Genomic DNA, 144,179 nt, shown 5'->3' on the forward strand with positions numbered 1-144,179 from the left:
TACCGCCCGATTAGCCTCCTCATGTCTCTAGGCAAACTGTATGAGCGTCTGCTCTACAAACGCCTCAGAGACTTCGTCTCATCCAAGGGCATTCTCATCGATGAACAATTCGGATTCCGTACAAATCACTCATGCGTTCAACAGGTGCACCGCCTCACGGAGCACATTCTTGTGGGGCTTAATCGACCAAAACCGTTATACACGGGAGCTCTCTTCTTCGACGTCGCAAAAGCGTTCGACAAAGTCTGGCACAATGGTTTGATTTTCAAACTATTCAACATGGGCGTGCCGGATAGTCTCGTTCTCATCATACGGGACTTCTTGTCGAACCGCTCTTTTCGATATCGAGTCGAGAGAACCCGCTCCTCCCCACGACCTCTCACAGCTGGAGTCCCGCAAGGCTCTGTCCTCTCACCCCTCCTATTTAGCTTATTTGTCAACGATATTCCCCGGTCGCCGCCGACCCATTTAGCTTTATTCGCCGACGACACGACTGTTTACTATTCTAGTAGAAATAAGTCCCTAATCGCGAAGAAGCTTCAGAGCGCAGCCCTAGCCCTAGGACAGTGGTTCCGAAAATGGCGCATAGACATCAACCCAGCGAAAAGTACTGCGGTGCTATTTCAGAGGGGAAGCTCCACACATATTTCCTCCCGGATTAGGAGGAGGAATCTCACACCCCCGATTACTCTCTTTAGACAAACGATACCCTGGGCCAGGAAGGTCAAGTACCTGGGCGTTACCCTGGATGCATCGATGACATTCCGCCCGCATATAAAATCTTTCCGTGACCGTGCCGCGTTTATTCTCGGTACACTCTACCCCATGATCTGTAAGCGGAGTAAAATGTCCCTTCGGAACAAGGTGACACTTTACAAAACTTGCATAAGGCCCGTCATGACTTACGCGAGTGTGGTGTTCGCTCACGCGGCCCGCACACACATAGACACCCTCCAATCCCTACAATCCCGCTTTTGCAGGTTAGCTGTCGGGGCTCCGTGGTTCGTGAGGAACGTTGACCTACACGACGACCTGGGCCTCGAATCAATTCGGAAATACATGAAGTCAGCGTCGGAACGATACTTCGATAAGGCTATGCGTCATGATAATCGCCTTATCGTTGCCGCCGCTGACTACTCCCCGAATCCTGATCATGCAGGAGCCAGTCACCGTCGACGCCCTAGACACGTCCTTACGGATCCATCAGATCCAATAACCTTTGCATTAGATGCCTTCAGCTCTAATACTAGAGGCAGGCTTAGGGAACCCGGTAACCGTACTCGTCGAACTCGACAAAGAGGTCGACGTGCAACCTAACCCATGCATCAGCCCGCTGAGTTTCTCGCCGGATCTTCTCAGCGGGTCGCGATTCCGATCCGGTAGTAGATTCATTCGCGAAACAATTGCTCTTGAGTTGTTAGGTCTCCTTCGGAGGCGCTCGGGCAGTTGTTAGCAAATCCCACCCCTCTTGGCTGAGCCTTTGCTCGCCCACCTGTCCTGGTGAAACTGGAAAGGCCTTCGGGCCACCAGTAAACTTTCAATCATAAAAAAAAAAAAAGCAATAACTATACAAAGTATTTAGTAAAATGGATCACCGACGTGCGACGCATACAACAAAAAAAGATATTCATCTCTTATGAATGCGATTACATCTTTTTCTAAAATTTTTTTCTTACATGGATGGACGAGCTCACAGCCCACCTGGTGTTAAGTGGTTACTGGAGCCCATAGACATCAACAATACAAATGCGCCACCCACCCTGAGATATAAGCTCTACCATCCTGAGATATAAGTTCTAAGGTCTCAAGTATAGTTACAACGGCTGCCCCACTCTTCAAACCGAAACGCATTACTGCTTCACGGTAGAAATAGGCAGGGTGGTGATACCTACCCGCGCGGACTCACAAGAGATCCTACCACCTGTAATTACGTAAATTATAATTTCGCGGGTTTGATTTTATCTGTTAATTATCTTATCTGTAAACTATCTTATCAATAATTACTATTTCATCAATAAGCTCATTGAGGGGTATAAAAGATAAATAAGATGCCGGAATTAGAAAGAGAGCCGAGTTGATCCTTAACGATTGTAAAGATTCTCAGTAATTCGTTCCGCTCAGGCGTTCACATTCAATACTCAGGTTCATTCCGATTCAGGCACCCGTCGCGTGCTGACGTGCTCATCGACCGTTCGATTGCCCGACCTCGGTTCGGGGCACATCTGGCGTCCAAGTGTTTTTTCTCGGAAGTGACTACCTGTGTTAATTGCGTCGCATCGCCATCTGTGAGCGGGCGGACCCCTAAATTCCAGGAATTCGTTCGGTAACTTAGTGGCCCGTTTGCAAGCGGACGGCTGTGTGCCGTAATTAATTGCGATTATTACAATTTTTGGGGCCTCGCCGTAAGGCGAGTGTGTTTTTAAAGTCCCGGGGCAGCCCCCCCTGGGCACTCGTCTAATATAATGGAGTCCACGGTCGACCTGTTTGCGGAATTTCTTCGCCTTAGGTACCCAACGCTATCGGCAGAATTTTTAGAATTCAAGGCCCATCACGCAGCGAACTCGCCGGCGGTCTCCGTCGCCCCCGTCGCTCCTGCGTCGTCCATCGCGGCCTCCGTCGTGCCCGCCGATCCCGTGTCGCCGATACTAGCGCCCAAAACTTCTGCGTCGACCGTTGCAGCTTCCGCCCCAACCGTGCGTTCGTCGGCGACCTACGTTGCATCCGTGCGTTCGTCCACAGCCTCCGTCGTGCCTGCGTCGTCCACTGCTCCCACTAAAACACCCACCCGCAGGTCGCCCGCGCCCTCTTCATCCGATTCAGAGTCGGACATGGAGGTCGACCCTTCCTCCGCCGCCGCGACTGATGGATTCACAGTAGTCCAAAAAGGTAAAAAGCGCGCTGCGGAGGCCCGAGCTCCCGCGGCCGCTAAAGTAAGCAAAGCCGCGAACGCGTCGCGTCCCCGCCCTCCAACCCCCGTCGCTCCCGCTGTCCGTGCCACACCGTCGCCGCATCCAGTGGCACAATCTAAAACTCAGATCCCTCCCCCGGTAATCCTTCAAGAGAAGGCAGCTTGGGACCGAGTTTCCCTGGCCCTTAAGGCCAAAAATATTAATTTTGTCAGCGCCCGTAATCTCGCCAACGGGATTCAAATAAAAGTAACGACACCCGACGAACATAGGGCTCTCTCAAGTTACCTCCGAAAGGAGCGTATAAGCTTCCACACTTATACGCTCCAGGAGGAGCGCGAACTCCGCGTTGTCATACGTGGAATCCCGAAGGAGCTAGATGCCGATCTCGTCAAGGCTGATCTGATAGAACAAGGCCTACCAGTAAATTCCGTGCACCGCATGCACACCGGCCGCGGTAGGGAGCCATACAATATGGTTCTAGTCGCCCTCCAGCCTACCCCCGAAGGTAAGCATATTTTTAACATACGGACCGTCTGTAAACTCTCCGGTATCGCCGTCGAACTCCCCCATAAAAAAGGCACTCCTAGTCAGTGCCATAACTGCCAACTGTACGGGCACTCTTCCCGTAACTGTCACGCGCGCCCCCGATGTGTTAAGTGTTTGGGCGATCACGCCACGGCCCTTTGTACTCGCGACCAGAAAACCGCCACCGAACCACCTAGCTGCGTCCTGTGCCGAACACAGGGTCACCCCGCGAACTACCGTGGATGCCCCCGAGCTCCAAAAATAAATCGCCGCGTCGCCCGCCAAAACCGCCTCCGAGCTTCCCGCCCAGACATCAAAGCCTCAGCACCCTCTGTGCCGAAGGCTAAGCCTGCCTTCGTGCCGGCGCCGGTGCCCAGCGGCTCGGCCTGGGCTAAACCGTTGCCGTACACGAACACGGCTGCAGCTCCTCCCTCCGCGATTCGTCCCGCCCCCGCGATACGTCCCTTCCCCGCGATTCGTTCCTCCCCCGCGACCAACAGTCCGACCGCGTCCGATAATCTCGCTCTAGCGATCGACTTTTTTCAGTCGATCAACTTTGAGCGTGTTAACGCCTTGGGTGACGCCATTCGCGCCGCCTCCACTGCACAACACTTCATCGCCGTTGTGCAGGAATACGCTGACGTATACGCGTCGTTAAATACGTACGTCCTCCCCTCACTCCGCCGGTAATCAATGGCGTACATTAGTAGAATAAAGCCCTTATCCGTAACGATAGGATTTTTTAACGCTTACGGTCTCGCAAATCAACGTGATCAGGTTTGTGATTTTTTGCGTGACCATCAAATTGACATTTTCTTAGTGCAGGAGACCCTACTTAAGCCCGCGCGCCGTGACCCTAAAATCGCGAACTATAATATGGTCAGGAACGACAGGCTCTCTGCTCGTGGTGGTGGTACCGTCATTTACTATAGAAGAGCCCTGCATTGCGTCCCGCTCGATCCTCCCGCGCTCGCTAATATCGAAGCATCAGTGTGCCGAATCTCACTGACGGGACACGCGCCGATCGTTATCGCGTCCGTTTATCTTCCACCGGATAAGATCGTTCTAAGCAGTGATATCGAGGCGCTGCTCGGCATGGGCAGCTCTGTCATCCTAGCGGGCGACCTAAATTGTAAACACATCAGGTGGAACTCTCATACCACAACCCCGAATGGCAGGCGGCTCGACGCGTTAGTCGATGATCTCGCCTTCGATATCGTGGCTCCGCTAACCCCGACTCACTACCCGCTAAATATCGCGCATCGCCCGGATATACTCGATATAGCGTTATTAAAAAACGTAACTCTGCGCTTACACTCGATCGAAGTAGTTTCAGAGTTAGATTCAGACCACCGTCCCGTCGTTATGAAGCTCGGTCGCGCTCCCGATTCCGTTCCCGTCATGAGGACTGTGGTGGATTGGCACACGCTGGGCATTAGCCTGGCTGAATCTGATCCACCATCGCTCCCGTTTAGCCCGGACTCTACCCCGTCTCCTCAGGATACCGCTGAAGCCATAGACATCCTAACGTCACACATCACCTCGACATTAGATAGGTCATCGAAGCAAGTTCTGGCGGAGGACTTCCTTCACCGCTTCAAATTGCCCGACGATATTAGGGAACTCCTTAGAGCTAAGAACGCCTCAATCCGCGCATACGATAGGTATCCTACCGTGGAAAATCGCACTCGAATGCGTGCCCTACAACGCGACGTAAAGTCTCGCATCACCGAAGTCCGAGATGCCAGATGGTCTGATTTCTTAGAAGGACTCGCGCCCTCTCAAAGATCTTACTACCGCTTAGCTCGTACTCTCAAATCGGATACGGTAGTAGCTATGCCCCCCCTCGTAGGCCCCTCAGGCCGACTCGCGGCGTTCGATGATGATGAAAAAGCAGAGCTGCTGGCCGATACGTTGCAAACCCAGTGCACGCCCAGCACTCAATCCGTGGACCCTGTTCATGTAGAATTAGTAGACAGTGAGGTAGAACGCAGAGCCTCCTTGCCACCTTTGGATGCGTTACCACCCGTCACCCCGATGGAAGTTAAAGATTTGATCAAAGACCTACGTCCTCGCAAAGCTCCCGGTTCCGACGGTATATCTAACCGCGTTATTAAACTTCTACCCATCCAACTCATCGTGATGTTAGCATCTATCTTCAATGCCGCTATGGCTAACTGTATCTTTCCCGCGGTGTGGAAAGAAGCGAACGTTATCGGCATACACAAACCCGGTAAACCAAAAAATAATCCGACGAGTTACCGCCCGATTAGCCTCCTCATGTCTCTGGGCAAACTGTATGAGCGTCTGCTCTACAAACGCCTCAGAGACTTCGTCTCATCAAAGGGCATTCTCATCGATGAACAATTCGGATTCCGTGCAAATCACTCATGCGTACAACAGGTACACCGCCTCACGGAGCACATTCTCGTGGGACTTAACCGACCAAAACCGATCTACACAGGAGCCCTCTTCTTCGACGTCGCAAAAGCGTTCGACAAAGTCTGGCACAATGGTTTGATTTTCAAACTTTTTGACATGGGCGTACCGGACAGTCTCGTGCTCATCATACGGGACTTCTTGTCTAACCGCTCTTTTCGATATCGAGTAGAGGGAACCCGCTCCTCCCCGCGACCACTCACGGCTGGAGTCCCGCAAGGCTCTGTTCTTTCTCCGCTCCTATTTAGTTTATTTGTCAATGATATTCCCCGGTCGCCGCCGACCCAGCTAGCCTTATTCGCTGACGACACAACCGTTTACTACTCAAGTAGAAACAAGTCCCTAATCGCGATTAAGCTCCAGAGTGCAGCGTTAGCCCTCGGACAGTGGTTCCGAAAATGGCGCATAGACATCAACCCAGCGAAAAGCACAGCAGTGTTATTTCAAAGGGGAAACTCTCCGCTTATTTCCTCCCGCATTAGGAGGAGAAATATCACACCCCCGATCACCCTCTTTGGCCAACCTATACCCTGGACCAGGAAGGTCAAGTACCTGGGAGTCACCCTGGATGCATCCATGACATTCCGCCCGCATATAAAAACAGTCCGCGACCGTGCCGCATTTATTCTCGGTAGACTCTATCCCATGATCTGTAAGCGGAGTAAAATGTCCCTTCGGAACAAGGTGACACTTTACAAAACTTGCATAAGGCCCGTCATGACTTACGCAAGTGTGGTGTTCGCTCACGCGGCCCGCACACACATAGACACCCTCCAATCCCTACAATCCCGCTTTTGCAGGTTAGCCGTCGGGGCTCCGTGGTTCGTGAGGAACGTCGACCTACACGACGACCTGGGCCTCGAATCGATCCGTAAACATATGAAGTCAGTGTCGGAACGTTACTTCGATAAGGCTATGCGTCATGATAATCGCCTTATCGTTGCCGCCGCTGATTACTCCCCGAATCCTGATCACGCAGGAGCAAGTCACCGTCGTCGCCCTAGACACGTCCTTACGGATCCATCAGATCCAATAACTCTTGCATTAGATACCTTCAGCTCTAACACTAGGAGCAGGCTAAGGAACCCCGGTAACCGTACTCGTCGAACTCGACAAAGAGGTCGACGTGCAACCTAACCCATGCATCAGCCCGCTGAGTTTCTCGCCGGATCTTCTCAGTGGGTCGCGATTCCGATCCGGTAGTAGATTCATTCGCGAAGCAATTGCTCTTGAGTTGTTAGGTCTCCTTCGGAGGCGCTCGGACAGTTGTTAGCAAATCCCACCCCTCCTGGCTGAGCCTTTGCTCGCCCACCTGTCCTGGTGAAGCTGGAAAGGCCTCCGGGCCACCAGTAATCTTTCAATCACAAAAAAAAAAAAAAAAAACAAAAAAAAAAAAAAAAAAAAACAAAAAAAAAAAAAAAAAAAACCATTTTAGTTCTACTTAAATCTGCTGTTGTTTCAAAATAAAAAGATTTTTTTTTATATTTCAAATGGACGTAATGCATCTTATTAATTATGTATTTATTTATAGCGTACATTTAATTATTATTTTTATTGCTTATATTGGTGGACGAGCTCACAGCCCACCTGGTGTTAAGTGGTTACTGGAGCACATGGACATCCACAACGTAAATGCGCCACCCACCTTGAGATATAAGTTCTAAGGTCTCAGTATAGTTACAACGGCTGCCCCACCCTTCAAACCGAAACGCATTTACTGCTTTACGGCAGAAATAGGCAGGACGGTGGTACCTACCCGCGCGGACTCACAAGAGGTCCTACCACCAGTAAATAAATAAACCAGTAAATAATTAAGCACGCTATTAATCGTTTTAACATTTCCACCGATTTTTCAGAGCGACTTTTATCTGGCTTATAATTAGTTCCATTATCTGTCTATATAACGGAATTATTCCCCGTAAATCTCAAATACTTTGAAAAGTCTGGTTTACTTGAAATTTTGGAGTTGGCTTAATATTCAGATTTAATGAGACCAGAATTCTAGGGATAAAAATGGATTATTTTAAATCGCTTTGCTATTTTCGTGCTCATTGTGTGCGTATTACGTGCTTTTCAATTTTTGAATTATATTGTCTTCTTAAATATTATAAGTAAATCTTACAAAGAGTGTTTTCAAATTTTCATTATTTATTTTTATTTTTTATTCCTTAGATGAGCGGACGAGCTCACAGCCCACCTGGTGTTAAGTGGTTACTGGAGCCCATAGACATCCACAACGTAAATGCGCCACCCACCTTGAGATATAAGTTCTAAGGTCTCAAGTTTAGTTATAACGGCTGCCCCACCCTTTAAACCGAAACGCATTACTGCTTCACGGCAGAACTAGGCAGGGGGGTGGTACCCACCCGCGCGGACTCACAAGAGGTCCTACCACCAGTAAAAAATTTATATCGGCAGTATTTTAAATCGGCACACAAAGGTATGTATAAGTAAGCGGATTTATTTCCTTCTTTTTTTTAAATTTTGAGGTTTTATTAGCGTAGCCGGGTCAGTTTCAATGCAAACCATCCACGTCTACAATGCCACCGCATACCTTGAGATATAGACAGAGAATCTCAGTGAAAATGGAATGACTGTTATCTTTCCCATAAATTTGGAACATTCGATTACGAGAAAAATATAGATTTTTTTTTGTCACAATTTAAAAATCAATAAACGTGTTTTTTTTATTGAACGGTCACAGATAAGGCATCAGCTTTTAAAATAAATAAAAAACGTCAAAATCGGTTCACTTAGAAAAAAGTTATGAGATAATATAATATAACAGACAATATATTTAAAAAAAACTTCAGTCGAATTAGGATCCTCCTCCTTTTTTTGGTTGATATAAAACGCCGTCAAATAATGAAAAGCTAAAATTAATTTCACTCTTTTTCAGTTTAGAAATTCAGATTACTTAATCCCGGATCGAGTGGTTTATCACGGCCCACATTAGCCGGAGCAGAGTCAACACTCTGCCATCATTAGCGGTGTGTGCGTTGATAAGCGCATTAGCTGAACCGATATTTTCAATAATCATTACAATTCTGTTATGCGTGTGACTCATGACCGAATCAGATATTATCAGTGAAACATTGGCAACCGCTTTTACGAAGACTATGTTTTTTTATCGGTTAAATATTTTGAGCGCTTTTAGAGTAAACTGAAATTAGGTGCAGATTATTAGGAACCATTTATTAGAAACTATGTGGATCTAGCCTAAGAGGCTACCAGAAGTAGTAGTAGTATGCCAACTACGCCCAAACGGGTAGATGAGCTCACGGGGTCAAATTGACAGAATTGCTAGCACTATCCCTAGAAAAAGCGGTGCTTCGCAGAATCTACCACTGGATCGGAATCGCGACCTAATGAGATGATCCTCGATTACTCTTCGTCGTAATCGAAGAGTTCCACGAGGACAGTGACCGGTGCTTGAGGGGCCTAAAAGCTCCCTGTCTATTTCAGTCGCGAAGATATTCTAGGTTTCCGTTTGAAGCTATACAATTCAATGTAGACTTCGATCACAGGACTTCAGGTAAGTGTCCGTAATAACGTTGTGACATCCATGGTCGCTAAAGACTTAAGTTATTTAGATCAACAAGAAAGCCCCTACTTTTGTATGATCGTGGGTTACATTATGTTTTTCAGTTGAAGACGAATGATATTTAAAAAGTTCTTTATTATTGATTATGTCTTAAAGTTCTTAAACCATTATAATTAAATAAGATTTATAATGTCTGTCTAGACTAGTGACGAGAAAACACTTACAGCTAATGACGCAATTGAATTTATTTAGCCGTTAATAATAAAAAAACACTTTTAATTAACACTAAAAACTTTTTTATTACTGCTACATTCGCAATTGTACAACATAAATAACGAGCGTATGTACTCAAAGCAATCATTCATTCCGATATTAGTTATGCTGATATTTTAATAGTAATAATTACTGGGAACAACTCGCGTACGGTCATCTGGCTTCCATTTAGGATTCTCTTTATTATGGGTACTAGAGATTGATAAATATACTTATATATGTTTAAATATATACTTCTTCTCTTTTATTCCCACCTTAAGCCACTAGGTGAGGTTGGTACAGCGGATTTTTCTATTCCATTTCTATCAGCCGTCATCTCCACACTCACTCCTCTCTATGATAATATCGTCATTCACACACTCGATCCACGTCTTCTTCGGACGACCTCTTCCCCCTCTACTTTGCACTTATTTAGACTTCGTAAGCCAAGGTGAGCAGCCGCATTTTGATATTTCATTTCTAGTGATGAAAAAAGAGCTGGTCAGTTCCGTATTAGATACAAGCAAAGCTGTGTCTATATTTCCTTTATTTTATCGATTCCGATCCAGTGGTAGATTCATTCGCGAAGCAACTGCTCTTGGGTTGTTAGGTCTCCTTCGGAGGCGCTCGGGTATTTGTTAGCAAATTCCACCCCTCCTGGCTGAGCCTTTATCACCTGTCCTGGTAAAACTGGAAAGGCCTCAGGGCCACCAGTAATCCTTCAATCATCAAAAAGTTTCTTTATTTCTTAGGTGGGTAGGCAAGCTCACGACCCACTCGATTTATAGCGGTCACTGAAGCCCATAAACAACAATATTGATTGTCATTGAGACATGAGTTTTCACTTCAAATTTTTATAGTAAAAAAATATTTTTATACTCTTATTACCCCCACCAAGATTACAAAGGGCGGTCACACGGAAACACCGAATGATATAGTTTATGTTAATCTAGAGAGTTCTAATTTGTTTTCAATCGTGCAACGTACTAAATCACAAGACAATACCGCTATTGTATTTAGATACTGCAAAGTGGGAGGCAATGAAAGCAGAAATGGCGCTTAGCCAGAAACCGGGAAGAGTTGCAATCGACAAAGGCTTATTTACTGTGCTGTGCTGTGAAAAAATTCTATCTACTATCAATATTTTTTACTGGTGGTAGGACCTCTTGTGAATCCGCACGGGTACCACCGCCCTGCCTATTTCTGCTGTGAAGCAGTAATGCGTTTCGGTTTGAAGGGTGGGGCAGCCGTTGTAACAAGACTGAGACTTTAGAACTATATCTCAAGGTGTGTGGCGCATTTACGTTGTAGATGTCTATGGGCTCCAGTAACCACTTAACACCAGGGGGGCTGTGAGCTCGTCCACACATCTAAGCAATAAAAAATAAAAGAATAAAAAATAGTATTAACGTATTATTGAAAAAAATAGCTTTTATTGGTATTAAGCATGATCCTTGCCTACCTTGAAATAAGCCTTGTGATGTTTATGTCTGATGAGGCTTTAAGTTCAGCGAGCCAAACCTTACTCAGGTTCGAATATGTGCCAAAATAATATTGATAAACCAATGTTTATTACACATATATTTTCCCTTCATACTATCAAGGTCAAGGAAAATTCCTTATCGTGGTTTTTGCGAAATATATCCCAATAGAAATTTTTGTTTTAGCTAAATGAGCTGCTGAGCATATATTTCGAACTGGAACATAATTATGAACATTTATTGTAGTATACGTAGATATAATTTTTGATGAAATAATAAAAAATATACTAGGAGGCACATGCGTCAGACGCGCTGACATAAAAAAGTGGTGCATTCCTAACCTCGGCGGCTCCAAATGATGCAGATTGCTTTTATCGCCAGAATACATTAAACTACTCTAACCAAAAATAAAAATGGATTTAAAAATAAGATCTGACGCACAAATTTTAATTGAGTTAATAATAGTGTTCGTTTAGTGGTCGAAAGTGCATTACAATTTCTGTCTTGTTTTTTCTTGCAAAGGTGAAAAAAAAGGGAAATCTGTTAACAAACTATACGTACTAGTAGTTCGCTCAGTGATCTTAATTTGATCATATTCATTGACATCTTAAATTTTGAATTAAATATTACAATATCGTTTTCTTCATTGAATTTGTAAAAAAATAATAAGATATTCCAAAAAAAATTTGTAAAAGAAAAGAAATAGTTCGACAGAGAAGAAAATTGTACTTGACATCTTTGCGATCTTAATAATATATATGTTTAAAATATGTATATAATAATAATTGTGATAAACGAAAATGTCGATTTCAATTACAATTATTTTCCGGTCAAAAAGAAAGTTACATAAACATATAATATTTAAAAATATTATTCATCCGTATAATTTTTTTCTAGAACTGAAAAATACGTTTCAGTTTGAACAAAAAAAAACCCAAATTGTATTAATCGTGAACAATGCCCGAATTTTCTATTTTATATGATATTGTGCGTCTGTTGCGCGAATTCCCTGTTCGTCGCCACTGCGAGAACTAAGCCCCAGTCTATTCTGTGAGACTCGACCGCATGCCCGCCTCCACACGCCAACCAGAATGTTCCCAACTTTACGCGCGAGTTTCATCTTATTCCAAAAACGAATTTCACATTACGAACAAATTGTTTAGTAGCTGACAATATTGATATGGTCGAGAAAGTGATTAATATTTCATAACTTTTCACATTCGAAGCTAAATTGAGTAATATGATTTTGTTGAAAAAATAGTTTTGAATTTTCGTAGTAGTTAATTTATTGCAAAGTGTGTGAAGAGTTTGTTGGTTTTAAATGATTTACGAGACGGTTGCCGGCGGATGCGTCGACGGAAATTTTTAATCATAACTGAACGAACGGCTCTAGGTGAGTATTCAATTATTGTAATGACTCATTAAAACCAGTTTTTATTTTTTAGTGTTTTTTTTTTACATTTATTTCGGGGGCCATTTTTACTGTATTATTTGAAGTCCTTAATCACTACTATACGTATAGTTCTGACGCCTTATTCGATTCAAGTGCCCATTCAATTGATAATGTATTCAAAAAAATATATATGTTGAGAAAAAATAATCAAAAACAATTTTCACCCTATCAAGCAGTAAAATTTTAAGCATTCCGCAATAACTAACACATCCTTCAGTGTCTACGCTTCTCGCACGATACATACTTGGCCTCGTTTGGTAATGCGATTCACAGCACACATTATGAGCTGAAAATTGAGAAATTTTCAAACTACGAAGGATCGTTTTAGGGCGTAACATATTATTATCTAATAAAAAAAATAAAGGTCTAATTTAAATAAGCGGAGCGTGTCTTACATTATACATAAAAGGAAATGGTAAGCGTTTTATTGTTGTAATATAGCATCTTTTTCGGCCTTTTGATACTTTCGCAATCGAGATGGATTGTGGGCCCACACTAGTCTTTTAATCACTATCCTGCCAGTATCTACCATGTTTCTTTCTATTTCATCAAAATATCTCAAGATGGACGGGCTTGTCTCGTTCTAGTAATTATTTTGGATGAAGTGATTATCAAAGTCTATCATAGACATAACGATTAGGTACCACCAACCCATCTTAAGACACAAAGACAAGGTTTTAATTGTATTGTAACGGGTTTCCACATACCTTTAACCTAAATGCATCATTGGCTCGCTCGGTATTTTATTGTAATATCTGCTAGTATCGCAGGCGTGTCGATACCAATAACAAAGCCTCTAGAAGCCACAGGGACTTAGATTCAAATCAAATATTAATACCTTGTTAGAAAGCTTTTGTTAGAAAAGACATTGATGTTCTAAGAGCCACAATCTGATATCTGCAATGACATGGCCGTTCGATACCTTTAGTACCAAGCATTGCGACAATTTTGTGGACTGCAAAAAATATGAAACAAAATTTCGTCTTATTTTCAAATCGATAGCAATGCCTAAGGGATTTCTTGGGAAAATTGTGTGTGTTACTAGTACCGATGTTAAAGATAAAACAATGTAAATATTCGTGACTTTGTATGGCGTAATATACAATATCATTTCAGTAATTACGTACATTTAAGTAATCATATCGATAATTACAAATTGATTTAAAAAAATCGAATAAAATTTACCAATTCACAGTTAAAACTTTTGTGATATTTTTATCACGAAATGAAAAAAAGTTCCAAAGACATGATTCGGATCGTCGCATTGGGTAACCGATTAGATATTCCGATTGTTGGAAGATCTTCCCCTGGCAATACGAAACACTTGCAGAATTTTTCTCTATACAAATGGCGATAGCCAAATTGACTATTAGATAGTAATCACTCCTGAGCAATTGAATATTGGAACCATTTACTCTTATTTAATTAAAGTAATCCTTATTTTAAATTTCATTGGTATCAAAGTGCTTAGACTTCAATTAATTACTGGAATTTAAATATAATTCTTGTCTAAACTAGCATAGGAATTGAACGCCAAACTACAATGAAGTTCAGTGAGTACCATGTTTAAATAAATTTATAGCAATAACAGCCTGGCCACGGGACATTCGCCGATGCGAATATTCGCGCGGTGCGAACGGCGAAGCGTCTAGCGACTAAAACAAGCGCATAGAAATGTACCTAACAAGCCACGCGCACCGGCGACCGGCGAAGCGACCGGCGAAATGTACCGAGCGAATCGCGCGATGCGGCGGGCGAGCAAAACAAATGCATGAATACGGACGGCGCGAGCCACGGAGTCGAGCGGTAGTCGCGGCGAATAGTGCAGTGATTAAATGAGTTTAGTTGTTTTCGCCGCGAAAAATTAACGCCGAAATTTTTATATTTTTTATTTATTTTTTATTTTATATTTTTAAAGTCGTCGTGGCCTAACGGACGTCCGGTGCAATCGTGTTGAGCGATGCACCGGTGTTCGAATATCAGGCGGGTACCAATTTTTGTAATGAAATACGTACTCAACAACACTCAACGTTCACGATTGATTTCCACGGTGAAGGAATAACATCGTGTGATAAAAATGAAATCTTCAAAATAATAATTTGCGTAATTACTGGTGGTAGGACCTCTTGTGAGTCTACACGGGTGGGTACTACCACCCTGCCTATTTCTGCCGTGAAGTAGTAATGCGTTTCGGTTTGAAGGGTGAGGCAGCCATTATAACTATACTTGAGACCTTAGAACTTATATCTCAAGGTGGGTGGCGCATTTACGTTGTGGATGTCTATGGGCTCCAGTAACCACTTAACACAAGGTGGGCTGTGAGCACGTCCACCCATCTAAGCAATAAAAAAATAAAATAGCTGAAATACTAGCTAGACCAGCTATTTGGAAGTCTAGCCACCCAAAGTATTTCTCGTACTTCTTGTGGAATTCTCCATCTATAGGTATACTCCGATTCTTATTCAAATCATGTACTTCACAATCTTTTCCAAATAATAGGTCCTGAACCAAAAAACTATTAATTTGTAAGCAATATCGAGATAATTTCGATATAGACATTTCGCTGTCGGACTTCCTTACTAGTCGCGGCGGCGAACGTGAGTACCCGTGGCCTGCAAACGGTGCTGCGCGAATGGTCGCCTCGCCCACCGCTTCGCTGTTCGCACCGCCGATCCCCGTGGCCAGGCCGTAAGATTACGATTATAAGTAATGATTTGATAATTTTTGCTCAAATACGAATTATCTTTTCGTGTCTTATACAGAATTGAATTATTTTTAAAATTTACATAATAATATCTCGGTTTTTCATGTTTGACGAATATTTCTACGCAAGCTCTAGGCACCACAAGCGGTAAGCGCTTAATACGAATTGAGCAACGATTTCAAGGGAATTAGTCTTAGACTTCGCAAATCCACAGGGTTCTATGTGCACTAATGCGACAACTACTTCCAACATCCGGTCCTGTAGACGTTAGCATAATCTCTCAGGTTGAGCCCCGTGAGTTCGCGTATCAGTCCGGATAAGCCGGATTAGTCGCTCGAGGCTACCGGCAATTTGATAGTGAAAAAAGCACTGCTTAGCGACGTTGCAATACATATTCAGTGCTTTTTTATTTTTTATTTGTTATTGCTTGGTGGGTGAACGAGCTCACGCCCCACCTAATCTTAAGTGGTTACCGGAGCCCATAGACACCTACAATGTAAATGCCACCACCCACCGTGAGACATGAGTTGCAAGATCTCACTTTTAATAGTACAACGGCTGCTCCGCTCTTCAAACCGAAACGCATTACTGCTTCACGGCAGAAATAGGCAGCAGGGTGGTAGTACCTACACGTGCGGACTCACAAGTCCTACCATCAGTAATTACGCGAATTATAATTTAGTACGTACTACATTACATTTGTATAGTGTTTTGTCACTATATACGTCAAACCCAGTTTCAATACAGCTTATTTGCATTTATAATAACAATTGATAAGGAATGGCTCCCGATTTTTTTAAATTAAACATTGAAGAAATATCTATTAAGTTTAAGTATGTAATTTATTGTCATTGTATTATTTATGTTTAAACAATTTTATCTATCATCAACCGAATGATCATGGTTCTATACTCTTCGCATATACGAGTGTTACTGTGTTACTTATAATATTTGCTATGTGTATGTGCTATAATTCTCATGTTGTATTTGTTATTTTAGTTATGTGTTCTACACACACTTATCACTTTTTATTATTATTCTCATTATCCTCTCGCAGGTCTGCTGGAAGAGATTTCTCAAAGAAATAAGCAGTGCCTTTGTACATAATTTTCCTATTACTCTGTACTGTGTCTTGTTTTCTGTGTGTACATAAATAAATAAATAAATAAATAAATAATGTTTATTGGAATTGACGTCACTATGAGTTTGATTAAGTACATGTTGTCGATTATATGTATGTTTTATAAGAAGAACATAAAAGTATTGTGATTCTTATACGTATTATCTCTTTTAGATAATGTTTGTAACAGATTTAAGTAGATTCCCTTTAATATTAAGCGATTTCGATCCTTTGGTAGGTTCAGCGAAGCATTGGTCTTGCTAGGGCAAGTGATAGCAATTTCCTGGGACTGGATGCCTGAGTTCACCTACCAAACCGATGAAACTGAAGTAGCCCCAAAGGCTACCAGTGAGGTAGGGAACAATAAAATAAAGGTAGTAAATTCATTCCCGAAGCCATTTGCTCTTGAGTTGTTAGATCTCCTTTGGAGACACGCTCGGGCAGTTGTTAGCAGATCCCACCCCTCCTGGCTGAGCCTTTGCTCGCCCACCAGTCCTTGTGAAACTGGAAAGGCCTCCAGGTTACCAGTAATTTTTCAACCATAAAAAAAGAAGTTAAAACCCTACCTCTTGTAGCGTCTGTTGTGATGTATGAGGTCGAGCATTGTAGCGTAGGACCAGTGAGGACGAGTGATTAAAAAAGGTTGGCCGGAGATTCGCCAGTTTCTTCTCCATTGTCTCCAATTCCTTACAGTACACATCCATAGTAATTCTGGTGACATTTAGTAAAAAACTTGATGAATTTTAATAGCCGCACTAGATAATCAAACAATGACCATGACTTGTAGGGGTGAGTTTTCGTTTGGGACATTGCCTAAGTGCTGAACCGGGAATAAACTAACATGATGACCGCGATTATCAAAAAGAATCCATTTTTCATTGCAAGAGAAAATGTGGTTTAAAATCCCTTCGTTTCTATATCTGTGAAAGAATGCAAGACAAACCTTAACGCGTTCGTCGCGTTGGCGATCGTAGCCGCTGCTAGCTCAGCGGTAAATAAAGAAATAAATAAAGTTCTGGTGGCGCTACACATAAACGGATAGTTTCCTTCATGGATAATGGACACTAGAACAAACGTTTTTGGTCACAGATATTTACTGCTAGTGCCATATTTCAAACGTACGTATATAATTAAATAACAATATTTTCTTCGCTTTTCACGAGTCTTAAGCACAATTTACTTACTACTATTACTTTTCTCATAAATACTCTCAAATCACGTAGTTTACTTTTAGTTTTTTTTTTTAGTTTACCCATGTTTTGACTACTATTAACAAAAGTAATAGTATACATAATTTTATCTTAATTTAAAAGACAGATAATGTAACAGATAAAAATTAAAAAATAAAAGTTGCAAAGATGAGTAATATTAAAAATATCACATGTTAAGCCTTTAAAACACTCTCCTGTAAAATTAAATAGTAAGTTTTGAGATTATAGAGTTTTAATGCGAGAAGACGAATTGCAATTTAAATTTAGGGTTCTATCTCGTTTTTTTTTAATTGTCTTTTCTATTACTTCTGACGTTTTGAAAACTTTAACTTGACGGTCAGCCGACGGATAAATCCGTATGACTTATATTGTTTTTTTTTTATAATATGAATTATTATAACACGTATTATTAATTTTATATTTAAGGAACCACAAAAGTTGGCAATCTTTTTTTTTCCTTTTCAGATCTTTAGAAAATAATTTATCAGTATAACCAAATTAAAAGAAAAACACAAGTCAATAAAAACTTTCACTTTATGTTATTTCTTGCTCTGCTTTCTTTTACCGAAAATTCCAAGAGATGTGATCGACGATTTTCTTTGAATTACTAAAACTCTCTTTTATTCAATTAGATATTTTTAAATATCCGCTATTATTATATATTGTTATTATACACTTTTTTTTTATTACCATTGTAGGCAGACGAGCATACGACCTACCTGATGGTAAGTGGTCACCGTCGCTCATGGACGTCAGCGATGCCAGGAGCAGAGCCAAGCCGCTGCCTACCGCTTAATACTCTTCACAAGCCTCGTTTGAAGAAGGGCATATCATAGCGCTCGGGAAACACCGTGAAGGGGAGCTCATCCCAAAGCCGGATGGTCCGTGGCAAAAAAGATCTCTGGAAACGCCCTGTGGATGACCGCAGTGGTTCCAGGTAGTATGGATGAACTCTACTCCGCTGGCGGGAGGTGCGATGGTAAAAACGAGACGATGGTATCATCTCGAACAATTTCGAATTTTTTCCGTGTACAAAAAAAAAATACAAGATTTAGATCACCTGTGCAACACCGGTGCAATAGTTAGCGCGATGAATAGGTTTGTTTACTCTATATCTGGGTGTTTGTTATCTATATATTATTATGTATACTAGAGCTCCCGCACTAGACGGATTGTAAGTTTGTACACTATTATGATTGTATTTTATACTTCTATAATCACAAATTTCGCCAAGACTACACTATAAAAAATATTAACAAATACAAACAATATTTAATCTATTCTCAATTTGAAAACAGACGTCAAAAACAAAAGTTTGAGAATAAACAGTATGCATGCGTGTGTGCGTCAAATACATGGCATATGGTGTGTGTAATGTTTTCTTTATTGATTTAATTTATGTTTTATGCTTTTTTTTTTTTTTTAAATTAGCATTGTGAACTTCTTCTCTGTATCTTATTTGCATTTTTTTTTTAAATATTAGCACTGTGCACTTCTTCTTTATATTCTCTATAAGTGTGGAAAATTTCATACTCCTCCGTCCGCGCAATTTTCGTAAAAAGGGATACAAAGTTTTTGCTTCACGTATTAATATATAGATAAATAAACATCTAGATTTATGTTTATCACTCTCTGGTACCCATAGCACGGAATTCTTATTTGGGGCCGGATGACCGTGCGTGATTTGTTCCCGGTTATTATTAAAAATTTAAAAATATAAATACATCAGTTGTAGTTAATTTTAAATGTAGTACTCGTATAACTGAGGCGTAATTGATATTAATTATAATTCTCGTTAACTAACGGGATGAGAACCTAAATTAAGGGTTACTGGAGACTGATGATGGGAATTCATATATTTTAGTATTGGCATATCTATTACTCGCCGCCATAATTACTAGGTTGGGATAAGAAATAACAACTTTAACTTTAGGCATCCTCAGTGGCAGATTGTGATGGTTAGGTTCCAACTACTTCTAGATTTCCAGCCATTTCTTCAGCCATTTTTTTCGGTAAAATTGTAACTAAGATTACTTTAATATGTGTAATACGATCATAGACAAACCCAAAAACGTGTCCCGTTCACACGCGGTAGAAATGAAACTACAGAAGTATTCTATCTCAATAACTCATTGGCTAAATGCTCCCTAACAATGTTTGTCTGTTTTTAACTTCACTTTTAGATGATTGAATCTTCTACATTGTCATGATGGCATTTTTCAGAGTAGACCCGAATATGTTTCGGTAGGCTTGACAAAATGTCATGATAGCTTTGAATATGTTTCCAGCATAAGTAATGTGTGGTTAATGTGAGCCCAGGGAGTGATGATGCACCACGCAAATTGAGATCGAGGTCTCTGATATATTCGAATCATATTTTGCGCGAAATGGATTTGCACCATTCTCTTGGGGTAGAAAATTCATGAAAATGACAAGACTGTGGTACCATCCATAGTATCATAGCATTTCGTGTTATTTAAAGTTATAATTATAAGACTGGCGATTATGAAAAGTCTTGAAAACATTTCAAAATCCTTTCGTTGGCTTTCTTCAAATTCATTTACTCGAACCCACAGATAGATAGCCGCCGCCTATCTTGACCCATGTGGCATAAATTTCAAGTTTATTGAATTGGAATAACGGCCACTCCAACCAGAAACGATAATTTCTTTCACTCAAAACTAATCAGCAAGGCGAGTGCCGATCTGTAAGTGCCTGAATACACCACTGATTTGATTTTAATTTCGATACATTATGTTGTTCATTGATGAATTAAGTTACATACCATTACCATGAAGGTTATATTATGTCAATTCGAAGTACCTTTTACAATAAAATGGCAATTTCATACTTTAACCTCTATTATTATACATGTTACGTTTTCACCGTGGACAAATACTACACGTGAGTGTTGGTATTAGATAACGTTATACAGCATAATCTGACTCCATTAAATGAGTTGCTTTTGCTTAATGGGTGGCGTCACAAAAATTAAAAATATTAGCCGCAAATAATTTTCGGTAATACACTGACTATGGACATATGATAAGCTACTTGATTTAGATAGTGCAAAAAGAAAATCACTGGTTTTGATGTTCGTTATTCAAGTCGATAATCTTCTGAACGCCTACACAAAATAAGGCCTCAATCGTGAGGGATATTTCTGGCAAGATATTTTACTACAACGTCAGATATAGTTGACACGTTTTTCTAATGTATATTGTTCCAATCATACTCTTAATATAATAGTTTAAGATGGTCAATGCATTCATACGCCTACGCCGTGGTTCGGTACTAGACTATCTATCTAGGTACCAATATGTTGTAATTGGCATTAATTTCTCTGTGCGACTTATGTAGCACTTAAGGCGAGTAAAATTTTCACTTATTTTTTTAAATTAGTGATGTGATAAAGTTAATAATAAATTGTTATAAACGAAGGAATTTAATTATATTATTTTGAATAATTGTTATTTAAATTTTAAACCGAGATTAATTTATTTTTGAATTAATCCAGTTTGCGATGTGCCTTTTAAGAAAGGCTTGGCGTGAAGATTTCCATTGTAGTTTAAGTCTCCGGTATATCTTCCCCACATTGGACCTCCAGATCTAGGAATAGCTTCAGACAATAGAAAGAAGACACAAAAATTATAACAGAATTTTAGATTGTAGAATGTGAGTTAGGAATAGACACGATTACTTACATGAGCACTGACAATCGGTTGGGCACAAAGTACTTTGAGTGGATACCTCATACTAGACTTTTTAGCATGGGCAGACAACCAACGAGGTAGACCGATGAGTCAAAGTGGCTGGTAAGGACTAGATGCGAAAGACCGAAAAGAATGGTGTGCATTTGAAGAATGACATTCACACTCACCATTGGATGGACACGGGTTGAAGAAGAAGAAGAACTTTCATGAGTATTGGTCAATGATTACACAGGTTTATTTTTTTATTGCTTAGATGGGTGGACGAGCTCACAGGCCACCTGGTGTTAAGTTGTTACCGGAGCCCATAGACATCTACAACGTAAATGCGCCACCCACCTTGATATATAAAGCTCTAAGGTCTCAAGTATAGTTACAACGGCTGTCCCACCCTTCAAACTGAAACGCATTACTGCTTCACGGCAGAAATAGGCAGGGCGGTAGTACCGTGCGAACTCACAAGAGGTCCTACCACCAGAAAAAATACCACCAATAAAAATAAAATCGGGTATTTGAGCAGTAATTGACTTGTAATTAATATGTATTTATGTTCAACGTCCCGCCTACTCAGAAGTCTGAGATTATATTTCAAATTTCATTACAATAACAACAGGAACTCGTGTTTGGTGTTTACTGTAATACGGTATTATAACAAATATTATATAATAACAATAATAAATACCCTTCAAATTTACATTCAAACTGAATTAGCATTGCGGTCACGTCCGAGTGATGCGTGCCTTGTAATTATCGGTCCACATTCAATATGGATTCCACTCTGTTGGAATTAAACTGAAAATCGTACTAAGAGGCTATTTCCGACTTCGCTCTACCGCAAAGGTAATAAAGCTTCTTCGGTTTTCAGTATGTGGCTTTGGATATTTTATTTCTAAATGAAAATTTCCAAGCCATAAATTAATAGTTTATGCGGCTTTAATTAAACGGTTCTGAAAAATATAGGATCATTTCGAAATACCTCCCCGACAAAAAGCCCAAGATTGCCTCACGCCGAAAACAAGTGATAAGGTGTGAACAAATAATAGCGAATATCTCCCTATAAGTCACTTTACCAATCTATGCGGATTTAGAATTTGCACCTACCCGCAGAAAAAATGGACTAAAATTTCCAGCAGTAGTGAGTGCGAAGCTGCCGTAGGTTATAGTAGAGAAGCTATCCTTACTAACCGCCACCTAATAGAAATAGACAGTGGAGAGGCAAAAATATTTCTTCTTACACCACCACGAAACAGGCGTTGAGTTAAAAAGCATATGCTGCATTATGCTGGTGATGACACTGGGAAGATCGAAGGCCGTCATATTGACTAGCGCCAGCTGAACCTTTCGACTCGGTAGGCTGTGAACGGTAACAACGGCTGTCGACTGCTAAGTAGTTACAACAGGCATTGTAATTGTTATTATCAATCCATAATTCTTCTGTCCATATGTTTGTCACTGAACTGCTATTTTTTTATTGCCCTCATACGGCCTACCTGATAGTGAGTGGTTACCGTCACCCATGGACTTCAGCAATGCCAGGGACAGAGCCAAGCCGCTGCCTACCGTTAAATACTCTCCACAAGCCTCGTTTGAAGAAGGATATGTCATAGCACTCGAGAAACACCGTGGAGGGAAGCTCATTCCAAAGCCGAATGGTACGTGGCAAAAAAGATCTCTGGAAACGCTGTCTGCGGATGAACGCAATGGCGCCAGATAGTATGGATAAACTCTACTCCGATGGCGGGCGGTGCGATGGTAAAAAGGAGATGATGGTATCATCTCAAGCAATTCCTCAGAGCGCTCTCCATGGAACCTACGGTAAATACAGAGAGAACCGAAGTCTTTCCGCAGACTCTGAGGTTCCAAACGATCCGGATGATACATTTTTCTATGAATTAAATTACATCTTTGGATCTTTAAGATTGAATAGAAATACCGATGCAGGTTCTTTTATTACCATTGCAAAACAACGTTTGCCTGATCCGCTGAATATTTCAAGTTCTTATCGAAATAACGTTGTTAACTTCATGATAATATTGTATAAGTAGTATTTTAGTTTAAATTAGTTAGGCAATAATAAGCAAACGAGATTAAGAAGAATTTTAACTAACAGAAAGGAAATGCCCGAGGTCAGGGACCGTTCTAATCCTCTTATCGCGCACAAGTGGTCATTTTAAAAGTAATTGAGTATTATACCGTAGAGTTAGCTTATTACGTGAAAAACTAGATTAGTCTTACAAAAAGTAAGTTTTGGACGATCTCATCCTATTTTGCGGATTTATTGATCATCATAGGATTGTTTTGTTCTTTCTAAGATCTTTCGTTTTCGTCTAAAGCTACTAATATCACAGATGAATTAAGACTGAATTTCTAATCTGAAATAAGAAGAGCAGTTTCAATCTATTCGGTCAAACTGCTGTATAACTTAATGTAACATAGAATATGTATATCTGCATCTCTGCCCGTGGGTGTCATAAAACAAGACTGAGAGTTTCACCATATAATGGGCAGTAGCGTTCTCTGAATATCATACCAGTATACTAAGATCACCAAGTCGCGTTTAATGGTAAGATATATTATAGATCCGCACCGGCTGGTAACATCACCGTACTCATTTCTGCCGTGAAATAGTCGCACGAATTGAATGATGGAAATTAATGGATGGATGAAACACAGCCCTAACAAATCAGACTTAGACCTCCGTCTGATCCTTAATGGACTTCTGTAATCATACCACGAGGTAAGTTCTCATCTTGCACAAGAAGAAAAACAAGAAAAATAATAATTTAAATGATGCGTAAGATAGAACACGAACAAAGCTACAAGAAAATGCCAAATAATTTTATTCGTTCATAAACCCAAGATTAGTATATTTTTATTAAATTGGCGAACAATAATATTTAGTATCGGCTGATAGGAATTTTAATGAGTTTAACGTAAGTCAATTTTGATTTAGGTTTACCCTCTCTAAATAATTCAATTTTGGTTTTACCATAAACTGGATTAGAAACATTTCATGGTTATAATTGCTTCAATTTGATTGTGGTTTACGGAACAATTATTATTTATTTCGGTATCCTAATAACAGATTTTGGTTTAATATTAAATTTATAAATAATATCCTTGAGTTCTATTTATTGAAAATCGTCATATGATTTATTTTATTTAATAAGTTGGATCTGTATTGTTATTTCAACAGCCGATTTTTTTATCTATATCAATAGTTGTAGAGCTCCAATTTGTCTGCTTACTTTGAAACTGAATAGATTGAAATTATTTTTGAAACATGTGAATTCTGTTTAATAATGCCTACGCCCTTTACCTATTTCCGAAAATCCCTTTCCAAAACAAATTGGTTCAGCTCGAAAAACCGCAAACAGCAGCGGGTATTATTATTATAAGTCGGATATTTCCAAAGTAATTAACGAGTTCTTGGATTTCATTCCCTTTTAAAATATGATGAGCGATATGAAACGCTTTGGTTTTAACGCTTTAACAAACAACAATAAGAAATTGAAGACTACTTATTATGGCCCAAAAGCTTTTATACCCAAGGGTAAATAAGATCGTCATCTTTATAATAATAATAAATAATAATAAAAATCATTTATTGCCTTTCTCATCACAGAAAGTAAAATGGAATACAAATAAAAGAAAAGAAAAAAAAAAGAGAAAAAGGCAAAAGGAGGTGGCTCAGCTATTGCTGTTCGAACAGCGCTGATTTTGGGTCACCCCCGTTTCCCCTTGGTTCTTTGCGGGAATGAAGTTTTTAGTTTGGATATTATAGGTGTTTGAAGCTTCGATCAACAATACAATGTATTGTTTGTTGATCGAAGGGTTGAAGACACATTATTATACCGAGTAAAAGCGGGTAGTATTATGAAATAATAGACTGACAATTCAACTTTACTTACAGTTATTGAGCTGGTTTATTAAAAAAAAAAGTTAGTAGTCGTGTCGTTAATTTATATTTTAATGTTTTTTTAATAATATATTATGCTTACGGTAACACACACTTGTAGTCTAGTGAAAGAAATTAATATGTCAGTCAGTAGTGTTCTAAAGTCCAAATAGTTGATTTTATAAGACAGAGCGTGTGAAGGTCATAATAATTACATTTATTTGAAAATAAAACCTACCAAAGTAGTAAATTTTAAGGAGCGAAATGAATTTAAAAATATTAACGTTCCCATTCACACCGAGACCAAAAATAGACAGCGGTTATGGTAATCGTAGTCTATTTTTGGTTTTGGAAACACGTTCAATGTTAGAATGTAATTCCTAGTACATTTTTACATACGATAAATGATAGAATAAAATATAGGTGGTAATAGATAGGAAATACTTTTTTTTATTGCTTAGATGGATGGACGAGCTCACAGCCCACCTGTTGTTAAGTGGTTACTGGAGCCCATAGACATCTACAACGTAAATGCGCCACTCATCTTGAGATATAAGTTCTAAGGTCTCAGTATAGTTATAACGGCTGCCCGACCCTTCAAACCGAAACGCATTATTGCCTACCACCACCAGTAATTACGCAAATTATAATTTTGCGGGTTTGATTTTTATTACACGATGTTATTCCTTCACCGTGGAAGTCAATCGTGAACATTTGTCAAGTACGTATTTCATTAGAAAAATTGGTACCCGCCTGCGAGATTCGAACACCGGTACATCGCTAGATACGAATGCACCGGACGTCTTATCCTTTAGGCCACGACGACTTCAAAATCAATATATAAAATGAAGTATCAATAAATTTTCACTTTAGCATTTACAGCGTTAAATAAATTAATTCGAACTAAACATTAATTATTAAAGACATGCTTAATTTTCTTTTTTAACTATTGTTTAAAACTTCCCAAGGGACATCTAAAATTAAAACAAGGCATAATATAATTAAAATTATCCATCAAATAATTTTGAAAGTTTTTATCACGAGATTAAATTAAAATAGGAATAGCCGAGTAATTTTTCTGCTTCCCTCTATAAATTTACTAGTGGTAGGACCTCTTGTGAGTCCGCACGGGTAGGTACCACCACCCCACCTATTTCTACCGTGAAGCAGTAATGCGTGTCGGTTTGGAGGGTGGGGCAGCCGTTGTAACTATACTGAGACCTTAGAACTTACATCTCAAGGTGTATGGCGCATTTACGTTGTAGATGTCTATGGGTTCCAGTAACCGCTTAACACCAGGTGGGCTGTGAGCTCGTCCACATATCTAGGCAATAAAAAAAAATGTAACAACGCATATATGACTCACTCCATTAAAATTTTCCTATGAACATACCGTCAACGTCGTCTTTTATGTTATAATTATAACTAGAGGTCCCGCAGTAGTCGAGATTCGACTATAATTAATTGGAATTGTAAGTTTGTACACTATTATGATTGTATTTTATACTTCTATAATCACAAATTTCACCAAGACTACACTATAAAAAATATTAACAAAGACAAACAATATTTAGTCTCAATTTGACAACAGACGTCAAGAACCAAAGTTTGACAATAAATAGTATGCATGCGTGTTGCGTCAAATACATGGTATGTAGTGTGTGTAATGTTTTCTTTATTGATTAAATTTATGTTTTATGCTTTATTTAAAAAAAAATTAGCATTGTGAACTTCTTCTGTATTCTCTATAAGTGTGGAAAATTTCATACTCCTCCGTCCGCGCAATTTTCGTAAAATGGGATGCAAAGTTTTTGCTTCACGTATTAATAATCTAATACTAAGTAAGTAATACGAGTCCGCGTTAATTAAAAAGACCAGGAATCTACTTCTCGTTACCTTAACATGTATTATAACGGAACCTCTAGGGATTGGAGAAAAACAATGAAAGTAAATTAGATGTTCCTTCGGAAGATAAATTGTTATGAAAAATGGAAGATAAACTGACATAAATTCTATAGAGACCAGAAATTTATGATTATTTATTTTTGAAGTGGGATATTTATAATTCCTCATTGTTAAATACATACAAACCAATTTTGTTTCGGTGTAAATTAGTAAAGATTTTTTTTTTCGCTTCTTAAATTTTTCAAACACTGCCAGGAAATCTGTACTAAGATTGGAAATGTGAATATTTGTGTGTTTTTGAATGCTGAAACTTCGCATTAATATAACTTGGATTTACACATAGGATACTTTTTCTGGGGACAAATAGTTCTCTCATAGATCGAGCAACGTCAGGTATTACTACTAAAATAAATACGATAGTATGTTTGCTTGTTCGTGATTTTACGAACCAATGTATCTATCTGCAAATCACCTACACAAGCAATGCTTTTCCGGGCAAACATTTTTCGTACTTTCTATCGTAGAAGCAGCTTCGAAAGGCAGCGGCTTGGCTCTGCCCCTGGCATTGCTGAAGTCCATGGGCGACGGTAACCACTCACCATCAGGTGGGCCGTATGCTCGTCTGCCTACAAGGACAATAAAAAAAAAAGTAGACAATTACAATTTTACCGCGCGTGAAAACGCAAGACACATTATTATAGTGTAGTATAAAACGCAATAATTTAAATTTATCCAAATTACGCTTTATCATTTTTATGGTGCGAGTAATTAATATCACTCGTTCGTCATCTGCGTTCGAAATTGGTATCAAGTTTCTAATGCGCGTTCAGACTAGAATTTTTATCATTGTCAAATTAATTTTATTGTCGTTGAAGGGCAAATAAGGATCAGGCAGCTATCGGAGCCAAACGCATCGAGACCGCCACTATTCAGCTGTTTACAAGGTTGTGGATGGTAATTTCAAATGCATTGGAGCAACCGTCTTACCCTAAAAACCGATCGAATGATTGCTTTGCTGCAAATGCATAGATAGTACTACATACCAGGTACTACAAAATACCCCGTAAAAAATGTAATTAATTATCAAAGCCAAAAATTTTGTCAACCCTAGTAAGCTGTTATGTCAGTCAATTATTTAACAGAAAGGCCTACGTAGGTAGGTAGGTACCTATTTTTTTTTTGTCGTTCCGCGAATTAGGTGGAAATGTAAGTACATTCTGCGTAGTTTACTTTTTAATTTTACTGAAATAGGGTTTGCACATCAGTGAAAATAATATTTAATTTTTTAATTTTTTTGAGGTATGTTATACAGTGTTACTACGGTTCTTAATTTTTATTTTTTATTGCCTAGATGTGTGGACGATCTCACAGCCCACCTGGTGTTAAGTGGTTACTGGAACCCATAGACATCTACAACGTAAATGCGCCACACACCTTGAGATATAAGTTCTAAGGTCTCAGTATAGTTACAACGGCTACCCCACCCTTCAAACCGAAACGCATTACTGCTTCACGGCAGAGATAGGCGGGGCGGTGGTACCTATCCGTGCGGACTCACAAGAGGTCCTACCACCTTTTAAATTGTGTTAATATTGTGAATGGACTCGTTATAAGGCCCCATTTAACCACCTTTCGGCTTTACGGGTAGTTTTGTAACACCCTGTATACAGAGTGTTACAAAACTACGGCTCGTAAGACCTCTTCTTATTAGTCTTGGGCATATATCAAAAAGCTCATCTCTACTTCAATAAACAAAATGAGACGCTCACAAACAAGCTTTTAACGTTTCAACGATTCTCGCCTGTGCCAAGGGAAAATAGTCCTTAAGTTGATTTACGTATTTAAGTGAAACGAGGTGACAAGAAAATAGGGTCGAATGCGTCGTACATTAAAAGGATCACGTACTTTATGGCTTTTATTGTAATGGGGCGACGTGACGCGAGTGCGAAACACAGATTCAATAATCGAGCCCGCCTTCAATAATGTTTGGCGTATAATTAATTTCATTATTCGCAGACATGCATGTGTGTGTGCATGTGTGTGTTTGTGCAATACATACCGTCTGTATTCAATAAAATAATGTTGTGACAGATATTGGTTTTGTTGTGATAGTGTTACTATCCATTTATTCATTTAATCGTCTTTTTATTTAATACCGTGACTAAACAAGCGTTAGTCCATTTTGTTGATTCGATTAGGTTCAATGTTAATTATGATTGGTGTGCATGTTATCTCTCTCTCTCTTTCTCTATCTCTCTATTTCTATCTCTTATAAACTACAAGTACTAAAACTAACAATTTGGAGAGTGAATATAGGAACTAAGGTACAAAAATAAGATGGCGATGAAAGAGAACGAAGCAATAGTTCAATACTTGTAGAAGCCACGCACACCCACAAAAACATTCTTATTAATAACATAGACAGATTATCATGATAAGCATTACCGCTTATCATTAATATGCAATATATAAATATCTTCCGTTTTCTAAAGCAATGTTACTTCAAATACCATTCTGTAACCAATTATGCTATAAATTATGCCAATTAGCCATAAATCAGCCAATATCTAAAGATACAGATCATAATAGTAGAGATAAATACCGTTAAATTTTAAAAACAACCATTACATTGGAATAGCAAATATATTTAAAGATCATTTTAAAGTAATTTCTCCATTAAAGACAGCATCATTGAGGAATGGTGCTGAGTTCTGTCAGTCAGGTTTGCCAGTTCATTTTACATGTAAAGAAATAAAAACTGTGATAAATGGTATGAAAAGAGGCAAGTCTCCTGGTAATGATGGACTCAGCATCGAGCATCTCCAGAATTCTGGTGGTCACCTGCCATTTTTTTTTTATTATTTTTATTTACTAAGAGGCAAACGAGCAAGACGGGTCACTTGATGGTAAGTGATTCACCGCCGCCCACGGTCACCAGCGTTTACGTCAGTGCGTTGCCTACCCTTCAGATAAGAATATGCTCTTTTCTTGAATAACCCAATGTCGCAGTTGTTGGGGAAGACCGCTGATGGCAACGAATTCCAGAGATTTACTGTGCGTGGCAGAAAACTGTTTTTAAAACGCATTGTAGTGGAACGCCAACCATCCAGATGGTGCGGATGATAGTTCCGGCGAGACGATCGGTTGCGAAAATCAGCGGCTTCTATTAAATTGAACAACTCCTCGGAACACTCCCTATTGTAAATTCTGTAAAGTATGCATAGGGAAGATAGATCCCTACGCAGTGCCAATGGATCTAGCCGATCGGCAAGTTCAGGATCGTCGACAATCCGAGATGCCCTACGTTGGATTCGGTCAAATGGAGATAGCTGATAACCCGGAGCCCCGGCCCAAAGGTGGCAACAATACTCCATGTGAGGCCGCACCTGCGCCTTATACAGCTTAAGGCGGTGACCCGGCTTGAAGTACTGTTTGGCCCTGTTGAGTACTCCGAGTTTTTTGGAGGCCAGTTGTACCTATTGTAAAAAACAGGACAGGAGACATAGCGGACAAGGGAAATTATAGACCAATTTTACTGGCAACCGTCATAGCCAAGGTGTTTGACAGCGTGCTTGACTCGCATCTCAGTGGATACACTAAACTACATGATACACAGTTTGGATTTTGTGCTGGGCTATCTACTGAGAGTGCCATTTTTGTACTGAAGTATGCTGTTAAATACTACACTGACAGGAAAACACCAGTGTATGCCTGTTTCCTGGACCTATCAAAATCCTTTGACCTTGTTTCCTATAATATCTTGTGAGAAAAGCTACTGGGAGAGGGTGTACCTCTTTCATTAGTAAATATATTATCTCTGTGGTATGAGAAGTAGAGGAGCTTTGTAAGGCGGTCCAATGTACTGTCGGACCTACCCTCTTCAAGGCTTACTGCCAAACCTTTGCCACAAGCGGTCTTCGGGCTACTCATACAATATATAATGCTTTCAGGGCGTTGTTGAGGCTCCCACCTTATTGTAGTGGCATGTTCGCCGATGCGCACACGGATGACTACTTCGCGATAATGCGCAAAAAGGTGGCATCCATTACGCGTAGAGTAGGAGGAAGCACCAACAACGTCTTGAGGGTACTAGCTGAAAGACTGGATGGCCCGACCCTGGGTAGGTTCATCAAGTTGCATGTTCTACATGCTACTTGATGGGGCTGCCAGGGACGGAGTTGATTGATTTATTTAAATACTAACATAGTTCGTAAGTTCTTTGTAATACTAACACAATATGAGACTAATGTCTTAAAATAAAAGTTTATTTTTTTATTTTTTTTATTTGTTACTTTTCAATTTGGATTCCTCTATTCAAATTATCAAGAATCTTTATCGACAATTGGGATGTTGATGGATCGAATTGGTGTACTGACGATATTTCAACAATTATTCATATAAGTAAAACAAATTTACATAATTTCTTAAAATAGCGTTATCTGTGCACGAAATTTCGTACTTCGTCTTTCGTCGTCACTTCTGTTACAGAAAATGCTCCCTGGAATCGCTTCGTTCAAAAATAGTCTCTTATTTATTATTTAACTCCCGCTCCCAAGAATTAAGTAGGTAACGCACGCCGCAGCACTCAATGTTTCGTGTAGTAGAATAAAAAAATAATTACTTTCTTATCAACAATTTCATATCATTATCATCAGACTAATTAAAATGTATATATTTTTTTTATTGCTTAGATGGGTGGATGAGCTCACAGCCCACCTGGTAAAGTGATTACTGGAGCCCATAGACATCTACGAAGTAATTGCGCCACCCACCTTGAGATATCAGTTCTAAGGTCTCAGTATAGTTACAACGGCTGCCCCAGTCTTCAAACCGAAACGCATTACTGCTTCACGGCAGAAATAGCCGGGGCGGTGGTACCTACCCGCGCGGACTCACAAGCAGTCCTACCACCAGTAAAAAAATTACCAATAATTGCTTACCGTACACAACAAATAATAGAATATAGATTACATCCACATACATTACCGGTGGTAGGGTATCTTGTGAGTCCGCACGGGTAGGTACCCCCATCCGTATTTACGTTATTAAGATGAATATGGGCCTTATTATTATATAAATAAGGTATTATTACCCTATTAGGTAAACCCTTAACAGAAGATGCGCTATGAGCTCCTTCACCTTTGTAAGTAATTAAAAAAAAGGTAGATGAAACATAAATACAGCATGGCCTGTGATCTTTATGTTTATCTATTTCCTTAGATTTCGGTCATCGAATCTAATCTGTAAGTTATTTTAGACGGCTTAAATGACATTTCTCTCTGCGTTTGATCACTAATTTCAATTTTAGTTTTTGCCTCATAGAACTAACTTCTAGATGTGATCGTCACAATTATTAAGTTTTGGTAGGTAATAGATAGGAATAGGAATTTGGTAGGTTACATAGTATTTATTTTCTAATTATATCCCTTTAAAGTAAGGTTAATATATTATATAACCATCAGATATGATATGGTTGTACCTCTGGTATTACGTGTGTCTACGAGCAATACCTATCAGCAAATGGAAAATGCAAAATAAGCGATAATTTAAATGCTTTAAAGTTGACACCCTCAATAAAAAAGAAAGATACAAGCTTAGTTTCGCTCATGACCTGAACTAATACACTTAAGAAATGAATCCAGCTCACGTGCTCTCCTTTTTTTTTTAAATGTGTTTTATATTCTAGATTTTAGCTTGTTTAACCACCTTAGGTACTGCTTTAATGAAACACGCATCCTCCATTTCTATCTTGAGATACAACCACTTTGAGTTTCAATTAGTGATGATATAAAAGGATCGTGTTATTATTTCTCATTCATATTACAATTATTTTCGGAATTGACATTTCTATGTTTACCATTATATATGGGCTTTCAAATAAAACTTTTAGAATTTTCGACAATAATTACAATTAACTTCTTACTTTATGGGTTACATAGTCATAACGAAAATTACTGCGTTTTTGATTTGTCTTATTATGAATGTGAAGTAGATAATAAGTGTCGCGTGTGAACGCGTGCTCTGAGTTGATAGCTTGTTTTAACAATGATATAATATCATAAGCAATTATTTCTTGCCATTTTGCGTAATTCATCATAAGCCAGCGGTTCTATCCGGAATTACGTTTCAGTAATAGGCAGATGTGCCTTGCCTATTCAATTCAAACGAGTATTAACGCCTTTGAGCCGTAAATAGACAAGCTTACGGCAAATATCCCAGATGCATTTCTTGCGGTTGCTCTGAATTTAGATGAGCACATTGAAATACATTTTGTCATGTAAGATTTGACTAAGTATTTTAGGGATCCCCACCGAACGTGGTCTCGCCTTGTCGCGGCGGTGGGGCTTAAGCGTGCACCCCGATACCGTGGAGCAGTGTTGTCTGCACAGGGGTGCCGTGAACAAAGAAGACTGCACACCGTGTTCCCGTTTCCCACCTTTGCTGGACAAAGTGTGTGTGAAGCGGGAGAGGGCTCCCTTCTGGAGCCCTCTTGGATGCTAGGCCATGTCCCCGGCAGCTCTTTGGCTGCTAAAGGGGAAGGCCCTCCAGAGGAGGGTACCGGTACGCCGGCGTGGCCACACCGTGGTCAGACGTGTGGGTCTGTCAGTAATGGTAGACCCCACGTGGATGAGAAGTGAACCGGAGGGCACTCCCTTCCGGTCGCTGGTTGCCATGTCCCCGGCTGCCTCTTGGCGGCTACAGGGGAAGGCCCCCCAAAGGGGGGTACCGGTTTACCGGCGTGGCTTCGAAGAAGCACACCGCAATCCCTACCGAGTAGGGGACGGGGGCTGCTGCCTAGCAGGGGCCGTGAGGATGCGAACCTCTATAAAAAATGCCCCAATCCCAAGTTTTTGACACCTGACGATGGGATGAATGGCTGGAGGGAGTCTAGTCCCAAGGGTTGTCCCATACCGTAATCCCCACTTGGTGGGGGGCGGGGGCCGCTGCCTAGTAGGGGCCGCGAGGATGCAAACCTCTATAAAAAATGCCCTAATCCTAAGCCTGTGACGTGCCCGGTGATGGGATGAGTGGCTGGAGGGTGTCCAGTCGTGAGGGCCGTCCCAGGGGACCGACCCCTGGTTAAATAATAAAGGAATAAATAAATGATGGCAGACTTAACGAAAAAATTACCCCAGGAGGGTACCACTCTAGGTGGAGAATCCCTCCGTGCTTCCACCTCGGTGGGAGCATGCTGCCCCACGTATTCTGGGGGGGGCAAAGCATGCCACGATGAAGGGGGCTGTGCGACGGGCAGCGGAAAACCCGTCGAACCGAGGTGTGCCAGCGCTGGCTCGACGCGCTCTGCGCTCGTCAGCGACTGTGAGGCGGCTGTCCCGAAAGGGAAAGTTAGGCGGAAGAGAAAGTCGAGGGGAGTTTCTTCCCGCGAAGGGGAGGGGCAAACGTCGTCCTCTGACACGGATGCCCCACCGGAGAAAGTGGTGGTAGTCTCCGATTCGGCCTCTGCCGCGGAAGAGATGCCGCCCCCTAAAGGGAGACCCGCTCGGGGGAAGGGCGCACCGTCACCGGCGCCGTCATCGGCGTCGATGTCTGTCGCCTCGCTGGACGGGCGGACGACAGAAGAGGAGGAGGGCGGTCTTCGGGACCCTGCCTTGGTCATAGGCAGGGCCATGAAGACCGTCAAGTCGTATGCGGCGACCAGTGCCAAAACCAAAGCAGCTGGCCGCAGGCTGCGGGAAGTCGTCTCGCGAGTCTCGAAGGTTCTGCCTTCGGTTGCTTCCGCCAATGACCAGGTGGTGCAGCTGATGGCGGAGAATTCGAGGCTCCGAGCACAGCTACAGGCGCAGCAGCGGCCCGATGGCAGGGTTGCTGCTACCAAGCGGGTAGCCGCGACGAGGTCGTCGCCCGCGTTGCCACGTGCCGCTGGGTCGCGGACTCCTCCGGCATCTGTGCCGGCGGTGTCGCCGCTGGTCTCCGGGGTCCCTCGGGGTCCCTGTCCCTCAGCGGCGGCTGGCGACCCGTGGCCCGTGCTGCCACCATCGCGCGCGGTACAGCGGCGTTCGCGTCTCCCGTCGCCGCGGTCTAGGGAGGCGACGGCCGTCGAGCGGCAGCAGGGATCCGCGGGGCCACGGATCTTGGGTCTGCCGGAACCGAATTGCTACAGCCTGGACGAGATTATCGATCGCACCGTCCAGGCTGTAATGGAAAGGCTGGGTGGCGGGCTGGCGGCTCTCGAAGCGAAACGTATTGTCGCTAGTGACGCTGAACGGCCTGCGTCTACGCATGCCGCGGTGTCGGGTGCTGCAGTGACCCGCTCCACCCCCGTACAGGCTCCAGCCACTAGGGCGGGCCCGGGGCGAGACAGAGCCAAGCGGGGGGGCGGCGCTAACGCGAAGTGCACATCGCAAGCGCCTCAACCCCGTCCGCTGCCCCCGCCCCCGTCTAACATGGACGAGGGGTGGAATGTGGTGGCCCGGCGGGGTGCCAAGAGGGCCGTACCGACAGCTCCCCAAGTGGGTGGAGCACCGGCCACTGCGGCGTCTCAGGCTGCTCCCCAACAGGGTCGAGCGCCTGTGGCCGCCAAGAAAAAGAAGACGAAGAAGAAGTCGTCGCGCGCGCCGCGGTCGGCGGCAGTGGTCTTAACGCTGCTGCCGGCCGCCGAGGCCAAGGGCGTGTCATACGCAGATGTAGTCTCCCGGGCGCGCGCGGCTATTGATCTGGACGAGATCGGGGCGGGGGAGGGCCTCCGCTGTAGGCTGACGGCCAATGGGGCCAAGCTGCTAGAGTGTCCCGGTGCCGATAGTTCCGGCATCGCGGAGCGTCTGGCGGCGAAGCTCCGTACGGTTCTGCCTGAGGAGGAGGTTCGAGTGCACAGGCCGGTCAAAATGGCTGAATTGAGAGTGACCGGCCTGGACGACTGCACCACTAAGGATGAGGTGGCGGCGGCTATTGCCGCCCGGGGCAACTGCGCCCTGGAGAATATAACTGTAGGCGAGCTGCGCCTCGGTTATACCGGGGCTGGCTCTGTTTGGGTGCGTTGCCCGGTAGAGGCGGCCACCTCCTTGGCTGCTCCTCCGCCCGGGAGACCGTCGGGGGAACCGGGCAGGTTGCGCGTGGGCTGGATAGCGGCCCGCGTGCGCCTTCTCGAACCACGCGCCTGGCGGTGCCTCCGATGCTTCAGCACTGGGCACTGCCTCGCTAAATGCGCGAGTGCGGTTGACCGCAGCGGATTGTGCTTTCGCTGTGGTCAGCTGGGACACAAGGCGGCCGTGTGCTCGGCTGCGCCGCATTGCTTATTATGTGCGGCGGCCGGGCGCAAGGCTGACCACCGGGCCGGGGGCAAGGCCTGCCCTCCGGCCAGCAAGAATGCTGAACGAAATCGGCGCCGCCAAGCTAAGCGGCGTCAAAAGAAGCGGTTGGCCGGGGGAGCACCGGCCGGCACTTTGTCCCCCGCTGAGTCGTTCGCGCCCGATAGCGGGGGCAATGGAGTAGGGGAGGGAGCGATGGATGTGGTTCAGTCTTAATGGATCACACCTATCGCTTCCTGCAGGGAAACTTGAACCACTCCGCTGGGGCTCAGGACATGTTGCTCCAGACCATGGCGGAGTGGTCAATTGACGTGGCTGTGGTCGCCGAGCCATACTTCGTTCCCCCAGCGGATGACTGTTGGTTTGGGGACGTTGATGGCTTGGCGGCCATACATATCAGAAGAACCGTGATGGTCCCCCCCCTGGCGATGGTGACCAGGGGCCCCGGGATCGTCGCGGCACAGTTAGAAAATATCGTCGTGATCGGGGTGTACTTTTCTCCGAATCGGCCTACCGTCGAGTTCGAGCGGTTCCTGGACGGGCTAGAGGTGATCGCTCGTCACCTCGCTCCCCGTTCAGTGATACTGGCGGGGGACTTCAATGCGAAGTCTGTCGCTTGGGGTTCCCCATTCACGGACGCTCGTGGTAGGCTGCTGGAGGAGTGGGCGGTCGCGGTCGGTCTCTGTATCGTTAATAGGGGCTCGATCGCGACTTGCGTGCGGTGGACGGGCGAGTCTATCGTGGACTTGACGTTCGCGAGCTCGCCCGTCGCACGGCGCATCCTCGGCTGGAGAGTGGTGGTGGGGGCGGAATCGTTGTCCGATTACCGGTATATCCGGTACGATCTTTCTGCCCCTGCGCCGACGCTGGCTGCAGGTGCCCGCGGGGTTGACCCCCCGCAGAGTGCATCCCGGTCATTCCCTAGGTGGGCACTGAAGCTCCTGAACAGGGAGCTCCTGGTGGAGGCCTCTATGGTGGCGGCGTGGGCGCCCAAGCGCCCACAACCTGTCGATGTGGAAACCGAGGCCGAATGGTTCCGGGGCACGATGCACCGCATATGTGATGCCTCGATGCCCCGGGTCGGCTCTCGGCACTCTGGACGGCGACAGTCGCCCTGGTGGTCGCCCGAAATTGCAAGACTGCGTGCGGTCTCCATTCGGGCGAGCCGCCGGTGCACTAGACACCGCCGTCGCCGCCGCCTGCGGCGCGACGAGCCTGTCGCGTTCGTGGAGGAGGAAGCTCGGCTGCACCGCGAATATCGCGCTGCGAAGGACGCCCTGCGGCTGGCCATCAGGCGGGCCAAGGAGCAGAACATGGAGAGACTCTTGGAGGCGCTCGAAGCGGATCCGTGGGGGAGCCCATACAAATTGGTACGCGGCAAGTTGCGCCCGTGGGCCCCCTCTATGACTGAGCGTCTCCAGCCCCAGCAGCTGCGGGACATCGTTTCGGCGTTGTTCCCGCAGGAGCGGGAGGGTTTTGTCCCTCCCGCTATGGGCGGGCCGTCTGACACCGTCGACGGCCAAGCTCCTGCTGAGGTGCCCCGTATTACCGAGGCAGAGCTCCGGGTGGCCGTTGTCAAGATGACTGCGAAAGACACGGCCCCCGGCCCGGACGGAGTCCACGGCCGGGTATTGGCCTTGGCCCTCGGTGCCCTGGGGGACCGGCTCCTTGAGCTATATAATGGCTGCTTGGAGTCGGGACGGTTTCCGTCGCTCTGGCGGACGGGTAGACTTGTGTTGTTGAGGAAGGAGGGGCGCCCGGTGGATACAGCCGCCGGGTATCGTCCTATCGTGCTGCTGGACGAGGCGGGAAAATTGCTGGAACGTATTCTGGCTGCCCGCATCGTTCGGCACCTGGTCGGGGTGGGGCCTGACCTGTCGGCGGAGCAGTACGGCTTCCGGGAGGGCCGTTCGACCGTGGATGCAATTCTTCGCGTGCGGTCCCTCTCGGACGAGGCCGTTTCTCGGGGTGGGGTGGCGCTGGCGGTGTCTCTTGACATCGCCAACGCATTTAACACTCTGCCCTGGACCGTGATAGGGGGGGCACTGGAGAGGCATGGAGTGCCCCTCTACCTCCGCCGGCTGGTTGGGTCCTATTTGGGGGCCAGGTCGGTCGTATGTACCGGGTACGGTGGGACCCTTCATCGTTTTCCGGTCGTGCGTGGTGTTCCGCAGGGGTCGGTTCTCGGCCCCCTCTTGTGGAATATCGGGTACGACTGGGTGCTGAGGGGCGCCCTCCTCCCGGGCCTCCGCGTTATTTGTTACGCGGACGACACGTTGGTCGTGGCCCGGGGGGATGATTTTAGGGAGTCTGCCCGTCTCGCCACAGCGGGAGTGGCCCTCGTCGTCGGAAGGATAAGGAGGCTGGGTCTCGACGTGGCGCTCAATAAATCCGAGGCTCTGTGGTTTCACGGGCCGCGGAGGGCGCCACCCGTTGACACCCACATCGTGGTTGGAGGCGTCCGGATAGGGGTCGGGGTGCAGTTGAAGTACCTCGGCCTCGTGTTGGACAGCCGGTGGGCCTTTCGTGCTCACTTTGCGGAGCTGGTCCCCCGATTGATGGGGACGGCCGGTTCTTTGAGCCGGCTGCTCCCGAATATTGGGGGACCGGATCAGGGTGTGCGCCGTCTCTACGCGGGGGTGGTGCGATCGATGGCCCTGTACGGTGCACCTGTGTGGGCTGAGCCGCGCAACCGGGCCACTATGGCTCGGTTCCTGCGCCGGCCGCAGCGCACCGTTGCCATCAGGGTCATCCGCGGATATCGCACCGTCTCCTTCGAGGCAGCGTGTGTTTTGGCGGGGACGCCGCCATGGGAGCTGGAGGCGGAGTCGCTCGCTGCCGACTATCGGTGGCGCAGCGAGCTTCGTGCTCGGGGCGTGGCGCGTGTCCCCGAGAGTGAGCTGCGGGCGCGGAAGGCCCATTCTCGGCGGTCCGTGCTCGAGTCGTGGTCGAGGCGATTGGCCAACCCCACGTGGGGGCTACGGACCGTCGAGGCGGTTTACCCGGTCTTTGATGACTGGGTGAATCGTGGCGAGGGACGTCTCACCTTTCGTCTGGTGCAGGTGCTGACCGGGCACGGATGCTTCGGGAAGTACCTGCGCCGGATAGGGGCTGAGCCGACGACGAGGTGTCACCATTGTGGACACGACCTGGACACGGCGGAGCATACGCTCGCTGTCTGCCCCGCTTGGGAGGTGCAGCGCCGTGTCCTGGTCGCAAAGATAGGACCTGACTTGTCGCTGCCTGGCGTCGTGGCGTCGATGCTTGGCAGCGATGAGTCATGGAAGGCTATGCTCGACTTCTGCGAGTGCACCATCTCGCAGAAGGAGGCGGCGGGGCGAGTGAGGGAAAGCTCTCCTCACTACGCAGAAACCCGCCGCCGCCGAGCAGGGGGTCGGGACCGGGGTCGTATCCGTGACCTGGCCCCCTAAGAGCTAGGGGTCCCACCCGTTTTGTGCGGGGAGGGACCCAGACGTGGGGTGGCGTGCTCTGCACGCTCACCCGCAATAGGAAGCCGGGTGATGGTAGACCGCGTTCCCCCGACCGCTCTGGGGGAAGGTGTAGCGCGGCGCCATCAAAGCGGGCTCTCGGCCCGCTGAACGAGGGAACCGGTGGTCGTGTCGCTGGCGGCCACCGGTCCGGCGTCCGTGGGACGGTGGGATGGATGTAATGTGCTCTGCGTCAACCCTGTCCCGCCGTTTCAATAGCCCCGACTGGGCTCCGGCCCGGTCCGAGGTAGGGCGCCGGTTGTGAGCGGCAGGAGTTTTTAGTGAGGTTCAACTCCCACATACCCCACCTGCCGCGCGGGTGGGGATCCGGCGATTTTCTCCTGTGGAAAAAAAAAAAAAAAAAAAGTATTTTAGGGATAGAATATCTTGTTATAAATATGGTCTCCGCTTACATGTTTTTCATTTTTTCTCGTGGTCATTGTAAAAGGCGACTTTAAGAGTAGCACTGTCTTTTAGACATTATACCAGCACACTGCCCCAACCAGCATTCATGGGTAGTGTAGTAAGTCCGCAGGAGGGGATACCACTATGACCGTTTCGGTTCGTTATGTAAGTGGGATATACAATCCAGATATCGACAACATGTCTTCAGGACAGGGCCAGATTAACGTCGTAATATCCATGGCCTCGAGGAACTGTTAACACTAGGTAGATCGTGAGTGCTTTTAAGCTCTAAATATTATATTAGTAAAAACTAAAGATTAACCAAAATAAATTATCTTTGTGCAAAATAATTATCGTCGATTTTATTATCAATCCTAAATATTATCCTTAAAATTATCAGAGAATCAGAGAGGTTTATCAGAGAGTTAAAAGTAGATTCTAATCTGCTTCCGATACAAAATGTTTTCGAAATTTTATTTTAGTTTCAATGAAACCATGAGTTTGATATTGATGTTTTTCTTATTATTATTTTTTTCCTACCTATGCCGATAGCCTTGAGAAGCTATATCAGCTTCGTCCTAATGTGTAGGTGAGCTCACGGGGCTCAAAACGGAGTGTTGCTAACACTGGCCCTAGCAAGAGCAGTGCTTCGCAGAATCTACCACCGGATCGAAAACCTGTGTCTATGGGAGTGATGTGTTGTTGACTTTTAATCAACAATTATATCAATTTTCAGCCTGACGTGGCAAACTGACGTAATTTTCTGATTTGTTCACTCGTAAAGTCTCTGAAAGGAGCAATTTTTCTTTTTGTTTATTGAATTTTAAGGCCCATAACATTTAATAAATTCAGTCTTAAATTATTTTTCCGAATCACAAATCTATTCGTCTGCAGTACAATTTTACTTATGTTAATAATGAAACTAATAAAATACGTTTATTAGTTTATCAAACGGTGAGCGCTACGAACTCAATTCACCTTAAGTACATAATAAATTGAATAACTAAAAACAGCATAATCTTCTAACGCGTAATCTTTGGATTGACGGACACAAATAATAGTCGATGCTGTCTAAATATTTATTATCTGACTAAATTATTCGCCAACCAGGTGGACGGACATTATCAAGGAGGCCACAAACACCAGCGTCCCGGGTGCCATTAAGCAGGCCGAACGCAGGCAACATTGGAGGAAGCTGGTGCAAAAACTGGACCAAGATGGTCACGACCCTCAGTAATGAGGAAACGACAAAGAAGAAGAAATTATTCGTATCTGATTATACAAAAATACCATCAAAAAGAAATCGTATTCTTTTCAAATAACACAAACGATCGAGTGTTTCATTGACGCAAGCTTTCAGATACAACACTTTTATACTGATGGAAACGTTAGTGACGTACATATTGCGACGTAATATTCAATGGCAAATAAATTTTATGATAGTCTATTTTGATTCAATGCAAAATTCGTGTGTCGATTTCGCCGGTGATACTTCAATTGAATCTTTAATATAAAGCGGTGGTAGGACCTCTTGTGAGTCCGCACGGGTGGGTACCACCACCCCACCTATTTCTGCCGTGAAGCAGTAATGCGTTTCGGTTTGAAGGGTGGGGCAGCCGTTGTAACTATACTCGATACCTTGGAACTTATATCTCAAGGTGGGTGGCGCATTTACGTTGTAGATGTCTATGGGCTCCAGTAACCACTTAACACCAGGTGGGCGGGCTGTGAGCTCGTCCACCGATCTAATGAAGAAAAAAAAAGGTGATATAATCGATCGATCGATCGATTTGAATTGTGACATGAAGTCCGAAAATCTTATATGATAATAGAGTCTGTGACTTTGATCCAACAGGTAGGTACACTCTGAGTTTTTCCAGCTACTGCTTTATTCTAGAAGCTGAAGAAATGCTTCTGGTAGATAATACTTAAATTAAAAATCACTAAAATTTACAATGTGGAAGGGGATATTTCTCGAAAATGAATGAATGAAAATGGAATATCGTCACACTTGAGTAAGACGGTAACGTAAGCAAAATGTAGCTCGGTTCTCGATTGTGAGTCCATTAATGACAATTAAAATCCTTTTACGATTGTATCTCGCGTTTATTATTCATTTCTGTCGTTTCGAATACTTATAGTTTCCATGGTTACGGAGCATTGTGACCAAGATCAAAACGCAAAAGCAGTTTCAATTACAATCCACGATTCACTCGCAAAAGCCGAAGAAAACACAAATATAATAATATGAAGTTTCGATATAATTGTTTTTAGTTTAGTAAATGACTATTGTTTTATAACTTGAGAAGATATTGAGTAAGTCAATTATTGGTTTTGCGAGAAAACATTTTTAGCTATTCATCACGAAATAACGAGCTGTATAAAAAGAAGGATTTAAAAAAAAGCCATAGAAGACCGAAAGAAAAATTACCCTCTCTTAATATGTTGAGCTGCTATAGCTTACCGTGGTAACGATTTGCTTTTAAAATAGGTTGGGGAAAAAGTTACTTCGCATTTTTTAAGAAAATTCACAACATTTTTTAATATAGTTTATTTACATTTAACTAAAGTATGCAGGTACCAATTTGATCGATAACTTTTTGCCATCTTGTAGATAGGCACATGATCCCATTCCTATAGAAATTTTGGGGCTTCTGATCAAAATACCGCGACAATTGGTTTCGGCAGTCCTCTCGTGATGTTAACCTGACACTGCCTAAAGAATTCTGAAGAGACCGAATGAGGTGGAAATCTGAAGGTGCAAGGTCAGGACTATACGGCGGATGCACTAACACTTCCCAGCTAAGCTCTCTTAATTTTTAGCTGTTATCATGATGAAAAACCACACCCTTCTGCCAGATAAAATAATATAGTAGTAAATAGTAGTAATAGTAATAGTAGCCAAAGTGATCTTATTATAAGTTCATACATACTATAATGCGAAAAGACTTTTTCCCCAACCTTTTATAAATCTATTCAAATTCCTAGTCCCGAAATCTCTGTTTGACAAAATACAGATTTGTGAAATTCAACTTCTTTTTTTTGGCAGAGCAAATATTGACAGCTTCATAGCACTTGGCTATTAAAGCATTTCGATAGTAAAGTTTAAAAAAAAGGGGTAGTAATTCAGCAACAAACTTCTTCTACGTAAATGTACTTTTTCTGTGACTGGGCAGCGGAAAATTCCTTCTCTTAGGCGAGTATATCTCTGTAGACAATAGTTATCCTACAATAATTAACAATACTCATTATAATGTTTTTTTGTTTTTATGTAATAAATGCAGTAGAGCATTTGGCAAACTAGTATTTTTTTTTATTGCTTAGATGGTTGGACGAGCTCACAGCTCATCTGTTATTAAGTGGTTACTAGAGCCCATAGAAATCTACAACATAAATGCGCCACCCACCTTGAGATATAAGTTCTAAGGTCTCCGTGCACCATTCTGTCATGAAGCGATCGCGCATTTTAGTTTGTACCAAAATTGTTTTTTTTTTTTTTTTTTTTTTTTCTCAGGAGGAAATCACCGGACTTCCTCCCTCCACTGGGGATGGAGGGCGGGGCATGTCGGAGTTGAACCGACTAAAACCTCCTGTCGCTCAACAACCAGCATCCAAACCTCGCATGAGACAGAACTCATGAAAAGGCAAAGGGGGGAAAGTGAAGCGTTTAGTGGGGAGCACATCTCTCCCATCACCCTCCCCCTCGGGACGCCGGACTGGCGGTCGTCGGCGCCACAACCACCAGTCCTCTCGGTCGGCAGGCTATCCGAAGCCCGCCTAGATGGCGCCGGTTAGAATGGTCTACCCTCGGAATACCCCGCTGGGTCAGAACCAGCGTGGGCTGAGGATAGCCGGCCTTCCATCACCCGGACGCTCTTGCATAAAACGCGTGCAGAGCAGCTTGCACGTCGTCTTCTTAGGTCCCCTTCGCCGGTCCCCAGGCCGACATGTGAGAGAGACCCGAAACACTTAGAGGGCCAGGGCTTGGGCGAAATCCGCCTCCCTGGCCCTCGCTCGACGGCGGCGGGCCTGCGCGTCCCGCACGCGCCCCGCCGCCTCCTTCTGCGAGATGGTGCACTCGCAGAAGTCGAGCATCGCCTTCCACGACTCGTCGTCACCGAGCATTGATGCCACAACACCCGGCAACGACAAGTCGTTTCCTATTTTTGCGACAAGGACACGGCGCCACCCCTCCCATGCGGGGCAGGCGACGAGCGTGTGCTCCGCCGTGTCCAAGTTGCAACCACAATGGTGGCACTCTGCCGTCAGCTCGGCTCTGATCCGGTGCAGGAACTCACCGAAGCAACCATGCCCTGTGAGCACCTGCGTGAGCCGGAAAGTGAGGCGTCCTCTGTCACGATTCACCCAATTCACAAGAACCGGGCGAATCGCCTCGACGGTCCTACGACCAGCCGAAGGATCGGCCAGCCGTCTGGACCATGACTCCAGCACCAAAATTGGTTAATCCAAAAAAATTGTTAAAAGAATTTCAATAGCAAATTTTATGGTGGATGTCTGCCCCGTTAATCTTTTGAAAACTCAATTCTATTGGCTAATGAACGTACTACGAACGAACTATTTTGTAAATATTCTAAATTTATTTGTATTAGTACGAAGTTGGTGTAACGCAAAATGTCTCCTATACAAAATTACAGTAAATCGAATTTCCTATCGTCAACGGAAATAGTTCCTACGTTATTATTAACTTTCATTAAATTCTCCTGAAGCTATTCTTTGAGCGAACAAAACGGGGTGACATCGCCAACCCGCATTCATTCTGCTACGGATTCGTTTACATTAACTGTAAATTAGAATTTCTCTTTGTTTGGCCTTTTTCTACGTGCAACCTAAGTTGAATTCAACTTTTCGTCTTTCGAAAGTGAATTGTGTTAGGATAAACTAACTCGTGCGACTTTGTGTTACGAATTGGATTATTTATTATTTAACTTTGTATTGTATTGGAATTCTGAATGCAAATTCTGTGGGCTGCAGTGCACAGTTTACCTTTGATTAAACGTATTTCGGGTGTCGCAAATAACTGCCTTCAGTCTGTAAGTTGGCAAGAATCAATTTATTTTACTCCTTTTGAAAACAAACTTGAATAGTTGTTATGGATAAGTTTCTATCGAGGCCTCTTGACTCTTGATTGAATGAAACTCTTATTGTTAAGACTATTTGTTTACAAAACTATTAATCAATATTAAATTAAAGTCCTATTTTATATTTTAACATTTTACAGAATAGTTTAGTGAATTTGAAAATTTTCCTTTTTTTGTTTATTATTAATATATGTGTTTGTGGTTTTTTTAATCCCGTATATGGAAAGGTGACCTACCCATAGACATCAATCACGATAATGCCGTCACCCACCTTGAGACTTGAGACTTAGAAAGTCTTAGTTTTCAGAGTACAACGGCTGCCTGACCCAATCAAATTAAAACGCATTACTGCTTCAAAGCAGAAACAGGAAGAGTGGTAGTGTGGTGTGGTCTGGTCACGATGGATTAGAAGAATTGAAATAATAGGTCCATTCAGTTTGAAGGGTCGGCTTATTCTGTAAAAAGGTGTATTTAGTTACAAGACAGTAAGACAGTAGTGCTGAAGAAGCACTTTATATAAGGCTGTTTACATACTTGAATGGTTACACACTACAGTGGTATATACCCGTGTGAGTTCACAAAACGCCCTACTACCTGGTATTAAGCAGTTTCATTAAGCGTATTAATCTTATCTTATAATCGAAACGTGTGGATCGAATTCTCTAATGTATTGCTCTAATAATTGTCCAAGCCTTCAAACCGAAACACAACTTCTTCGCCGTGGAAATACGTAGGGTGGTAATAGCCATCGATATTGGCTCACAACATCCTAAACGTTGGTTGGCGATCGAAACATGCTGAATAAATACTCAACGAATGTTGCTGAGAATTCTCTAGTGAATACCTTAGTCGCCATTTACGACAGCTGCGTGAGTTGACGTGGTGATGATATTCTGAGCTAACACACGATCAAAAGAGATGTAACTTTGTCTGTAATTGGAGAAACACCTAGTAGAATATCTATAAGCCCAATGTAATTTCAACTAACATCCTAAATATTATTAATATAATTCAAAAATGTTGTATACAATTTATTATATTCCGATGAAACTTTGCAGTCATTATTCTGCGCCATCACAAGTATGTGCTCCAATTTGAATCGGATTAAATTTAAAAAAAAAATACTTTAAGGAATAAAATTAATAATTTATTATTAGGGTTGTAGAATCAAAATTATGATTTCTATTTTACAGAATATCTGGATCATACTCTGCTTTCTTTACGATAAACTTGGGAATATTAATTATTCAGTATTCTTAGTTATTTCCACAACCCTATTCACACATAGTGAATAGCAAAGCTGACAATACTAAAATGAAACAGTATAACTGTGACATATATATGCACATTGAGAAGCAATAGAAAGTGTATCAGTTTTCAAACGACCTCAAAGTTTAAGCCCTAATTGAATTGAAGCCGTGCAAAAGATGATGATAAGAAAACGAAGGTTGCAACTACGAACTGCATGTTTATAAACTTTAATGACGTATGTCTTACCCTTAAAAAAATATTCAAAAGGCTTTTATTTGAACTACCACAAATATAAGTTACTAGCTGACCCGACAGACTTCGTAGTGCCTCAATCGATAAACAAAAGACCTAAACTTTTGTGTAAGATAAACTTAAAACAAACAAAAAGAATCCGTCCGACGGGGGACACATCAAAGGGAAAACAAATTTGTTATTTTTATTTAATTCCGAGCATTTTCATATTTATCTACCTTTTAAACCTTCGTTGGACTTCCACAAATAATTCAAGATCAAAATTAGCTAAATCGGTCCAGCCGCTCACGAGTTTTAGCGATACTAACGAACAGCAATTCATTTTTATGTATACATAGATTAACTAGTTTTTGATTAATAATTATAGCAACGGTGTTGACTCTGAAACTAGAAGCGGTTTAGCGCTTTGATTTATGTGCTTAGTTACATGTCACCTGACGTGGAGTTGTAACAGGAGCCCGTAGTCACTGTTAAGGGATATTTTACAATGTATCTCCCTTAGGATTAGAGCTAGTGATGGCAGTAGACAAAGACGAATAGAGACGGTCTGGTCTTTCTGAGCATTTCACGGTGTTGCCGCTGTTTGCTGTAGAAATGTTGCCATTCGCCCCAGGAGGCTTCTTACTCAGTTGCAAAAGTTATAAACCTGTCCCTGACTTGGAGCCATTCCAAAATTAAAAACAGTATAATAGCTGTCCCACCCTTCAAACCGAAGTGCTTTACTGCTTCGCGGCCGAAATAGGTAGGGTGGTGATACCTACCCGCACGGACTTACAAGCGGCCGAAATAGGTAGGGTGGTGATACCTACCCGCACGGACTCACAAGAGGTCCTAACCCCAGTAATTACGCAAATTATAATTTTGCGGGTTTGATTTTTATTACATGACGTTATTCCTTCACAGTGAAAGTCAATCGTGAGCATTTGTTGAGTATGTATTTCATTAGAAAAACTGGGACCCGCCTGGGTTTCGAACACCGCTGCATCGCTTCAACACGAATGCACCGGTCGTCTTAACCTCTAGGCCACGACGACTTTTAAAAATGTTTTCAGTTTTATTTTTAATATTGCGTGTCTGAAAGTTTGCCAGGATCATTTTATTATAAAAGTTTTCTTGCACGTGTAAGGTCGGTTTACTGTGTGAAGATTGGATAGAGCTCTTTGAAAATGTTAGACGACGCACTTTAATGAAAGCCTTCGTTATTTTGAAGTTTTGCTTTCATAACGTTGACTTCCTTTACAAAGTTGTACTTTGTGAGTGAGTTCTGAGGTTAAGTACGCTGGGAGACTCTACGATTAAGAAAACTGCAAGGATTTCATCGCGTCATAGATAATAATAAATCCCGCTCGATCCTCCCGCGCTCGCTAATATCGAAGCATCAGTGTGCCGAATCTCACTGACGGGACACGCGCCGATCGTTATCGCGTCCGTTTATCTTCCACCGGATAAGATCGTTCTAAGCAGTGATATCGAGGCGCTGCTCGGCATGGGGAGCTCTGTCATTCTGGCGGGCGACCTAAATTGTAAACACATCAGGTGGAACTCACACACCACAACCCCGAATGGCAGGCGGCTTGACGCGTTAGTCGATGATCTCGCCTTCGATATCGTCGCTCCGCTAACACCGACTCACTACCCGCTAAATATCGCGCATCGCCCGGATATACTCGACATAGCGTTATTAAAAAACGTAACCCTGAGCTTACACTCGATCGAAGTAGTTTCAGAGTTAGATTCAGACCACCGTCCCGTCGTTATGAAGCTCGGTCGCGCTCCCGACTCCGTTCCCGTCACGAGGACTGTGGTGGATTGGCACACGCTGGGCATCAGCCTGGCTGAATCTGATCCACCATCGCTCCCGTTTAACCCGGACTCTACCCCGTCTCCTCAGGATACCGCTGAAGCCATAGACATCTTAACGTCACACATCACCTCAACATTAGATAGATCATCGAAACAAGTTGTAGCGGAGGACTTCCTTCACCGCTTCAAATTGTCCGATGATATTAGGGAACTCCTTAGAGCTAAGAACGCCTCGATACGCGCCTACGACAGGTATCCTACCGCGGAAAATCGTATTCGAATGCGTGCCCTACAACGCGACGTAAAGTCTCGCATCGCCGAAATCCGAGATACCAGATGGTCTGATTTCTTAGAAGGACTCGCGCCCTCCCAAAGGTCTTACTACCGCTTAGCTCGTACTCTCAAATCGGATACGGTAGTAACTATGCCTCCCCTCGTAGGCCCCTCAGGCCGACTCGCGGCGTTTGATGATGACGAAAAAGCAGAGTTGCTGGCCGAAACATTGCAAACCCAGTGCACGCCCAGCACTCAATCCGTGGACCCTGTTCATGTAGAATTAGTAGACAGTGAGGTAGAACGCAGAGTCTCCTTGCCACCCTCGGATGCGTTACCACCCGTCACCCCGATGGAAGTTAAGGACTTGATCAAAGACCTACGTCCTCGCAAGGCTCCCGGTTCCGACGGTATATCCAACCGCGTTATTAAACTTCTACCCGTCCAACTCATCGTGATGTTGGCATCTATTTTCAATGCCGCTATGGCGAACTGTATCTTTCCCGCGGTGTGGAAAGAAGCGGACGTTATCGGCATACATAAAACCGGTAAACCAAAAAATCATCCGACGAGCTACCGCCCGATTAGCCTCCTCATGTCTCTAGGCAAACTGTATGAGCGTCTGCTCTACAAACGCCTCAGAGACTTCGTCTCATCCAAGGGCATTCTCATCGATGAACAATTCGGATTCCGTACAAATCACTCATGCGTTCAACAGGTGCACCGCCTCACGGAGCACATTCTTGTGGGGCTTAATCGACCAAAACCGTTATACACGGGAGCTCTCTTCTTCGACGTCGCAAAAGCGTTCGACAAAGTCTGGCACAACGGTTTGATTTTCAAACTATTCAACATGGGTGTGCCGGATAGTCTCGTGCTCATCATACGGGACTTCTTGTCGAACCGCTCTTTTCGATATCGAGTCGAGGGAACACGCTCCTCCCCACGACCTCTCACAGCTGGAGTCCCGCAAGGCTCTGTCCTTTCACCCCTCCTATTTAGCTTATTCGTTAACGATATTCCCCAGTCGCCGCCGACCCGTTTAGCTTTATTCGCCGACGACACGACTGTTTACTATTCCAGTAGAAACAAGTCCCTAATCGCGAAGAAGCTTCAGAGCGCAGCCCTAGCCCTAGGACAGTGGTTCCGAAAATGGCGCATAGACATCAACCCAGCGAAAAGTACTGCGGTGCTATTTCAGAGGGGAAGCTCCACACGGATTTCCTCCCGTATTAGGAGGAGGAATTTCACACCCCCGATTACTCTCTTTAGTCAATCCATACCCTGGGCCAGGAAGGTCAAGTACCTGGGCGTTACCCAGGATGCATCGATGACATTCCGCCCGCATATAAAATCAGTCCGTGACCGTGCCGCGTTTATTCTCGGTAGACTCTACCCCATGATCTGTAAGCGGAGTAAAATGTCCCTTCGGAACAAGGTGACACTTTACAAAACTTGCATAAGGCCCGTCATGACTTACGCGAGTGTGGTGTTCGCTCACGCGGCCCGCACACACATAGACACCCTTCAATCTCTACAATCCCGCTTTTGCAGGTTAGCCGTCGGAGCTCCGTGGTTCGTGAGGAACGTTGACCTACACGACGACCTGGGCCTCGAATCTATACAGAAAAACATGAAGTCAGCGTCGGAACGGTACTTCGATAAGGCTATGCGTCATGATAATCGCCTTATCGTAGCCGCCGCTGACTACTCCCCGAATCCTGATCATGCAGGAGCCAGTCACCGTCGACGCCCTAGACACGTCCTTACGGATCCATCAGATCCAATAACCTTTGCACTAGACGCCTTCAGCTCTAGGAGCAGGCTTAGGGACCTCGGTAACCGTACTCGTCGAACTCGACAAAGAGTTCGCCGTGCAACCTAACCCATGAATCAGCTCGCTGAGTTTCTCGCCGGATCTTCTCAGCGGGTCGCGATTCCGATCCGGTAGTAGATTCATTCGCGAAGCAGCTACTCTTGAGTTGTTAGGTCTCCTTCGGAGGTGCTCGGGCAGCTGGCAGCTGTTAGCAAATCCCACCCCTCCTGGCTGAGCCTTTGCTCGCCCACCTGTCCTGGTGAAACTGGAAAGGCCTCCGGGCCACCAGTAATCCTTCAATCATAAAAAAAAAAAAAAAAAAAAAAAAAAAAAAAAAAAAAAAAAAAAAAAAAAAAAAAAAAAAAAAAAAAAAAAGATAATAATAATATAATGTTATACGCTGGGGTTCGGGTTAAATAAAACTCCACCAAAGTACATTTAAAAACTTTATGCAACACTTAAAACACTTTAAAACTCTCAATTGGCGTGTTCCGCTTCGCTTCAGGTGATCCGTTCGCTGTTTCGCTTCGAGTAGATCCGATTACTAGTTTTACTAACTACGTGCCATCTCTGAAACCGTTTTATAGTCGAGACAAAATCCCTAGAATCGTCGAGAATATTCCACAAAAGTCTAGTATTGTGTGTTTCCGCTTTCTAACAATAGATGGCGGTGCACTTCTCGAGCGTTCTGGATACTACTAGATTCTTCGATATTCGTTCGACTATTTGGCGATAGATGGCTTTACTCCTACCGGCGTAACAATAACATTTTGATGTTCTTTTTTAGTATCATTAATGTAACTCACATGTTGCCCACAGCAATGATACTGAATGACGACCACGACCGCTCTTACAAAAGTTATATGACAAAGAAGAAGAAGAATTTAATTTAAAATCACAATTGACTTTTAAGTAATCTTTGCTCACTGGTCAAAATTCCACTATAACCTCGGCCATCAGCCACTTATAATAATTTAATGCACTGCATTTACTCAACTACTTTGTAATAATAAAGTAAAATAAATAGTAGATAGTGCTCAACTATTTTATCTGCACCTGCATATGTGTATGTGAAAGTGGTTTGTTTGTTAATAATGATAAGTCAGAATAGGGACTTAGGCTATCTTTTATCCCGAAAAAACATAATATAATTTCTACGGGATAGTATACTGACACTTTGACTATGCGGTAACGGCTACTGTAGATATATTACCCCCTATTATCTATTAGATAGGATTTTGCTTGCTTCACGGCAGAATAGCGTGACTCTTTGACTTGCTTCTTCTTCCTGTTCAACTTGTGTCCACCCAATGCTGAGCATAGGTCTTTCATATGTATTCCATTCTTTTCGGTATCTTGCTTTTCGTAGTCCTTACTAGCTATTTTGACCAGATTGTCGGTCCACTTTATTGGTTTTCTGCCCCCGTCACGACATCCAGTACGAGGTCTCCATTCCGATACTTTGGTGCCACACCGATTACCAGAGCGAGGGCATTTCTGGCCGGCCCTCTTCGACTTCTGTAGAATTTCTAGCAGCCACCAATAAATAAGTCCTCACAAAAGTCTAAAAAATTACAGAATTTACTGTAAATTTTAGTACCCTATATCTATATCTATACTAATATTATAAAGAGGAAAGATTTGTTTGTTTGTTTGTTTCGAATAGGCTCCGAAACTACTGGACCGATTTGAATAATTATTTTTCCATTAGAAGCCGACATTGTCCCTGATGAACATAGGCTACTTTTTTAAAAAAAAATTTTTTTTTTTTTGGTTTCATTTGTGTTTTAATGTTTCCGAAGCGAAGCGAGGGCGGGTCGCTAGTCTACTATACATTCATCGTGGAAATAAAAATATTTTATGTATTAGTTTGTAAAAATTCCATAATAAAAATAAATTTATTAGGAAACATTACATAAAAGGTGAATAAATAAATAGTATGTGGTACTGTCACAGTCGGTAATTATCATCATTTGCACAAGGAAATGTGAACGTTAATGATATATTTTATGCAAAATACATTCTAAAGCGAATAAAACATAAGGTTCAAAATTTATTCCCGAAGTACATTGTTACATGCGAGGACAAGTTTTCCTTAAATCAAATTTAATTAAGTATTACTTGTCAAAACATGTCATTTTATAATACAAATGTGTGGTGGCGTCACGTAAATGGATTTCAAACTGAATGTGTTTTATTTGTTAATTTTAATTCTTAGTAATGTGCGTAACGGAGTTTCTGAAATTACGGGCTCTACGAAATCACCTACGAAGGCACAAACGCAAAAGACAGGTTTGTACTTAAGAATGAGAATTTATTCGATAGTTTTGACGATTAATTACAACACAAATACCAAAAAAGTTGGTATTGGTTGTTCTTTATTCTTGCCATAACGAATATTTATTTCAATGACATAAGAGTTATGGTTTTATCACACTATGTTATTCCTTCACCGTGGAAGGCAATCGCGAACATTTCGTCTTTTCGCATTAAAAGTGTGCAATTTCCAAAAACTTCGAAATTGAGTTAATATGCGGAATCATTATTATCACCAGTATTTGCACTGGTGGTAGGACCTCTTGTGAGGTCGCACGGATAGGTACCACCACCCTGCCTATTTCTGCCGTAAAGCAGTAATGCGTTTCGGTTTGAAGGGTGGGGCAGCCGTTGTAACTATACTTGAGACCTTAGAACTTATATCTCAAGGTGGGTGGCGCATTTACGTTGTGGATGTCTATGGACTCCAGTAACCACTTAACACCAGGTGGGCTGAGAGCTCGTCCACGCATCTAAGCATTAAAAAAAAAATTGTCTGGCCATAAATACTGTTACAATTAAAAATAAACAAAATATCTATTGCAAATAACATTTATTACTTTTACAGTGTGTTAGTTTAATACATAAATATAAAACAATTTAAAGTATAAAAAGCTTATTCGAAGTGGTCTCCATTGGCTGCAATACAGTCCTTTAAACGTTGAGGCCAGTTATCAATAGAAGCACGCACTCTTTCCATGGGAAAATTTTTCACTGCCAATCGTACGGACTGTTTTAGGGACTCCAAATTATCATGGCGTTTAGAGCAAGCCGTACTCTCTAAAACTGACCATAAATCATAATCCAGCTGATTAAGATCGGGACTAGACGACGGCCAGTCTTCAGCTCTGATGAAGTCCGAAACGTTCGTTTCCAACCAAGACTGCGTAGACCGAGCTTTATGACCTGGCGCTGAGTCTTGCTGGAAGGACCATTCTTGATTATTGAACATGGTGTTGTTAAGGGGCTTCAGTACCTTCTCAAGAATGGTATCTTGATACACTTGTGCCGATGTTTTGATACCTTTTTCACAAAAGTATGGCTCAGTCACTCCTTCATAGCTAATACCCCACCAAACCATCACTGAAGTCGGATAGTGCCCACGTTCCACTCTGTCGACTGATTGGGAAGCTTCCTTAGAGCTTTGAGCATAAATACGGTCATTTTGTTTGTTAAAATGTTGCTCAATTGTAAAAAAATTTTCATCCGTAAACAAATTTTTTCTATGACCTCCCTTTGCGTACCGCTTCAATAGTTATTTCGATTTTACGACCCTATTCTCTTTTAAATTATCAGTTAAGAAATAACCAGTACGTGCAAGTCCTAAGTCATCTATTAAAATACGCGACATGGTTCTAGGTGCTATCTTCATTTCCCGAGATAAACTCTTTTGCTTTCGGACAGGATTTCTTCGATTTCTTTCCCTTACTGCTTTGACCACCTTTTTCGTACGAACACTACGTGGGCGGCCAGATCTTTTTCTGTCACAAACAGAGGAGGTCTCATTGCACCTATTAATAGCCCGGTACACAAACATTTTACTAATACCAAGCGTATGGAGAGTTTTAAAAATTGCATTTGGCTCCATACCTACTTTGTAAAATGCAATCACAGCGATTCGGTTCTCTTTATCACCCCACTCCATTTTAATATCGCAAAATATTGTATAATGTATTGGCGCCAAAATGACAAAACTCAATGAGCAATCATATAAAAATGACAGATTCCAAATTCAAATGTAATATTTTGTTTATTTTTAATTGTAACAGTATTTATGGCCAGACTAAGTATATATTTTTATCATAAATACTGTCAAAAGAGCGAGTTTAGTTATAGTTTTCTTTTTAATTTACCAATGTTTTGACTAGTATTAACAAAATTAATACATAATTTTATCTTACTTTAAAAGACAGATAGTGTAACTGGTAAAAAATAAAAAAAATAATGTTGCGAAGATGATTAATATTAAAAATATCACATGTTAAACCTTTAAAACACTCTCCTGTAAAATTAGTAAGTTTTGAGATCATACAGTTTTAATGCGAGAAGACGATTTGTTTAGTACGTATTTCATTAGAAAAATTGGTATGATTCGAACACCGTTGCATCGCTAGATACAAATGCACCGGACTTCTTATCCGTGCGGCCGTGTCGAGGATGCGTAGGAAGGATGCGGCCCCCGGCACTGACGGTGTTCACGGTCGGGTATGGGATTAGACGTTCAGTGCCTTTGGGGACCGGCTCGTGCGGCTCTTTGAAGCCTGCCTCGAAGCGGGACGGCTTCCGAAGCAGTGGAAGACGGACAGACTTGTTCTGCTGAGAAAGGAGACTACGGACTCACCTGCAGTTTACCGCCCCACCGTGTGGCTGGACAAGGCGGGAAAACGGCTGGCGCAGTTGGTGGCCGCCTGCATTTTCCAGCACCTGACAGGGGTTGGTCCCGATCTATCAGCAGAGCAGTTCGGATTCAGAGAGGGCCGCTCGACCGTCGACGCGGTGAAGCGCGTACGCGCCCTCTCTGATGAGGCTGTCAGCCGGGGAGGGGTTGGCGGTGTCCCTGAACATAGCCAACGCGTTCAACACCCTGCCCTGGTCGGTAAACGAGCGAGCGCTGGAGTATCACGGCGACCCTGCGTATCTCCGTCGGCTGACCGGGTCCTACCTCGAGGACAGGTCAGTCGTGTGCACCGGACACTGTGGGGCGGTGCTCCGCTTCCCCGTCGAGCGCGGTGTTCCACAGTCCTTGGCACTCTCTTGTGGAACATCGGCTACGACTGCGTCCTGCGGGGTACCCTTCGTACTCCTCTCCCGGGTCTGAAGGTACTTTGTTACGCGGACAACACTTTGGTCGTAGCCCGGGGGAAAGATTTGCGGGAGTCTGCCCGTCTTTCCTGCGCGGAGGTGACATTCTTCATCGGGAGGATCCGAAGACCGGATCTGGAGGTGGCGCTCGATAAATTTCAGACCCTGTTGTTTCACGGGGCCCGGAGAGCGTCGGCTCAGGGGGCCCACCTCGTGATCAGAGGCGTCCGCGTTCTGCCGCGACGGCAGTTCAAACTTGGAAGCTTCAATCTCAACATGCCGTGCTTGAGGCGTGGTCTCGCCAACTGGTATACGGGCGACGGACCGTCGAAGTAATCTGCTTGGTCCTCTGGGTGAATCGAGACCAAAGACGTCTCACCTTCCAGGCGACGCAGGTGCTCACGGGCTGTTTCCGCCGCTAACTGCACCTCGTTGCCCAGGGGAAGCCAACAGCATAGTGCCACTAGGCCACTACTGAAGTGGATGTAACGAGGACACGGCGGAGCAGACGCTCGCGTACTGCCCCGCTTTCGCGGAGCAGCGCCGCGTCCTCGTTGCAAAAATAGAACCGGACTTGTCGCTTCCGACCGTTGTGACTGCGATACTCGGTAGCGACGAGTCCTGGCAGGAGATGCATGACCATCTCGCAAAAGGAGACGGCGGCACGGGAAAGGGAGAGCTCTAATAAAAAGTTATACCAACTATACGTAGTTGTACAGACCACAGCCTCTTAAACTTTATCAAAAAAATTTTTTTACAGCAAGGGTAGTACTTTCTCCCATTTTGAAATTTTAAATAGAAGCCTCACTTATATTGGGATAACTGCTCAAATATGTTGTTCAGGGCTACTTCATTGTAATATTATTAAATCACTTAATAGTGAACAAGAAATCTCAATTGAAATAACCCCAACAGTGTATTAATTGGAATTTTTCATTTTACAGATCCGGAAGGAGTACATATACCAATTTATGGAGTTGTCTTGATATCTATCACTATAATCATATTGTGTATTATAATAATTTGTCTTGGTATAGCTATTTACAAGTTAAAAAACAATAGAAAAGAAACAGCTATTTCAAACTCGGATAATAATGTCGGTGATACAACAATAGGACAGAATATATCTAGTACAACAGAAAAATACGTTAAACTGAAATCTTTGAAACAGGATATGAGTAATTATGATATACATATTCACAGTACATCGACATTATCTTTGTTAAAAGTGAATGAAACTGATACATTAGCAAATTTAAATGAGGCTCAGTCCTCATTACAGTTAATAGATGCATCGAAAAATCCATTACAGTCAATGTTATCTGAAGAATTGAGAAAAAAATTTGAACTGAAAAAACAAAAAGACATTGTACTTTTAAATGAAATATCGGAACAGATAAAAGGCGAATCTATAAAAAAAACTATGATAGAAAACGTGTCAATATTAAGTGATTCAGGCAATTCAAAACGTATTGATGACTCGAAAGATAATCACAGTGGCACTGAAATTAATGACACAAATATGCCTTTAACTTCAAAAAGGCTTTCGGACGATGCTATTGTAACTATTTTAGTCACTGGTGTGAACGAAAACAATGATAAAACTGTACCGAATCATTTAACAAAAAGCGATGTTTCAAATTTAGCATTTAAAACACTTCAGCATGAAAATAATGAGTTATTGAAGGTTAAAAGTTCACATGAAATTAGAACAGAACAACAATGGCCTATGCTCGTTAAAAAAAAAGAATCAAATGCTGGATTATCAAGATCGGCATGCGACTTAACCAGTGCTTCATCTTTTATGGGTTCTTATGATGAATTACCTTCCCCTTTACCTTTGAATTGTGATAGTAAAAAAATAATGGAAGATAATAATGTATATCATACTATACCACGTAGAAGATCTTCGGTTCACCATTTCTTTGTTGAAAATTACGATATTCTGCCACCGAACGAAAGAATTTCATACGTAGAACCTTCTTATTGTAACGCTAAAACGCCGAAATTAGAATTACCTACGGAATAAATATTATTATTTTTTTCTTACCCCTGTTACTCTAGTTGGGGTTGGCACAGTGTTAGTTTATGACATTTTATTTTGTATAGAATACAATATTGGTTTTAGCTCAGAATCGAAAGGGTAGTTTCATTGGGTTGATGTGAACTCGAACATACTGCAGTTATAGTAAGCCCCTTTTTCTTCTGCATTTATTTGTGTATGTTTTTAAATAAAACAACCGCAATATTGTCCGAGACTGATCTTGAAAACACTTCACAATTTACGTGTCTATTAATCAGAATAGTACATAGGCTATTGGATAGTACTGTAAGGCGGCGGTTAGCGTCAGTCTCTTTCAAAAACACAAGTCCTTCTCTGCAACGCAGTTTTATTCAAACAATTCAAATTTTATTAACATCTCTGTTTCAGTTCTTCTATTATATTCTGATACTACGCGAAACGACTGAACTTTATGACTGAGCTGGCTTTTACTGCACTGTGACTGTGACTGACTGAGACTAAGAAAGATACTGATGACTGAGACTGGCACGATGACTGAGACTGGCACAGTGACTCAGACTGGCACGATGACCGAGACTGGCACTGACATGATGACACTGACGCCCACGAGGCCGCCTCGGTTTTTATATTACTCTATATTGCTTGTTGAAGACGATCTGGAGGTCGTAGCCGAAAAAGATGGAGTGACCAAGTGTCTGAGTACCTGGACATGAGACTGAGCCACGCACTTCACTGTGCAACTTACCGACATAAGTGGCTAAAAATTACAAAAAAAGGTCACAAGCGGGCGCATCACGATGCTCAGCAATGAGCGATCGACTGAAGGAGGAGGAGGATACTGCTTGTCTAAGCAAATTGGTGAAGTGATGAAAGAATATAACATGTGCTGCTTGTTAAGCACATTAACAGTATTACAAAAGGATATTATAACAGTACGATTCATTTATGACAGGGTGACGCGGGAGTGGTTTAAAGAAACTGGTAGCTTCACTAATATTTAAATAACGCTGTCATGTTTGTTCTCAACCAAGAGTATTCACAAAGACGAAATACTAGTTTAAAAAATATTGAAATATTTAAAAAGCAAAAATAAAATATATAAATCATTACATACTTTTTTGCATTTGTTTTTTATTTTCTATGATCGTTTTTCCTGTATTTCCACAATGACATGGTAGATATAATATTAAGAGGAGAAGGTAAAAAAACTTTGAATTCCCACGGCAGATTTTAGAAAAATAGAACATTTGCGGGGTTATATTTGTTAATGTTTTAGGCAGTTCTAAAAAGACTCACACGACGGGCTTGATATGTAACACTATCTTGTTGACCTCCACACTTACATTATTATATTATGATCGACAGGTATATTGGCACAGATAAACTTAACACTCTTGTTACTTTATTTGATAAAGTTTTGAACATATTTTACTTTAAGAAACATAAACATGACTTTTAAAAAACAGACTTGCAGGTCTTTCCCGTGTTTATGGCTTAAACAAAAAAGACCTAGCATTTAGGCAAAGCAAGTCCCGGCTTTTGAATCCATCGTAAATGTGAACATGAAATGCATCTCGTTGATTCGAAAAGGGTGTTTTAGAGCAACAGACATTTTTGGATGCAACTCTCGACCTATCGCTGCAATTGTTTTTTTTTTACTTTGTTTTTTGCGCAAAAGACTGCAATGTTTTGGTGCTACTTACCTTGATTATGTAGGAGTTAAAGTATAATATGCTTTGCACAGCGTGCTAAGACATGTTATGTTTGTCACTTGTAACATAAAGAAAAGCTATTTTGGAATATTTATAAGGTGACTAGCTAACCCGGCAGACTTCGTAGTGCTTCAATCCATAAATAAAAGACCTAAACTTTTGTGTAAAATAAACTTAAAACAAACAAAAAGAATCCGTCCAACGGGGGACACATCGAAGGAAAAACAAAACTGTTATTTTTATATAATTCCGAGCATTTTCATATTTTATTCAACTTTTAAACCTTCTCTGGATTTCCACGAATAATTCAAGACCAAAATTTGCCAAATCGGTCCAGCCGTTCTCTAGTTTTAGCGAGACTAACGAACAGCAATTAATTTTTATATATGTTACCGGAAATGTATGAAATCAAGGAATTGTATACAAATCCTAGGAAATGTGTACAATTCCGATACTATTTAGGAAATGTATAAAATATTGTTTGAAAAACTATTTAATGCATAGATATCCTAGGAAATGTATAAATTTCCTCGGAATTGTATATAATTCCAATATCGTATTAGGAAATGTATAAAGTAAATGCTTTCTGTAATCAAACACGTTGTTAATAATATTTTTTTATTATAACACTTATTGAGACGATCGGGTAACAGTCATACCGTAAAATAATAATAATATATTCATATTATCTTACTAATTAAAACTTCTAAAATCAACTATCTGTTAACTTTTAACGTATCACAAAATCAACTTATATTTATTCTTATAAAATCAAATTTTCATTTGGCAAGTAATCAGTCTGATAATTAAGTAATTATAAATGTCAAAGTATAAAAGTAAATCTTTATATGATAATACTTTGTCAGTCCATATAGCTATTTATTTTTGCAGGGTAAGCTCGAACGGCATTTGGAAGTACATAATACTTTATTTTTAAAACACAGACATCTTGATGTAGCACAGTTTTTTATGCAAAGGCACTTCTTAAATCCCTGGCCGGTTCCAGTGGATTGCAAGTTGGCAACTGACCGTAGTGCAAGACTCGTCGCGCTGTCCCCGCGTACCCACCAATATCTTAAATGTTTTACATTTCCGATTGCTATTTAGGAAATGTATAGATTTCCTAGGAATTGTGTAATGTGTAAGTATAATATAATTTATTTCACACATTTCCGTGTGATTTTAGGAATTAATTACATACATTTCCTAGGAATTGTATACAATGACGGATTACATACATTTCCGTTAACATATATATAGATTTAGTCCGATGAGTATTATTAAGTTATATAGTATAAGTTGATGTATATAATAATATGTGCGTATTGAGTTGCTTCTGTTTTTTTTTTTGTGTAAACTTAAATTTCTAAATTTCTCTTTTTTTTCTCTTGTTCACTCTCTACTGATATGTGATTATTTTGTACTGTTGGTTTCATAAATAAAAAAGAATAAAAATAAATAACATTCTGCTTTTGGTATTTAATAAAATTATTTTCTATTTTTCTTTTTTGGACGACCAAAGTGGCTGTTAGCACTGATAGCATGTTGCTGTCTTTGACGTTTGAACAAACACAGCATTGTGTACATGATATGTGTAGTCTTATGCGGTTAGTCCTCAATGGAACTTGATTTATGTACTGACACATAAATAGAACTTGTGACTGCTACACTGTGTCCTGGTACAGAGTCGTCGCCAGTTGTAATAATACACATCAATAAAACGATTTAAAATAAGAGACTAATACATTTTTAAACTATTACTAAGCCATGGCGGTAAAAGATATTTATTTTTTTATTCGGAGACATGGTTTAGGTAGGACCTCTTGTGAGTCCACACGGGTAGGTACCACCACCCTGCTTAATTCTGCCGTGAAGCAGTAATGCGTTTCGATTTGAAGGGTAGGGTAGCCGTTGTAACTATACTTGAGACCTTAGAACTTATATCTCTAGGTAGGTGGCGCATTTACGTTGTAGATGTCTATGCGCTCCAGTAACCACTTAACACCAAGTGGGCTGTGAGCTCGTCCACCCATCTAAGCAATAAAAAAAACAAAACAAAAAAAATGTCCAAAATACATATCCAAATAATGAACGTTATTGTGTTTAAAAAAATATATTAGAGGCATTCACATAAAATGTAACACTTAAAATTTCAATACGTAAGATATTTTTCTTCTGTGTAATTTCACGTGTTTATTCTTTTTCCAAACGGGCCGTCGTCTTATACTTTTAGCATGTGAACAAGATTTAGATGTTTTACGAACAACTTTACGAGTTCTCGTAAATGTTTGTTTTGTTTTGAAGAATTCATTGAAATAACATAGGTATTTGTAAATGGCGATTTATCACTTTAGACGTCGACGTTACACACTCTTTCTGTAATAAATTAATACATTAGAAAATCTCTATTCATTGTCAAATGATTATATCGTCTTCTCGCATTAAAACTGTACTAGAGTTCCCGCAGTAGTCGAAATTCGACTATAATTAATTGGAATTGTAAGTTGGTACACTATTATGATTGTATTTTATACTTCTATAATCACAAGTTTCGCCAAGACTACACTATAAAAATATTAACAAAGACAAACAATATTTAATCTATCCTCAATTTGACAACAGACGTCAAGAACAAAAGTTTGACAATAAATAGTATGCATGCATGTGTGCGTCAAATACATGGTATGTAGTGTGTGTAATGTTTTCTTTATTGATTTAATGTATCTTTTATGCATTATTTTAAAAAAATATTAGCATTGTGCACTTCTTCTCTATATTCTCTATAAGTGTGGAAAATTTCATACTCCTCCATCCGCGCAATTTTCGTAAAAAGGGATACAAAGTTTTTGCTTCACGTATTAATATATAGATATTCTTAAAACTTACTAAATTTTACAGGAGAGTGTTTAAAAAGGTTTAAAATATGATATTTTTAATATTAATCATCTTTGCAACATTTATTTTTTAGTTTTTATCAGTTACATTATCTGTCTTTTAAAGTAAGATAAAATTATGTACTCATTTTTTTAATGGTAGTCAAAATAAAGTACAATAAACTAAAAAAAAAAAACTATAGCTAAACTACGCTCTTGTGACAGCATTTATGAGAAAAATACTGGTGATAAAAATGATTCCGCATATTAACTCAATTTCGAATATTTTTGGAAATTGTACACTTTTAAGGCGAAAAGACGATATGTTAAGCCTTCTGTAATGGTTTTTAAAATCAATAGCTGCAAGCTTAACCAACTCTGTACGTCCATGTTGACAGTTATAATAAACTTTCTAGTATTCCAATAAGAGGTGACGTGCGATTTCTTTCTGTTAATTAATTTATTTATTTCAGATATTTTTATAATCTTACAGCGAAGCGTAACGGCTTATAATTTATTTATTTATTGCTTAGATAGGTGGACGAGTTCAAAGCCCACCTGGTGTTAAATGGTTACTGGAGCCCATAGATATCTACAACGTAAATGCGCCACCCACCTTGAGATATGAGTTCTAAGGTCTCAGTATAGTTAGTTACAACGGCTGCCCTACCCTTCAAGCCGAAACGCATTACTGCTTCACGGCAGAAATATGCGTAGTGGTGGTACCTACCCGTGCGGACCACTAAAGGTCCTACCACCAGTAACTCATATTTTGTGGAAAATTCACTGTCTATGATGAGCGAATACGCAAGTTTCGCAGCACATACTTAACAATTAGATAGCCGTGTACAAGCAGCAGAATTAATGGAAAACATTGTCATTGTTTGATAATCCACTGAGTTTCTCGCCGGACTTTCTCAGTGGCTCGCGATTCCGATCCGGTGGTATATTCACCGAAGCACTGTTTTTGTGAAGCAATTCTCTCAGGTTGAGGTGAGCTCACCTATCAGTTCGAGCGTAGCTTCGAAAAAATATGCTTTTATCGTTATAAAAAGGAGTTTTCTGGAAAATTAATTTAGTTATTAACTGTTTTCCTTTGGCGTAACCTATACTAGTGTATAAATCTACAGTGATTTTTACGGATGTTGCGTTATAACTACTGAACCGTGCATCCGATTGACTTGAAACTCGGTATCCATGTAGAAAGTACATGTACTTAATGGATAGGCTAATATTTATATGAGCGTTGGACTCCCTAATGATAATGACAATAAAATGCCCAGCGAAACGGGCGAGTACAGCTAGTATGCTTATAATTCAATTCGATGACTAAAATTTTCCAAAACACAAAAGTTTATTTTGAGCGGCCTATCTGTCCCAAACAGCTCATTGTGATTGTTTCGACACATTCACTCGATCGGAACCTACCGGTGTGTTTGTTCCCCGGCGGCTTGTGACAGCCATGAGCCTAATAATATTTATCTTTCTGACGTTTCTATAAAGGAATTATGCCGGAAAATGGAGATTTAATAACGTGGGCGGGAAACCCGTGTTCGAATTTCCGTTCGAACAGATTTGTTTCATAATTTGTCTCTTTATTTATTTTAAATGAAATTTTATTGTCATCATGGAAGATCACCATCGTATACTGACTGGGCTTAATAAGAAATTTTGGATGTATTTACATTTATTATTTTTCGTGCTTAGGTCGTCCGTTTTTGATGATCAGTTCGGTATCAATCTCAATGTAAAAGATGTCACATACTTGGCCTAATCAAATAAATCAAGGATCATGCTTCATCACACATTGTTACAAAATGACACGTAACCAATGGACCGAATTCAATAAGCTTTTTATCGTTATCTGTCTCAAAAAAAAAATATCAAAATAGATCGTTATAGGGAAACATGAAAATATCAATGGAAAAGCGATAACAACAATCTACATGTTCAGTTTTAGATTGATACGGTTTTTGGATTCAGAAGAGCGTGAAATTTAACAAAATAGTGTTTTATATTTTTTTAGTTCTGTATTGTGAGGAAAATAATAAAAATAATAAAATAATAATAAAATAAAAATAATGTACTACTATTGAGAGGGTGCTATCGCTTTGTAGATCAATGTGATGACGCGACGGCACGAATTCTGTCACTACTCACTTATATCACACATATGGTGTTATAAAGTGTCTTATGAATTTTTTGTTAAAATTGAACTGAGTATGAGAAAATACATTTTTTAATAGTTATTATTGAGACGATAGAGATTTTTGCTTTTACTGATGAAGTTTAAAGTTGTAGTTTCAATATTATCATTTTATTTCTATAGTCTAGCAGAACTATATAAGAATTATATAATAATGCTACCGACCCGCCCTCGCTTCGCTTCGGAAACTGTAATTTATTATTGATTTCTCCACTGTTTAATGGATGTTATCATACATATAAGCCTTCCTCTTCAATCATTCTATCTATTAAAAAAAACCGCAACAAAATCCGTTGCATAGTTTTAAAGATTTAAGCACACAGGGATATAGAGAAAGAGACTTTGTTTTATACTATGTAGTGATGTTGAATTTTCCAACGTTGTTCCTGAAAAATTACATAATTTGCTTAAGTGACGTTATCGCACCGTATGTGCGATATGTACGTTTGTCTATGCAGCGTTCTGTCATTCAGGTCAATGATTATCTTGAAAATTTTCGTTTAGCACGATTGCGGATATTGCCAGATTTTTTCTATTGTACTCACCATTTATTATTAAAACATGCATTTTAGTAAATAGAGCATTCCACGAACTTTTGTCGTACATAATATTAAAATAAATAAAAATTTCCTTCTGGAAATAAATAGCAACCGCATATAGAAACAGACGCGAGTGAAATCGTATACATACTAATAAATTTATATTAGTAATAATTTAAATAACGTAAGACTGATTCATTCAAATGAAAAATCTGTAGTCTTAGGAATGGATGCCAAGGAAGTGTGAATACATTTTTGACACTGTTTTTGCTTACACGGCTTTTAGTGTAATGCAAATATATGAATAATTGTGCGCGTGCAGCTTGGTGCACGTGAAATAAGTGAAACTTTTTTTGCGGTATTGTGGTTTTCTTTATTCCTCATCCCTAAATCAAATTTCTCTTGTAATAAGGAATGCTATGTAGAAGAGAAAGGACCTAGCTCGCCTTGTCCTTCCCCTCTCTCCACGGTCGGGTGGTTTGCGAGACGCCTTGTCTGTTTTCCCATTCTCGCTCTTCCTAACTTGTGTCTTTTCTCTCTAGCCATAGGTAACGAATATGTCGCGAGTTTTTGTTGACGAACGAATGCTACTATAAACGCGCCTAAAAAAATTTAACTTAAATAAATTGTACAAGACGTATCAAAAATTAACGAAATAAATGGAATGATTTCACTGATAAATAATAATTTTAGCATTAAAAGCCTTCTCCAAGAATAATAGTGATCACATACCAAATATTTGCATATCGTCTTCTCTCGATCTTATTACTATCGGACACTAGTATTTCTGATAGAAACAACAGTTATAACCCCGATTATAATGCTCGTCGAAGTCTTGGAATTGATGCTTAGCTCACAGCATCAGTACGCTGAGTTTCTTAAGGATATTCCCTGCAGCCTGCGATTTGAAATAGAAAAGTGGCAAAAAAAATCCGAAAACCAGCTACCTTATCTGTTAGGCCTTCCTTTGTGTCGCTCGCTTAGCTATTGGCAATCTTCCTGCTCTCCACTAAATAAACAGTTTGGCGAATTACTTATCGACTTTGTTGGTCATTAAGCAATAAAATTAATTGAAACTTCGATCATTTGTCTCAAGATGTATGGCCTTATTAACAGTATGGTTTTACAGAGCTTCAGTGACGACTTAATACCAGGGAGCCCACAAGAACGCGGCTCATCTAGAACAAAAAAAACTCGCTCCACACTATTTTTCGATTTGGACATTCAAACCTTTTAGTGTGAGGATCGGTCCGAAAACAAAAGATTCATTACAGCCGGCATCAGATCAAACATGTTTGTGCATCGCTTATACGCCAAATGAAATTGGTTCACTATCCAAACATCTGTAAGGCAAACAGCGCTTGTATGCCTAGATCGATTAATAACTATGATCGTTCGCTTTGGATTTTATTTGGAAGATTTTGTCAACATCGCTCCCATTAAATATCTTACGGTATCTTTTATTTTATTGTCTAGGAGGCTTGAAAAACTCCGGCCCGACTGGTGTTGAATGGTTACCAAAGCTCATAGTCATGTACAACGTAATTTTCGTCACCCACCTTAAGGCATGTTGGATGGAGTTCTAAGTCTCAGCTTTTTTACTACAGCGGCTTCCTCGGCCTTCAAATCGAAACGCAATTACTGTTTCACGGCATAAGCAGGAAGGGTGATGGTACCTACCCGTGTGCTATCATAATATATTTGATTGGATATAAGAAATGTTAGGAACGTAATATTATAAACAAAATCTGTTTTAATAGTCACTTTGTCACAGCGTTTATGAAATACCTTGGTAGGGTAGTTGCTTGCTAAGACAGTACCTTGTAATTTTTTTTATTGCTCTTGTAGGCAGACGAGAATACGGCCCACCTGATGGTATTCCTCTCAGTCCTTCCACTCTTGACAAAGTGGTCGTGATCGTCGTGTAGAATTGAAGGGTTACCGCATGTTCTGTCATCTCTCTCTGGTCGAGGTATCATACTTCGTATACCGCCAGCTTCGTAACGCGTGCGTACCGATCTTAGGCTACAGGGGCAAAATATTTAAGTGCAACCATTCCTAATACCTTAACGATAAGAATACTATAGATGAAAATAGCTCGAAAATGTACTCTGAAATTAAATATTAAATTGATATGAAATACTAAAAAATACGAACATTAAATAAAATTACTAATAAACAGGAAAAATAATGAAAAAGAGGTCCCGAAATGAAACCTTATACAAGAGGCTTGCACGATGCTAATGAACAACCGTGCGCTAGATTGATTTGATCCTTAATGTACTTACTGATGGTAGGACCTCTTGTGAGTCCGTGCGGGTAAGTATCACCACCCCGCCTATTTCTTCCATGAATACGTTTCGGTTTGAAGGGTGGGGCAGCCGTTGTAACTATACTGAGACCTTAGAACTTATATCTCAAGGTTGGTGGCGCATTTACGTGGTAGATGTCTATGGGCTCCAGCAACCACTTAACACCAGGTGGACTGTGAGCTCGATCACCAATCTAAGCAATAAAAAATAAATAAATAAAAAAGTTATTTCCAGATTTGGATAATTCTTGTAGCATATTTCGGAGCACACAAACCGACACTTGACAAAATCATGGCCAAAGAAGTTTCACAAAGCAAAAACTATTGAAATATTCATCAAAAATGTAAAATGGAAATGCATTCAAAAAATTGCACGAGAAATGGAATTTCTTTTCAGAATTTTAATCGAACATTTCAATATAGAGATGAAAAGAGACTTTCAAGCCATAGGTTAAAAAAATTTTTATTTTTAAATTTTATCAAGGAATCCATTTTCCAAAATGTTGCTGGTATTTGAAATTTAGATTTTTCAATAAAAGTTTCATGAAATCATTGGAGCTTCTAGGAAGTGTGGTACTTTAATCAAATATGATGGAATCAAGTTTAATGGGAATTAATGTACCTATCAGAAAATTCTAACAAATTCAAAATTCTTCTTGTTTATATTATATAGCTTTTAAAATGCTGATTTTTGTTTGTCTTCGTCCTTTGTCTAATAAGCACATTCATGACATTTAACGGACTTTGACTTCCATAGTGAAGGATGAATAATATCGTATGATAAAAATCAAACCCGCAATTTTTTTGCGTAATTACTGTGAGCTCGTCCACAAATCTAAGCAATAGAAAAAAAAACACTTAAAAATACTTCTTTAGTGATTTTTTAATCATCAGATGAAATTATACTAGATTTAAATGATGTAATTGATATATATTTTTCTTAGCACCTGGTGATAAGTGGTTACTGGGCTCCGGTAACCAATTAATACCAAGTGTGGGCTGTGAGCTCGTCCACACATCTAAGCAATAAAAAAAACTCACAATATGTCCTACCACCAGTAAAGCCACGGTAGGCAGCGGCTTGGCTCTGCCCCTGGCATTGCTGAAGTCCATGGGCGACGTTAACCACTCACCATCAGGTGGGCCGTATGCTCGTCTGCCTACAAGGGCAACAGAAAAAAAAAAAAAAACAAAAAAAACTAACCAGTGTACTAATAATAAATTTTTCTCAACAGCTATCAATAATGACTGCCGAAGCTAACTACACGATGTCTGCGGAAAACGACACTGACGAATATATGCCATACGATGAAAGGTTGGAGACATATTTGGTTCCAATATTGTTCGCCGTTATATTCGTTGTCGGGGTGCTTGGGAACGGAACATTGGTGATAGTCTACGCCAGACATAGAGGAATGAGAAACGCTCCTAACACGTAAGTGGCGCTTTTTTGATTTATATGGCGGGATAATCTCTATCTTAAAGCAATTGAGACTTTGATTTATCTTTCTCGCTTACTATGAGATCCAACTTTTTATCTAAGGATTCTCCTGAGATTGGGCAGAAGGGTCCTGTTAAGTGAGTCGACTATTATCAAAGGCGGCAATCTGACTTTTGGACAATGATTGGTAAATCAGAAAAACGAATTATTGACTTTGTATTCCATCGGCAGTCACAAAACTCTTCGGAACGACATCTTAGATAAATAACAGGTTAACTATTAACCTTTATTTAATGCAGTTTTTGAACCGTATTCTTTGAAGGAGACGATTATATTCAAATCAATCTGTATTGACATATCAATAAAAATTTTTTGTCCAAATGCACAGATTGCCATCTTTGATAATAGACGACTCAAGTATTAGACCAGCATAATATTGTCATACTAAACCCACATTTATATGAAACTTCCTAACACTAGTCTCAGTAAAAGTGACTTTTTAGTAGCAATAGGGTTTTAGCAGGCCAAAAATGATTCATCGTCTTATTAAACGTCTATTGTATATTTGCTAAAAATTCAACAAAAGCAATTAAGTACAACAATAAGCATTTGTTAGCAATTTAATAGATTTTATGTGAGATGCATCTTGCTATAATGATGTTATAAAGTACTTAGATTAATTATGTAAACAATTTTATGGAAAACTTTGATTTCCTTACAAAATTAGCTCAATTAGGTGATGCTGTAAAATGTTTATTGAATACTAAAAGTTTAGTAAATACATACAACATGCTAAAAATTCACAAAATATTCTATTGGAATTTAGATTTAAAAACATTCCAACTGGTGGAAGACTATTTGGTTTAAGCGGCGATATTTTTGCAACTTTACAGGAGAGCCATTTACATTTTAAAATTTGGAAAAAAGATTGTGACAAAAAAACTTTTTCAGCTATTTGAATGGAGTAAACTTAAAAACTTAATTGAGATTCAATTCAAAACATCAAACCGTTGATGCTAATACCAAATAAAACACATCTTTAATTGCAAAGATAAATGTCCAAATAGATTTTCACCCCTCGATTTAATTTCCACAGGTATATATTTTCATTAGCGCTAGCGGATCTGCTAGTCATCTTGATATGCGTGCCGTTCGTCTCCATAATCTACACTTTAGAGTCCTGGCCATGGGGAGAGCTTATATGTAGGATCTCTGAATCAGCAAAAGATGTGAGCATTGGTGTATCCGTGTTCACGTTGACAGCCCTATCGGCCGAGAGATATTGTGCGATCGTAAATCCATTCAGGAAACTACAAGTGAGTTACCGCTTAGATTATATATGTTATCATGATTTATGTTACATTTCGAACGAAGCAAATGACAATCTATGTCCCTTCAAGATTAGATCGTACCAAATAAAAACATTAATGGGGCAATATTTTTAGTGCTTCATACGGTTTAATACGATTAGTGGATCATCTAAAAATCATATAGATGTCCAAATAATGGTAGCGTCATCTTTAAGATATAAGCTCAAAATTTAAATTGCATTACGTAAAATGACGTAATGACGAAAATGACTTCTCGAAAGAGAAAGAGAGAAAAAATACAAGACGGTGGAGAAGAAACGTGCCGCACCAGCTCACAAGGTGCCATAGCATGCAATTAGTTACGTTTTACGATTATTTTTAGGAGTTCATTTCCAGGGAATAGTGTCTGTTCATGACTGTGGAGGTTACTCGTGAAGATTTTTTAGGTACACAGTGGCTTAAAAAACTTGTTACCTTCCCGGATTAGTACCACTTATTAGTCAAATTTAGTACCGTGCGTTGTATCTGTGTTAACTTAGGGATCTTTCAAATCTTGCTAATATTTAATTATATATTTGAACTTTTGAGTTTCGATTGGAACAAATTACAAATTGATAAAAACAAAATTCATTGATGCAGAACCATTAACATTTAGTCAAACAAGATTGAGTGCACTTAATTATCAGTATTTTAATCATTCTATTCATTTTCTTCTGATTAATTGATAAGTCAATCGACTATGTTATTTAAAAGGGCGTTATGAGCATTTCGATAAATTTAGTAAAGGTCGACAGGCTTCGAAACGGAATAATTGATATACACTCGAAATTGAAATTAAATTGGGAAGCCAATTTTGATTCGGTAAGTAGTTCTCAATTCCGATAATTAAATCGATGGACAGTTTTGGAGTATCGAAGTTTCATTGAAATACTTTGGTACTCATAAGCGATATCAACTTTCATTATCTGGTAATTAAGTTTGCTCATTATAATTGGAATTAAAATTGCATTCAAACAGCAGTTTAAAGTTAAGCATTTAGCACCTCAGCTAAGCATTCAGGTAAATGACAAACTAACGATAGGTTGACAAAGATTACCGACATTCCGATAGAGGCACCCGTCACGTGCGGACGTGCTCATCGTCCACTAGATCGCCCGGTCTTTGTTCGCCCGGCTTTTGTTAGCCCGGCCATTGTTCGCGCGGCCTGTGTTTGTGGTACATCTGCCGACTAAGTGCTCTTTCTGGAAGTTTTTATTTGTTTTGTTTCTTTTTGTTGTTTCTGTGTTCGTGGTACATCTGCCGACAAAGTGGTTTCCTGCAAGTATTTATTTGTTTTATTTCTTTTCGTAATTTCTGTTTTGTTGTGCTTTTTCTTTGTCCTGTAGTAATCGCGCCGCATTGCCACCTGTGTTCAATAGAACCGCTCAGGTCCGAGAAGTTGGGGCCTCGCCGCAAGGCGAGTGTTTTCAAGACCCGGGGCCGCCCCACCTGGGTACTCAGCGATCATGGACGCTGTATTCGCGGAATTCCTCCGACTTCGCCACCCACAGCTCGCCTCGGAGTTTTTGGCCTTCAAGGCCAATCACACTGCGAGCCCTCTCGAGGACTCCGCCGCGCTCGCTGCTCCTGCGTCGCCTGTACCTGCGTGCAGAGCTTCTGCATTGAGCACCGCAGCCTCTGTCCTGCCTGCCGCTCCCGTGTCGCCTATACTGGCGAGAAAAGCTGCTGCGTCGTCCGCCGTGACCATCGTTTCAGCTGAGCGATCATCCGCGGCCTCCGTCGCGCCCTCTAAAACACCTACACTTGCTCGTAGGTCGCCTGCACCCGCCTCCTCGTGCTCCGACTCTGACTCGGACATGGAGGTCGACCTCGCCCCCGCCTCATCGACGGATGGATTCACCCTGGTACAGAAGGGTAAGAAGCGTGCCGCGGAGTCTCGAGCTCCCGCGGCTGCTAAAATTAGCAAAGCCGTGAACGCGTCGCGCCCCCGCCCTCAGACTCCCGTTGCGCCCCCAGCCCGTGCCACTCCGTCGCCGCGTCCGGTGGCACAAAATAAAACCCAGACCCCTCCCCCGGTTATCCTTCAGGAGAAGGCAGCTTGGGATCGAGTTTGCCTGGCCCTTAAGGCCAAAAATATAAATTTCACGAATGCCCGTAACCTCGCGAACGGCATTCAAATTAAGGTTCAAACACCCGACGACCATAGGGCCCTCTCTTCTTACCTCCGTAAGGAGCGTATAAGTTTCCATACGTATACGCTCCAGGAGGAGCGCGAACTCCGCGTTGTAATACGCGGAATCCCTAAAGAGTTAGATGTAGAGCTCGTAAAAGCCGACCTGTTAGAACAAGGCCTACCAGTGAATTCTGTGCACCGTATGCACACCGGTCGCGGTAGGGAGCCATATAATATGGTTCTAGTCGCTCTCCAGCCTACCCCCGAGGGTAAGAAAATCTTTAACACACAGACCGTCTGTAGGCTCTCTGGTATCGCTGTCGAAGCCCCCCATAAAAAAGGCACTCCTAGCCAGTGCCATAACTGTCAATTGTACGGGCACTCTTCCCGTAACTGTCACGCGCGCCCCCGATGTGTTAAGTGTTTGGGCGATCACGCCACGGCCCTCTGCGCTCGCGACCAAAAAACCGCGACGGAACCGCCTAGCTGCGTCCTGTGTCGAACACAACTCCCTCCTCCGCGATTCGTCCCGCCCCCGCGACTCGTCCCTCTCCCGCGACTTGCCCTCCGACCGCGTCCGACAATCTCGCTTTAGCGATCGACTTCTTTCAGTCGATCAACTTTGAGCGCGTTAACGCTTTGGGCGACGCCATTCGCGCTGCCTCCACTGCACAACACTTTATCGCCGTTGTGCAGGAATACGCCGACGTATACGCGTCATTAAATACGTACGTCCTCCCCTCACTCCGCCGGTAATCAATGGCGTATATAAGTAGAATAAAGCCCCTATCCGTAACGATAGGATTTTTTAACGCTTACGGTCTCGCAAATCAACGTGATCAGGTTTCTGACTTTTTGCGTGACCACCAAATTGATATCTTTTTAGTGCAGGAGACCCTACTTAAGCCCGCGCGCCGTGACCCTAAAATCGCGAACTATAACATGGTCAGGAACGACAGGCTCTCTGCCCGTGGTGGTGGTACCGTCATTTACTATAGAAGAGCCCTGCATTGCGTCCCGCTCGATCCTCCCGCGCTCGCTAATATCGAAGCATCAGTGTGCCGAATCTCACTGACGGGACACGCGCCGATCGTTATCGCGTCCGTTTATCTTCCACCGGATAAGATCGTTCTAAGCAGTGATATCGAGGCGCTGCTCGGTATGGGGAGCTCTGTCATTCTGGCGGGCGACCTAAATTGTAAACACATCAGGTGGAACTCACACACCACAACCCCGAATGGCAGGCGGCTTGACGCGTTAGTCGATGATCTCGCCTTCGATATCGTCGCTCCGCTAACCCCGACTCACTACCCGCTAAATATCGCGCATCGCCCGGATATACTCGACATAGCGTTATTAAAAAACGTAACTCTGCGCTTACACTCGATCGAAGTAGTTTCAGAGTTAGATTCAGACCACCGTCCCGTCGTTATGAAGCTCGGTCGCGCTCCCGATTCCGTTCCCGTCACGAGGACTGTGGTGGATTGGCACACGCTGGGCATCAGCCTGGCTGAATCTGATCCACCATCGCTTCCGTTTAGTCCGGACTCTATCCCGTCTCCTCAGGATACCGCTGAAGCCATAGACATCGTAACGTCACACATCACCTCGACATTAGATAGGTCATCGAAGCAAGTTGTAGCGGAGGACTTCCTTCACCGCTTCAAATTGCCCGACGATATTAGGGAACTCCTTAGAGCTAAGAACGCCTCGATCCGTGCGTACGATAGGTATCCTACCGCGGAAAATCGTATTCGAATGCGTGCCCTACAACGCGACGTAAAGTCTCGCATCACCGAAGTCCGAGATGCCAGATGGTCTGATTTCTTAGAAGGACTCGCGCCCTCTCAAAGGTCTTACTACCGCTTAGCTCGTACTCTCAAATCGGATACGGTAGTAACTATGCCCCCCCTCGTAGGCCCCTCAGGCCGACTCGCGGCGTTCGATGATGACGAAAAAGCAGAGCTGCTGGCCGATACATTGCAAACCCAGTGCACGCCCAGCACTCAATCCGTGGACCCTGTTCATGTAGAATTAGTAGACAGTGAGGTAGAACGCAGAGCCTCCTTGCCACCCTCGGATGCGTTACCACCCGTCACCCCGATGGAAGTTAAAGACTTGATCAAAGACCTACGTCCTCGCAAGGCTCCCGGTTCCGACGGTATATCCAACCGCGTTATTAAACTTCTACCCGTCCAACTCATCGTGATGTTGGCATCTATTTTCAATGCCGCTATGGCGAACTGTATCTTTCCCGCGGTGTGGAAAGAAGCGGACGTTATCGGCATACATAAACCCGGTAAACCAAAAAATCATCCGACGAGCTACCGCCCGATTAGCCTCCTCATGTCTCTAGGCAAACTGTATGAGCGTCTGCTCTACAAACGCCTCAGAGACTTCGTCTCATCCAAGGGCATTCTTATCGATGAACAATTCGGATTCCGTACAAATCACTCATGCGTTCAACAGGTGCACCGCCTCACGGAGCACATTCTTGTGGGGCTTAATCGACCAAAACCGTTATACACGGGAGCTCTCTTCTTCGACGTCGCAAAAGCGTTCGACAAAGTCTGGCACAATGGTTTGATTTTCAAACTATTCAACATGGGCGTGCCGGATAGTCTCGTGCTCATCATACGGGACTTCTTGTCGAACCGCTCTTTTCGATATCGAGTCGAGGGAACCCGCTCCTCCCCACGACCTCTCACAGCTGGAGTCCCGCAAGGCTCTGTCCTCTCACCCCTCCTATTTAGCTTATTCGTCAACGATATTCCCCGGTCGCCGCCGACCCATTTAGCTTTATTCGCCGACGACACGACTGTTTACTATTCTAGTAGAAATAAGTCCCTAATCGCGAAGAAGCTTCAGAGCGCAGCCCTAGCCCTAGGACAGTGGTTCCGAAAATGGCGCATAGACATCAACCCAGCGAAAAGTACTGCGGTGCTATTTCAGAGGGGAAGCTCCACACGGATTTCCTCCCGGATTAGGAGGAGGAATCTCACACCCCCGATTACTCTCTTTAGACAACCCATACCCTGGGCCAGGAAGGTCAAGTACCTGGGCGTTACCCTGGATGCATCGATGACATTCCGCCCGCATATAAAATCAGTCCGTGACCGTGCCGCGTTTATTCTCGGTAGACTCTACCCCATGATCTGTAAGCGGAGTAAAATGTCCCTTCGGAACAAGGTGACACTTTACAAAACTTGCATAAGGCCCGTCATGACTTACGCGAGTGTGGTGTTCGCTCACGCGGCCCGCACACACATAGACACCCTCCAATCCCTACAATCCCGCTTTTGCAGGTTAGCTGTCGGGGCTCCGTGGTTCGTGAGGAACGTTGACCTACACGACGACCTGGGCCTCGAATCAATTCGGAAATACATGAAGTCAGCGTCGGAACGATACTTCGATAAGGCTATGCGTCATGATAATCGCCTTATCGTTGCCGCCGCTGACTACTCCCCGAATCCTGATCATGCAGGAGCCAGTCACCGTCGACGCCCTAGACACGTCCTTACGGATCCATCAGATCCAATAACCTTTGCATTAGATGCCTTCAGCTCTAATACTAGGGGCAGGCTTAGGGACCCCGGTAACCGTACTCGTCGAACTCGACAAAGAGGTCGACGTGCAACCTAACCCATGCATCAGCCCGCTGAGTTTCTCGCCGGATCTTCTCAGCGGGTCGCGATTCCGATCCGGTAGTAGATTCATTCGCGTAACAATTGCTCTTGAGTTGTTAGGTCTCCTTCGGAGGCGCTCGGGCAGTTGTTAGCAAATCCCACCCCTCTTGGCTGAGCCTTTGCTCGCCCACCTGTCCTGGTGAAACTGGAAAGGCCTTCGGGCCACCAGTAAACTTTCAATCATAAAAAAAAAAAGATTACCATTTAATCTAAACCAGTGGCCCCGCAGTAGTCGAAATTCGACTATAATTAATTGGAATTGTAAGTTTGTACACTATTATGATTGTATTTTATACTTCTATAATCACAAATTTCGCTAAGACTTATATACTATAAAAAATATTAACAAAAACAAACAATATTTAATCTATTCTCAATTTGACAACAGACGTCAAGAGCAAAAGTTTGACAATAAATAGTATGCATGCGTGTGTGCGTCAAATACATGGTATGTAGAGTGTGTAATGTTTTCTTTATTGATTTAATGTATCTTTTATACATTATTTTAAAAAAATATTAGCATTGTGCACTTCTTCTCTATATTCTCTATAAGTGTGGGAAATTTCATACTCCTCCGTTCGCGCAATTTTCGTAAAAAGGGGTACAAAGTTTTTGCTTCACGTATTAATATATAGACTCTTTAAAGTTTACCGTTTTGCACGTCACCCACAGAATCTTTGTTTCCTTAAACTTTTGGCCGCTAAAACAGACACTACACCGTTTTAATCGATAAACGTTTGTTTCAGCTTCGCAAACTCCCACTTGTTTGTGCCACATTCATCTGGGGCGCGGCGTTTATCTTTGCCATCCCCGCCGCCATATTCTCCAGTACAGTGACAGTGGAGTTAAAAGACAACGTTACTATCGTATACTGCACGCCGTATCCGAAGGACTGGACTAACTACTCCAAGTACGACTTTAAATGGTTACGCTAAATCGTGATAGATATTTTTTCATTGCGCCCGCCAGAATTTTCCAGAATGATTTCACGAGGCTAGCAAATACGTGATGCCAATTTTAATAGGTCTGTGGTGTATGCTTAAGAAACTTGGCAATATGTTACATATAGAATTAATCAAAATAATCTTAGTTGTAGAGCACAATGGTAGATATAAACAAAAAGTACTTTTCAACGTTTAGCGAGTCAAAGGCGTAGTTAAAGCCACTTTGACTGGTCTAAGTTAGTTTTCCATTAATTATAATGATGCAGATTAAAAATTAAAAGCCAGACGAAATTTATGAGTCTTCATAAATTTAATAAAAAAGGCTCCCTCGTGCTAACTAAAATCGGAAAGTGGCCCAAAAACTGGACTAAAAAAAATAACGTTTTTGGATAAAAGCACAACTTATACAACCCTGCTTATTCTGATTGTGATTGATTCAAAAGTGATTCTGATTGGCGACTGATTGATCGCCAGTTGTTACGTAGCTGTCGGGATCTTGTTGCGTTGTGATTTATATTGTTTACTCAACTGCTTGCTAATATGTACGGTTCAGTGAATTATTTTTAATTGAGACTGGAACATAAAACTGCTATAATTAAAATGCTGTAAACACGGTTTAGTACTATCACACTTTTCTTTAACGGGCTCTTTTGACATAATTTAATAAGCTTCTGATTTTTTGGCGCTTTTGCAATTGCTATGATTATTGGGTAGACTGAAGATTGAGGATAGGAAGCTAGGAGCAAACAAATCTGTCTACCTTCTATCTAGTCTTTGGGGACTCGCCAAACGATCGATACCATAATAACTGTAAATTGTGGGGGTAGCTTAGTAATCCAGTTCCATTGGAAACACTTAAAAGCAAACAACAATAAGCCATTCAAAAAAGCATCATACAATTTTTTCCTTCACAGAGGGATGACAATTGCCAAAGCCTTGATATACTACGGTTTGCCGTTGATCGTGATTACGGTTTTCTATTCTCTGATGGCTCGGAGACTACTTGCAAGTACCAGGGAGATGCCAGGAGCTCTTCAAGGCGGTCAAGGCGAGGCTCAGGCTAAAGCTAGAAAGTCGGTAGCTTGCATGGTCCTTATATTTGTTATTGGTATGTATTCGTATTTATTGCAAAACATTTCTTGACTTTTAGTGTAGTTTAGAATTTTTTTTTGTCAAACCAAAACTGTGTTCAAATCCTAACATAATTATTACATAATTAATTATTCGTATCAAACAGCAAAGGGTAGGAATTACTTCTGTATTTTTTTTCTATCGTTTTCTTGATACACTTTCCGAATTTTAAAATTCAACACTAACACATTTTTCTTTCAGCAAAATAATAATAATAGCACAAATTTCAGTCCTGAAATAAATATTCAACTATAAGAATGTAAGGGATCTGGATCTTTCCGTCTGTCTTGGATATCAGAGGCTAGATAAAACAATTTCCCGACACTTATACCCTTCGCAATCTTTTTTATCACTTTCCTATACTACTACTTTTGAAATAAAGTCACATTGGTTTAAAAGCTACGTACATTTTTCTCGCTAAATCTTATTAGGAATTACTTGATTTATCGAAAAAACCGAAATATTATTTCAAAGGTATTTGAAAAAGAGTGTGTGGGCCGTTCCAAATAATTGAATATCAGCCCACAGATCCCTTTGTTACGCCTCATCGTTTTCTAGGACCAAACTCTCTAAATGGTTTATGTGTTTGGTTCAGTAAACTTCATGTAAAAATAGCAATTTATGGTCAATCGATAACTAAATATAAGCATTAAATTAATATTATTTTCTTTTTATTAGTATATACATATAAATGGCAATTAGTATTTGACATATGTTCTGATTTAATTGGACGATCATGACCGGTTTTTTGCACGATGTCAACGTATTTTGATTAAGGTAAAACTGGGATCGATGAATCGTGATGATTAGTGGAAGAGCTTTATAAGTCTTTAAGCAATCGTGACCTAAAGGATAAAATGTCTTTAGGGCACTGATGGGGCTGTTGCCATAGTGTATCTTTTCACTATGCATGAAATCATGGATCATTTCGCCTGGATGGATGTGTACTGCCTGATAATGCAGCACTAAACCGGACTGGGTGTTAAGCACTCCGGGTACAAATCGAAATTTAAACCACGATAGTGACCAGAATATATTTTTATTTGTGTGATTATTTTTAATCATTTCTGGGTTTTTTTTTTATAACATTTCAATGATTCTATGTATGTACACATTTGGACTGGTTTCGGAAATAAATGACTTTAATTAAATTTAAGAACGGCCTCTGAATGAAAACTATTGGAAGTAAAAGTTTGTATTGTTGCAGTATTCTTCATCTGCTTTCTGCCTTATCACGCTTTTGAGCTGTGGTATCATTTGTCTCCGACTTCGCTACTCGACTATAACGATTGGACCCACGCGTTGCGCATTATTGGATTCTGTTTGAGGTAAATAGAAATAAAAAAAAATCATCATCCTGAGTGTTTAAAATTATAATGATACAAGGATTTCTAAGTCAATTGACACGAAATTGCCCAGTTATATCACCTGTCCGTCAGCGTCGTCACCACTCATCATCAGAAATCACAATCATCATCACAAAATGCTCATCATCAAATTCGTGTATTGTTTGAATACATGAAATTGATGATTGAATTTGTTAAATCTTTATTGATGAAAAGAAACGTAATAGTAAAATAAGATTAATAAATCTTATGTATATTATAAGGTTTATGAACAAAGGCTGACTGATATCGTTTTAACGTTAAATCAGCTTATTGCACTGCACAATATGAAATTTCATATTGTACTTATTATGTACAATATGAAATTTCATATTGTACTTATTGATAATTATAATTTAAAAAAATACTTCAATGTGCTAAAAAAAAATATAGTTTTTATTTTATTTATTTCAACTACTACACTAATCTTTAACCACAAAGTATTTTTCCACAGTTAATATAATTTTAATTTGTGTTAACTTATTGAAATTTTGTCGATAACGAAGTTTTGTGTTTCAATATTTTTCGAATTTTGAATTTTTTCATAACATTACAAACTAGATTTCTTTGAAATTTTTTAAGTATTTCAATCAATTTACAAAACTGAGCCGTTAACAAGGGCGCTTCATATACATAAAAATTGATTTCAAGATAAAATAATCTCTTAATTATAAACACCTGTACATTTTTACAAAATAATTGCTACACTGAATTTTTACAACGAAAAGCCTATTTATGCTGCTATTAATGATGCAAAAATTATTAAAGCTTCATATAGAAATTTTAAACTGTAAATAGCTATCGTGTAAAGTTGCAAAAATGTCACTTTAACCAAATAACGTTTAATGTCTCGATATAATGAAACCAATAACCGCGAGACTACATCGTAATATATAGTAGTTTTAATTATGTCCACGATATGTAAAAACCAAAGAAAAGGCTATGTTCGCAGCCGGCTTATCTATACTCTATACTAATATTATAAAGAGGAAATATTTGTTTGTTTGTTTGTATTGAATAGGCTCCGAAACTACTGAACCGATTTTAAAAGTTCTTTCACTATTTGGAATCTACACTGTTCTCGAGTGACATGGGCTATATTAATTAAAAAAAAAAAGGAACCTTACTAAAACTCCAATAATGTAACCCAAGGTGTAAAATAATTACCTAAAATATTCTTTACATCGCGTGCACTGCGAAAACTATTGATAATAGAATAAAATAATGTACTAAGACTTTATAGAACACATTATTATTTACAAAAAGTGTCGCAACAGCATATTATTATGTCTAACTATTATATTTATGCCGCAATAAGTGTACTTTTATTTTAAAAAATAAAACAACTTCAAATATTATTGAAACTGTTGTTAAAGACCCGTGCGGAGTCGGAGCGGGCCGCTAGTTTTTTAAAAATTCTTAACAAATAAGCCGCATGGTCGTTTGCCAGTGTTTGAAAAATAACGGAATAAGTGTAGTATTCAATACAAGGAAAACATTTGCTGTTGGCGTCCACGGCTTTAGTGTGGCCTCGAAAGGGAAAACCCCGATTTTTTTACTAAAGCCAGGGTTTTTCCCCTTTCCTTGATTAAAAGAATATTTTCTCACACGACACGGGTTTAGCTATATCCGTGCAAAAAATTAATTGAATATTCCGTTTCGATATCAAAGAGCTGCAAACAAAACATACGTTGATAATATAATAATAATAATAAATAAATAAATATTTACTAACAATCACGCCACGTTAACTGGTCCCGTGATAAGTTCGTAAAGAACTTGTGTTACAGGTACCAGATAACGGATATAAATGTAAGATTTTTATTATACACATACATGTAGGATTTAATTATTACTAACATTTCTAATTATTGTAAAACATTTCTGAACGAGTGAAAGATTCTGAACGCATGATGTGTGAAAGGGACGGATGTAGCTCTAGTTCGCTCTCTCGCACGACGCCGCCATTAGGAGTAAGACGTGTTCAAAGTGCTCTCTAAGAATTAAATAAAAAGTATAGTGAAACCCTAGAAAAGAGTATTTCATTTAGACCCACACCTACAATTTCTCGCCCGGGATACTCAGGAATATCAGGGTCTAAATGATTTAACGTATCTACGCATATTTTACGAAGTTGTCGCGTGGTGTGAACAACGCCGCGGCCGCCATACTTAACCTGCGCCGACGCCACGCCGCCGGTTACATTTTTCAAAGACGAAAGACGCATTTATACGACGATATACGACGATTCTGCACGATGGCGGAGAGCAAAAACGACGATAGCAAGAATTTATTTTACACGATGGACGCTGTGCCAAAGTTCACGGGTGATGACATCACGTACTCTTCTGCGAAGTGGACACAAGATCTCGACGATAATGCTGATATATTTGGGTGGAGCCAGCAGCAGAAACTCATTATAGCGCGACGATGTTTTGCTGGAACAGCAGAATTATGGCTAAAAAGCGAAAAAACTTTCAGAAGTTACGAAGAACTAAAAGTGGCTTTGATGAAGGAATTCCCTGAGGTGATAAACAGTAAACAAATGCATGAGACAATGAGCAGACGGAAAAAACAACCCAATGAGTCGTTTTATCAATATATGCTCGTAATGAAAGAACTCGGAAAAAGAGCTAAGTTTCCGGATTACGTCGCGATTCAGTATATAATCGACGGAATATCTGACTATGAATCTAACAAGTTGTTATTCTACGGGGTAACGTCGTATTCTGTGCTCAAGGAGAAATTAGTATTATATGAAAGTTTCAAAGAGAAGTCCAAAAAAAGTGTTGATACCATGAGACGAGGTCAGCGAGACACGGCGGTAATGCCTAGACAGGTTCATCGATGTTACAATTGTGGTGAAAGAGGGCACCTATCTAGTTCCTGCCGCAGAGGTATCAAATGCTTCAAGTGCAACGGGTTCGGGCACAAGGGTACGGAGTGCCGCGCATCACAAGGTATGGAAGCTAAAAAAGCATCAAATAATTATTATGGAGGAGGTGATGAACAAGATCGGCGATCTATGTTTGTTCGACAGCAGGAGGACGACGAGAAGAACGAGAACGAACTATACGAACGTGAGCAATGCGATTTAAAAGAGCAAGTGAGTGATATGCCAAATTTTAGTTGTCAACAACTAAATCATATTGTTTCGTCAAATTTATTAAATGTAAACAAACGTGATTCTATAAACATGAGTGTAAAATCAGTAAAAGTTGGTAACTATGTGACTAATTGTTTAATTGACACAGGTAGCGACTTAAATTTAATAACTTTTGATTTGTTTACAAAACTAAAATGCGAGTACATACCAGAAAAAATGTTGCTTACTGGGTTAGGAAGTTCTAAAGTATTTTCGATTGGTAAGTTCGACACAGATTTAACTATTGACAGTCACAGATATAGTATTAATTTGTATATTGTACCTACAGGTGGAATACCATATGATGTAATACTGGGTCAACAATTTTTAGTAAATACTATCACAGTTATTGACAAGGGTTTGGTTGAGGTCAGGCCTCCTTGTTATGACATATCGTATCAAAATGCTATCTGTCTATCTTCTAGTAGCAATGACCAGTGTACAGCGGTGAGGGAAATTATTGACAGTTACACACCTTTGAAGACTAAAGATGCACCTATCAGGCTGAAGATTGTGTTGAAGGATGATGTACCAGTTTCACAAAGACCAAGACGACTAGCCATCACTGAAGAACAGTTAGTTAAGCAGCATGTTGATGCATTGAGCAGAAACATACTTTTCACTGACCGAGGTACAGCATTCACATGCAGTGAGTTCCGAGAATATTGTGAAGAAGAAGACATCGAACATGTTACAATCACTACTGGAATACCTCGTGGAAATGGCCAAGTAGAACGCATGAACAGTATTATTATTTCTGCGTTGACAAAGATGTGTATTGAAGAACCTGGTCACTGGTACAAATATACAAGCAAACTACAACAAGTGATAAACAGCACATACCAGCGGGCAATCTGTACTACGCCATTCGAACTGTTAACAGGAGTGAAACTTAAACTGAAAGAAGATTTATCAATTTTAGAATATTTAGAAGAAGAAAATAGATTGCAATTTATGAATAGGAGAGAAGAAGCACGAAGAGAAGCCAAAGCTCAAATTTTAAGAATGCAAGAGGAGAATAGAAAGACTTATAATAAACGACGTAAAGTAGGAGAAATGTACAAGGTTGGAGATCTTGTAGCTATTCAAAGGACACAATTTGGGAACGCCCTAAAATTGAAACCTAAATTTTATGGACCATATCGCATCACTAGGGAAATGGGGAAAGGTCGATATGAGGTCGAAAAAATAGACAGAAGCAAAGATGGGCCAGTACGAACTACATCAGCATTAGATTTCATGAAGAGGTGGCCTTGACTCAATCTAACTCTGGTCTGAGTGTTTGGGTGCATTGTAACACTACACTGTTTGTTTATTTTAGGTTGATCTAGTATTTACATTGCTCATTTTGTTATTGAATAAGTAACTGTGAATAATTATCATGCATTGCTGTTCTCTGTGTCATTGTAACTTGTTTGCCTCTAAACTGATAGTTTAAACCTACTGTTTTTGTTGTGTTATGTACTAAGTAAGAGTAATTACTATTTGTTTTATTAGCTGTGTGCAGAGTTATAGCATGATTGTTTGTAATAGGTAGTATAAGGTTTAACTAAAAATATTTTTGTAGCGTTATTATTGTGTAAAAATGTTTAGAAAAAAAAAATTTGCATAGTAGTAGTATTAGGTAAATTAAGGTAAAGTTAGAGATTTTATTTTTGTTATTTTTATTTTTAATTCATAAGAACTATTTTATTATCTCAGTACTTTCAGTCTGAGGCCAGACTGATGTGCAGGAAGGCCGAGTTGTAGGATTTAATTATTACTAACATTTCTAATTATTGTAAAACATTTCTGAACGAGTGAAAGATTCTGAACGCATGATGTGTGAAAGGGACGGATGTAGCTCTAGTTCGCTCTCTCGCACGACGCCGCCATTAGGAGTAAGACGTGTTCAAAGTGCTCTCTAAGAATTAAATAAAAAGTATAGTGAAACCCTAGAAAAGAGTATTTCATTTAGACCCACACCTACATACATATATTTAATATTTAATATACATCCATAATCCTGGAAAAGACATTTATATTTATCATACAAATATCTGCCCTTGGCGGATTCGAACCCGCGACCCCCTTGTGTAGTGACCATGTCACTTACCACTACAGCAGATGGCCGTTATATAATATCTATGTGTACCAAACATTAGGTACTTCTTCTTTGTCTCCACCTTATCCCACTAGGTGGGGTGGGCACAGCTATTTTTTCTATTCCATTTTCTTCTATCAGCTGTTATCTCAACACCCACTCCTCTCTCTCTCTCTCTCTCTGTCATATCATCATTCACACACCCCATCCATCTCTTCTTCGGTCAATCAAACAGTAGGTTGACAGTTTTAAATTCGTAGCTCCAAAAGGTCATATAATATCACAAGAAGAATAAAATACCTTTACAATAACGAAGCTATCTTATACATTGAGCTTCGTCCGTAGTCCGCAGTCCGGAGGTTTCGGGTATGTCCGGAATGTATCAAAAATACACCGTAAAACGACGAAGATCCTTTAAGCGTGGCTTATACCTGAAAATGTACTAAGAAATGTTGACTGGAATATACCTCCTGGGTCCTGAAATAACCCTTGGACTGCTTTTAACAATATTTACTATCCATTTACTTCCGACACACGATACGGTTGGGAACGCGTTTTGTTCACTATACCTCTGCGAGAAAGGGAATATGAAGTTATTTAGACTTTTTGCTAGCATTTTAGTAAGGACACGCGGTAATAGGTTTTAGGGTCGATTTATTTTCATCAGTTCTTTTTCTTGTGAAGTTCAACTTGTCTCCCAATACAAAGTGAATATTGACATAAACAATAATATGCTTGTAAGATATTGTTACTACGATTTACATTCCTCATAGACTGTTTGTATTCGCTGATAGAAACCTCAAACAGTTGCACAGCAGACATCACACAAAAATAGTACAGTACGACACATTACTATAGTAAGCGGCACGTAAGTTGGCAAGGTTTTGGTATAGTGGGGGTAATGTCGCGCATAGTGCACATTGCAACAAAAAAATTTTCACTTTTATTGCCCGCATATAATTTAATTTAATTTTATTTTATTGTTTATTTGCCATAACTTATTTTTAAGCCTGTGTGTTTTGAAGAAAGTTAAAGAAAAGAGAGGAATTCGTGAAGTGTATTAGGTGTTATAAATAAAATACAATTAAAAGTTAAGAAGTTTATTTTAAAAGATATACTTAATATTAAAAATTATGTGTCGCCGTCGTCACTATCATATTCTAATAGTGCTACCCCTTGGATTAAATTTATGGTAGCACCTGAGCTGGTGGAAGGAGTTGGCTCCTCATCGTCGACATAACGAAGAGTCGCTGTCGTCACTGGCGTAAATAATAAAACGCTCAGTGACTGAATCTACTATATGGTCATTGGTATTTGGTCCTGGCATTGCAAACAAATTTAAAACAATAACACTCGTAACAAAAACTAAATTTAAACAATAATAACAACTCCTAACAAAAACTTAATATATAAAAAGGGTATCCTACAACTTAGTAGGCGCATGTGTAGCCGGCAGCGAACGGAACGTAGACGTGGTGCGGGAGCGGAGCGTCGACTGACTCACCAATCGCGCGCTCGGAACGGTCACGAACGGTGCTACGTCTTTCCCCGCGTCCCGCTTGACAACCAAAGAGACCTAAAAAACGACTTCTGCGCATCTAACGACTCTTGCCAAGTTACGTGCCGGGGACTATACTAATTTGTAGAGTTATTAAACTTTAAAAAAAATCTGATCAAAGTAACACAACTAAAGAAACATCCAACTAGTTCTCTCAAGACTATTTTTTACAATGCACAAAAGTCCTTAAAATTAATAATATTATGACTTCTTGAATGATAAAACCCATTTCGGCTTCAGAGCATTCCAAAAATATTCATAAAATAAATAAACATTACAAGAAGTTCTTCATTACAAGAACTTCAAGTCCGGTGTATTCGTATCGAGCGATGTACAGGTGTTCGAATCCCGCAGGCGGGTACCAATTTTACTAATGAAATACGTACTTAACAAATGTTCACAATTGACTTCCAAGGTGAAGGAATAACATCGTGTAATAAGAATCAAACCCGCAAAATTATAATTTGCGTAATTACTGGTGGTGGTTCCTCTTGTGAGTCCGCACGGGTAGGTACCACCACCCCGCCTATTTCTGCCATGAATACGTTTCGGTTTGAAGGGTGGGGCAGCCGTTGTAACTATACTGAGACCTTAGAACTTATATCTCAAGGTGGGTGGCGCATTTACGTTGTAGATGTCTATGGGCTCCGGTAACTACTTAACACCAGGTGGGATGTGAGCTCGTCCAACAATCTGAGCAATAATAAAAAAATATATATATCTCTCTCTGTGCGTCGTATTCCTCAGTTCTGAGGGTCGTGACTTTACTGAGCACTTTTGTTAGGACTATGCTCCTCCATTCACTCCTGTCCTCCGTGCAGTGGATAGCGACATTGATGCTGGCTTCCAAAGTCGTCTTTATCTAATCGGACCAGCGCATGGAACTACGCCCCCTAAGCCTCTTTCCTTCCACTTTGCCGGTGATGAGAAGTTTTTCGAGATTGTCACCCTTTTTCGCAATGTGACCGAAAAACTCTAAAATCCTACGTAGGCAAATGGTGGAGAGTCTTAAGGCGACGCCTAGTTCTTCCAGGATTTACACGCGTTCGTCCGATGCGCCGTCCAGGGAATCCGCGGCATTTTCCTCCAGCACTAAAAAAGGATAATCAAGAACGAATTTCGTCTTTAGTTTCCTGAACTCCTGCGTGAATCCGGTCGCTTTGTACTGCGTCAGCGGCGTCTTCAGGCAGCATTTCAATCGCTACCTGTGCTGTCGCCGAAGCGCCTTACATCCAACTTGCAGCTCGCGTCTATCTAGAACCGCCATATGCGAAACATCGTTCCGGAGCACTCACCGGCATCGGTGCAACAGGTTCGAATCATGATATTTATTTTCCTATTAGTTAATTTAATGTTCTACGCGGTTGAAAGTGTTATTCTTGGAAAGACTGTGAATTATGGACGCTTATTTTAATGTACTAGTGATCCCTCGAAGTAGATTGTCGAAATTCGACTATAATTAATTGAAGTTATAAGTTTGTACACTATATGATTAAATTGTCAAAGACTATTACTTCTGTAATCACAGATTTTGCCAAGACTACACTTTAGACAAATATTAATAGAGACAAACAATATTTAATCTATTCTCAATTTAATTACAAGCAATAAGAAACTTTGGTAGTATGTGTAATGGTTTTTTTATTGATATAATGTGTTTTTAAGCATAATTTAAAAAAATATATTAGCATTCTGCACTCCTTCTCTATATTCTCTGTAAGTGTGGGAAATTTCATATTCTTCCGTCCGCCCAATTTTCGTAAAAAGGGGTACAAAGTTTTTGCTTCACGTATTAATATATAGATTTCCTCTTTTTTAATTAGCGTTCTTGGTTTATTGATATCATTTTCATGTATAAAAGCGACTAAGGCGCAGGTCGCGCTTGTGTATTTTACGATGATATGAAAAGTGTACATCGGACTATACAATTAGGTTCTCAAATTCATCGATAATTTAGAGCTCAATAATAATTTAGGAGGTACATGCAGTTATCTTACAATAAAGAACAGAAAAAACTGTTACATATGCTCTTGCAGTCTGATCATGAAGATCTAGACTGTTTTGTATAAGGTTTTCTAATTAAAAATTGTGGTTACGGCTTGGGCACGGCTTGGGAATGAGATTCTCTCTTCAAATCGTGTCATCTAATTATTTTATGTGCTACTAGCTGACCCGACAGACTTTGTAGTGCCTCAATCGACAAATAAAAGACCTAAACTTTTGTATAAACTTAAAAAAAATAAAAGGAATCCGTTCGACGGGGGACACATCAAAGGAAAAACAAAATTGTTTTTTTTATTTAATTCCGAGCATTTTCATATTTATCTAACCTTTTAAACCTTCTCTGGATTTCCACGAATAATTCAAGACCAAAATTAGCCAAATCGGTCCAGCTGTTCTCGAGTTTTAGCGAGACTAACGAACAGCAATTCATTTTTATATATAGAGATGTATCTGATCTATCTATTGACCTGTTTTAAAATTTATGTCGAAATATATTAAAATTGAATTACCTATATGAAAAAATTTCATGTGCGACAATCGAACTATCAAGAGCATTGACAATTCAACCTTTAATCTTGAAAAATGCGTTCTAATCGTTCACATTTACCGGCGAACCATTTATTTCAACGATGAATGTTCCATCAACTATTCCAGGAACCCAACAACAGAGAGTGTGGTAATATCGAACTACGATTACGGAAGCACCAACAAGAAGAGCAATATCATAACGAGAAACAACGCCGACGGGGTCACCATACTTACGATTAGGGACTCAAATGTATTCATTTCTGGTGAAATAGACGACAAACGCATCAACAGATAAACTTTGATTTAGATTATATTTCCATGATAAGAATTTGTATACGTTTTTATTTATTGCTTAGGTGGGTGGACGAGCTCACAGCCCATCTGGTGTTAAGTGCTTACCGGAGTCCTATAGACATCTACAACGTAAATGCCGCCACCCACCTTGAGATGTGAGTTCTAAGGTCTCAGTATAGTTACAATCCCTGCCCCACCCTTCAAACCGAAACGCATTACTGCTTCACGGCAAAAATAGGCAGGGTGGCGGTTTTTTTTTTTTTTTTTTTTTTTTTTTTATGATTGAAAGTTTACTGGTGGCCCGAAGGCCTTTCCAGTTTCACCAGGACAGGTGGGCGAGCAAAGGCTCAGCCAAGAGGGGTGGGATTTGCTAACAACTGCCCGAGCGCCTCCGAAGGAGACCTAACAACTCAAGAGCAATTGTTTCGCGAATGAATCTACTACCGGATCGGAATCGCGACCCGCTGAGAAGATCCGGCGAGAAACTCAGCGGGCTGATGCATGGGTTAGGTTGCACGTCGACCTCTTTGTCGAGTTCGACGAGTACGGTTACCGGGGTCCCTAAGCCTGCCCCTAGTATTAGAGCTGAAGGCATCTAATGCAAAGGTTATTGGATCTGATGGATCCGTAAGGACGTGTCTAGGGCGTCGACGGTGACTGGCTCCTGCATGATCAGGATTCGGGGAGTAGTCAGCGGCGGCAACGATAAGGCGATTATCATGACGCATAGCCTTATCGAAGTATCGTTTCGACGCTGACTTCATGTATTTCCGAATTGATTCGAGGCCCAGGTCGTCGTGTAGGTCAACGTTCCTCACGAACCACGGAGCCCCGACAGCTAACCTGCAAAAGCGGGATTGTAGGGATTGGAGGGTGTCTATGTGTGTGCGGGCCGCGTGAGCGAACACCACACTCGCGTAAGTCATGACGGGCCTTATGCAAGTTTTGTAAAGTGTCACCTTGTTCCGAAGGGACATTTTACTCCGCTTACAGATCATGGGGTAGAGTCTACCGAGAATAAACGCGGCACGGTCACGGACTGATTTTATATGCGGGCGGAATGTCATCGATGCATCCAGGGTAACGCCCAGGTACTTGACCTTCCTGGCCCAGGGTATGGGTTGTCTAAAGAGAGTAATCGGGGGTGTGAGATTCCTCCTCCTAATCCGGGAGGAAATCCGTGTGGAGCTTCCCCTCTGAAATAGCACCGCAGTACTTTTCGCTGGGTTGATGTCTATGCGCCATTTTCGGAACCACTGTCCTAGGGCTAGGGCTGCGCTCTGAAGCTTCTTCGCGATTAGGGACTTATTTCTACTAGAATAGTAAACAGTCGTGTCGTCGGCGAATAAAGCTAAATGGGTCGGCGGCGACCGGGGAATATCGTTGACGAATAAGCTAAATAGGAGGGGTGAGAGGACAGAGCCTTGCGGGACTCCAGCTGTGAGAGGTCGTGGGGAGGAGCGGGTTCCCTCGACTCGATATCGAAAAGAGCGGTTCGACAAGAAGTCCCGTATGATGAGCACGAGACTATCCGGCACGCCCATGTTGAATAGTTTGAAAATCAAACCATTGTGCCAGACTTTGTCGAACGCTTTTGCGACGTCGAAGAAGAGAGCTCCCGTGTATAACGGTTTTGGTCGATTAAGCCCCACAAGAATGTGCTCCGTGAGGCGGTGCACCTGTTGAACGCATGAGTGATTTGTACGGAATCCGAATTGTTCATCGATAAGAATGCCCTTGGATGAGACGAAGTCTCTGAGGCGTTTGTAGAGCAGACGCTCATACAGTTTGCCTAGAGACATGAGGAGGCTAATCGGGCGGTAGCTCGTCGGATGATTTTTTGGTTTACCGGGTTTATGTATGCCGATAACGTCCGCTTCTTTCCACACCGCGGGAAAGATACAGTTCGCCATAGCGGCATTGAAAATAGATGCCAACATCACGATGAGTTGGACGGGTAGAAGTTTAATAACGCGGTTAGATATACAGTCGGAACCGGGAGCCTTGCGAGGACGTAGGTCTTTGATCAAGTCTTTAACTTCTATCGGGGTGACGGGTGGTAACGCATCCGATGGTGGCAAGGAGGCTCTGCGTTCTACCTCACTGTCTACTAATTCTACATGAACAGGGTCCACGGATTGAGTGCTGGGCGTGCACTGGGTTTGCAATGTATCGGCCAGCAGCTCTGCTTTTTCGTCATCATCGAACGCCGCGAGTCGGCCTGAGGGGCCTACGAGGGGGGGCATAGTTACTACCGTATCCGATTTGAGAGTACGAGCTAAGCGGTAGTAAGACCTTTGGGAGGGCGCGAGTCCTTCTAAGAAATCAGACCATCTGGCATCTCGGACTTCGGCGATGCGAGACTTTACGTCGCGTTGTAGGGCACGCATTCGAATACGATTTTCCGCGGTAGGATACCTGTCGTAGGCGCGTATCGAGGCGTTCTTAGCTCTAAGGAGTTCCCTAATATCGTCGGACAATTTGAAGCGGTGAAGGAAGTCCTCCGCTACAACTTGTTTCGATGACCTATCTAATGTCGAGGTGATGTGTGACGTTAAGATGTCTATGGCTTCAGCGGTATCCTGAGGAGACGGGATAGAGTCCGGGTTAAACGGGAGCGATGGTGGATCAGATTCAGCCAGGCTGATGCCCAGCGTGTGCCAATCCACCACAGTCCTCGTGACGGGAACGGAATCGGGAGCGCGACCGAGCTTCATAACGACGGGACGGTGGTCTGAATCTAACTCTGAAACTACTTCGATCGAGTGTAAGCGCAGAGTTACGTTTTTTAATAACGCTATGTCGAGTATATCCGGGCGATGCGCGATATTTAGCGGGTAGTGAGTCGGGGTTAGCGGAGCGACGATATCGAAGGCGAGATCATCGACTAACGCGTCAAGCCGCCTGCCATTCGGGGTTGTGGTGTGTGAGTTCCACCTGATGTGTTTACAATTTAGGTCGCCCGCCAGAATGACAGAGCTCCCCATACCGAGCAGCGCCTCGATATCACTGCTTAGAACGATCTTATCCGGTGGAAGATAAACGGACGCGATAACGATCGGCGCGTGTCCCGTCAGTGAGATTCGGCACACTGATGCTTCGATATTAGCGAGCGCGGGAGGATCGAGCGGGACGCAATGCAGGGCTCTTCTATAGTAAATGACGGTACCACCACCACGGGCAGAGAGCCTGTCGTTCCTGACCATGTTATAGTTCGCGATTTTAGGGTCACGGCGCGCGGGCTTAAGTAGGGTCTCCTGCACTAAAAAGATATCAATTTGGTGGTCACGCAAAAAGTCAGAAACCTGATCACGTTGATTTGCGAGACCGTAAGCGTTAAAAAATCCTATCGTTACGGATAGGGGCTTTATTCTACTTATATACGCCATTGATTACCGGCGGAGTGAGGGGAGGACGTACGTATTTAATGACGCGTATACGTCGGCGTATTCCTGCACAACGGCGATAAAGTGTTGTGCAGTGGAGGCAGCGCGAATGGCGTCGCCCAAAGCGTTAACGCGCTCAAAGTTGATCGACTGAAAGAAGTCGATCGCTAAAGCGAGATTGTCGGACGCGGTCGGAGGGCAAGTCGCGGGAGAGGGACGAGTCGCGGGAGAGGGACGAGTCGCGGGGGCGGGACGAATCGCGGAGGAGGGAGTTGTAGCCGTGTTCGTGTACGGCAGTGGTTTTGCCCAGGCCGAGACACTGGGCACCGCCGCCGGAACGAACGCTGGCTTAGCCTGCGACGCAGAGGGTGCCGAGGCTTTGATGTCTGGGCCGGAAGCTCGGAGGCGGTTTTGGCGGGCGACGCGGCGATTTATTTTAGGGGCTCGGGGGCAACCACGGTAATTCGCGGGGTGACCCTGTGTTCGACACAGGACGCAGCTAGGCGGTTCCGTCGCGGTTTTTTGGTCGCGAGCGCAGAGGGCCGTGGCGTGATCGCCCAAACACTTAACACATCGGGGGCGCGCGTGACAGTTACGGGAAGAGTGCCCGTACAATTGACAGTTATGGCACTGGCTAGGAGTGCCTTTTTTATGGGGAGCTTCGACAGCGATACCAGAGAGCCTACAGACGGTCTGTGTGTTAAAGATTTTCTTACCCTCGGGGGTAGGCTGGAGAGCGACTAGAACCATATTATATGGCTCCCTACCGCGACCGGTGTGCATACGGTGCACAGAATTCACTGGTAGGCCTTGTTCTAACAGGTCGGCTTTTACAAGCTCTACATCTAACTCTTTAGGGATTCCGCGTATTACAACGCGGAGTTCGCGCTCCTCCTGGAGCGTATACGTATGGAAACTTATACGCTCCTTACGGAGGTAAGAAGAGAGGGCCCTATGGTCGTCGGGTGTTTGAACCTTAATTTGAATGCCGTTCGCGAGGTTACGGGCATTCGTGAAATTTATATTTTTGGCCTTAAGGGCCAGGCAAACTCGATCCCAAGCTGCCTTCTCCTGAAGGATAACCGGGGGAGGGGTCTGGGTTTTATTTTGTGCCACCGGACGCGGCGACGGAGTGGCACGGGCTGGGGGCGCAACGGGAGTCTGAGGGCGGGGGCGCGACGCGTTCACGGCTTTGCTAATTTTAGCGGCCGCGGGAGCTCGAGACTCCGCGGCACGCTTCTTACCCTTCTGTACCAGGGTGAATCCATCCGTCGATGAGGCGGGGGCGAGGTCGACCTCCATGTCCGAGTCAGAGTCGGAGCACGAGGAGGCGGGTGCAGGCGACCTACGAGCAAGTGTAGGTGTTTTAGAGGGCGCGACGGAGGCCGCGGATGATCGCTCAGCTGAAACGATGGTCACGGCGGACGACGCAGCAGCTTTTCTCGCCAGTATAGGCGACACGGGAGCGGCAGGCACGACAGAGGCTGCGGTGCTCAATGCAGAAGCTCTGCACGCAGGTACAGGCGACGCAGGAGCAGCGAGCGCGGCGGAGTCCTCGAGAGGGCTCGCAGTGTGATTGGCCTTGAAGGCCAAAAACTCCGAGGCGAGCTGTGGGTGGCGAAGTCGGAGGAATTCCGCGAATACAGCGTCCATGATCGCTGAGTACCCAGGTGGGGCGGCCCCGGGTCTTGAAAACACTCGCCTTGCGGCGAGGCCCCAACTTCTCGGACCTGAGCGGTTCTATTGAACACAGGTGGCAATGCGGCGCGATTACTACAGGACAAAGAAAAAGTACAACAAAACAGAAATTACGAAAAGAAACAAAACAAATAAATACTTGCAGGAATCCACTTTGTCGGCAGATGTACCACGAACACAGAAACAACAAAAGGAAACAAAACAAATAAAAACTTCCAGAAAGAGCACTTAGTCGGCAGATGTACCACGAACACAGGCCGCGCGAACAATGGCCGGGCTAACAAAAGCCGGGCGAACAAAGACCGGGCGATCGAGTGGACGATGAGCACGTCCGCACGTGACGGGTGCCTCTATCGGAATGGGGGTGGCGGTATCTACCCGTGCGGACCCACAATGCGTCCTGCCATCAGTAAAATATGTATACTAAAGATGTGAGATTTATATTACTCGTAGGTACTGTATGATAAAATGCAAAATTGTAATTTATTCTGCTGCGAATGCTACACTAATTACAAGTAATTATTTGGAGTAGATAACAAATAATTAATTCGGATAAAATAAAAGTTTTATAAAAATTTATTTGTTTAAAAAAAAAAAAAAAATCAGATTCTATAGTTACTTAATATTGAAACGTTCTAACTTTTGTAGAGTTTGAAAAATCCCAATTTTATACTGAACTCATTATCAAGACCAAAGAAAATTAGTTTTTAAGATGAAAAATGTTTAATAATATTAGATTGAAACATTTTTAGATTTTAAGTGAACTGAATAGCACGTAATGTTTGAAAAATAAATAAGCTATGCTTATAATATGACTAAATTATGATTACACCCGTAGAAAAACGAGAATCTTCGGAAAGCTCTCAAAACTTTTTTTTTTTTATAATAATTTTATCATTCCAATTTTTATACAAAAGTACTATTTATACATAAGCTAAAAATATAAAGATTTAATATAAGTAATTATAATGCTGTTACATTTAAACATTATCATATAATGATATAAGTAAATAATTGCTTTTTTTAAACGTAAATTATTCAATAAGTTTATAGAATATTCATTCCTATTCGAGTAGTACAAATGTAGTAGTTTTTAGCCAAAAATTCAATTCATATAATAAATGGATGTCTGTAACGAGCTCTTTTATTTGATTCTACCTTCATTTTTACCATATATAGGAGCTTGTTGTTTGTAAGTACAGAAAAAGTCATGAGATATATAATGTTACGCGCTGGGGTTTGGGATAAATAAAATTCTACCGGAGTACAAGTTAAAAATTTGTATTCAACACTTAGAACACTTAAAACACTTCACAAACACTTTAAAATTCTCAATTCTTTTTTTTATTTTATTTTTTTATTGCCTAGATGTGTGGACGAGCTCACAGCCCACCTGGTGTTAAGTGGTTACTGGAACCCATAGACATCTACAACGTGAATGCGCCACACACCTTGAGATATAAATTCTAAGGTCTCAGTATAATTACAACGGCTGCCCCACCCTTCAAGCCGAAACGCATTACTGCTTCACGGGAGAAATAGGCGGGGCGGTGGTACCTACCCGTGCGGACTCACAAGAGGTCCTACCACCAGTAATTCGCTTCTTCCGCTTCACTTCAGATGATCCGTTCGCTGTTTCGCTTCGAATAGTTCCGATTACTAACTAACTGCGTGCCATCGGATTCGGCTATAGATGGCGTTATTGTTACCAGTTTAACATTATTAATATTGTTGAAAATAACGGTGCACACATGAATACCAAGTTTACACGGTTCGAGCTAGCCTGTAAACGTAACATACGAGCAATATTAAATTCCAAGAACACCAGATAAAAATGTAAAATAAGACAGATTTGAAAAGCGTGCTTGGAACGACTTTCAAAGGAAATGCAAAATGGTATTTTTTTAAATCACGTTGAGTGAGCCCTACAAGATCTCAGTAACATTAGAGGATATAAATTGCATAAAACTGAACTACCATCCTAAACTACTCTCGTCATGAAACCAGCTAAGGAAATCCGAGCCACTGATACATGAGTACAACTGTTTAGCCAGCAGCTCGTACTGTGAAGAGATTTTTTTGTTCACAACAAGAATGTTTCTTTATGAATGTTTTATGTATCGCAATGTACTCACAATAATACGAAGCGTTCTAAATACGTATAAAAATCTCAAACAAAGGAATGTATTTATAATAAACTAATAAAATATTGTACATTTAATTACAATTTGTCATATACAAATTTTGGTTGGTTATACATAATTACGTAATTTAAATTTCGATTTTGTATTAAGGTAGGGAGGTACCTTGGGCTCAATGTCAATCTGAGCCTTGGAGGGTCGTGAATGTTTTTCTGTCTACAGCTATTTATTTATTAAACAGTTATTTTGAGTGGTTGAGCGTGTTAAATCCAGTCGTCGTTGTTGCAATAACATATACTATAATAATTTAATTTTCCCAAAAAGTTCTCCTCTGACTTCCATCTTCAAGAATAGTGAAGCGATGAACTGTTAATACAACTATTTACCTAATACTATCTATTTCTGCTGAACTAAAATTGTAATTTCCAATTTTTTTGGTCATGATATCTAATTTATTAGAACAATTGACAACTGACACTTGTATCTCACCAGTCACAGCGGTGTTAGTCGTATATAATCTATATTAGCAAATAAATATTAACAGGGCCATTAGTTCGCTTTCCGAAACTTGCAGACAAGATTCAAAAACCTTAATATTTTATTAAAATTCAAACCGAAATTGTAGGACACTTGGGAAGAAAGCCTTATCATTTATTCGTAGGTAGAAAGCCTTATCATTTATTCGTAGGTAGAAAGGTATTTTGTCCAGATAAACGTAATCTCGATATACGGGGACGAAGATGTCAACAATGAACTTAAAAAAATCCTTAAATTTCTCCCCAATTCGCTCTAATTAGCTCCCGCGTTTCCTATGGAGCTGTTTTTTGCGCCTGTTGTATATATGAAAGAAAAGTAGTTTTAAAATGAAGCCCGCACAATTTATTAACTCACTAGACTTACCCAGCGGTTTCACCCGCCTTTAATTTGTAATTCAGAAGGAATAGAAACTCTTTGTCGTTTCCTGGAATAAATTTATTTGTGCCATTCTTTCGTCATAGCCAACAAGTCGATTTGTAAGGTCTTTGGTACGTAAAATACGAACTAGCGAACAGTCTGACGTATTATTAGCAGCAAATAGGCTTTTACCCGACGTCGCCCGTTGTTATGTATTTATTAATCCAGGATATTCTAGAGAAATATCTTAGAACGAAATTTTATAAAAAACCATGCAGCCATTTTTACGTGTCTGAGTAACAGATGTCCAAACATACAAACTTTCACATTGATATAATATTAAGCGCAGATGACAAGCAATTTAATTTAGCATTCCGTTTTTAAAATCCTTTATTCGAATGCACGCTAATATGGACGTTTTTGTGTCGATGTCCTTTAGGAACCACGTAAAATGAAGAGGGCCATTAATTCGCTTTCCGAATTATGCAGGTAAGATTAAAAACCTTAAAAGTTATACTTTCAATGCTCATTCAAAGTTTTAAATGACTATTACTGTCAATATATTAACGCGGTTGGGTTGGTTCATCAGCTCTTTCATTAATCTATATATTATAATACACAAGTCGATGTATCTAAGTGTGTTTTTTGTTATTGTCCTGTAGGCAGACGAGCATACGGTCCACCTGATGGTGAGTGGTTACTGTCGCCCATGCGCTTCAGCAATGCCAGGGGCAAAGCCAAGCCGCTACCTACCGTTACCGTTCTCTGTAGACTCCAAAACGACTGGACCGACTACAATGAAATTATCAGGAAATTTTCAGTTGGATCTAGCGGGTGATTCTGTGAAGTTTGCTAACGATCGAATCAGAGACAAATCAAATATCGGCCAGCAAAGTAGGTCGGGTTCAATTGAAACATACGCGCATTGTAGAGTACGACTTGTCAAATTAGAGAAAGCGTTTTTGTCAATAGCTTCATATTGAGGATATGAAAATACTGTTTGTTTTAACCGGCATTTCGCTTAATACGCGATATAAATCTTTGTAATTAAAGGTGCATTTTATTTGGTACTAGCTGACCCGGCAGATTTCGTAGTGCCTCAATCGAGAAATAAAAAACCTAAACTTTTGTATAAAATAATCTTAAAACAAACTAAAGAAATCCGTTCGACGGGGGACACATCAAAGGAAAAACAAAATTATTATTTTTATTTAATTTCGAGCATTTTCATATTTATCTACCTTTTAAACCTTCTCTGGACTTCCACAAATAATTCAAGAACAAAATTAGCCAAATCGGTCCAGACGTTCTCGAGTCTTAGCGAGACTAACGAACAGCAATTCATTTTTATATATATAGATTAGCATCAACAGTTCAATATTTTAATTTAACTTCAATTAAGCTTACTCCATTCAGATAGCCAAATAAGTATTTTTATTATGATATTTTTTCCAATACTTTAATGGCTCTGCTCCTGTAAAATTGCAAAAATGTCACTTAAACCATAAGCCCTTCTTCATTCACCTGCGATATAATTGTGTATGTGTCATTTCGTAATGTTAATATTCATTCCAGTAATTCTGTCACCGAAAAGTTCCGATATTTACCCAAAGAACCACACGTTATGTAATAATTCTTTGAATCCTCGAGTTACATATGCCAGGTAATAAAGAGAACGAGTTCCCGAAATTCATTTAGGTGCTGCCAATCAAGATTGCGTGTTGTAATTACGTTAATAATTACAGCTGCGTCTCTAATGTACTTCATAAAGTTTTGAGTAGCAAATTGCGATATCAAAGAGAAATCGTATCGTATAGGGTTTTCCTCGCGATGGCTTCTGGTTTAATTTGCACTGAATTAAAACGTAAACACTTTATTTTGCGTCTGCTAAGAAATTCGGTAAGTGTTTCTTGTTGAAGCGAAAACTTCTTTAGAATCGCTGTTATTTGAAAGTCGATGCAACGAAAAAGCGACAGTAAAAAGAGACAGATACATAAACTCAATTTTATGAATAACGTATGAGAAAATGAGACAGGAAGCATGTTTGCGTTCATCCACAGTGCGTTTCCAGAGAGAGATATTCTTTACCACATACCATCTGGCTTTGGAATGAGCTCCCCTCCACGGTTTTTCCCGAGCGCTATGACATGTCCTTCTTCAAACGAGGATTGTGGAGAGTACTTAACGGTAGGTAGCGACTTGGCTCTGCCCCTGGCATTCCTGAAGTCCATGGGCGACGGTAACCCCTCACCATGATGTGGGCCGTAAGCTCGTCTGCATACAAAGGCAATAAAAAAAAATTATACTGTGCTTCTTATATTCGTGATTCTCTTTGTGCTCTGCTTCGTACCTAATATTCGTACTTAATACATTCTGAATAAATCGTATGTAATTAATATATATACGAATAAAATGTAAGTTAATTATCAATCTTTCTCTTCTTCCCGAAATTTTACATTCGTCTCATTATCTTGAAGCCAACATTTTTTAAGGTTTCACTCCTACCACGTGTGAACACATGTTTTTTTATTATGTTAGGACCATCTGAATTCTTCGTAATAGTAACTTTGGTAACGAATTTTAATGCTCGCTTATTATCTGCTAATTTATTATTACAATACATGCTTCATTGTATTTTTTTGCAAGCTCTCTAAATCAGAAATCAGAGATCTAAATTTAGGAAAAAAATCCGTAGTTCCAAAATACAAGTGAAAAATACTTCAATTTTGCTCACAGATTACTAAAATTATTAACGTAATTAATATATTCCTAGTAAATTTAATTGTTATTATTTTCAGAACAAGGACGCATTATTTAGAGGTCACATGTATTAACTAATAAATATATCAACTCTGTACCTACCTGCTTTCATTTGTTTATGTTGTATGTATTTCTAATTTCTAATTAAGGCTTCGTTCACTCGTGCTTAATATTTAATTAGACTCGTAATAATTTATTTTGTCCCAAATAAAACCTGAAATTCTTTGGAAATAATTAATTAATTAAATTAGAAGAAATTTATTCAATTGACAGTTATTGAGATTTAAACATGATATTATATTTCAAGGATTCAATGGATTTCGATGTTTAGGGACAATGAAACGTAAAAGCCTTTAGCTGAGCCAAGATCTAAAAACTATGTTTTTTTATTTTATTGCTCTTATAAGTAGATGAGCTCATAGCTCACCTGGTTTTAAATGGTTACTGAAGTCTATAGACATCTACAACGTAAATGCTTCACCCACCTTGAGATATAAGTTCTAAAGTCTCAGTATAGTTACATCGGCTGCTCCACCCTTCAAGCCGAAACGCATTACTGCTTCACGGCAGAAATAAACAGGGTACCTACCAGTGCGCACTCAGAAAAGGTCCTACCACCAGTAACAGTGTTTGTGACAGTGCAAGTAGTACTCGAAGGTGTTTTGGTAGGGCCTCTTGTCAGCTGGCACGGATGGGTATCACCACCTTGCCTGTTTCTGTCGTGACGCAGTAATGCGTTTCGGTTTGAAGGGTGGGACAGCCGTTGTAAAAACCGAGACTTCGAACTGAAGTCTCAAGATGGGCGGCGACATTGACGTGCTTTGATATCTATGGACACTGGTGACCACTTAACACTAGATGGTGGTGACCTCTGAGGTCGTCAAACCTATATAATGATGTTGGGTACTTCAGAATGAATAAACAATAAAAGGCTTAATTGCGTTTTCTGTTATACGAGTATGTATATTAAGAAAACAACATTTAAAGCCCTTACTTAATCTAATAAAAAGATAAAATAATGATCTATTTTTTCTATATATATTTTTTACTTATGCTGATATGCGGATTGAGAGGCTATTTCAGCTTCGCCTTGACGTGTAGGTGAGCTCACGGGGCTCAAACTGGAAGTGTTGCCAACACCTGGTAAAATGTGGTTATCTTAGCACAGAATGCCTCAAAAAGTATCACCTTGAGATAAAAAGTTGAGTTCTCAGCTATATACTGGCTATTTCACTATTCAGAGAAATAGGCAGGATACCTACAGGTTTTTTTTTTTAAGCTGATAGCCTTGAGAGGCTATTTCAGCGGGACCTTAAGTAGTAGGTGAGCTCACGGGGCACAAACCTGACCACGTTGCTAACACGAACCCTAGCAAGAGCAGTGCTTCGCAGAATCTACAACCGGATCGGAAACGCGACCTCTTCTCAGTGTCGAGAAACTTAATGGGCTGTGTCTATGGGCTAATTTACTCGACGAGCACTTCGTCGCAAGCGACGGGTTCGGCGAGGACTGGGACCGGGGTTTGAGGGAATAATCTAATAAACTAAAGAGTTTTAAATAATAAAGGTTTTTCTTTACACCCATATTAGAAAAATATGAAAAAAGTAGTCGTTTTTATTTACCCAGCTTCATATGTTTTATTAAAAACAACGATGTGAGAAAGTTAAATATTGTTCATTATTAAAATACGTAGATATCGAATTTTAGAGCTGTTAATTTTTAAAATTATCAGGGCAATAAGATATGGGAAGAAAAAAATACAATGTTAATTAATATGTGTACGTAATTATGACAATTGCAATCTGCGGAACTGAATAACACAAAACCACATTTCCATTATCAGTGCCCAACAGACTCTGTCAGATTAAGCACAGTTAATTCATAATTTGCCAGTTCACTGGTATTATGTATACAAACAAAAACTTTTATATACATAATTTTGATATGGTTCTTTCAATACACGAAACCATATAAATGGTGACAGAATAAGGATCATACATAATCTCCAACATTGAATAATAAATTCATGATTTTTTTTTTACTTTTTTTTTGTTCAATCAAAAAATATATCGCTACGCTAGCGAAAGCATTCTCAGTCTTGACTATTAAGAAACTTAAAATCTTAAATCTTTAAACGAGCAATTCTTGTAATATAATATATTATATAATCTGAATCTCGGAAACGGCTCCAACGATTTTCATAAAATTTAGTATACTGGGGCGATAAATCGATCTAGCTACGATTTATTTTCAGAAAATGTTGTTTTATTCGTGTTTTCAATAATCAACCCTTCCCGACATCTATTGGCGAATAATAATACTATTTTTTTTAATTGAGGGCAACTAACCGCTTTAAGGACATCGACTAATAGATCATTAAACTAGATCATTAATGTAAGATCAATAGATCGTTGCACTAAGCTACATCGATATTTTGTGATGAGAGAAACAATTGATGTCACTGAATCACAGGCCTCTATTGAAATGACCAGAATAATTGTGAATCTTCCGCTGTGCTCGAACCCGGCCAGCTTGCGGCTAATAGCTCCCAAAAGTAATTAATGATTGTCCACATGCATTGCATAGTAATTCATCTAATTAAACTTGACGGAAAGTATTATTAAATTCAATTTGATTTATAGAGGAGCTCCCAAAGGCCAAAAAGAGTATAACTTACTTTAATATTATACATTCAGATGAGTTTAGTTTAATTAGAAGTTTTAATAAATCAATATTGTATGTAGTTCAAAATTTTATATCTCAATATCTTGGTTTTTTTTTGTGAGACGTGTGTATATTTATAATGGAAACTATTTTTAGTGCAGTAAGTAGTAAGTATAATTTTTTTATGCAATACATTGCGGCTTACCCTAAGAGTATTGGTAAAAAATCTAGTACCTGTATTGATCTTTAAGAATTGTCAAGACAAAGTAACAGGTAAAAACGAAAAGTATTTTATGTCATTATAAAAAATTATCCATTAGTTTGAACAAAAAATATCATAAAAACTAACCTTCTCTGAAATAATTTTGCCAAAGCGATGTACACACGTAAAAGTCAAGAGGGCAATAACCCTTGAATTAGGTGTAATTCAAGTATAGGACCGTTCATTAAACTAGAACGGCTAAATTATTCAGGGTGATGGATTACGACATTGAATCTAGTAAATAATTCTGCATTTACGAAAAAAAATAATATAATACATACTGGAGAAATTCTGAATTGAGACTTATAACCCAAGGTGTAAAAAAAATACCTAAAATATTCTTTACATCGCGTGCCCTGCGAAAACTATTGATGATAAAATAAAATCATGTACTACGACTTTGCAGAACACATTATTATTTACAAAAAGTGTCGCGACACCAGATGTTTCTGCCGTCATGATTCTAAAGCCTCGTACGGACTTTCCACAATCCGGACGTGTTGCTATGCGTATACATTCGCTGTACGCGTACCCCGCAAGCCAGGCTCGCGGCGATCCATTCGCAGATGATTCGCAGTCGGTATTTAGTCGGCAGTCAACGAAGTTGTCACGCGTTATTTGGACGGCACAATGGCAAGCCACGCGTTCCCGTGTTTCGAATAATGAAACCTCTAAAAAATTAATTTAGTTGTATGAATCAATATCATTATTATGGAATACGAAATCGTTGGATTATAGAAATACATCATTACGTGGAGATGCGTGGAGAGATATTTCAACAAAAAAGAAGATTCCTGTGAAAGACACAGACTAGAGAGTTATCAGTTTCATGACTTAAATCGTACTTAAGTCTGTTTCCTTATTGCTATCGATCGCGATATAATTTTTTAATCCAGTATCGCGGTTTCTTCTTTTTCTTTATATTTTCAAATTCAAATTCAAATTCAAAATCATTTATTTCAACTTACATGTCAGCATAAGACACTTGTTGAATGTCAAAATATAAATAACAATGTTAACTCTATCACCGGTTCCAAAAAAAACACAGTCCTGAGAAGAACCGGCGAAACAAACTCAGCGGGCTTTTTTTAACACGTCATCTCGGATCCTCAAAAAGGCGCGCAGTCAGTCAGTCAGTAATCGGAACTACTCGAAGCGAAACAGCTAACGGATCACCTGAAGCGAAGCGGAAAAAGCGAATTGAGAATTTTAAAGTGTTTGTTAAGTGTTTTAAACTATTTGTGAAGTGTTTAAGTGTTTTATGTGTTGAATACAGTTTTTAAGTTGTACTTTGGTGAAATTTTATTTATCCCGAATTCCAGCGCGTAATATTATTAAATATTAAGCTACAACAGATTGGATTTTTTTATTATTATAATAAAACCCACAATGCTTTTAGCCTATGATTGAAAACTGAGACTATATAGATATTTTGATGTCGTCGTGGCCTAAAGGATAAGACGTCCGGTGCATTCGTGTTGAAGCGATGCACCGGTGTTCGAATCCCGCAGGCGGGTACCAATTTTTCTAATGAAATATGTACTCAACAAATGTTCACGATTGACTTCCACGGTGAAGGAATAACATCGTGTAATAAAAATCAAACCCGCAAAATTATAATTTGCGTAATTACTGGTGGTAGGACCACTTGTGAGTCCGCGCGGATAGGTACCACCGCCCTGCTTATTTCTGCCGTGAAGCAGTAATGCGTTTCGGTTTGAAGGGTGGGGTAGCCGTTGTAACTATACTGAGACTTTAGAACTTGTATCTCAAGGTGGGTGGCGCATCTGCGTTGTAGATGTCTATGGGCTCCAGTAACCACTTAACATCAGGTGGGCTGTGAGCTCGTCCACCCATCTACGCAATAAAAAAAAAAAAAATCTAATATTGGGCGCTAATCACTTAGGTACAGTGTATAAAAGAAACAATAGATTTCCAATCGTATTTTTTTTATATGGGTGGATGAGGTCACAGCCCTCCTGGTGTTAAGTGGTTACTGGAGACTAGGAGTGGCTAATATCGGTTTTGCCGCGTATCGAATCGTATCTATATATCGAGTATCAATATCGGATATTGAATCTGTATATTTTCTGAATCTATATATTGATGGATGCTAATAGATTTTCTCGATATTTGAGATTTGAAACGATACGCTGATATAATAAGTAGATATAGATTTAAGTCAACGTTATACGGTTGGTTTTCTGATATCAATTTATAATATGATTTTAAAGTAATAAAAAGAACATGAAAATAAAAATATCAAAAAAACTTTCCTTCATGCTTTTATCAGGCTTAGGACTGGCTACATTATTTTCAGTTTTTAGTATTTTGTGTCTTAATTTAAAATTACAAAATATACCAAAAGAGTGTATATTTCAAAAGTTTATACAAACACAAGAAATAAACTCAATTATTTGGATTCAACTAAAAATAGAAAAATGTGTACTTTAAAAATCAAACACAAAAAACTTTTAAGTATTTATAAACACTTGTCCAAAAATTCTAGTTCAAGGTCAAAGCGCGTGAAATTAAATTCAACGATGCAAATAGGCTATACTGCATTCAAGTTAGGGTCGAAAGTTGAAACTTCTTTCCTAAATTGTATCCTGCTGATACGCTAAGAATAATCTACAGACATATGGACTTAAATATAAGGTTTACAATTGTATGGATAATACCTGTTTCTGTTTCATTCATCACATGATATCCCTATCGTGCGCTCACTCACTCTGTCCGATTCGATACGAACCAAACGAATATTGCTGATACACGAATCGGTACGATATGCCGATGCGCATCACATCGAGCAATATCGTGTATCGGCTGATATCGATATATAGATTTCGTGCGGGGCGATATCGGATTCAACGATATTGCTGCGATATATAGATATTGAATCTAGATACGATTTATATCACCCACTCCTACTGGAGACCATAGACATCTACAACGTAAATGGGCCACTCACCTTGAGATATAAGTTCTAAGGTCTCAAGTATAGTTACAACGGCCGCCCCGCCCTTCAAACCGAAACGCATTACCGCTTCACGGCAGAAATAAGCAGGGTGATGGTACCCACCCGCGCGGACTCACAAGAGGTCCTACCACCCGTATATGAATTCTCCTTATCGAACTATCTAGCAACATTCTCGTAGGATATTACTCCATTCAATGAGTAAGGAGCTGACGTTCGGTTCGTCGTAGCCGCATCCAATACCCTTTGTAAATTGGCTTCCGTCTTCCGCGGTCAATAATTGTCCAACACAATATCCCGCTGTATTGGTTTCAGTGTAACATCGAAGGCTAACACACAACACACATTTTATTCATTTAAAATTCTGACGTTTTGTCATTGCAGTATTTTATGAGTTCCCCACTGGTGATTATTAAAATTCATAGTGTCTAAAATTTAAGGCCCTAAATTCGTAATTGTTTTTTTTTATTTTATTCGAATCAATACAAAGTCAGGCTTACAGTTTGCACCAAAACAATTAACTCGTTAACACAAAAAACATTATTAAAATTATTAAGTACTATTATTATGATAAAAAATAATGTTATTATTTTAGAAAAAAGTTTTTCCCAACTATCGGCAATAAAGTCAGCATTCTGGATTTCGGACAGAAATTTGTTTAACAGCGCAATTGCCCTGGTCGTTGGACAGTTCCTAACTCTACGGGTCCTTAGCCTCACCAACGCCGCGAATAAGTGGTGGTGGCGGCGCACTCCCGCCCGCGCATACTGTTGCAGGACGAATAGAGTCATTTTCCGTAGTGCCAAGGGATTACTTTACATTTAGGGTCAAAGAAAAAAAATTATAAATTATTTTTAAAAAAATATTTCACAGACTAAATGAACTGCGAACTTTCTATTATGCACTTCATACTTCAGTGTACACAGAGCATATACATATAATTGCTTTAGGGCCTAGTTTGTATTGTAATCGATTTTAGCCGTGAATGTGGCTCACCCGGCTGAGTTGGTAACTTTATACTGCTGATATATAGTATATCCCACCGTCTTGTTTATTTCTGCAACAAGTGCCTTCCGTCTTAAATGAATGATCAAGTGTTTTTAAAATCAAGACCTTTACTTCATAACTCTAAGTGGGTGACAGCATTCTCGTTGCTAAAGTCGACGGGCTCTGTGTGCTCATTGCGAGTTTTTTAACGTTCTCGATAGCGTAAAAGTTCGCTCATTCCATATATTTCATGTATGGAATGGGATAGTTTGCGTACGTTTGCCGCTAGGGGCGCTGTTCCAACTGCATACAAAATTGGGTTAACTTTTACGCTATCGAGAACGTTAAGAAACTCGCACTAAGCACACAGGTGACCACGGAACACCACTTGAGCCGTCAGCTCGCTTACTCATCTATGCTATATTAAAAAATACTTTTACTATGTCAAATGTGGAAAGGCATACACTGCAAATATAAATGTATAAGATAGACTAGCTTTTGCCGCGACTCCGTCCGCGTGGAATTGTTACTTTGACATAACGCTAAATTTTACCCCCCACCTCATTTGCGTAGAAAGTGAAAATATTTTTTGAATTATAGAATATCAAGGAGGTAGTTAAACTCCTATTGTGAAACATTCTTTATTGGTGCTCTACTTGTATTGGCTTTACCGTGCTTCCTCAATAAATGGGCTATCTAACACTGAAAGAATTTTTCAAATCTGACCAGTAGTTCCTGAGATTAGCGCGTTCAAACAAAAAACTCTTTAGCTTTATAATATTAGTATAGATATTAACGCTACTAGTCTTTATAATTGTGCCATTAGACCAGAGTTCGTTGTCTGCTCATCAGAATTTCACTTTTCAAAATACTGAAATGCCTCTTAATTAAGATTAAAATAAAAGGCAACTATTTCCAAATAAGCCACTTGAAATTCACGAAGAAAATAGTAAACTTTATTCATAAGCGACTCTTTCTGGTTTCTGTTCCTTAAAACGGAAAATGGATAGCCACGAACATTAATAATAGTTTTTTGACTGAATGGAATGTCGATTCTCCAGTTAGAACCGTCGATTTGTTCGGAAAAGCGAGAAAAACCTGACAATATCAATCACGGGTTGCTTTCAAGAACTATTCGGGAATCCACAAAAAATGAGTATCCATATTATATATTTTTAGAGATGACTAAAGCGGTCTTCGCATTTCATTGTTGTATTTTGATTACTGAGGTTATGGTAAGTGATTTCTATAGGTTATTAGGTTATAAGCATCACCTACTACTACTTGGATCATCATTTTAAGACATGACTTTTATACTGGTAGTAGGACGACGTCTTGTGAGTCCGCGCGACTACATCTCACCACTCTGCCCATTTCTGCCGTGAAGCAGTAATGCGTTTCGGTTTCAAGGGAGAGGCAGTCGTTGTAACTATACTGAGACCTTAGTACTCTTATCTCGAGGTGCGTGGTGGCATTTACGTTGTAGTTGTCTATGGGCTCCGGTAACCGCTTAACACCAAGTCGGCTGTGAGCTCGTCGATTCATATATGCAACAACAACAAAAAAACATGACGATAAAATTTCAATAGCTTAATGGTTTATCTAAAGACTTGTTTTGGCCCTACAAGGGCATGACTGATCCGCAGCAAAAATAGTCCCGATGATCACATTCGCATGGCCTCATTATATATTCTTCTACGTTCCACATAATAACATAGGTATATTCGACATGCAAAACATGTTTTTCCTGAATGTACTTTTATAATGTATCGAATTCTCAGAGTTCGATATACATAACACACATTTAACTATTGCTTAGGGTTTTGAAACAATCGAAAAATATCACGATATTTCCTCATACAATCAATACCATGAATCACTAAATCATTTGTTCTTGGGTCATATCTATCTGTGACTACGCAAGTACTAAGAAAATATATGCGTTGCGTTTTTTTGAATGTCAATCAAATTTGTTCAAATTTTAAAAGATTTCGGTAACTAAACCAACTTGAGTGATTTCAGAGATAATTTTAGAATGAAAAAGCATAAAGGCTTTCATTGTTCTTTGTTTCATTGCTGTCGGCCAGGCTCCATTAAAGCGAAGGTTAGACGTTAATCCTAATTTGTCAGAGCGCTATGTTTAAGACCGCTGTGTTTACAAAAAATATATTTGTTTTCTTCGTGTTTTAAACTTGTGCGGGGTACATCCTGACTTGATTGATGATTTTTTGTAGTTATTTTTGCCTCTGTAGAAAGACAATTACATGACTATGGTGAGTGGCTATCGATGCTCACGTGTGTCAGTAATACCAAGAGCACAGCCAAGCCACTGCCAACCGGCGAAGGCTCTAGACATGTCATAGCGCTCATGAAACACCATGGACATGAGTTCATTCTAAAGTCAGATTGTTCATGACGGAAAAGATCTCTAGAAACTGAATCCACACAATGGTTCTAGGTAGTACGGATGAATTTTGCTCCGATTGCAAGCGTGACGACTTGATGAACTTAAACAATTCTTTAGAGGCGACCCTGATAATTTTCTTTACATCACTGCATAAGCGGCTACCAAAATAGTATTCATTCATATGTGCCGAAATCTATCGGTCTTCATTTCTTTAGTTTTAATTATTATCCTATATATATATTATATACCACAAAAAAAGAAATAAATGTTATGTGCAAAAAACAAGCCTTACGCATATACGAATTTTCTTCGAACCAACTTCCAAAAAAAACAGAATAAACTAAGTCAAAGAAGATGGAAAAGCGTATAACAAAACAGAGGACATATACAGGGTGTCCCAGAAAGAATAGATAATCCTGAAAAACCTCATAGTAGAGCTATTGGGGACCCAAAATAAAAAATTAAAATTCTTAGGCACTCACTACCTTTTTTTTTTTTCGGGGCGGGGACCGAACCTCCTACGAGGTCCCCGCGCAAAAAGGGCGCGCGGGGTATGTGAGACTCAACGATTTGCATGGTGTTGTGAGCAGACCGCGGGCCCAAGGATTTTAGGGCCCACCCACTAAACGACTCCCCTGCACTCTTACACCCGACGTCCGATCCCCTCCGAGGTCAGAACTCGGATGAGGTAGGGGGGTTACCGCGGTCAATTGCCTGAGAAATCTATTTTTTTTTTGAGTCCCCAATAGCTCTACTATGAGATGTTTCAGGATTATCCATTCTTTCTGGGACACCCTGTATAATAGAAGCATAAACAATAAACATACTTATAAAATATGTATGTACTGTGATTTTTTATTCAGTAAGAAACAGGAAGTGTTCCATTTGTTTCCTTGAAACTTTGACAGGCTGTTAGCAGATATAAAATAGAGCTCCATAATTGATGCAGAAGAGTCAGTTCCACTGAGGATCAAATACCGAAAGCTATCACGAATGTAGATAGGAGTAATCAGTTATGAAGCATAACGTGGAGATGAGTAATTATTAGACAATTTCGACGGCGCTGAATCGACAACCATAATATCCGCAACGAATAGTCACATTTCTCGATTCCGAAATAGAAGCGAATCCACAAGATCTATAAAAGTTCGAGTTAGTCTAGTAAAGCTTCGGTACCATTGAAGACTTAACACTAGGTGGGCTGTGAGCTCGTCCACCCATCTAAGCAATAAAAAAGAAGAAGAGGAAACACCGAAGATTTGAATTAGTATATGTATTAGGAGTCCCACAGGCTCGATTCCGCAACGTGTTGCTACCGACCCGCATACGATACAATACACGATACAATACTAGCGACCCGCCCTCGCTTCGCTTCGGACACTGTAATTTATTATTGATTTCTCCACTATATAATGGATGTTATTGTACATAAACCTTCCTCTTTAATCACTCAATCTATTAAAAAAAACCGCATCATAATCAAAAAATCGTCGAAAAAGCGACGTTGTTTTATACTATGTAGTGATTCTTCGTGGTTTTATTTAATTATTTTTAAAAGAACTAGGTTTGAGAAGAATCGTTTGCTTTTGACTTGTCCGATTTCTGTCAGCGGCAATAACCTTTTAAAACTCAGTGACCCGTAGAAGTTCTTTTAGACAGTAATTTCCTGTCAATTGTTTGTTTATTTACGTCAAAGTTCTCCAAATGACGTAAAATTTTGATTTGGAATTTTTGTATCTTACACTAACATTATTATCATTTGCGTTGTAATTTATCGTGTCGAGTCAATACATAATATTAACATAAGAAATTGTTTACCAAAACGGCAAGATATGTTTTATGATTAATACTCGTGCGTACGTCTGATCAAATTCAAAGAGTTTATAATAGTAGTAATAGTAATTCAAGGTTCATTCATTGAATTACCCGCTTGAGCCCGCTAGGCTTTTTTTTATCTCAATTATTACCTATTATTTTTGTCTCCCGAATTACAATGTACTTGCAAAGTTTACGATACGATAATTAAAAGTAAAGTTCCATCCCGTACATTTTTTTTTACTGGGTGTTAGAAGACCGCTTCTGAAATCGAAGACAGACGATAGTACTAATGACACCTTTGATGATGGGACGGAAAAAAAATCAATCCGACATCGTAAATAGATTATAGTATAATCTTAACCGTGTTCATTGTATTCATATTTGTTAGTAGTACAATGGTTCGTTATCTGAAGGAAATTGCGATAAGATCGATTATTGTACTAATTTGATCGTGACCACGTCTTTAGATTCACGGAAGCTAGATACGATTTACCGTCAGAATCTACATGTATCTTTATAATGGACTATTTTGGTCTTTGGTGTGTATGATATTTTCTCGTAAATGTTTCTTTTTTTGTCCTTATAGACAGACGAACATACGGCCCACATGATACTGAAACGTCACTGTCGTCCATGGACATCAGTAATGCCAGAAAACAGCCAAGCTGCTGCCTACTGCTGAGCCGTTTCCTGTGTTTCTAATATTCATAATACGTAAGAAAGTATTTGGAAATACATTATCTGCTTATCTCTTATGAGTATAAAAAATTAAACAAGTAAAATGAACTTATAAATGTTATGTTTTCAAAATTAAATCCTATCCGGATAGAATATTTTCTTTATCATTTATTTATTTATTTATCGTATGGCATTCGTTTACACTATATATTTATGGTTATAATTTAAATTTACAGTTTGTGAAATAATCCACAGCTTCTTCTGTCACATTTTTGAGATCTTCCACTTGGCCTGCGAACATATCAAAACATATAAAACATATCAAAAGTATATATTGATTTGAATTGACAGGATACGTTGAGTAATTCACAAGGTCAATAAGTATTTGTCGACAAAATACAGTCTATATTCGATCTTCAATAAGAAGAGCTCTCACCTACATTCAAGGTAATGTGTACGATCGACTTACGAAGCGACAAAAGGCGATAAAAATGCTCCATTTTTGCAATATCCCCAGAATGTGTATATGTATAAGGTTTGTATTCTGAATAAATCACATATTTGAATGAATAGCTGTTTTAACAATTTAAAAAATTGATATTATGGACATCGAATGATGATGTTAACTATCGGGAAATATATTATATCAGATTGATTTCGATATTTTAGTAATTTACTTAAGTTTCGCATTAAAAAGATATTTCTCGAACGCCAGTAATCTATTACTAGTTTAATATAAATAAACGAAAAAACATTGACATTTACTAAAAAACTGAGCATAGATACGTCTTGTAGCTTTAATGCGTTAATTTTTTTTTATTGCGTTGATGGGTGAACAAACTCACGGCCAACCTGATTTTAAAGGAATATCATCATAACTTGATTGTCGCTACTATTCATTCTGTTCATAAAATAGGAAAGCATGACTGCTTCGTCACAGAAATAAACAATAAACAACATCTACCCGCTTTGGCTTACGGCTCGCAATTATCTTAACTACGTTTCCTAAGGCTTTTCAAGCCACGAATTAAAAGCTTCGTCAAACAGAACGCGTAATTAGCGCGCGTCAGAGCACTAAACTGACGCCGCGCTATGACGCCGATATGTCTTGTACTACAACGGTATCATACCGTCAAACAGAGCGCCAGCGCTATAAGCGCTTATAGCGCTACCGTTGTATGTTGTTGTTGTTGTATGTTGTTGTATGTTGTTGTATGTTGTACGCTTATACCGTTGTAGTACAACACATCTCGGCGTCATAGCGTAGCGCTCTGACGCGCGCTAATTACGCGTTCTATTTGACGAAGCCTTAAAGCTGTGCTTATCTCCTTTATCCAATAATAGCAAAACATGTACGTTCTATTAAATCGAAATCATTCAGGTTCCTGTTCTATATTTATTTCAAGATCATTTCTAACATTACCGGGTGGGAGTTCGGGATCAAAGGCGACCATACCAGGAAAATCGAGTGGCAATTCACTGGATGTACTCGTTATCCCCTTTTCAAGTACGCGTGTACTAGAAATTGAACGTTGGCGTAGTTTTTTTTGTCTGTAACATATCTTTTGTCGTGAAATATTCATTTTCATTGAGTGATCTTCTGGCGTGCTTATGAACCAATCAAAAATAGCCTTTAACATAGATTTTAGGTTGGTATATTTTGATTAGCCTCTAGAAGTTATATTGGGCGGCCATCTTAAGATTTTTTTTTTCCTACCTATTCTAGTAACTTCGAAGGGATAATCTAGATTCACCGAACTAGTAGGTGAGCTCACGGGGCTCTAACTTGACGTTATTGCTAACACGAACCCTAGATAGAGCCGTGCTTCACAGAATCTACCACCGGATCGGAAACGCGACCCACTGAGAAGATCCGGCGAGAAACTCAGTGGGCTGTGAGATGAGAGTAGTTGGCATTCGAGACAACGAACAATCTTAATGTAGGTGGAGGCACTCATCTTGTGATAGGAATGGGAATGTTAGCACTATTCTATGTTGTTGGTTTTGGAGTTCAATATCTGTATTAAAAGATTACCTTATTAGGTTATGTGTGTGTGGCTCGATTTCGTAATTGAGACCTGTATGTAGTATAGAAGAAAATCCCAGCTTAAAGGCATTGAGTGGTATGGTAGAGTATTTTTAATGCATACATGGATCAATGGTGTTGGTATTGAAAAGAATTACAATCTCAATTCCTCGACACACCTTGAAACTTGACTTGAATTGTATAGCCCTGTTGTCGCTTTCATGTAAGAACGCTTCCTCATTACTGGTGGTAGGACCTGTTGTGAGTCCGCGCGGATAGGTACCACCGCCCTGCCTATTTCTCCCGTGAAGCAGTAATGCGTTTCGGTTTGAAGGGTGGGGCAGCCGTTGTAACTATACTGAGACCTTACAACTTATATCTCAAGGTGGGTGGCGCATTTACGTTGTAGATGTCTATGGGCTCCAGTAACCACTTAACACCAGTTGGGCTGTAAGCTCGACCAACCATCTAAGCAATAAAAAAAAATCATATAAATAAACTGAATACACACCAATGCGGGTTTTCAATGGTAAGTGCGATTTGGCGATCGAATTACGCTGGTATTGTAATCACAAAACCATGCTGCCGATTCTTCGGTGAATCTCTTAGGCGCCTTCTTCATCATCTACGAGATGGAGTGGCACTAAGCAGACACTATTGTTAATTTTACACTTTCCCATATTTGTAGAGTTATATTTAAAGTTCAAAGAAGTTATGTGTACGACGTAGTATTATTGTTTGTCGCGAGATTTAATGAGATCACGACTTAAGGTTAGCAGATGCGTCACTAGCTTTATTAATTAACTAAGGAGTTTGGAATTATATAAATATAATATTAATTGCAGCTGCTCATTTATCATCTGCGTAATACGGATAATGTGTCATGAACTGTTTTGAAATTATATTGCTTTTTATTTATTTATTTAGTATTTATTACATTTCATGTAAAATTTACATAATTGGTCCAAACATTATGACAAAAAGTGTTTTATGTGGACAGATTTGGACAATCGGAAGAGCCACATGATAGACGATGATAACCTCATGCATCGGCATCACAAAGCGACCGCGATGGAGAGTTCTTTTATTGGCACAGAAATACCGCCGGCTCGGATAGCCTTTCAGATTTACCACAAAGGATGGACAAACACAAGGCCTGCCTTTTGGGTTTGGTAACAACTGCTCGAGCGTCTCATAGAACTAATATCTTAAGGGCAGCTTTTTGAATGCATCTTCCACAGGATCGGAAGAGCGATCCACTGTGAAGATTCGACAAGACACATAACAGACTAAGTAATTCTATGCGATAGTTTATTTAATTTTGTAGTAGTATTGTTTTATTTTCAAAATTATTACTGTATGCATCCAGATTTATATTGAACTTACGATTAACTTCCCATGACATGAATAATTATCTTTTCAAATTATGATTTAATATTTAGTTTTTTTTTTATATCGTGATTTTATTTTTAATACAAAATTTTGTTTTGGTTAATTTTTATTTATTTAATTGAATATGGGAAAATTATTTCTTGCTGGGTCTTAGGAAACAATATTACTAAACACCTATGGCTCGGTTTATGTGTACATTCCTAAACTAAGTACCTTTTGACTAGACTACATTAAACATTATAATATAATCACTTTTTAAGAACGCTTTCTATTCTTATCTTAATTCAAACTATTTTCGAAAACGAAGATAGATGTTTGAATCATTTGATGGTCCTAAAAATCTATATTCATTTTTTTCATACCATACCTTTTGCTTGGCCCACAATGTAACGTAATTAACAATGAACCGAGACGCCCGGAAATTACGTAAAGCCACGCGAATTGTAGCTACCGGCTTTTCTCAGTACAGATAGTAAAACAGTCATGTATATAACGCAAAGTAAACTTAAGAGAACTGCAAAATACCTATGCTTAATTTGTTAAATTAAGGTTGTTTACATTCAAATAATATCTCAGGTCTGGAAGTCGGAACGGACTCTACATACTATTATTATTATTATTATTTTATTGCCTTTGTAGGCAGACGAGCATACGGCCCACCTTATGGTGAGTGGTTACCGTCGCCCATGGACTTCAGCAATGCCAAGGGCAGAGCCAAGCCGCTGCCTACCGCAAAATTCCGCCTATTATTTATGACATGTTATTGATAAAAAGCTACTGAAATTAGTGCTTAATATTTTGGCTGAAATTTGTTGTGAAATAGCGTTTTTTACATTTGTTATTGCAAACTAAATATAAGATAGCAGTCTTCATTGACATAGCGCGAAGATCGGACGGCCGATGGGGCAGAAAGATCTTCGAGTGGAGACCACGTACTGGCAAGCGCAGTGTGGGACGGCCACCTACGAGATGGACCGACGACCTGGTAAGAACCGCTGGGTCACGTTGGATGCAGGTAGCAACGGACCGGCTGCACTGGAGATCACTTGGAGAGGCCTATGTTCAGCAGTGGACAATGGACAGGCTGAGATGATGATGACGATGAGTCTTCATTGACACGCTTTTGAAAATAGAATGTTTTATAGAAATTGTTCCGAGCCTTTAACGTAAGGTACGACATACTTCATTCTACTTATATAAAAGAGATTAATAGTTTTTTTTTAATGTTCAAATTTAACTCTTCGATTTTCATATGCCTCTATTACTTGATTAGTATTTCTCTATGTAACGGTATAATCTAACGTAATTTTCACCAACTTCAAGACATTATAGTTAAATTGAAAATTTTATTCACTTAATCAAGAACTAACTGCAATACAATCATTTTATTACTTTCTCTTATCTTCTCTGGCTAAGATTATAAGAGGAAAAGGAATATTTTAGTATTCCGTTCGACTAAGTTATTAAGTGTTTCTTTTATGTTTTTAAATTACATTTACATAGACCTCTTGTGAGTCCGCACGGGTAAGTATCACCACCCTGCCTATTTCTGCCGTGAAACAGTAATGCGTTTCGGTTTGAAGGGTGGGGCAGCCGTTGTAACTATACTGAGACCTTATAACTTATATCTCAAGGTTGGTGGCACATTTTCGTTGCAGATGTCTATGGGCTCCAGTAACCACTCAACACCAGGTGGACTGTGAACTCGTCCAGCCATCTAAACATTAAAAAAAAAAGATATAATGTCACACTTTGCAGTAGCTAAGGCAAAGACTGATTTTAATCTGAAGAAAGCCGAATACTTATAAAGTATACAATAGAAATAATTTGATGTTATCGTTGACAAAGTACCTACTACAATTGACAAAGTAGCGGTAGTTACTTTTGCCGTTAGCTAAACGGTATTTCTAGCCTTCGTATAGCAGCTGTCTATACGTGTTAATTGTATCGACTCAGACTATTTAGATTCCTTCAAACTCTCAGAACTGTCCCCGCTAGTTCTTGATCAGTATCAAATAGATCACACAGACAAGCGACAAAGTTAATCGATATCGAAATCGATTTTAATAAACGAAAAAGAAAGACCACATCTTTCGAACATTAACCACCAGTTAAAGAAAAATCAAAACATATTCATTTTGAGCGTAAAAGCAGCAAGCGAAGTGCAATATTTTTTCCGCATCAAAATTAAAAATCTTGTTTTTTCAATAGAGTTACTTTGTTTTAAACTACTTATTGTATATTGTAGTGCCGCTAGTTTGGAAGAAATTAAATGCATAATATTTATTTATGCCAAAATTAATGCACAAAGTATTTTTTCTCTAATCTATTATCCACTTTGGCCCTGAAATGGGCAGTCCCTTTATATATTATACGTATATAAAATGATGGATTTTTAAAGATACGCCAGTCCCAAAAGATACTTATTACGTAGGTACGATGCCGGCCACGCCTCTAAGAAAATGACTTGCAAAATACAAACGCGATGCAACAAAATACGTCAGATTATTGAATCATCGTTAGAACCGTGCGCGAACAAAAAAACCAATTAACTAAGATCTTTTTACTTTAGTGAATATAAGCGAAACCGATCTTCGGCTATGGTTCACCGAATTTTGGTGATCGTTTAGCTCGAACACAATCAATGACGTCACTGGTAGAGAGCCCGTATTCCCGCGCGTTTGTAGAATGGGTTTTTACGTTGGCTTTAGAACTGTTCAGAGGTCGCATTGCTTTAATAAATGGTCATTAGATTTATTTTACGGGTTTATATTGGGCATTTTCTATTTCAATAAACGGTTTTACTATTACTCAACGTTGAGAGTTGAGTTCATTTAAAAAATAATAAAGCTCCCGAGTAATCGCGTAGTCAGTTGTTAATTACGAAATAGTAGATAGTACTTTGAAATTTTTTGCTAAGTTAGACTTCTAACAATAAGCTGTCTATAGCTGGGATTAATTGATCTATGAACTGTTATTTATGATATGATGATATTTATAATGATATTGCGTATAAAGCATACTGCAATAATGACAATACAAGATACTTTAGATAACGAATTGGGTTACCTACATTTCTTTGAAGAAGCTAAACGAAAAAAAAAAAGCAGTTTCAACCACATTTATTTTCTGTTCGACAGGAACGCGAAAACATATTTTATCCAAAACATTCGAAATTAAAATTTAAACAAAACGCTAGCTGATTTTTTACTAGCGTCAACATTAACTAGCTGATGACCGAGCTTTGCTCGGTTTTTAATTTTTTAATAAGTGGTTTAACAACGCCATCTGCTGAAATAGCCTTAGTGTTATTGTGTCTTTAAAGCAGCTAGTTGAAATTATGAAAAATAGTATTATTATTTGCCAATAGATGTCGGATAGATGTTTGATGGACACGTGCCTGCTCCCCTCTATTACCTACGGCTGCCAAACGTGGAAATATACGCTACGCGTAAAGAACAAAATCAGGTCTTGTCAACGAAGTATGGAGAGAAGCATTACGAATGTGAGAAAAATACAAAAAATCCCACATAATGTCATACGGGAAAAGACTAAAGTTATAGATGCACTAGATTTCTCACAAAAGTTAAAGTGGCGCTGGGCAGGCCATGTAGCCAGGATGAGCGACGACCGCTGGACCTGTAGACTCACGCTATGGCGGGGGCCTGCAGGTATTAGAAGGAAAGGAAGACCGGTAACCCGTTGGGACAACGATATAATAAAAATCGCTGGTAAAAACTGGAAGACAATTGCCAAAAATAAAGACAAATGGAAAAGTCTGGAGGAGGCCTTCACCCTCACATAAGAGGGGTTCTTGCATGCCTGCATGCTAAATTAATATAACCTTTTTTACATATTTTATGTTGATCCGACTAATATTATACACAATTTATTAAGAATTCTATCATAATAAATATCGATTATTATTAATGTATTATCAACAAATTTTTTTATAATTTTTGTAATGTAACTTTTTTTAAATGCAAGAAATAAAAGGCTTTTTATTTTATTATTATTATTTATAATAGATGTCGGGAAGATATCAATAAAGTTGATTATTAAAAACACGAATAAAACAACATTTTCTGAAAATAAATCGTAGCTAGATCTTAAATTTATCGGCCCCGAAATCCCCTGTATACTAAATTTTATAAAAATCGTTGGAGCCGTTTCCGAGATTCAGATTATATATAAGTTTATGTACAAGAATTGCTCGTTTAAAGGTATAAGATAAGATTTTTTACCATAACCAATAGATACTTTAAGATGCGAGACCGAACTCTCAATTGCATTGGTGGCGAGTTTCTTTTACTCTTCAAATCAGAGCAGGCCTAACTAGGCCTCCATCAGTTTTATTACGATAAGCATGAGGAGTGTTACATGGATGACGATCTATAGAGAAGTGATATCTAAATAGCAATATAAAAGGAATTTTAGAATAAAGTCTGCCTTGCTCTCGAAATCAGGACGCTAGTATTTTCCACGACCGAAAAAACCGTAAGCAGTAACTACTAAAAAGTCAAGGTTTTATACTACCTCTAGTACAATTTAGTATTTAGGTAATTAATAAGAACTGTTTCTTTATACCAACAAAACAATTTAAAATTACTATCTAAATAAAATGTAATAATGATAAAGATAAACAAAATTAAATACGTGTTGACATCTAATGTAAATAACAAAACAGCACTTGTTATGAAAAAGAAAATATGATGACATCTCTAAATCATATGATGTCTGTGGAACGCTCGTTCAATCCGATAACCCGTGAAGCCAATTCATATTTATACAGAGGCGAGTCTCATCCAAACACAGTCTGCATCCAACACGGGTCGTGTAAACAATTAGTGCATTCACCCAGTCGGCCTTCATCAGCTAAACAAGGTAAATAAAACACAATATTAAACTTCCGATTATTTCAAATTTGTTACGAACTAATGATGTCCAAATAAAAGTCTCCGAGGATTTCGTTTCAATTATTTATCTTTGAAAATATTGTTTTTTTTTTATGTGACACGATACATTTATCTACGTCCGTTAGTTAATTGTGCTTATTTAACTTACTTAATTTAAATAAATGTTTTTTTCCAAGTTTTATATTATAATACTTTTTAAATTCCGAATATATATATATTTTTTGTGATGGATAATTTTGCGTTAGTATATGTACAGTAGTATTAAGACATTTTGAGACACATACATATATAAATATTTTACATTGAATGTTTATTTATGTCTCTTCATTGTTTGTCTTATTTTGAAAATTAAATAAGCTTGTTACAATGACTTACACACGTCCAATATAATTGTTTTTGTATTATTATTGTATCAACACGTTCCAAGAGCCGGTTCTGGACCTGTTTTTATTAAAATAATTGCTTGTTTATTTTTAATGATCGTTTATATGTCACGATCTCTTCCCACATTCAATGGTACGTTTTTTTTTCTTCCAGATGGCAACATTAAACACCATACTTTTCGTTTTTATGATTCTGGGAGCGTTTGTAAAAGCCCAAAGACCGTTTTACGCTGGCCTCAGTCCCATAGGGTATCCAGCCGTGGAGACTGATTTGCTATCGAACAGATTCGGGGAAGACGAGGAAGCTCCTATCGAAGTCCGAGGCGACGGCAATCTGATTAACCGATTAAATTCTTTACCAATCGAGAACCAACCCTTCTGGTACCTGAACTGGAAAGCCTATGAGGCTCTAAGAAAAAGACCCCAAACCTTCCAGCAAAGACCGAACAATTTTATCGATAGAAATTAATAAAGGCAAAAAAAAAACACAAGCATTGAAAATCATGAGACGGTTGCAACAAATTCTTCAACAGTGCTTGATGTTCGAATTTCAATAATTTTTTTTCGGAATGGCAAGCTAGACCTCATTCGCTTTGTCGAAGTCTATATTATTTGACAACATCATTGAACCATAGAAGACAACATGGCGGACATGAATGGAACTGAAAATTTAATTAGCCGTATAGTATTAGTAGGCATAAATGCCGTGCCATATTGTTATAGATTAAGTTAATTTTATATTGTTCCTTTTATGTTGAATATAACGCATTTTAAATAGTATTTATTTTGTGTCATTAACCAGCGGCAGCGTTTGAAGGTAGCTTCGGTAAGTTCACCTTCAAATGCTCATTTTCCTTATACTGCACACCGAAGTAATGCCCATATAATTTTCTGTTATACAAGACAAAGCTTTATTTTAAAGACTTTAGTGCACAAATTTGAATGAATTGCTCACATAAATATCATAAATATATCAACTTCCACTATCGGTCGTAAATATTGGAATTTAACTAAAATTCTCTAAATACCATTCACTGTAACACAAACCATGCATAATCGGGCTTAGTATTAATAAATGGAGTTTTACATACATATTGCAAGCAAGCGGTTCATCTTATACCTTTAAACGAGCAATTCTTGTATATTAATATATATATAATCTGTATCTCGGAAACAGGTCCCACGATTTTCATAAAATTTAGTATACAGGGGATTTCGGGGGCGATAAATCGATCTAGCTACGATTTATTTTCAGAAAATGTTGTTTTATTCGTGGTTTCAATAATCAACTCTTCCCGACATCTATTGGCGAATAATACTTACTATTTTTCTTAATTGAGGGCAACTAACCGCTTTAAAGACACAACAAGATGGCGTTATCAAAAAAAAAAACCATCTCATCATCTCGTGAATCATTATCACAACATGAATCCCACTACCCAGTTTGAGATACCTGGTTGAAAATCCAACTGAATTTAAATCATATCGATAGCTATAAATAATAAAATAATTGAAATCTGAATCACTGAAAATAAGTACATGTTTAGAATACTAGGGCCTGTATGCTCCTTAGGCAAGGTCCGCTAAGCCATTTATTCTTGATTACGTACGGTATAATGCTATATTTAGCTCCGATAAATAAAAAAATATGTACCATAATATATGCTAATAAATACCATTTGGAATGAAATCAAGACCTTGAAATCAAATCACTTGAAATTGATGACTTGAATTTTATATAGATAATGAACTTGTTTACGAGTATCATATTTGTTGACCTAAACAAAAGCTTGGGTCAGGTGTCTAGGGAAGTACAAAAAATAATTATGCAATGTCCCAATGCAAACTGTTTCATGTGCACTCCGAACTTTGTGTTTACGAGGCGCACGTGTTCACAATTTCAGAATGACGACTTTTGTTAGTAACAAACGATGTTTTGGGCGTGATTATGGCTGTACTATAATTTAATTTAACTGAAGATCTATTACTGATTTAGTGGATTGTATAAATAAAACGATTATATTATTTAACCACAGATCCGTATGAACATTATATGTTCGTAGGAAGGTACATAGTAAACAGCTTCGGTAGGCAGCGGTTAGGCTCTGCCCCTGGCATTGCTGAAGTCCATGGGCGACGGTAACCACTCCCCATCAGGTTGGCCGTATGCTCGTCAGCCTACAAGGGAAATAATAAAAAAAAAGATAATATTAAAGTAGTAGAAAATAATTAAAAACACACTACTTGATGTTATAGACAGAAGGTCATATTGTCACTTTTCTATAAAAACTGTAAAATAGTATTTAAAACAATTGTAGTTGATTTATTTACGTTAGAAGTTCAAGCGATTATATCTTAAAATAATTAAAAGATTCTTTTATGTATCAATTGACGGGTGAACGAGATCGTGGTCACCCGATGCTAAGTACCAGCCGAAGACTCCAGACACCGCAATATGAATGCAGTCACGCAACGTGAACACGAAGTCGAATTATGTATAGTATAAAGGATGTCTCATACTAAAAGCAGAAAAATAATAAAGAAAAAACAGAAATAAGCCGTGGTACTAACCAGTACCATCACTACTCTACCACAAATAAATGATTCACGTTTTTATCTTTTTTTTACTGTACATATTAGGGGTTAAAGTATGAAATTGCCGATTTGCACTGAAAAATTGAAATTCGTTCAATTTTTCATTTAACATAATTTATTTAATCAAACTATCTTCTATAGTCGAAAGTCGATAATCGAATGTCGCACATTTTTTAAAAGAAGAACCTCATAGGTACCATTTGAAAAAAAATTCACTCAAAAATCTCAGAACATGAAGGTTCTTTGTCAATTCGAAGTACCTTTGTTTTTTATTTGACAACTCTAAAGCTCATTACTAGGTATCGGACGAGAAAAAACCAACAAATGAGAAAATTATACTAAGCGGTTTTCTTTATTATAAATACATATATTTAGTTAAAAAATATATAGGAAATATTTGATTTATTTATTAGACTTTTTTGTTGTTGTTAGATTGGCACAACTGTATTCGATTATGGCGCGGAGGTTAAGTTGCGTCTGTAATATAGATTAACTATAGTGCTGTTTTTAGTTAAATCACGTCTAGTGTGTATTGCAAATTTCATAATGCACTAAAATGAGGGTTCGAGAACTGTTTCTCAGAGAGTTAGCAGAGTCATCAAACTCATAATATTTAAGTAATATCACTAACACACTTCACCTACCAAGGTTCATCTCTGCACTCCCCTAAGGTAGACTGTCAGAGAATGCCTATGGCATTAAGTCTTCCTATAAACTATCAAGTATATAAAGTTATAAATAAATGAATGAATAAAAAAAAACATCGAACAAAGAGTTTGCATCTGCAGCCGAAGTTGACATCGCAAAAGTGAAAGAAATAACGACTGTAAATCCTCAATCAATTTTAAGAGTTATAGCCGCCGAACTTTCTGTAGCTCACGAATCGATCCGTTCCACTTTAAATATTCACTTGAGTATGAAACATGTTGCCGGTCGGCTAGTTCCAAAACACGTGAATTTACTCCAAAAGATCAATCGCCTAAGAGTCGCTGTGGACATGGTAGAACGAATCAATTGCGACCTAATATATATATATAAATGAATTGCTGTTCGTTAGTCTCGCTAAAACTCGAAAACGGCTGGACCGATTTGGCTAATTTTGGTCTTGAATTATTTGTGGATGTTCAGAGAAGGTTTAAAAGGTAGATAAGTATAAAAATGCTCGGAATCAAAGGAAAATAACAATTTTGTTTTTCCTTTGATGTGTCCCCCGTCGGACGGATTCCTTTTCTTTGTTTTAAATTTATTTTATACAAAAGTTTAGGTCTTTTATTTATCGATTGAGGCACTACGAAGTCTGCCGGGTCAGCTAGTATTCAATAAAACGCATTGTGGTGACAATGAGACGTAGATTTACGAGCTTGATACGCAGACTAGTCAGATAGCTTCGGAGTGGCACCTTCCAACTGATCTTAAACGAAAAAAACAGTCCAAAGTCGATGAAAAGTCAAAGTCATGTTGACTGTTTTCTTTGACTATCTCGGTGTTGTGCATTCGGAAATCTTACCCCCAAGGTCAAATGGTATATAAGAATATTATTTGAACGCTATGTGGCGGAGAGAAAATACGACGAAAAAGGCCAGATTTGTGGAAATAAATTTTCTGAATTTTGCATCACGATAATGCGCCTTCGCTCAAGGTTATCATCGTTTTTTTTTTTTTTTTTTTTTTTTTTTTTCCACAGGAGAAAATCGCCGGATCCCCACCCGCGCGGCAGGTGGGGTATGTGGGAGTTGAACCTCACTAAAAACTCCTGCCGCTCACAACCGGCGCCCTACCTCGGACCGGGCCGGAGCCCAGTCGGGGCTATTGAAACGGCGGGACAGGGTTGACGCAGAGCACATTACATCCATCCCACCGTCCCACGGACGCCGGACCGGTGGCCGCCAGCGAAACGACCACCGGTTCCCTCGTTCAGCGGGCCGAGAGCCCGCTTTGATGGCGCCGCGTTACACCTTCCCCCAGAGCGGTCGGGGGAACGCGGTCTACCATCACCCGGCTTCCTATTGCGGGTGAGCGTGCAGAGCACGCCACCCCTCGTCTGGGTCCCTCCCCGCACAAACGGGTGGGACCCCTAGCTCTTAGGGGGCCAGGTCACGGATACGACCCCGGTCCCGACCCCCTGCTCGGCGGCGGCGGGTTTCTGCGTAGTGAGGAGAGCTTTCCCTCACTCGCCCCGCCGCCTCCTTCTGCGAGATGGTGCACTCGCAGAAGTCGAGCATAGCCTTCCATGACTCATCGCTGCCAAGCATCGACGCCACGACGCCAGGCAGCGACAAGTCAGGTCCTATCTTTGCGACCAGGACACGGCGCTGCACCTCCCAAGCGGGGCAGACAGCGAGCGTATGCTCCGCCGTGTCCAGGTCGTGTCCACAATGGTGACACCTCGTCGTCGGCTCAGCCCCTATCCGGCGCAGGTACTTCCCGAAGCATCCGTGCCCGGTCAGCACCTGCACCAGACGAAAGGTGAGACGTCCCTCGCCACGATTCACCCAGTCATCAAAGACCGGGTAAACCGCCTCGACGGTCCGTAGCCCCCACGTGGGGTTGGCCAATCGCCTCGACCACGACTCGAGCACGGACCGCCGAGAATGGGCCTTCCGCGCCCGCAGCTCACTCTCGGGGACACGCGCCACGCCCCGAGCACGAAGCTCGCTGCGCCACCGATAGTCGGCAGCGAGCGACTCCGCCTCCAGCTCCCATGGCGGCGTCCCCGCCAAAACACACGCCGCCTCGAAGGAGACGGTGCGATATCCGCGGATGACCCTGATGGCAACGGTGCGCTGCGGCCGGCGCAAGAACCGAGCCATAGTGGCCCGGTTGCGCGGCTCAGCCCACACAGGTGCACCGTACAGGGCCATCGATCGCACCACCCCCGCGTAGAGACGGCGCACAACCTGATCCGGTCCCCCAATATTCGGGAGCAGCCGGCTCAAAGAACCGGCCGTCCCCATCAATCGGGGGACCAGCTCCGCAAAGTGAGCACGAAAGGCCCACCGGCTGTCCAACACGAGGCCGAGGTACTTCAACTGCACCCCGACCCCTATCCGGACGCCTCCAACCACGATGTGGGTGTCAACGGGTGGCGCCCTCCGCGGCCCGTGAAACCACAGAGCCTCGGATTTATTGAGCGCCACGTCGAGACCCAGCCTCCTTATCCTTCCGACGACGAGGGCCACTCCCGCTGTGGCGAGACGGGCAGACTCCCTAAAATCATCCCCCCGGGCCACGACCAACGTGTCGTCCGCGTAACAAATAACGCGGAGGCCCGGGAGGAGGGCGCCCCTCAGCACCCAGTCGTACCCGATATTCCACAAGAGGGGGCCGAGAACCGACCCCTGCGGAACACCACGCACGACCGGAAAACGATGAAGGGTCCCACCGTACCCGGTACATACGACCGACCTGGCCCCCAAATAGGACCCAACCAGCCGGCGGAGGTAGAGGGGCACTCCATGCCTCTCCAGTGCCCCCCCTATCACGGTCCAGGGCAGAGTGTTAAATGCGTTGGCGATGTCAAGAGACACCGCCAGCGCCACCCCACCCCGAGAAACGGCCTCGTCCGAGAGGGACCGCACGCGAAGAATTGCATCCACGGTCGAACGGCCCTCCCGGAAGCCGTACTGCTCCGCCGACAGGTCAGGCCCCACCCCGACCAGGTGCCGAACGATGCGGGCAGCCAGAATACGTTCCAGCAATTTTCCCGCCTCGTCCAGCAGCACGATAGGACGATACCCGGCGGCTGTATCCACCGGGCGCCCCTCCTTCCTCAACAACACAAGTCTACCCGTCCGCCAGAGCGACGGAAACCGTCCCGACTCCAAGCAGCCATTATATAGCTCAAGGAGCCGGTCCCCCAGGGCACCGAGGGCCAAGGCCAATACCCGGCCGTGGACTCCGTCCGGGCCGGGGGCCGTGTCTTTCGCAGTCATCTTGACAACGGCCACCCGGAGCTCTGCCTCGGTAATACGAGGCACCTCAGCAGGAGCTTGGCCGTCGACGGTGTCAGACGGCCCGCCCATAGCGGGAGGGACAAAACCCTCCCGCTCCTGCGGGAACAACGCCGAAACGATGTCCCGCAGCTGCTGGGGCTGGAGACGCTCAGTCATAGAGGGGGCCCACGGGCGCAACTTGCCGCGTACCAATTTGTATGGGCTCCCCCACGGATCCGCTTCGAGCGCCTCCAAGAGTCTCTCCATGTTCTGCTCCTTGGCCCGCCTGATGGCCAGCCGCAGGGCGTCCTTCGCAGCGCGATATTCGCGGTGCAGCCGAGCTTCCTCCTCCGCGAACGCGACGGGCTCGTCGCGCCGCAGGCGGCGGCGACGGCGGTGTCTAGTGCACCGGCGGCTCGCCCGAATGGAGACCGCACGCAGTCTTGCAATTTCGGGCGACCACCAGGGCGACTGTCGCCGTCCAGAGTGCCGAGAGCCGACCCGGGGCATCGAGGCATCACATATGCGGTGCATCGCGCCCCGGAACCATTCGGCCTCGGTTTCCACATCGACAGGTTGTGGGCGCTTGGGCGCCCACGCCGCCACCATAGAGGCCTCCACCAGGAGCTCCCTGTTCAGGAGCTTCAGTGCCCACCTAGGGAATGACCGGGATGCACTCTGCGGGGGGTCAACCCCGCGGGCACCTGCAGCCGGCGTCGGCGCAGGGGCAGAAAGATCGTACCGGATATACCGGTGATCGGACAACGATTCCGCCCCCACCACCACTCTCCAGCCGAGGATGCGCCGCGCGACGGGCGAGCTCGCGAACGTCAAGTCCACGATAGACTCGCCCGTCCACCGCACGCAAGTCGCGATCGAGCCCCTATTAACGATACAGAGACCGACCGCGACCGCCCACTCCTCCAGCAGCCTACCACGAGCGTCCGTGAATGGGGAACCCCAAGCGACAGACTTCGCATTGAAGTCCCCCGCCAGTATCACTGAACGGGGAGCGAGGTGACGAGCGATCACCTCTAGCCCGTCCAGGAACCGCTCGAACTCGACGGTAGGCCGATTCGGAGAAAAGTACACCCCGATCACGACGATATTTTCTAACTGTACCGCGACGATCCCGGGGCCCCTGGTCACCATCGCCAGGGGGGGGACCATCGCGGTTCTTCTGATATGTATGGCCGCCAAGCCATCAACGTCCCCAAACCAACAGTCATCCGCTGGGGGAACGAAGTATGGCTCGGCGACCACAGCCACGTCAATTGACCACTCCGCCATGGTCTGGAGCAACATGTCCTGAGCCCCAGCGGAGTGGTTCAAGTTTCCCTGCAGGAAGCGATAGGTGTGATCCATTAAGACTGAACCACATCCATCGCTCCCTCCCCTACTCCATTGCCCCCGCTATCGGGCGCGAACGCCTCAGCGGGGGACAAAGTGCCGGCCGGTGCTCCCCCGGCCAACCGCTTCTTTTGACGCCGCTTAGCTTGGCGGCGCCGATTTCGTTCAGCATTCTTGCTGGCCGGAGGGCAGGCCTTGCCCCCGGCCCGGTGGTCAGCCTTGCGCCCGGCCGCCGCACATAATAAGCAGTGCGGCGCAGCCGAGCACACGGCCGCCTTGTGTCCCGGCTGACCACAGCGAAAGCACAATCCGCTGCGGTCAACGGCACTCGCGCATTTAGCAAGGCAGTGCCCAGTGCTGAAGCATCTGAGGCACCGCCAGGCGCGTGGTTCGAGAAGGCGCACGCGGGCCGCTATCCAGCCCACGCGCAACCTGCCCGGTTCCCCCGACGGTCTCCCGGGCGGAGGAGCAGCCAAGGAGGTGGCCGCCTCTACCGGGCAACGCACCCAAACAGAGCCAGCCCCGGTATAACCGAGGCGCAGCTCGCCTACGGTTATACTCTCCAGGGCGCAGTTGCCCCGGGCGGCAATAGCCGCCGCCACCTCATCCTTAGTGGTGCAGTCGTCCAGGCCGGTCACTCTCAATTCAGCCATTTTGACCGGCCTGTGCACTCGAACCTCCTCCTCAGGCAGAACCGTACGGAGCTTCGCCGCCAGACGCTCCGCGATGCCGGAACTATCGGCACCGGGACACTCTAGTAGCTTGGCCCCATTGGCCGTCAGCCTACAGCGGAGGCCCTCCCCCGCCCCGATCTCGTCCAGATCAATAGCCGCGCACGCCCGGGAGACTACATCTCCGTATGACACGCCCTTGGCCTCGGCGGCCGGCAGCAGCGTTAAGACCACTGCCGCCGACCGCGGCGCGCGCGTCGACTTCTTCTTCGTCTTCTTTTTCTTGGCGGCCACAGGCGCTCGACCCTGTTGGGGAGCAGCCTGAGACGCCGCAGTGGCCGGTGCTCCACCCACTTGGGGAGCTGTCGGTACGGCCCTCTTGGCACCCCGCCGGGCCACCACATTCCACCCCTCGTCCATGTTAGACGGGGGCGGGGGCAGCGGACGGGGTTGAGGCGCTTGCGATGTGCACTTCGCGTTAGCGCCGCCCCCCGCTTGGCTCTGTCTCGCCCCGGGCCCGCCCTAGTAGCTGGAGCCTGTACGGGGGTGGAGCGGGTCACTGCAGCACCCGACACCGCGGCATGTGTAGACGCAGGCCGTTCAGCGTCACCAGCGACAATACGTTTCGCTTCGAGAGCCGCCAGCCCGCCACCCAGCCTTTCTATTACAGCCTGGACGGTGCGATCGATAATCTCGTCCAGGCTGTAGCAATTCGGTTCCGGCAGGCCCAAGATCCGTGGCCCCGCGGATCCCTGCTGCCGCTCGACGGCCGTCGCCTCCCTAGACCGCGGCGACGGGAGACGCGAACGCCGCTGTACCGCGCGCGATGGTGGCAGCACGGGCCACGGGTCGCCAGCCGCCGCTGAGGGACAGGGACCCCGAGGGACCCCGGAGACCAGCGGCGACACCGCCGGCACAGATGCCGGAGGAGTCCGCGACCCAGCGGCACGCGGCAACGCGGGCGACGACCTCGTCGCGGCTACCCGCTTGGTAGCAGCAACCTTGCCATCGGGCCGCTGCTGCGCCTGTAGCTGTGCTCGGAGCCTCAAATTCTCCGCCATCAGCTGCACCACCTGGTCATTGGCGGAAGCAACCGAAGGCAGAACCTTCGAGACTCGCGAGACGACTTCCCGCAGCCTGCGGCCAGCAGCTTTGGTTTTGGCACTGGTCGCCGCATACGACTTGACGGTCTTCATGGCCCTGCCTATGACCAAGGCAGGGTCCCGAAGACCGCCCTCCTCCTCTTCTGTCGTCCGCCCGTCCAGCGAGGCGACAGACATCGACGCCGATGACGGCGCCGGTGACGGTGCGCCCTTCCCCCGAGCGGGTCTCCCTTTAGGGGGCGGCATCTCCTCCGCGGCAGAGGCCGAATCGGAGACTACCACCACTTTCTCCGGTGGGGCATCCGTGTCAGAGGACGACGTTAGCCCCCCCTTCCCTTCGCGGGAAGAAACTCCCCTCGATTTCCTCTTCCGCCTGACTTTCCCTTTCGGGCCAGCCGCCTCGCAGTCGCTGACGAGCGCAGAGCGCGTCGAGCCAGCGCTGGCACACCTCGGTTCGACGGGTTTTCCGCTGCCCGTCGCACAGCCCCCTTCATCGTGGCATGCTTTGCCCCCCCCAGAATACGTGGGGCAGCATGCTCCCACCGAAGTGGAAGCACGGAGGGATTCTCCACCTAGAGTGGTACCCTCCTGGGGTAATGTTTTTTGTATGTTTGCCATCATTCATTTCGTTCCTTTGTTATTTAACCAGGGGTCGGTCCCCTGGGACGGCCCTCACGACTGGACACCCTCCAGCCACTCATCCCATCACCGGGCACGTCACAGGCTTAGGATTAGGGCATTTTTTATAGAGGTTTGCATCCTCGCGGCCCCTACTAGGCAGCGGCCCCCGCCCCCCACCAAGTGGGGATTACGGTATGGGACAACCCTTGGGACTAGACTCCCTCCAGCCATTCATCCCATCGTCAGGTGTCAAAAACTTGGGATTGGGGCATTTTTTATAGAGGTTCGCATCCTCACGGCTCCTGCTAGGCAGCAGCCCCCGTCCCCTACTCGGTAGGGATTGCGGTGTGCTTCTTCGAAGCCACGCCGGTAAACCGGTACCCCCCTTTGGGGGGCCTTCCCCTGTAGCCGCCAAGAGGCAGCCGGGGACATGGCAACCAGCGACCGGAAGGGAGTGCCCTCCGGTTCACTTCTCATCCACGTGGGGTCTACCATTACTGACAGACCCACACGTCTGACCACGGTGTGGCCACGCCGGCGTACCGGTACCCTCCTCTGGAGGGCCTTCCCCTTTAGCAGCCAAAAAGCTGCCGGGGACATGGCCTAGCATTCAAGACGGCTCCAGAAGGGAGCCATCTCCCGCTTCACGCACCCTTTGTCCAGCAAAGGTGGGAAAACGGGAACACGGTGTGCAGTCCTCTTTGTTCACGGCACCCCTGTGCAGACAACGCTGCTCCACGGTATCGGGGTGCACGCTTAAGCCCCACCGCCGCGACAAGGCGAGACCACGTTCGGTGGGGAGGTTATCATCGTTAGCAAATTTTCAACCAAAAACTCACTAAATGCTATCGAGCAACCATCTTATTCATCAGATATGGCTCCAGCCGACTTTTATATTTTTCCTAAACTCACATCACATTAGGGCACTCATTTTCATTCGGTAGAAGATATAAAGGAGAATTCGCAGCAAGAACTAAACTCGATTCCGGAAAAAGCGCTGAATTATTATTTTTTTATTGCTAACATGGGTGGACGTGCTCACAGCCCACCTGGTGTTAAGTGGTTACTGGAGCCCATAGACATCTACAACGTAAATCCGCAACCCACCTTGAGATATAAGTTCTAAGGTCTCAAGTATACTTACATAAATGTTTTGGTCATTGGATTATTCGTTGACATATCGATTAAATAAATTTGATGAATAATTAACATTTTATGTGCTATTGATCTTTTCCCGAGACTCTCTAGACAGTGTAGTGCGACCTTAAACTTGTATAAAAGTCAAGGCCGAAAAAAATCTGACTCGTATCCACATGAAGCAGTTTTTTATAAGTTGATGTTTCTGTTGTCAAGAATATTAATGCATTTACCACTTTAAAAGGCTTTTAATTTTATAAACGTATTTTACACAATAATATTGTGTTTTGTGTTTGATTATCTTATACCTTTAAACGAGCAATTCTTGTATATTAAAATAATATTATATATATGTATATAATCTGAATCTCGGAAACGGCTGCAACGATTTTCATAAAATATGGTATACAGGGGATTTCTGGGGCGATAAATCGATCTAGCCATGATTTATTTTCAGAAAATGTTGTTTTATTCGCGTTTTCAATAATCAACTCTTCCCGACATCTATTGGCGAATAATAAGACTATTTTTCTTAATTGAGGGCAACTAACCGCTTTAGAGACACAACAAGATAGCGTTATCAAAAAAAAAAAAAAAAAAAAGCGAGCAAAGCTCGGTCATCATCTAGTAAAATTAAAATTAATACCAACAAACACTAATTTATTTTACACCAGACAGTAAAGTTGAAATTAAATAAGTTTAAGACAGACCGAAATTAACCTGATGCTTTGAGTTGGTAAATTTAGAATTCATGTGTTTGGTCCCAGAGCGGTATACTTTGTGTGACACTGTAGTGAAGCGTCCGCGCTGTTATATAAAACTAGAGGTCCCGCAGTAGTCGAAATTCGACTATAATTAATTTGTAAGTTTGTACACTATTATGATTGTATTTTATACTTCTATAATCACAAATTTCACCAAGACTACACTATAAAAAATATTAACAAAGACAAACAATATTTAATCTATTCTCAATTTGACAACAGACGTCAAGAACAAAAGTTTGACAATAAATAGTATGCATGCGTGTGTGCGTCAAATACATGGTATGTAGTGTGTGTAATGTTTTCTTTATTGATTTAATGTATCTTTTATGCATTATTTAAAAAAAAATATTAGCCTTGTGCACTTCTTCTCTATATTCTCTATAAGTGTGGAAAATTTCATACTCCTACGTCCGCGCAATTTTCGTAAAAAGGGATACAAAGTTTTTGCTTCACGTATTAATATATAGATACTTTGTTTATTGTGTTAGATGGTTGTCAGAACATAAAGAAATAATAAACGGAGACTGACATTGTACGTTCAATTGTATACATATATATACATAATCTTATATATAAAATTCTCGTGTCACAATGTTAGTTACCATACTCCTTTGAAACTGTTTGACCGATTTTTATGAAACTTTATATGCATGTTCAGTAGGTCTGAGAACCGGCTACTATCTATTTTTCAAACCAATTAAGTGATAAGGTGAGGGTGAGGAACCCCTAACATTTATTTTGTTATAATGAGGCATTATGTGGTTGAATGAGGTTTTGCTATTTTTATATTCGCTCGCATCATTCACAGCGCTCCATGCCTCTTTCACTCATTTACCACATCCTTACGCATTTACAATAAATTCGTTTTTTTTTCTACACTAGAACTTCCCTATAGATCTTGTATATGGCAAAACAACGTTTGCCGGGTCAGCTAGTAATATAAATAATACGTAATAAATACCCAGACAAAGAAAGATCTGTTCATCACGAATGCTTGCCCGATGTCGGAATAGTACCCACGACCCTCGGCGCAAATAGTTAGGGGCGTTACTTACTACACCACCGAGTCCGACGAAATTAAGGACAAAATCTCAATTTTACAGCACATTCACTGTCCCTTCAGATTGGAACGCATGACTGAATGGCGTCAGATAGGCGGCACGGTTATATTTCTATTTCGAAGGATTTTTGCTCAATATTTAGGATTTTTATTTTTTATTTTCTTCGACGAACTCACGGAATATGTACACAGTAAATACCACCGCTCACCTTGAGATATGAAATTTAAATCTCACTTCTATTGTATAACGGCTGCCACACCTTTCACCTTACTGGTGGTAGGACCTCTTGTGAGTCCGCGCGGGCAAGTACCACCACCCTGCCTCTGCCGTGAAGCAGTAATGCGTTTCGGTTTGAAGAGTGGGGCAGCCGTTGTAACTATATTGAGACCTTAGCACTTATAACTCAAGGTGGGTGGCGCATTTACGTCGTAGATGTCTATGAGCTCCATTAACCACTTAACACCAGGTGGGCTGTGAGCTCGTCCGCCCACCTTCTTCTTCTATATCGTTCCCTCACTACTTAGGATCGAGGCCATATGACGTTCTTCCACTGTGTTCGATCATGGGTGTCATGGACCGTATGGTACAGACTACCACCAAGTGCTTCTCTTACTAGATCTGACCATCTGGCTGGTGATTTGCCCATGGCACGCTTGCCCTCTATGCGACCTAACCACCCACCTTAGCAATAAAAAAATAAACAAAACAGAATAGCACTACTGCTTCGCGATTGTAATAGGTAGGATGGTAATGGCCGTGCGGGTTCATAAGACGACCTTAACCCTAACAATTTAAAGTCGTGTTTACTATAACGTGAAATCGATAGTACATGAGTCACTAAAGTTTAATCCTTAGTCTTCTTTCGAACCGACTAACCAATTAAAACAACATAAAGAACTTAAGCCACAATGCATTACGTGTTGTATAAAAAACAAAGGTTAATGTGCTTTATAATAATGTGACCGTAAAATCTCGATGGCTAGCTTAATGTCACACGTACAGATGACTGCGTATTACTTCTATTCAAATTTAACTTCAACGCATTATTCATCTTGGAACATAAACTTATATGAGCAGTTTAAACACTAAAAGTAACGTGTGGCACTCGGGAACTGCCGCGGTAAAGCTATTGCATAGCATTTTTTATCAACTTATGCAATTATTATTAGACAACGATAATTGAATATTAAAACAATAATAAAACAAGACCACGCTATATTAAACATTAATAAAAGCAAAACATTAACTTTCCCCTTCACACTCATAAGCTAGACCGCGCGAGAGAGAGATGGGCAGACTTTTCATGCTGCGCATGCAGTGTGACGTCACGCCACGCGCTTATTCACAAACACTACACAAGCGCAACGTGTGAATGTGTTGAACGCGAGCTACATGGTAGGCGGAGTGAGGGGTGTAAGGTTTTTTTAGTTACGGAATTTCATGATTCGGTCGCCGCGCTCAAGGTCCGCGATAAAAGCTATGCAATATCTTAAAAAAACGAGCTTAAATAACAAATTGAACTAACAAATACATAGCACAATCTGATTTTTTTGTCATCTCGATAATGATCAGGATATTAGAGCGATGTTACAATTTGTTTTGACCGTTACCGGCCTTTGATGCGTGAGCAATTTTTAAGTTAATCGGACGTCTTGAAGTTGGTAAAAATGACGTTCAAAGATTCCTTTACATATGTACATACATAATAAGCATATAAAAGCGTGTCAAATTGATGTTATTGCTATTAGCCTCTGCAGCTATGTAGCAACTACCTATACTCATCGATTACAATATTGTTAAATACTAATGTAAATAAAAAACCCATCACACGAAGATTCAATGCAATTTATTTACATTCTCAATGATATTTTACGAACGAACTAAAGGGCTTAGGTCAGCAGGAATTCAATAATGCGTCACTTTACACAAACAGCTTGTATTTATTTCCACTTTGCACTTACAGAGTAATTTACAGTGATCGTGCTTACACTTTCAACTCTCTGTCGAGAATGAATGCTACCTCGGTGTGCTTGAATATATATTGTCTGATCGCCCCACCACAACGGAATGGTGGTGCGATCGACGTCACTAGACGAGTGAAGTCAACCGAGTCAATTGAACAATTATTTAAAATTATTATTAAGTTAAAATAAATTCAGTTAATTATATCTGAGATACTATTATCTATTTCCAGAAGTAATTAGATTAGTTTTAAACATCTTTATCGAGATTTAATAGAATACGATCAACATCATCGGATATGCGTAGCAACTAAGCCTACACGACAGCAGACTTTATTATAATTTATGTGATATTTATGTGATATCTTCGGAACTTGTATTATGTACTTATAAATACCTAACAGCTCGGCCATCCTACTATAAGCGAGTCCCGTCGCTTTTTTGTTTTGCTAAGTGAGACTTAAATAATAAAAATCCTCTTACAATTAATTTCAACAATAGTATTTGTTTCATAATGTTAACAAAAAAATGTATATTTTATATAAATAATTACCTTAAAACACGCAGTATCAAATCATGTATAATATTAGTTTTACTTACAAGTTCAGAATTATTAGCTTAGACTGAGTGAAAACACATCTATGATATTAATTTTCTGTTTCGCGTTCCTCGTCTATCTCGGAATCGTTTTTATCGGAACAGTCTGATTCAAAATTTCTTTCAAAATTCATCCACGGTTGTATTTTATCAATGGCTACGATAGCTTCGTATCGTCGGCCGTGCTTACGAGTCAGAGGTGTGTCTTCAATTAAAAACCTATCATTGTTGAGCATTTTTACTACACGATAAGGACCTTGATATTTTACAACCAATTTCTGTGATTTACCATCGTGAGGCATTTGCCTTGCCACTCGTACTAGGTCTCCCTCTTTATATTGGGTTGGTCTTTTCCTATGTTTGTTATAATTGTCTGCGTCTCTTACTTGTTGTTTTTTTATTTTCTCTCCTGCTTCCTGTCTCACCTCATCCAACTCGTCTACCGGAATCCTATTAAGTGTTTCATTAATGACTTCGCTCAACTTACCTTCGGTCCTGCTGATAATGTTGAAACCGAATAGTAATTCGGAGGGACTTTTTTGTGTTGTCTTGTGTTTTGTAGTGTTGATTCCAACTTGTATGTCTAAAATGTGTTCATCCCAGGACCTATCGTCACTACCGTGATTAGACGTAGACAGCGCATCTAAAATTGTCCTATTGAATCGTTCAACTTGTCCGTTGGACCTAGGAGTAGCAAAGGCATTTTGAAATATAATTTTGATATCGTCGTGGCCTAACTGGATATCGTCGTGGCCTAACGGATAAGACGTCCGGTGCATTCGTGTTGAGCGATGCACCGATGTTCGAATCTCAGGCGGGTACCAATTTTTCTAATGAAATACGTACTCAACAAATGTTCACGATTGACTTCCACGGTGAAGGAATAACATCGTGTAATAAAAATGAAACCCGCAAAATTATAATTTGCGTAATTACTGGTGGTAGGACCTCTTGTGAGTCCGCGCGGATAGGTACCACCGCCCTGCCTATTTCTGCCGTGAAGCAGTAATGCGTTTCGGTTTGAAGGGTGGGGCAGCCGTTGTAACTATACTGAGACCTTAGAACTTATATCTCAAGGTGGGTGGCGCATTTACGTTGTGGATGTCTATGGGCTCCAGTAACCACTTAACACCAGGTGGGCTGTGAGCTCGTCTACCCATCTAAGCAATAAAAAAAAAAAAAAAAAGAATATGTTTTATACCGTATGATCCAATGAAGTCCTGGAATGTCTTACTTGTGAAGCTAGTACCCCTATCTGTAATTAATCTAGTTGGGACTCCAAAATAGCTTACATGCCTCTTCATTACTTGTACTGAGGTAAAAGACTTCGTGTTCCGGACCGGGTTTATATTCACATATTTTGTGAATCCGTCAACGATTACCAATAAGTAGCAGTTACCTGTCTTGCTCTTGACGAAGGGTCCGAGGTGATCCACATGAACGGTGTGGAAGGGTATAGTTACCTTTTCAATAGGATGTAACTCGCCTTCATGCTTTCCACCTGGAGCTTTATGGTGCGCACATTCTAGACATGATGTGACGTACTTTTTTACAAATCTGCGCATTTTTGGAAACCAATAATGATCTTAGTGTGTCCGAGGACGCGTGTAATGACAAGGCCGGTTGTTTACGCACTACTTTATTATATTGACGGCGGACGCAGCCGCCGATGCTTACATACCTAACAATTTCTCCCTCCCAAATGTCCCCCTTATCCTAAAAGAACTTCCTGAAATCAATGGGTGGCTTATTTCGGCGTGGTCGGCCGGGAGCCGGCTTATCTAGTGTTGGTGATATTGGCTGTGGCGTACTAAACTGTGGGCTATTTCTTCCACTGGAAGGTGAGCAGCTGGTGGGAGTTACGGGCTCTGCTGATTGTGGGCTTATAGTGGCAGTAATTTGATCTTGGTCAGCACTGCCCATAGTCTCCGCTTCCACAGACTGCGTCGTTCCTGCTGGCTGGCAGGTATGCGATGATGACGATGACCCTACTTCTGCTGGTGGAGCTGATCCTGTTGCTGTCACTAAAGCCCCTTTAGATCCAGCTGTTGTTGCCTCGCTCCCGCAGTCGCTGTTCCGTGGATCTGGTATATCCCATACGTTGAATGTGTGAGAGTTTTCTGAAGGTCCACTCTCCCCTTTAAACACGTATAGTTGATTTTTATGCCTTTTAATAATCTTATTTTGATCTGGAAAACTGATGTCGTACATAACTTTGCCTGTCTTTTTTATCACAACCCCTTTTGCCCAGTAACTTTTCGACTTATTAATATATTGTTTGAACCATACTTGTTCCCCCGGCTCTAAGTCTCTGGTAATTTTGCCACCATAATTCTTAGCCTGTGAGGACTGTTTGTTACTGATTAGCAAGGGTAACTCGGATTGCGAGGGCGATGTGTTTACCGTTAACAAGTCTAGCTTACTGTACTCCTCACCGTTATGAAGTTTAGTAAACAGTTCTTGAACCGATGGTAGAGGATATTTCTCCACGAGTAGTTGTTTGTTGATTGTACAAGAATAATCCGCACAAATACGAACGCTGCCGTCATTTTTTAGAACCGGGACTATTGGTGAGGCATAGTCTGAGTACTTTACTGGTTCTAAAATATCCAAGGAAACCAACCGTTCGAGTTCTGCATTAATTCTATCTTTTAATGCAAAAGGTACCGGTCGCGACTTTATAAAAACCGGTTTCGCGTTATCTTTTAATGTTAAACTGATCTCGAATTTGTTAAAGCAACCTAGTTCGTTTGAAAATAACTTTGGAAATAGTTTTGTCAGTTCCATTACCGTAGTAACATCAACGTTTTTGCAATAACCAATGGTTGAAATGAGTTCTAATTTAAATTCACGCATAAAGTCGCGGCCTAGTAAGGGAGGTCCCCCATCCCGAACAACGTAGATACTCAATAACGCTAAGTGTTTCAAATACTCGACATTCATATTAAGTACCCCTATTATGTTCAAGGTACCCCCATCATACGTAAATAATTTTTTCGCTGGTGGTGACAACGGAACCCCGGAAAACCAACGCTTGTATGTCTTTTCGGATATAACAGACACAGGGGAACCACTGTCAATTTCGCATCTAAATTTACGACCTTCTAAACACACGGTCTCGTACAAAGGCTCACCATTTGGACAACTTATATTTTTCAAAAACTCACCGTCATCGCCCTCGTCATCGTCGTTACCTTGCTCCAAGTGCTTCACTTTGTTCCTGGGGCACATTCTACGGAGATGACCTTTACGATCACATATTCTGCACTTAAATTTCGAAAATCGGCACTCTGACGTTTTGTGATTTTTGTAACCACATACTAAGCATTTTTCGCCGGCTGTTCGGTCCGCGCTCCCTTTTGCTTGTTGGGCAATCTTGAAAACGCCTTCCCGACCGGATGATTCCGGCACTACCGCTGCAGCTTCACCTTCTCGTGCGCACCGCACGCTCTCTGCCAGCTCCACAGCTTTGCTCAACGTCAGCTCTCTGATTTCTTGTGCGAAAAGCCTTTCTCGCTCGGGTCCTCGCAACATTCCCATGACGAATTTATCTAGCAGAGATTCTTCTAGGTTTTTGAAAGCGCAGTGTGCGGCCAAACCTCGCAAGCGTGCGGCCCATTGCCCATGAGTTTCACCATTTTGCTGCATCGCTGCGTAAAAATTATACCGCTCTGCGAATCCGCACCGCTTTGGAATAAAGTGTTCATCTAAAATACCTAAAATGCTTTCATAGCTCTTTGTCGCAATATCGTCGGGTAACGCTAAGTTGCTTGCGAGCTGGTAGGTACTCTCTGTGAGTGCGCTGAGGAGTACTGCTCTTCTCTTGATTCCGGCTTTATCAGACTGCTCATCGATGCCGTTAGCTATGCACCATTGCTGCAATCTACTCTTATATGTCTTCCAATCTTGATTTTGATGATCAAAACTCGACAAAACACTTAAAGAAGACGTCCCGAACATTTTTTTTTCGTCACGTGTGGGTATACGTAAAGCTCGTCGCCAGTAGTGTGTCCGAGGACGCGTGTAATGACAAGGCCGGTTGTTTACGCACTACTTTATTATATTGACGGCGGACGCAGCCGCCGATGCTTACATACCTAACAGATCTCTTATGCGTTGAAGGGTTTTTTCGAATCCCCAATGACCAAGGTCATCATGATTCATTTTTAGAACCTGCCACCTTACACCTTGAGGTACCAGCCATTTCATCTCTTCTCCTACGATACGATAAACTTTATCGTTTTTGAGTTTATAATTTTTGTGTATGTCTATGGCTTCCGTAACGACCGGGTCCGCTAAGCTTTGTTTAATCCTCCTTACCTCTTCATCAGCAGCTTGCACAGTCGCAATCCAATCATGGTCATGAATCGGGCCTGTACTTGTTCTTTTACAGGCAAGACATCCAAAATGTGCGCTCCACCTTCGTCATTACCTACAGTATTCCTGCTAAGTGCGTCTACATGGGCCATCCGTGCGCCAGGACGGTACTCTATCGTGCAGTCGTATTCCTGTAGTTGAACCCACCAGCGTGATATACGAGGTATCAAATCTCTCTTGACTAACGTAGACCTAAGTGCATTGCAGTCAGTCAAAATCTTAAATGGTATACCTAAAAGATATACCCTGAATCGATTCAAAGATGCGATCACCGCGAGGGTTTCTAATTCATATGAATGCATCTTACGTTCGTCACTTGTGGTTTTCCGGCTAAAATACGAGACTGGCTGCATCACTCCATTTGAGTTTCGCTGAAGAAGAATACCTGCAAGACCTTCTTTGCAAGCGTCGGTATGCAGTTCTATTTCCGCCCTAGGGTCATACAGAGCAAGTATGGGTCTGCTTGTAAGTAACTCCTTTATCCTTTCGAATGCTTGTTCTTGCTCCTCGTTCCAGGTCCATCCCGCATCCTTTTTTAATAAGTCTGTTAGGGGAGCAGTGATGATGGCGTATCCCTGTATAAATCGTCTAAAGAAACCGGACAGTCCAAGAAATTGGCGTACCTCGTGTTGATTCGTGGGTCGTGGAAACTTGGAGACTGCTTCACTTTTTCGACTCCCAGGTCGAATACCACCAGCGCTGACTTCAAATCCGAGGAAGTCTACAGTGTCGAGGAAGAAATGGCACTTACTTAACTTTAAAGTCAACCCACCTTCTTTCAGTAGTTGTAGTACTTCCTCTAATCTCAGCAACCCTTCCTCGAAGTCTTTTGACGGGATTAGGATATCATCCATGTATACAATGGCATATTTAATTTTAGCTTCCTTCAATATTTTGTTTATCGTCCTTTGAAATACTGAAGGTGCATTAACGAGACCGAAAGGCATGCGGTTAAACTCAAACTGACCATCAGGTGTTACGAAAGCCGTCTTGGGTCGAGACTCTTCCGATATGGGGATCTGATAGTAGCCAGATGCCAAATCCAAAGAAGTAAATAAAGTGTTACCCGCCAGCAAGTCCAGCTGATCTTCCACTCGTGGCATCGGGTAATGATCCTTTTTAGTTTTTCTGTTCAGAGCTCTGTAGTCGACACATAAGCGTTTATCACCTGTTTTCTTCTGCACCATGATGATAGGACTCGCATAGGGTGATGACGACTCCTTTATTATATTGCTGTCTAACATTTCCTGGATCATGCTACTCACCAACAGTCTTTCGGCGTACGACATACGGTACGGGCGATACACAATAGGTTCGTCATCTATTAATTCTATGGTCATCTCAGTAATCGTTGTAAACCCTAAATCATGCAAGCTATTTGAGAAACGGTCACCATACCTTTCCAGCACACCCTTTAGTTGTTGCCGCTGATTCGTATCTAATTTCGAGTTACAATTTACGGAAATGTTCATTACAGAATCGTCAAATACGACGCTAAAGGAGTTTTTTATCTCGTCGACTGGAACTTGCTTTCGTTCCAAGGATCGCGTGAGCAGTGTACCCTTAGTAATACTCAAAGGTTTTAACGCAACATTATAAATCAGAATTGCACCATGACCGTTCTTGATGTTGTAGCAGCCAGGAAGTAAATAATACTCGGCGCCTTCGGGGCCGTGAAGCGTACCTTTAACATCCACCTCACAGTTTATCAACTGTGCGTCTGTAAAGACTTGTACTGCCTGTGTTGCGGAACAGGGAATTTTATGGTCTTGTGAGGCTACTAGGTTTATTTTATTTGGAGGCATTCTATGAATATTGATAGAATCCGGAGTTTTAATAATAAGAATGTCTGGTTTCTCCGTAAACGAGTGCCCGAGGAGAACGGGATGTACCAACACAATCATTCACGACGTATAAATTAATTGTTTCTGCTACACCTTGAACCTCTACAGTGGCAATGACTATTCCTAATGGTTTTACCATGCTGGCTCCTATACCTCTAAGCGTCGGTAAATTATCTCGATTAATCATTGTTAAACCTAAAGATCTTGCGTCACTTGCTCTTATAAGTGAACATTGGCTGCCCAGATCCACATGGCACGTAATCACAGACCCGTTCACCTTAATATCCATGACATACTTATTTATTCCGGTATTTTCGCACGTTACCTCCGATACCTGTTTATGCTTTGGATCATTAGCTGATGTTAAATCTTTACCGGTTTCAATTGAAAACCTTCCCGTATTTTTGTAGCAGTTAGATGTGAGATGACCGACTTTATTACATGTAGTACATTTGGCAAAGGGCTTTTCACACTTAGTACTACGGTGACCTATCTCGTTGCAATTGTGGCATTTCACAGATTCCACTGTTTTTCCACATCTGAAACTAGGATGACCAATTTCGTTGCAACTAAAGCACCTAATTGCAGGGTTATTTGTTCTCGAAGAATCCGCTCGATTGGTATTGATTCCGAACCTACCTCTGCGTATGATATCTTGATTATCTCTGCTCTGTCCTATTTTAACAGTTTTGAAATATTTAAGTACCTGTTTGGGGTCACGGAATTGAGCTGCTTGAGCTCCAACTTTTACTGCGCGATCTTCTACCCCATACAGAAGACAATCTACGGCTTGTTTACCAGATATGTTACACCTATTTAGTAAATTAATCTTCGCGTAGTAATAATGCTCCAGCGATTCACCATATTTAACTTTCTTGGCCAACATTTCAGTTAAAAGCTCAGCGTAATCCTCCCTACACGGAAAAGATTCTAATAGTTTCTTCTTCCATTCAGGCCACGTATGCAATACCGAAGTGAGACCCTGGTACCATGTTTTCGCGACCCCGCATAATTTTGGCATAGAGTAGTGTATAATTTCTCTTTCTTCCCACCCATAAATCTCGGCACATTCTTCTACTTTGGTGATCCATGTTATAATAGTTTGGTCTTTGGATAAAGGGTCAAACTCCGGCACCACATTCGCGTTAAATGCTAGCTTAGGTTTGTCTGAGCTTTTAACCTTTTCTAAAATAGATAAAAACCTATCCATAAGCTTAATATCGCGATTAGTATCTCTACTTTTAGACAATTTAGACAATTTTGATCTTTTAGGAGATGGTGTCGTACCTCTAGATGCAGAAGAACTGCAAGTATTCCGCCTCCTCTTGCTTGGCTGACTAGACTCGTCTCTAGTCCGCGATTGTCTGCTTCTAATGAGTGGCCGAGATAGTGACTCTTCCGCATCACTTGATATCGACCGACGTCGTGACTGTGCTTTAGCTCGCGACACCCCTTTCTTGAAATATTGCCGTTTACGTACATTGAGTGAAGTTCTATGATCCTCAT

At 41.5% G+C, this 144,179-nt stretch overlaps 1 protein-coding gene across 3 annotated transcripts; it reads left to right on the top strand.

The window, feature by feature from the left end:
* Window positions 1-12,190: 12,190 nt before the first annotated feature.
* On the top strand, window positions 12,191-95,484 carry NGR-A14 (neuropeptide receptor A14). 3 transcript variants are annotated; one of them, NM_001134239.1, is given in 10 exon segments: window positions 12,191-12,543; window positions 68,822-69,021; window positions 70,124-70,343; window positions 76,943-77,106; window positions 78,055-78,248; window positions 79,479-79,599; window positions 87,572-87,754; window positions 89,101-89,511; window positions 94,717-94,860; window positions 94,892-95,484. In NM_001134239.1, coding segments are annotated over 7 exon segments (1,242 nt in total). In that variant the 5' UTR covers window positions 12,191-12,543; window positions 68,822-68,830; the 3' UTR covers window positions 89,270-89,511; window positions 94,717-94,860; window positions 94,892-95,484.
* The last annotated feature ends 48,695 nt before the right edge of the window (window positions 95,485-144,179 follow it).

The sequence above is a fragment of the Bombyx mori genome, chromosome 3, assembly GCF_030269925.1.
Source record: "Bombyx mori chromosome 3, ASM3026992v2".
Lineage (NCBI taxonomy): Eukaryota > Metazoa > Arthropoda > Insecta > Lepidoptera > Bombycidae > Bombyx > Bombyx mori.

Coding starts and splice junctions, on each gene's coding strand:
- NGR-A14 (XM_021348562.3), top strand. CDS start 68,831: ATGACTGCCGAAGCTAACTACACGATGTCTGCGGAAAACGACACTGAC. Junction 69,022..70,123: donor ATGAGAAACGCTCCTAACAC/GTAAGTGGCGCT, acceptor TAATTTCCACAG/GTATATATTTTCATTAGCGC. Junction 79,600..87,571: donor ATTATTGGATTCTGTTTGAG/GTAAATAGAAAT, acceptor TTTCGTCTTTAG/TTTCCTGAACTCCTGCGTGA.